Below are 119,299 nucleotides of genomic sequence, written 5' to 3'. Positions count from 1 at the left end.
AATTCACTCAATTCTTGCACGCTGAAGCTCAAATGGGAGACCGGACGGGCGCAGAGGTGGCCGCTGAGCACCCACGGGAGCGCCCCGGGCAGGCCGTGCCCCTCCAGAGGCACCTCAGGACAGCGATCTGACAACACGCCACTCGCTAGCAGCCCTGACCAAGAATCTCAGACAATGAAAATAGCATAAATCAACATTACATAATATCCTGGTGCCAGATGTTTTGGTTTCTCTCTGTGCTCAAGTTTATAAAAACATGCCGAAGCGCTCGGGCAAAGGCCTTCTCGTCAGCCGGCTGGGATGGGGTCCTGCCTTCCTGCCTTCGGCCAGCCTGCCACCACCACAGTAATGATGTGAATTTGTGATATATTTTTTTTTGATTTTCTTTTTTTACTACCTTTCACTTCTTTCAGTGGTTCCCCCCCGCTCATTGAAAGTTTCATTTCTCCTAGACGATGCCACAAACTTGCCAATGCTGAGGTTTGCTGAATTCAGAGCACCCCGCACACAGAGCTGTCCTACGCACACAAACAAATCCCCTAATTCCAGTGCAGAAAACACGTTTTCCACGGTTGTTAAAATCCCGGTATCCCACCCCTGCTAGGAAAATCCATTCTGTTGTTGAACCATCTGAAACATTTCTACATGTTTGGGGAGAAAAATTACTAACCACTAAAATATTTAGCACTGTTTCGTGGCCATATCCCCCAGGCTCTCCTGCAATAACAGCGTAAGAAATTACTGGGGTACTTTCAAACAAAGCGGGGAAAATAAAAAGAGCAAACGGCAGGATACGACCTAATAGTGTTTGGAAGGGAGCGCTGCTTCCCAGGTAAAGCACTGGCTCTCACTGTAAAGAAGCCCATGCTTGCAGGAAGCACTTGGTAATGCAAACCGCATCCCCGACAGCCTGTGCCCGGCCCCCCCTTGGCTCCCGGGATTACTAATGTTCCTCAGCCCACAGCTGTCTGAGAACGGCTGCATTTTCTGCATTGTTTCAATATCATCCTTCTCACCACATCCTCCTCGACAGCGTTCCCATCCTTCTCTGCTTAAGAACCGGCGATGATGGGCAACGTTTTGTCCAAGTCTGGCACCTCATGGACCGAAGCTACCAAAGGGTGCGTCACTGTGACACAGAATGAGGAGCTCCCTCCTGCTAGATCTTAGGTACTGCGAGAAAACCCCCAGAAGTGCAAAAAAAAAGCCCTAGAAGTCCCATCAGTAGGCAAGGGAAAGCTATTAATGGTGGGAGCTGCTGCTACAGAAGTCATGTTCTGTCTGTTGAGACCTCGTCAAAGGGAAAAGAATGAAACCCCACCTGCACTCCAAGTTGTAAAGGTTTCAAGTGGATTTTTCATCCTTTAAGCGAAGGATTCGAAGTAAGTACCTTGAAAGCTTGGTCCACGTCTTGGAGACATGAGAGTGCCCTTGGAGAGCTGCACAGCTCAGCCACGAAGGCACGAAGCCGCCCCACGGGATGGCAAAGCCTGATGAAAGGCTGCCGTCTGCCTTTCGCCACTGGGAGCACTGCCACACGTCTCCCGCTTAAAGCGTGCAACAAAGGGGATCTAGGGGCAGAAATATTCTCAGTGCATTGAATGTTGGGGGCAGATATTCTGGTCCCTACGGACATTTGAGCAAGACCCCTTGTGTGGTAGACCATGGGACTTTGCCAGCAGCCTGTGGTTTAGCAAAATGTGCACCTAAGCATTTCCTTCTGAATGCCAGGTAGGTCTTTCTGAAGGGTTCAGGTAAGGGAATTGTTCCATTTTACTGAAAACAAAGAGCACTGTTGATGGGAAACTAGTTCACGTGCTGGAGTTAAGCAGGATGGGCACTGGGGCTCCCGTGATAGATACCAGGAATCACGTCAATAAAACCGAGGGAGTCCGGGGAGCTCTGATCTCATAAAGCAGATGGTGGTGTCTGGTCAGATCACTCCTGCCCTGAACTCAGTCAACTACACCTACGTGGACTACAGTGAGAGACAGTCTAGACATAATTAGGATATGAAGACATGCAGTTATATGAAATTAAACCCCATCCTGTACTCCTCTGCAGGTGTGACTTGAAATCACATCGAGAGTGAATTGGTAGCAGTGGCTCATTCAATTAGGGAGAAGCAATTAAAGGACAGAAAGAGAGAATGCCCCATGAATTGCGTAGGGAATGCTAAGGACTCAGCCCATGTTTTCAGATGAAGTCTTCTCAAGAAGTCTTTGGCATGTGATGTTACTGACAGGCCCGTGGGTTTTCCTTTAATCAAACACCACAGCACTCATGCTAAAGAGACAGATTATGATTTGCAACTGGTGAACAGCAAAACAAAGGGAGAAAAATGTCCATTTTGACACAAGATAAAATACTTCGTACCTCTGACATGGCTTCAAAATATTAATCTCTAACTTTCTTCCTTGAAATCCCAGGCCAAGTAGTCGAAAGACATTAGCTATGACTCAGCAATCAGTGCATCCAATTTGAAACAGGGTAAGCCAGTACCTCCACCTGGTTTCCTCCTTTTCCTCCAACTTTCCGTTACTTCATTCTTCATATATTTTCCTTCCCAGGTTTTTTGCACACAATCCGTATCACTCATCCCAGCCTTCCATTTCTGTTTTCTTTCAAAACATTTAAACTTGCCCCAACCTGTTCATTTCCCATAGCCACACACGAACCCGAAGACGGGTCACAATTCATACACTACGGTGAACGCGGAGATATACGAAGGTAATACGTTCCCTTTGGCTGAGCTGAGCACTCGTGCTCTGGTCCTTTGAAAATATACAGAGAACACGAAGCATTAAGTTAACACCAAGTAAAACAAAACACCCACACCCACAAAAAAGCCACCACTGCCCATTGAGCCTGATAAGCAAACGTTGCCATCTCAGGCACAGCACCAGTAGTGTTTTGGTGCATTGCTTAGGTGGGCCAAAGGCATCTCTGGGCTTGCAGTGGTGAAACAGAAGGAAAACAGATCCCCCGTGGAGAAGGGAAAGCAGCTCTCTGTACAGCAAGCAAGGGGAGGACAAGGCCGGAGTGCCCCTCCAGTGAATCAGAGCCTATGCAGGACACAAAACCGGCAGCACGTGAGACTGAAGATCTTGCCTAGCCTGCGGCATGGGCACCAGAACAAGAGAAGAGTCAACTGACTCCAAATTTAAGCTAGCTGCTGCAGCACGATGAACATGATTTAGTTCTGTCCTCCCCTTACCCCAGTTTCACATGAACTGGATCTCCAAGGAGGCCTCCGTATTTCTTCTAGGCCTTGGAGATCCAAGTAGCCTCCTTGGGACACACACCTCAAATCTCTGACCTATCTACTAGCCCACCCCTAAAGCACAAGCATAAACCAAGGCCAGACCAGAACCGAGCATTTATTTAATTCTGCTCTCCCCACTACCGTGTTCATGCAAGCACACGCAATTAAAAGACAGCCTGACAAACGGAAAGCACTTTGCAGACCACACCTTGAGTAACACTGCCTCGGGTGAGAGGCCTCTGCTCCTAACAGAGCACCATCAGCCTTCCCAGGCAAGGAGAGAAAGCAGCAGCAACAGTACATTGCGCTGGGATTATGCAGTCAAGATGCAGACCCCTTTCCTTATTTTTCAAAACATGCAGGAGCAAGAAGCACACGCAAAGACCCCTCCCTCAAAACAGAGGCTCTCCGGTAAGAGGACGACCTGCTTGGCTGCACTGGTTTGTAGAGATGGAAGCTGGGGGAAGAATTGTTCAGACCTGTCTGGAAACTCCACGCAGATCTCAACAGCATTAACTGTTGAGGAGCAGAGCACTACCATAACTAACAGGAAAAAAATATCCACGTATGAGAAAACGAGAAATCTAGTAAAATCCCAGCCTTTTGCACTTGTAAAACAGACTGAGGCGCACCACCATTCTCCGAGGTCTTCCCAGTGCCTTGCCAATCTGCCTCAGCTTCCACCTGGGAGGGCAGATGAGTCTTCGTCTTTCCCATTCTTGACCTCACTGCTGAGACTGCCAGCACAGGGTAATGGCAATTATCGTGGTGGTTTTGTGGTGTATTCATTTCCTTCCAGCTGTCATAACTAGAAAGGAATCACTGGCAGGAGCGTGTTTCTGCCAGCTTCAAGCTGTACATCTGTTCACATTTGTCTGTTCACACAACACGGGATGCGAGCTGCCTTTCCTCTTGCACTGGCATCTGTTTGCTCACGCGATTTGTCCTGGAAGGGCTTTGATTTCGGAGGCTGGAAAGTGCATCTCGGTGGATGAAAATGTCTTCGTGTATTTTAGCACGAAAAGAAGTGCCGGTGCGCAGCCTTCGCTATCAGCACTCAACAGTTCCACGGCAGATAGCGAAAGCTGAAATAAAGCGAGCAGCACTCCATAAAGCTAAGGGGAGAAGCAGCTCAGGAAGGACTCCTTACATTGTACAGCAGGGCTGGGAGGTTCCGGAGCTGGTGGGAGCTAATTCTGATTCAGATGGGACAAATTACAGCTAATCAAAATGATCTGCTAGGACAGGGATGGATGATTCATGTAAGTGAGGGAGGGAGTTAAAAGCTGGACCACCGTAACGGCATACGTAAAGCACATGCAGGTCTCCCATCATCTCCACAGCCACAGCAGTAAGAATTTATTTAGGGCAAACAGTCAGAGGAGAATCTCTTAAAATATGTGTTTGCTGCTTTAAAATTAAGAATCTCTGGGGTTTCCACTGCAAAAACGAATAAATAAATAAACCACAACATAAAATGTCTCATAGCTGCTGACTCAAAGCACAGCGAGCTTACAACAGACTTCAGATTTTAAGATAAAGCCTCAAAATGGCTCTGAGTGCTCTCAGAAACAACAGGACCACTGACGGTTTGGGAACAGGATCCCACGATCTGGGGACTAGTCAGTAAGCTTTACGGAGCAAAAGATTACAATCAAGGCTTGAGAAAAAAGCAGCAACCATTTCACCAGAGAAATGGATGTGAGTCAGTTTCTGCCTCCCTGCATCACTTAGGCAATTCCAAGCAAGCACTTTTTACTCACTCCAATAGTTTTACATGCAATAAAAAAAGAGAGGAGGAATATATGACCTCTGAAATTGATCTCAAGGGGTCTTTTTCTTTTCTTTTTTTTTTTTTTTGAACCAAGCCAGCCTATCTCTATGTAGCTTCAATTCAGCTTAAGCAGCAATAGAAACACAAAGATGCCTGTAACTTTTAGGCCAGGTTCACACATCTAATGTTGGAACTAAACTTTCATTTAACTCTATTATGTGAACAACTGATCGATCAAAGAAAAAATACTGCTATCCACTCCTGAAATCTGTTTTAGTCAGGTGACGCTGCATTACGACAGACCACACTCCTCAACTCCTACTTAGGACAGAGCAGACGGGACAAACCTGTAAACGCTTTCTTCACTTTGCTTTCTCTACAGCTTTCTACACAGTTGTTACTTCCAGTTACTATTTAAAGTCTACCGGAGAATACGCTTTAAGAATCATACAGTATAAGAGTAGCTGACACAAAAGTCACTTCAGTGGTATAGACAAAAAATTGAAGACTTTCCATCCATCAGCCAACACTTACAATGCGACGTTGCTGTCTTTCACTGTCATTCCTGCAACAGTCCTACAACATGGAGAGGCTGGACCGAAGGGCCGAGGCCAACGGTATGAAGTTCAACAAGGCCAAGTGCCGGGTCCTGCACCTGGGGCACAACAACCCCAAACAGAGCTACAGGCTGGGAGATGAGTGGTTAGAAAGCTGCCTGTCAGAGAAGGACCTGGGAGTAGTGGTTGACAGTCGGCTGAATATGAGCCAGCAGTGTGCTCAGGCGGCCAAGAAGGCCAGCAGCATCCTGGCTTGCATTAGAAACAGCGTGGCCAGCAGGTCCAGGGAAGTGATTGTCCCCCTGTACTCGGCTCTGGTGAGGCCGCACCTCGAGTACTGCGTTCAGTTTTGGGCCCCTCACTACAAGAAGGACATGGAGGTGCTCGAGCGAGTCCAGAGAAGGGTTACAAAGCTGGTGAAGGGTCTGGAGAACAAGTCTTACGAGGAGCGTCTGAGGGAGGAGCTGGGCTTGTTCAGCCTGGAGAAGAGGAGGCTCAGGGGCAACCTTATCGCTCTCTACAGGTACCTGAGGGGAGGCTATAGCGAGGTGGGGGTTGGTCTATTCTCCCATGTGCCTGGTGACAGGACGAGGGGGAATGGGCTAAAGTTGCGCCAGGGGAGGTTTAGGTTGGATATTAGGAAGAACTTCTTTACTGAACGGGTTGTTAGTCACTGGAATAGGCTGCCCAGGGAAGTGGTTGAGTCACCATCCCTGGAGGTCTTTAACAGACGTTTAGATGTAGAGCTTAGGGATATGGTTTAGTGGAGGACTTGTTAGTGTTAGGTCAGAGGTTGGACTCAGTGATCTTGGAGGTCTCTTCCAACCTAGATGATTCTGTGATGTACACAGCCACAACAAACCTGATAGAAGTGCAGCAGTGTCAACCACGACGTGCAATCGCCCTGCCATGCATCACTCTTCAATTTCCATACTGCATGGGTCTTCTGCAACATGAGCTGTGAGAGCTGCCAGCCCTCCTGGAGCAGCTGCATTTTAATTTTACAGAGAAGAGATCTTACCGTGCGCTGATGAGTCACAGCACTGCCTCGCCAGAGACTACAAGATACAGAACCAGATAAGCAGATAAATCCCTGTTGACAGAAGAGCAACTCAGAGAAACAAAGACAATACACCATGTTGTCTTTTATATTGAATATGCACCAAAAAGATATTCACTATCTTTTGGGAGAACAGATGCAAAATGCCTCTGGACTGTTGTTACTTCCAAGTTCCATAACTTGCCTGCAAAGTATCTGAGGTTACCCAATTACCATTACTTCTCAAACGCAGGCAGATCACTGCAGAGAGGCATCAAAACAACAGACTTCTCTAAAATATTACCAGTAAAACCTAAAGTATATTAAGTTTAAACCTACTGGTATTAACTGCTTTTTAAAAAATGGTTCAGGTCTTCACTTGAACACAGGACAAAGTCACTGTTTAGGAGTCTCTTCCCCTCAGTGATTTATATGAGAATTCTGTAAACTCTAAGCAGCAATATACTACATTCAAAATTAAATAGTTGAATATATTCCTGAATTGTTATTTTGAAAGCACAGACCAACCCAAATTTAAATATTAATTACTTCAGATAAACTACGCTGGATCAGTTTTATCCTTCTGATTAAAGCTTCCTCACATCAGATGTTGTCACGAGCTGCCAAATACCAGGCAGGACGGCTACCCTTGCCTACGCGGACAGTGCTTACGCATGAAACAAAACAGACAACAATGAACAGACTATTTTATTGCTGTTTATAGATAAGAACATCCCATTGAAAATAAAGAATAAAAAATATATTCTGCTGCAACATTTTGAACGCATGACTCTCACACTGCAGCGCATGGTGAAATCCTGGTACTGTCACTTCACAGTGATCCCTATGCACCTGAACATAGGGATGTTCCAACAAATATTTATACCCATCAAAGCACCATGTACAAAAAATTCATTCCGTAAAAGCCAAACAGAAATTTTAAACATCTTTGCTTCTCCTATGCCAATGGCAATCTAAAAAATTAGAGCTGGTTTCAGTTAAATTGTATGAGCAGTACTTCTTTTAAGCTAAAGAAATCCGAAATTCAGCATAAGAAAGTGTACAAGTAAGGTTGAAACACTATACACAACGTGTGGGGCGCTATGTTTTCCTCACAATGTAACTGTAACTTTCATATGGTTTTACCAACAATCAAGTCAATATTTTCCGAACACAAAGAGAAAATACGCTCCTTCTCCAATCAATGCTCTGACCTTTTCTTACTCTAAAGAGCATGCTTGTATTATTCATCTAAGCATACACGCACCACAAAAGATATGCAAAACAAATCAATAGAGATAACCTTCAGTGTCAAATGTCTAATGATGGAATAATAAAAACAATCCTCGAAGCCCAAATGACTTGCTAAATTAAAATTGCATTGCAGTCATTTAAACTAACAAAATTCTCGGACGCTTGTAAGCTACAAAAAATGTTATTTTGCAGCAGTATCTCTGCTGAAACCTGAGGAGTATCAGAGTATTGGTACAACAAGGCATTTTCAGAAAAAGGATTCGTAAAAAATACATTCTTACTATATAGTTTCATATAAAAAGGCAGTAAGAAATATAATAAAACCTACCAATTTAGGACTACATCTTCCTTAGCAAACAGTTTTCATCACTTGCACTATTACATACAGTACATTCAGTTTCCTACGCAGAAAGCATATTTTCTTATCCCTGATGTGTATTACAATTAGCAGTGACAACAAACTGGTTCGTTATCACCGCTGGTTCTTGCAGCTTACACAAACAGCACCAGTTTTACCCTAAACAGGCTTATCAATTACACAGTAGCACTTCCTGAAAGGAAACGTAAGCCCAAAACATCAGAACCAAAGAAGTGTTTTCAGAAATACACCAGAACACATGGCTCAGAGTTCAGTGATGAATAACCAGGAGTATTGCATAGGACGGGGATTTTGCCTGTAGGAGTAAATCCACCCTTTGATTGTTTGTCACCTTCCGACTCCAGGAACGGACAACAAATTAAACAGGTGCTAATGAATATGAAAGTAGTACGTGACCAAAATTACCGGTAAAAAAAAAACAAACAAGAAATTGTACAGTTCTCTCTGGCACAGTGCAAAGTACATATTAAAGACTGAACACATGTACAGTGTGTATGTGTATTTTCATAGATATATAGTATGCATTTCCCTGACACATACACGTGTATAGATAAAAGCATGAACACACATATCCATGCCAAACTTAGCAAAAAGATGGAATGTTTAGAACGTGGATGCGTTGTTCCAGTCAAATCTGTCGGGCCCAGATCTGGCTGTTTATACAGCCAATATGATCTTCCATAAAACAGAACTATTATCGCCGGCATAAATTGACAGTACACCGTACATTTGTCCTCGTAACCTTCCAAAGGACTGATAATCACTTTATAAAAGCTTATATTGTATTAAACCCTCTTCTCCACAACGCTGCCCTCCCCACACTTCCCCCCCCCCTCCCCCCCCCAAACTGTTCATATGGCTATTCCCTTTATGGAAATCTATGAAGAACAACCTAGCTGAGTATGACTCTGCTGGAGGACCAGGCACAGTATTTACTACTGAGATGAGATCTTCTCTTTTACATTTTCCTCGCAATGTAAAAGTTTACAGCCACCCCTGTAAAAATTATTAACACCTGATGCTGTTTTTGTTTTCGTTTTTCCTTTGGGATTCAGCTGTTTTGGTTCTGAACACAAATGCACTGGGGCTGAAGTCTGCAACAGAGAATAAATGTGCTTTTCAGCACTGTTACCCAACCTGCTCCCCAGCCAGTGTGACCAACAGGCCAGTCCTTCCCTGCAAACTTTCTGAAACAGTTCACAAAACACTAGAATGTAATACCAATTTTCTTCTTCCCCTCTTTATCCTAGACGTCTTTTTCACATTTTGAGAGAACCTTCAAAAAATACAGATGATTTATGCGACAAAACACTTTTAAATAAAGGTGATGGCTGTTAACCTGAGAGCTTAGTGTGATAGGAACGCACACTTCGTGGTATCCCCATTGGCTAGTACTTTCCTTGTTTAAGTCTTTCAATGTGGTAGCACAGCTTTAGGGCAGGCCCCAGCTTCAGTCCCATATATTTCATTATCATATCACTCCTCAGTAACAGTAGTGCCTTCCCATCAATTTCCTGCAGAAGGAAGAGAATAAACACAACAATACACAACTGCTTTAACAATCTGCATGGTAACACTGAAACGTACATTGCATTTGTTTATACTGTAGTAAAAACGTATCTACCATTTATAAGGCAGTAACTTAGGGCAGCACTTTGATATTTACACGTGGCCACTGAAGGGAAATTTATTTCAGTATTTTTACGGTACGATTACTGTATGTGAGATGCTAAACAAAATTACACTAAGTAAAAAACTGACCAAACAGCCTGCAAAATTAGGTACCAGCTGGGAAAAAGAAGAAAAAAAAAAAAAAGAATAGGTCAATGAAAGAAAAAAAAAAAAGCTGCAAAGGAAGGTCTGTGCAGTTGGAGATTAAATGATCCGAGCACTGAGGCCTTGCACTGAACCTTGAACACAGCTGTGGGAGGGTTCTGGCGTGTGCATGCAAATAGTCACGCAGAGGAAGGGGTTACAAACCATCTGAATCTGTGAAATAAGACAGATCTACATCCAGGTTAAAGCAGACAGATTGTTAGGATCAAGACCGAGGACAACTTAGGCAGATTGCAACTGCCTGGTTGAGAAGCTGCTGAAATACAGCAGTCCCAAGCTCTTAGTAGCATTACATACTGTAGACAGGCAATTAGTTCCCTAAACCACCATAAAGAAAACAACTCTGTCTTACTTTTTTTTTTAAACATAAACCCGACAAAGCAAGTGACATTTGGTCTTGCTATACAACTAAGAATAACTAACACATAAGACAGGAAGTTCTGTGAAAAGTTACTTTGAATTTTCCTTTCAATTCGTCTTAATGTGAAATTTATCTGTTAGTAAGAGCCAGTCCAGAACAAGGGTGAAATACCGCTAAAGAGAAAGCCAACCTCTTTTTGGAGGGCCACATATAAAATGAAATAGTAAAGCAGCTCTTTGCTGAGCTACCTGCCATAGAAAAGCACAGGGAGAAGAGGGAAAAGGGGAGAGCAAAAGCAACATAAACCAACACTTAAGAGTTTCTCTCTCTAAACAGAACATCTTGTTAGGTCCTAGGAAACTGCATACATTACTTGTCAAAACAGACAAATTAAACATTTCAACTTAACCTCTGAATTTTAGTATTAATGACCAAGTGCAGAGGTAACCAGGCAAAGCTTCTCTGCTTTGGGATAATCAGTCTACAAAACAGACCATCTTAGAGAGTTGTCGTCTGTGTAAGCCCCATACTGTACGTGAGAATGTCATCTCCTCCAGAGGTGCCAGGGGTGAGAAGGCACCTTGGGTGCTGGCCATTAGAAGTTAGGAGTTCCAGTATCATGCTGCCGTGCATGAGCTGGAAAGCAATGGGTATTTGCTTATGTCTAGCAGGGCTGGAACCCAGAGAAAACATACTGCAGGAGGAGTTTCAAGCCTCTATTATACAACTGAGTAGAGTCTGTTCTACCTTCACTTGCAAATACAGTGACAGAAATGAAAGCTGTATTCTAAGAGATTAGTGTGATACACAAAATCTACTAGAACAGAATGGATATGCATCATACATGTCTCCTAAAGAGTTCTGCATGTGGAGCTAGAGCCTGCGGATCAGCTTCTTTCACAAAACGCATTACTTCCTCTATTGACCAGGTGGAAGGATCCTTATTCAACGTTCTTGAAGGTTCCCTTTTTAGCGAATTCAGGTCCGGTCCAGTTGTGGAACTTGCAGCTTTCAGGATAAAAATATTGTGAAAGGAGGAAGTATCACTAGTCTTTATAGGGACAACACATTTCATTTTACGTAAGACATTCTTACTACTAACAACAGGCTTTTATTATTCATTCTTTGCCATATATTAAGATGAAGGATGTTTTATTTTCCTCCAAGTAATACTGAACTGTTCCATTTGTCTTTAAATACCTTACACAACTGCAGATATTTACAGCAGCATAAACATTAGCACTATGACTTACCTGGAGGGCTTACTTTTACTCGTATTTGGTTCCTGGATCCTAAGATGCTGGTTATTTGGGAACGTGGCAAATGCAAGCTGAACTGTGCAGACAGAGGGACAGGAGGAAACCCCAGTCCCCTGTTTCAGCAACATAGCAATGGCTGATAAAATGCTCAGGCAGTGAGTTGCATGTAACTAGCACTGCCCAGTCTAGTTAGAGGCAAGTGCAGCAGGCAAGGCCCCTCTGGCCTGCACCACAGTATTAGTTCTAATAGGCTTAGGTTCTGTATTTAAAGTTACGTTAACAAGCCTGACATGCTTGGCAACAGCACAACATCTCAATCCATATGCAACCTATTTTCTATGGCAAAGAACTTCTTCATTCATAACTCACAGACTTTGTGTGTTAATAAAAGCTGTTACGTGCTTTGGAAAGCCTAGGCATAGAGCATACCTTCAATCCTCCTCTGTATTCGATTCCTACTGACTTCATAGAAACTGCTGTTCCCAGCAGAGCTCAAGGAGAGCCGGCGCAGGACAGGGGCTGAATTTGAGGTAGCAGTCACTGGCTGGAAGGAATTTCTGTAGTATGCTGTGCTCCCTGAAGAACGATATTCAGTGGAATTTCGACAGGTTGGGCTTGAAGGATTTACTGAATTAAGTGCAGAATCCATAGAGTCCTCAGAAAAGCGATGTTCTTTGGAAGTGCTGTTTTCTTCTATAGGCAACGTTTCCGCTACAGGAAAAACAACGACACATCGATCTGTTCAAAATGGACTTTGTGTTACTAAAATCCTTGCTATGTTCTCCTGAAGATAACTATAGGTTCCAAGCCTGGCAATGAATCTCCTGTGAGGTACAGCACTACTGCAGAACAGTTGCCCTTTTCCTCAAGTAATCGCTGGGCTTTTACTATATATAAAAAAATAAATAAAGATCTAACGTGTAAGGTTTGAGAGAGTCTTCCATTAATCATTTCACATATATTTGTTAAATATTATGAACAGGGCAGGGCCATAAGGATTGTTTTTTAATTTTAAATTGTCTGATGTTAGTATTAATACATATGCAATCTCAGCAAGCGTTCTCATGATCTTCTTTTTTTTAATAAAACCAAAAACTCTCATGTTAACTAACAATTGTTTCATTTGTTCTAAACAGTAGAGGGAATAATAACTTCATAAACAAGTGAACAATTATCACCTGTAGATCCCAACTTGTCCAGAGACACCGGCCATCACTAAAAATTGAACAGATTACACGCAAAGCTACAGAAGGCAGTGAATCCCAGATACGTGCCCACTAACACAATACACCCTGACCACAATGCTGTATCTATGTGTAGTTAAAACCCAGTGAGTACACCCCTCCATTCTGTAGCCCTCCTATGACTCATCTCCATTTGCACCAGGCCAACATCTAGGCTGAGAAAGAAGTTGGAAGCATGATGTAAAAATCTGTATGAAACAAATGCTGCTTTGGCAGGAGAGCAAAGAGCTGGAAAATATAGCTAACAGGTTCACAGAAGTGTAAACCCCACACTACCATCTTGAAAATTACTCTTAGCAAAGTTATAAAACATATGCTAGTGAAGTAGCATATTCTTTGGGATAACTGGTACAATCTGCGAAAACAAGTTCCTAAAATATTCTTCTTATTACTCTTCTTATATGGCAAGTTTCAACAATTTGTTGGGAACATACCAGAACTAAAACTAAAGGAAGAGCATTTTTTCTTAAACAAGAGAGAAAAATCAACCAACCAAACCAAACCAAAATAAAAAACAAACAAAACCCAGCAACACCAGACTGAGCTTCTCAAGCATGTTGAACTTGCTCCACGAGGCCTTAGGCTCTCTCCTGAATCCTGCTTAAAAGTGAAGTTTAGTGAAGAGCATTAAGTGTATTTTGCAGTAATGGTCTTCAGACAGCATAATCCCGAAGGGGAGCAAGGATAATTAGAGAATCAGCTCCCTGCTTAGAGAATTCAGCAAAGCAAGATCTACAAGATGATGTAACATCTTTCACCAAACTTGATAGTTGTGGCAGAAAGAAGCCTTTAAGTACACAAGCCCCAAACCCACCACTGCAAACTTTATAGTTTGTTAGATCTGCATCAAAAAAGCACAGCAGCGGATACTGAGGTTTTCAAAGAAAACAAACCCCTTTACATCTGTCAGCTTGAAGTAGCTGCAGCAATTGCCAAAATGAAACCAAAAGCCATTCTTCTATACAATTTCCAAGAGACTAACAGATGCAGTCAACGATAAGCACTATACAATTAAAGAGAACAGTAGAACCAAGAGAACATGAGATCGGTAGAGAACGAGAACACTAACAGAACTCAAAGACCAAAAGGCAGAGTTGATATTTCAATTCGCTACAGCAAAGCAACACAAAGGTGTCCAAGGTTCAACTGAACACACAGATTCAGATTTCAGATGTCTTCAAAGGTATGATGAAATAAGGAGGCAATGGAGTATTTAACCATGTATCAGCCAACTCCATGCAATGTCTCAAGCAGGAACACTTTTACGGTAATCAAGCAGAGGTCCCAGATATGGGATTTAAATAATTGCTTCATGCAATCCTTTCTGTGATTTGGGAAGACACAGATTTTTAAAACTGACTGTTTCACAAGAGGATTTAATTGTATTTACTCCAATTATATGCCAGAATTCACTCTTATGCTATATATCCTAAAGTAAACGATAGTAAATAGGGATGGCAAAGATCGACTCTGCCTTCTTCCCCAAGACACTAGCATTTGACTTTATCTTAATGTAAATCCTCAGTCTCATACACAAGGTGGGAATGCTGGCGTACTGCAGGGGGCGATCATCTTTTACAGCAGGTATTGGCGCCTGGCAGCTACACCTTCCAATCCACTCCCTTTCCGTCCATCCAGCTTCTCTACAAACTAAACCCAACTGCAGTCTTGTTGAAGAAGTGGTCAACTGGCTTGACAGCTGATTCAGGATTGATGGCTGACACACAGAGCCTTGCCAACAATGGAGCAATGAATGACGCTTTTCCTACCTCAACATTTTGACCAGATGTGCGTAACAATGGTATGGAAAGAGAACAGTTTGCTTTTTTTTTCCTGTTTCATGGGAGGTTCCACTGCAGAATGCCTGATCTGTGGATAAATTAATGAAAAGCTAATAAAAGGCCTTATGTTTCAATTGTAAGGATGACAATAGAGTGTTTAGGACTGAAGGCCTTAGCAGGAATTGGACGTTTTGTTTTCTTGAAGCTCCTCCGGGAATAAGAAGTCAGTTGTTCTGCCATACATAACTGCAGGATGTAACTGGCTGCAGTGCTAAGAACACTCTGTTTTCAAGGGGCGGGAGACTGTTATTTCTCCTTCCTCTCCCTTATCTTTCAAAACTTTAAGAAGAAACTGTTAGTGAGCAGAAAAGACAGCAAAATCTGCAAAACATATCCCTGAGCAGATCAGAAGGAAAACGAGCTGTTTGAAAGATCCTTTCCCACAATTATTCCATTTTGCGTTCAAATGATATTTCAAAACAACTCTTTCAAGAAGACTATGTCTCAATAGAGCCAGAACTTTTCAGGGGCAGATCTTACTTGCTAACCAACCCATGACTGACCGCTATGAAATTACCTCCAGATTTTCAGCAGAGGACATTGCCCTAATGGGAAACACACAACACTAGAGAATACTTTGCCTCTTGAAACACACAGAGTGCAAACGCAAACTTCTGAAACCATGGCAAAAGTTCTTTATTTTTGTTTTTAACCCAGGTAACTGCACTTTGTAATGAACTGCTGATTTTGAAATGCATTTTAAGGAATACACTGACTTTATCTATAAAAGGGATCCAGTATCGAACTACTCAACAAGGCATAAAAAGCAAGCAGTATGTGCACGCTGGCTTTCTTTGAGGGAGATTTCTTACAAGAGAATGCAGCTCTAACTCAAACGCTTGCTTTGCCCAATTAAAACAACTCTATTTCAGTAGAATTAAATGCTCTACACTTATTTCTGAAGTTACCTAGCAGAAATACCTGATTTAATTGCATAGGTATTGTACAACTAACCCAGTATTTCTTTAGGAAAGATACCGTTCTGCATTGACTGTTAATTTCTGTATTGCTGCTGTTACTGTACATTTATCTAAGATATTTGAAATCGTAACTCTTATTAAACTATCACTTTGAACATTTTAATTTGATTTTCTTTTCTGCTTTAACTGAAGTCCTGTGACTTTCTAATCTGCACAGAAAAAGAGATCCTTCTGCCCACGCTGAGGCTAGTAACTACAGAAGGACCCCAGAACCTCCAAAAAAAAACCACACACAAAAAAAAACACAAAAGGAATATGAAGAAGCAAAGAGTTAGTCTCCATCTCGCTTCAAAAAAGCCTTTGGCAATATTATCCAAATATACTGCAGCAATAGAAAGCGTGTATCAGATGGGATGAGTCACAACAACAAGTTACCATGGCTTAACTAATTAAGTAGCAAAAGAAGAATAAAAACACTCCTTCATAGATCTTTCACTGAGGTTTAAACTGTCGTGCTTTACTGCAGATCAGAGGCAGACTAAGAGTGGGTGCATGCTCAGTTACTGCAGCTTGGCTGTGGGGCAGGCAAGGCACTATTCACCCCGGAGCCAGAGCAGCCTCACAGCTAGCTGCCACAGAGAGGCTGCTCCGCTCTCCTTGCCATGGCTGCATTTTATCCAACTCTTCCCTGCGCTCATCTGAGTCCATGCTGAGTCAGTCCTGAGAAGTAAACTGCACAGACTCTTGCCTTCACCAAAATGTTTTCTGTGCTTTGGGTCACGGGCTCAGCTTGCCACCCAGTCAGGGAGATGTGGGACCCGCTACAAGGACAAGGAGCTGAAGGAAGCAGGATCAGCACAGCTTTCAGTGGCAGCTGGCCATAAATGGAGCTTAATCACATCATCAAAATGCAGCCTTACTCACCTGTTGGCTCGAGCCCAGAGTTATTAGAGCTGCTTCTAATTTATCTCCTAATCCATTTCAAGGCAATTGGTTTCCTACTGAATTGCCATACATGAAGCAGGAGGCTTCATACACCACCTATTTGCTTGAGTGACTTCATGAAAAATGCAAGCTTGTTCAAGAGAAGGACTTCTTGAACTTGCAGTAGATCTTCCATAAGCACAAAATCTGTGCCACTGGTCAATAATTAACACGCTCCTGCCCTGGCCTGTCAAGGGCTACAGACAAACTAGATACATACGTTGTACTCAGTCCTTTTTGACTGGAAGTACTGAAATCACAAGTATTCCTCATCTATAATACCAATACAACATAATTACCTTCAGATGGATGAGCATCATTCCTGGGAAGTTTAGGGGAAAGGGGAGCAGTATATGGTGGAGAGTCCTGAGAGTATCGTTTTGCGCTTCTGTTTTCAGGTATTTCTTCTTTTGCTGTGAAGAGGAAATTCACCACCTATTTATTCTGGCATAAAACGCTCACAGGGAAAGTAAAAGGACAAAAGCAAAAACATACATCAGTCATTCACCAGGTTACAGATCAGTTTCTTATGTCACACAAAGTCAGTCATTTCAATACAAACCTTCAAAGATGAAGTAACAGCTTAGTTTATATTGTCATCATCCAAACTACCTTGACCTTGGCTACTTTTCTGACAAGTGTTAAAACAAATGCCTTTCATCTGACAGACTGACACAAATACAATTTCTCCATTGGAAAAAAAAAAAAAAAAAAAAAAAAAAAAAGAATATTTTATTTTCTAAAGCAGCTCCTAGAAGTCAGACTCAGCTACCAGACAGCTGTGAGGAAGCTTCATACCCAAGATGAATCTTCTGAAATTGCACTGATGTCAAAGTTTTCTAAGTTACAGCTCCTGATAACCCTCAGGCTGGGATCTGTAATACCAGGCACCACAAACCACCTGATGGGAGATCTTCTGCAAGTCATTTCCCTCTCTCTACACTCCTGGTATAGCAGACAAAGGTACTGGCCTGATATAAAATATCACAGGCAGCCACCTGCAAAACCCTCCTTCTCTACTAGAAGACTAGACTGTATGTTGAGGAATTTAAAATTCTGGAGCTGCCACTGAGCAAGATGAATGAAGAGGGAAGAAATGACCTCTTACTGTTGTGGGATGAGCTGAACTGTATCACCTGTCAGAACAAGCCCCTTCTTATAAGACAGTGAGTGTCTTTCCGTAAGTTTATTTTATGATTCAAAATGAAATTGAACAGATGAAATGTGAAGTTTTGAGCTTTTTATTTTAGTAGCAACCCAGTGACACATACAACATACATATGTTTCCTGGTTGGACTGCAAGGAAGAATTTGCTGAACAAAATGTTTTCTGCACATGTGGTATGAGCTATCTCAACCTGTCAAAGCACTTGCACTCTGGAAAGAATTCACTGAAAATTGAACAGTTCTCATTTCAACCCATTCAAGTTATAGCAAGGCAGATTCAAAAGTTAAATTTCATAAAGTCACCACGCTTCTCAAAAGTAATAGGACGTGAAAAGAAGAGCCGTTTAATAGTACCTGGTTTGTTCCTATCATACTCCGTAGGACTATGTGCACATCCCATGTAAGGGCTGAAGGGCTGGCTACTGAAAAGATTATCACACTGCAGACTGTGGCAGAGTTTTTCCAAGAAACGTAGGACAAACGACGCACTGTTTACAGAAGGAAGATTGATGGCGTGCTTCTCCCCATCAAAGGAAGCTGTGAATAAGAAGATGATGTCAAACATCCCCCAAGCATCATGAAGTATAATAAAACACCATGAAGTAAAGGAGAAGACTTTTAGCTTTGATTTAAACAATGCAAGACATGAGAGGAGTAAACAATCATTCTGATATTTAACAAATTTATCTCCAAAGGACTGATTCTACCTTCTGTTGGATCCATGCCACATTAAACTTGCTCTGTGGGAACTTACATCAATAAAATAACTCTGGATTCACACCAGCATAACAAAACTTTCAAGTCGTCCCTCATCATCGAAACATTATGGGCAATTTCTATTGTCTGCCTTATAAAGCAGTAACCTCTGCACCACCTCTTTGCAGGAGAAAACATAGAAAAGACCCATTGCAGTTCTTGCTGGGGGAAAAAAAAGGAAAAAAGAAAAAAAGCAGGCAGCAAGCAAGGTTAAGTTTTTTCTTTCTTTCTTTCTTTTTTTTTTTACCATTTCTAATTGAACTGAGCTTACTTGGGGTATGATGCTGGCATCCATTGCCATTGAAATTCTGACTGCAGAAACTGTTTTGCCATTTGATATTTTACCATTGGAGAAATCTATCCTGCTGTCACGCTGCAGCGGTCAAGCTCCCATTTATTTCAACAGGAGCAAGGTGGCGGAGACACCACAACAACAGACTCAGATGAGCAATTACAAAGAGATTGGACATGTGCCAACGTCTTTTATTTGTTGACCTCCTTCCTCGTCCCCCAAACATTGAGACCGATGTTGTTAATGATATTTGCCTTTTTTGTGACAGTTGGTAAGATTCTGAAAGGATGGAATCTTGCAAGCACTACCGGTACACAGATAAACGATTACCATTACATTAGCTGAATCCTTTAGTTATTTCTCATTAGACAGACATTACAACAAAACAGGAACAGACTTGTAACTTATGCTTAGGGTTGCAAAGAAGTAGCATAGACACCAGGTTTATGCATCAATTTGTCTTCTTGGGTTTTCAGCCTATCAAGCCGCTTTCTGTTTGTAGCATGAGTTTCCAAATGACAAGTAGTGCTTTAAAGGATCACGTTTTGTTGGTGGCAGATGCATTTTCAAAAAAGAATAAAAAAAAAACAAAAAACAAAAAACAAAAAAAAACAGAAATGACAAGGAAGTCTTTATTTACAGATCTGAAGCAAGGAACGTTTCCATGCTGTGTTACCAAGGAGGCGATAACATACGGAAAAATAAAGAAGACGCCCAAGCTTTAGCAGATTTTAGGCTTCCTTAGGAAACCACAAGTGTGACTTACACTGCTAACGTAAGCGAGCTTACGATTAGAATTAATGGGAGTACATGGGTGAGCATCAACAATAACGTGCCACCTCTTGTGTGCTTTCATGACAGCGACCCAATGCAAGTGCCTAAAATTTAAGGGTCAGTACCACAGGGACAAACCCCAGACCCACAGGTTTCCGTAGCCCCTTCATTTTTTCCAGGCTCCAATGTTGAGATGAAATCCTAATGACTCACGTGCGGCTCAGACACAAGGTTCTCTACTTCCTGTTTGGGGAAGGCATCTCTGATGACGTATTTCTGCTTGCAGCCAGTTTGGAGAGCAAATGGGCTGTGAGACCTGGCACTGCCTGATCTCCTGGTATTTACCGCAAGGTAGTACTGAAAGCTACAACCAAAATTTAAAACACTTGGTAACAGCCTTACAGGTAGTCTTATATAGCCTTGGGGAAATTACTTGTTCTCCACATCTTAATTTCTCATTTTGAAAAGAAGCATTGAAAAGAACAATATTATCTTTGGGTTGTCAAGAGGATAAAGCAAGGAACATCTGAAGCCATCCGACCGCCCCAACAAGACACACCATGGGAAAATCCACAAATAAGGATTCAGTCAGTGCAAACACAGCTCCCCCCCACTCTAAACCCCCGAGGGCAACCACAGGAACTCCAAGCAAAGGAGCGGGATCCATATCCACAGGCGCAACTGTGCTCTGCCTGGGGACAACACATGCATCTTACTTCCTAGATAAATGCAAGGGCTGAAAATAAAAAGGAGTACTTCCGAGGTGCAATATCTTCAGCATTTAGTGACGAATAAACAGGGAATGGAGCTTGTTTGTGCAATCCTGGCCCATGGGATGAAAAGTCATTCTCATTTCTTTACTTTCCATTGGGTAGGCACATTTTAAACAGAAAGCCAGGAGAAAGGCTGAGAGCTAAACTATCAGACAAATGTGTTTGTCTGATAGTGAAGAAAATCACCCAAGAGACTGATTTAATTCTCTGCTTGAGAAGATTTATCTGAAACTCAGACTATTTCATCCACCAAATGCCACAGTCTCTGAGCTACAAGGGAAAAAAAAAAAAGAGGCTGACACTACCACCATGAGTGGGCTTGTTAATCAAGCCTCTAATTTCCTTTCAGTTGCATTCGCCCGAATTGAAACCTTATGCATCAAGCAAAAATAAAATGGTTTGTGTTTCTGTTTTGAGTAAGAAAAGAGGAAAAAAATGCTAAATTCAACTCCATTCAAAACAATTATTTTCTCTGGCAGCTGAACCAAAAGAACCCACTAATTATTCACACATATTCTAGAAAGATTATTTTATCCATGTCCCAGCATACAGTTTCCTCCTATGGCAGATACAATACTTGCCATTAAAGTTCGTGAGTCCACAGAAGATTTGGATTTCTTTGCTTAGTCTCTGATGCAAACAAATTATTTTTCTTGCAAGTTTTTTTTTTTTTTTTTTAAGAAAAACCTACACTAAAAACACTTTCAAACTAAATTCTACAAGAAAACACAATTTAATTCTCTAATTCCTCATCTTATTCTACTGTTTATTTTTTCTGTTTTTCCATGATGCTCACAAGCACAGCTGGTTGTAATGTGTTACATTAACCTAAGTCACGTTTTGTGCTTCTCAAAATGTATCACACAAAAATTTCTGATAAAATGACATGGACTTTTAAGTGTTTGTTCACCCAGCTTTTCAGAGACCTGCCTGACAAGCTGCTGGGAAGACAAGAGCTCAAGAACACAAGAAACTCAATGGGGTCTTGTGGCTCTAACGCCTGAATGAGCTGCAGGACTGAGCTTCAGGAGCAGTCTACAGCGCCAGGTTCCTCACCTTCAGGGCTACTGAGCAGGCTTCTCTGAATCCAGGCCTTGTAGTGAAGCCTGGTGTACAACAGTGATTCCTTCTCCTACATAATTTCTGAATGTAAACAAATAAGGACTAGATAGAAATTTCTTTTTCTTTTTTTTTTTTAAATCTAGTCTGTAAAGTAATTATTTGCAACTACTCCATCATAGTCCTTCTTGATCCTTTGATCACAAGCAGACTACTGGCAAAGCACATCTCAGCACATTTTGTTCAAGGAAACATTGGATCCGAATTGGGTAAAGCAAGGTATTAATAATACAATAAACATTCATATATCTTGCAAAAATAAAGTAACACAGGTTTCAAAACCCCACTTACACAGTGCCATTGAACTTTTACTACACAGCAGAGACGAAGCACCCATTTTGTGAACAAACTCGTGGGGATACATAGGCGAGGACTACTGAAGTTCTCCTACATGCAGGTCAGGGTACTATGTTTTAAATATTGTTAGACAGCAACATCTTTTATGAGGATTTAATTAAACCTGTATTCCACTAATCATCTTTCACATCTGGTGTTAATGTAAGAAGATTAAAGTAATGCAAAGTCTTTTTACTAGCAGTGATGGAATTATGAATTGATGTGCTAACTGCTCTGCAGAATATTTCCTAGCCTAGAAAGAAAAAAAATGTCAAGCAGCAGCTATTTAGTCTGAGATATATGGATAATTTATCTGAAGACCTGCCATTAATATGTAGCAGAGATAAACCTATTCCTTAATAGAGGACATAGGTGGATGAACACTGACTGACCTGAGAGACTGGGGAATGGGGGAAGGGAAGAAGCAGCAAATTTAACATGTGGAGTAACTTGCCTTGAAGCTAAACAGTTTAGCTGGAAACTTTTCACCCACTTGCTTAAGGCATTAAGAACACAAATACTATGTATGGATAAGATTATGCAAATGGCTTGAATTAATAAATCTGATATTTCCCTTGCACTGAGCTTACTTGACAAATGTTTGGCTGCAGCTGTTAAATGAGGTGCAAAAGCTCCACTTATAATAAGAACCTAACTGTAGAGTGTACATGGAATTTAACTTCGCTATTGCTAAATTCTAATTTAAGAATTGTTCAGAACATCCTTGGCCCACGCTGAGATAAATTACACTCCACCAGTACTCTCTTAATAACAGAGTTCCCAAGTACATACTCTTGACTGTGCTTATGTGTTACAAAAACAATACAAACTCACTGCAGTTACTTCAGTTCTTTAGCCCTGCCTCAGGTTCACAATTGTGAAGAAACAAAAATAAAACATCTTCACATACCAGTTATCATTTCCCCTCCGTGATGGCCAGATTTCAGAAATCCAAAGACAGTCTTGGATTGGTAAGCACAATCCACGCAAGCCTGTACAGCCTGCTGAAGTACCACATTGACAGGACCTGGCCCAAAGTGATCTGGAAGCTGCTGAACTTTCTTCTTATCCAGGTGAGGCCCAGAATTTCCATGCTTGTTGACATAAACACACACTGCAAAAGAACGAGCCATATTGACTACAGAGTACTTCTGCTTTAATCACAGCTGGTGCACACAAAAGAACAGAGGCACGTTTCACACGCCTGAACTGCAAGCTGTTTCTTCAGTTTGAGTCTTGATGACAAGATGTACCTACCGTTCAGCTCCAAGTGGAAGACACACACCATCATGCATGCATACTTTCTGAGCATGCAGAAAGCTCTCTCTGCATTCTGTTAAGGTTCTTCTGTCTCAGTCCCATATCCACTTCCCTCTGGTCTCTACAGCCCTTCTCTACCCTGCTAAGGAAACAACGCCACCACGATCTGTGCGCTTCTTTTGACTCATCTCTATTCACACCCCAGACCCAATAAAGTAAAAACTACTGGCAGGTCCTCTGAACTACCAAAAAAGCTGGCCTTACCAAATGACTTCCCTATCTTTTCTCATGTTTGAGAAGCTGCCACAAACCAAACCCTATGGCATATGCCAGCCCTGGATGCCTGTTCTGAAGCACCCACACAGCATCGCCACGTGCATGTACAGTGGTCAGTATCCCCATCCTCAGTAGCCCCAAACCACTCGTGTATGACTTCCACACTACGGCTTGGCCTCCTCTGCTAAATAAAATGAACTTACTTCTCTGAAAACTGTGCAAGGTGGTTTAAAGCTTATCACAGAAGCAAACCGGACTTTCAAAAATACTTTTTACAGGGACTATGAAAAACTTTCAAAATGAACAAGGTAAAAAGATAAGGGGAAAAGACCTAACTGAAGGGTTTTTTTCTTCTTCTTCTTTTTGGCCTCGACTATTACATGGCCAGGATGCACCCAAGGCATTACTATAGCTCAAAGACAAAATGTCCTTCTGCAGTGATTAAGCAGACCATCTAAGCATTCTGTTACACAGAAGACTGCCATATTCTCTCAACTGTAGTGTTACTTGGGCTTAGTTAAAAACATTTCACTTTTAAAAATGAAACATTTCTATGAAACATTTCAATGATCTTATATCTTCGTGCACATCTGTTTACTCTCCAATGTCTGCATATTGGATGAAGCATCTTCATATGAATAAAAATTAAACAAATCAGTAAAAAGAGTTTTCGTGACATCTTCTGTCTGATCTCAGTAACAACGGAATCCTGAAAGGTTTATTTTCCTAGGAAACACATAGGTATTTTCCCCTCATCCATCACTGAAGTTGGGATTGAGAAGGACCTGACAACTTCTATTGTAAAAACAGTTTTTAAATGTCAAAAGTACCCCAAACAAAATTATCATAATTTATGGACTTTTTAGAAAGTTCTGAGATTTCAGTTGACAACATACAAATTGTTTCATTACAGGGTTACAAGGTCCTCAATGATTTTACTCATTAAGTAGCTTGTTTTGGGTTTGCCAGCCCTTTTTAAGATACTTTTCATTGCTCTTAAGTTTGCTTGTTTTGGGAGGAGGGACGTATTTCCCCTGATTGCCTTAACTTGGTTTTAATGGAGTTGCTTTTTTAATGTAAGGCTACAGAGACAAAAATCTCACTTTTTTTTTTTTTTTTTTTTTAATAGTCAAGTGTGCACGATACTTGGGTATCATGCAGGTTTTTTTAGCTACATCTGCTCCCTTTTCATATATTGAGGAGTACAACAGACATGAAAGAACCATACAGTTCCTCTTTCAGACAGAAACAAACTAGCCTAGCATCAGCCAGGTCTAGTAGATCTACCAAAAGTCTCTGTTCCACCACTTGTTGCTATAACACTGGCATTTAAATACTAGTTGTGCAAAGCAACCTACAAATACCTTAAAAAAAGTAGGTGAATAATTATTTCCTGTAATAAGTTTACTGTGTATTTTCCATAAAATGACATTCACACTAAAAATGTCATTCATTTTTGATTTTACCTGTGGATATAACTGCTGCAGTTGCACCAGATAAACTAACTCCATCTTTAGGTATCTGTGTAGTGCCACTGTCCCCATCAGGAGAAGAAAGAGGAGAAGGTGGTGCAGAAGACAGTTGTTCTGGGAAGATTTTTTTCTGTTTCAAGAAAAAAAACAAAGTCAAAATGTTTAATGTTTTTTAAGTAGCACACTAATTCTTTCTGCTACCATACAAATTAGAGTGTATGCTGTTCCTTACTGCAAAAGTACCACACCCTGCAAAGATAATGAAATCCAGGAAAGGAAGCCCAGAAACAGCTCATTTGCATTTACAGCTACTTGAGTAAGGTAGTGGAAGACAAATGGTTTAAAAAGAAACTCAGTTCTATCTAAAAAGGAGCAGAAAAAGAATGAGTTTTTATATATCCATTCATGACCCTTCTACATTTTAGGAATCACAGAAGAGGTGTTTTAGATTACTTTCCTGGCCATATTCTTCCCATCATCTGGGTTTATCGTAACTCCAATAAATTAATTGGGCCTTGTATATATATTCACATATAAATCCTGATTCGAATGTAGCTGTCAGCTTTACAGTGCATCTACGTTTTCCTTCAGCTTGCTTCAAATGAGCTGAAATTCTCAAGTAATCACTTTCAGGAATTGGTGTTTTGTGCAAGATATCAAATAAACCAGTAGTTATAATCCAGTTGGGTTGCCAAAATCTTCTTTTCCTAAACCAAACTTATTTGCAGCCTATCATATAACAGACAACCAGAGCTCGTAGCACAAAGACTTGGAGATTGGTCAGCATGCCTTACCTTCCAACCGAGGAAAAGAAAATGGCGTTGTAATTTGGTTTGGACGGGGATTTAGAAAAGAGATACACATAAGGAAGGCACTTCTAACGTGCTCTGACGTGGTATGAAAATGCATGGAAATAACAGAAGCAACTAATTGGAAGAAAGTTCTTCACCTCTTCCTTCACCATTTATTTTTGCATGAGAACAGATTATGTCCTCATTTTCTTACCTACCAAAAAGAACAGGAATGGAAGAGGTTACCCAAGGTCTTGATCCTGCTGAAGGCAGCAGGGACCTGGCTACTCAGGACTGACTCTGTGGAAAGGATTTACTTCTAACATTGTTCTATAGTTAAGAGAAAAATCAGTCAATCCCCTAAGAGAAGCTTCCATTTGTCAGTATCCACTCTTACAAGCAATCTATTTACTAAATAATACATTAAAAATCACGCAGTAAGCGATCAAAACACACACCTTCCTAAGCAATAGTGCTTAACTTCCGCAGAACACCTACAAAGAATAAACTCATTTCCTTCTAAAATCCGCAGCACATTAAAGAAAATTTCTGTGCTCATTGCAGATCAGAGAAAATATGCTTGGCCATAGAAACTATTTGACAACATGGTACTGGAGGGAATCACCATGAACACAAGAGAGAGACTGCCAAGGTTTGGCGCTGCATTGTGAATGAGTGGCTCAGGTCAAACGCTGAACCAAACGTTGATGTATGACTTGTCAGAAACTGCCTATGCATCTTAACACCGGGAAGCAGGGAGGTCTCTCATCCTTAACACTGAGAATCTCCTCCTTACCACAGAGAACAAAAATGCGGTTAGGAAGTCTGAGCTTTTGATCTGAAGCCTGACATTCCTGAAGCCTCTCCGGAGAAGGGACTCGCCAGGGGACCAGTTGGCTGTTGTCATGCTGCAAAATACTGGTGGTCGAGTTGAGAGGGCAGTGGAGGGAGGCAACGGGAGAAACGTGGCATGAAAACAAAAATGCAAACACTAAACTGTAAGTCAGAAGAACTACCCACCATCCACACAAACATGTAAGTGTGGTAAAGCTACTCAGCAATTTCTTGCCTTGTCCTCTGGAATAACAGAAGGACATGTTTTGGAAATACAGCATATTATGCTTGCTCAACTGAGGTTCTCATTTTGCAACCCTAAACTGGTGAGCAGCAAACTGATGCCCAAGAGCCACCTTGTTTCAGGAGGCAGGCCACGGTCCCAGCAGAGCTCAGCACATTTGCCTGGTCTGAGTTTCATCGGCTGGCCCTGCTAGCTGGGAGAGTACATGAGCATGGTGTGGCTGCAGAGAGCCCTGCACGCCATCCAGCATCCACTGACTGCACAGATCTGATGTGGATGCTGCTCTTGTGGGGTCAGTTTAGGGCTGCGATCCACACTCAGTTCAAGGCCCTTCCTCGAGAAGCACATGTCAATCAGTGGGTCTGGCAGGAATGCTTGGCATTGTTCTGCAAAGTGTACTTCAAAAAAAGATTTCTTCCTCATTGTGACAGAGAGAAAAAACACAAAACAAAACAAAAAACAAGCCAACCATACAGTGCACGCTGGGGGCTGGGAATGTGAAATAAAACCCAACATGCATGTCATCCTCTTGGAGAAGCTTAGAAAGCATTTAAATAAAGGAGAAAATGACAAGACAGCTTAACATTCCTAGCTGTATAATAAAAATTAATACCTGCACAATGATAAACATAGAAGCATAAAAAGCTTAAAAAGGCAGAGTCCCAGACTGCCTCTTCAGTGTAAGAGTTAAGAAGTCAAACAGATCTATAGCTCATCAGGTACAGACCAATCTCCCTGAACACACAGGTTTTGAACTAGCACACAGCCAGCTCACATCTGGAGCACAACAGCAAAGTCTGAAAAGTAGGTTGTTTTTTTTTGTATGTCTTAAAAAAAAGACCTGCATTCAAATCTCTAGGCACATTATCACTTAGGTTATATTTGTGTACGTATCGTGAAGTATGTAAGCCCTATGGCCCTCCATGTCAAATACACCCCACAAATACAGAGCTCCCACAAAGTGATTTCCTCTCTTCACCCATACAGTAACAGGTATAACACTCCAACAACTGCATGTGTGTAACATCTTGGCAATCCTACCATGTACTTTAGCAATAGAAGCTTTCCATGGCTTCTCAAAAGGAGCTCATTTTTGAAGTTTTAATGCAGAAGTTACTGTAGTAATATGCCGAGTTAGATGGATAGCTCAAACTCAGATCCTACAAACCTTAACTCTCAGTGCCCTGGTCCCGCAGAGGAAATCAGAAGCGCGCAGCCCTGCCTCAGATTGGCTGCCTCAGCCCAAGGAGTGCCAGCAGCAACCCCCAGCCCCAAGCAAATCCCGAGTACCTCACACAGACCAGGTGCCAAGTGTAGTGCTCCACACAGACACTTCCCATTAACCAGCCCAGAAAGCCTCTTCTAAAGCTGAGATGCCTCCAACTAGTCTCTATTTATTTTTCGTGACAGGCAGAGAGCACAAAACTCTTAGATGGAAGCACACATCCTGCTCTACCCGAGTACCTCCTTAAGATACAAAATGTGTTCAGTGATCTCCTTCAAAGCCCCACAGATTTACAGAGAACAACCTACCCACTAGCTCAGTCTGTATGGGTGGGCACAGCTTTCTTCTCTTTAACCTCTACCACTGAGCAGTTTCATGAACCAAGCAAGAGATAAAGCTGGAGACCACTTGCACCAGTTTGGATGCCTGACTGGGAGGGGAAGGCAGCAGAGAGACCTCTCAGGGTTCATTTTCCAGTCCTTGGAATCGTTCCTTACCCTGGTGCCATCATTTCAACAAAGCGACTGTCTCCAGTTTTGTGCTAGCACCTTTTAGGTGTGCTCCAATAAAGGCATTTCACTAGCACTTCACACCAACCAGCACTGACGGGATGGGTCCCACTTGTGCCACTACTCCATCCCTTCACACACACCACCTGCAATTCTTGCTGTAAGCCCACAGTGACCCAGGCTGAAGGAAAAAAAAAAAAAAAGGGAAAACAACAACAACAACAAAGCAAAACTTCAACTTTTTGAAAGCTGGGGGTGGATGGGGGTGAGAAAACCAAACAAAAAGCAATGCCTCCCACTCCCCACTTGTGCTAATGCAAAGCAGGGGGCAGCAGGGTGGCAGACACAAACTGTCTGGGGAAAGATATTGCAGGACTGCTGCTTCAGAGCCTGGCCTCCTTGACACCCTGCAGTGACTGAACAAGCCTCAGGAAACAAACTGCGCTTCCACAGCAGCTCAGGGCTTGTCTGAATCTGCCCGGCTGTGATCCTGCCCTTCCTCACGGTAGCAGCAGCATTCATGCTTCTCTGGGGGGGGATCTGAAGGTGGGAGTAAAAGGGAGAGGTGTGTGGCCAGCTGAACCAGCCCACCCTGGGATCATTCGCCTGCCAGTGCTGGTGGAGGAGAATGGGGTGACGGCAGGGCCTACCTGATGGCAGCTGGTGGTGCTCGAGCATTGTCCAGTCCTCGGACTCAGCTCTGAGGTGAAAAAGGCACCCCATCTTTCAGGCTTACACCTGGGGAAACCCACTGCCTGCAAAGAAGCTTCACGGTTCACGCAGGATCTCCAGGACAAGGGGGTAGCCAAGAGATGAACGTGGCAAATCCAGCTGTACGCTTAAGATGCCTAAATTTTGCACCCAAACTCTCTATGTTCCTAACCCTCTGTTGCTAAACATGAAACAAAAAAAGTAAGCAAACTATGCATATATGATTCAGTTACAAAATAACCCAGACTAAAAAACCTAAAGGTTTCCCTGGCTCTAGGAACATTACTGGAAATGGCTATTCCAGAAGAGTAATTTTCAACACCAACACCCATAAATTAATCTAAATCAGTACTCCTCTTCTAGAATAAAATAATCCACAGAAGCTTGTCCTGAAATATTCCGGAATAGCTATTCTAGATTGTTTCTCGTAATCAACTCCTGAAGACAGTTAAAGCCCTGAAGGCTGAAGAAAAGCCGGAAAATCAAATTTAAAAACAAAATCTCACTACAAAATTTTGCAATATAAAGTAAAGTAGTAGATAAGGACTAACCTTTTTTCCCGGTTTTAAACTTTTTTTCCTTGTTTTAAGATTCTCAGTATGAGAGGTGCTTTTGGTCAGGGGAATATTTTTAGGAGACCTGCCCTTCTTGGGAACTGCAGACTGTCCAGGGGGTTTGCCCCGACCTGGTTTCCTGCCTCGCTGTGCTGGTACTGGAGCAGATTTCTGTGGAGACTGCATTGAACGCCGGGTCACTTTGGAAGGGGAAGATTGGATTTTTGCACTGCTCTTTGTAATGGAAACTGAGGAAAAACAAAAACAAAAGGGAAGGGGGGGAAAACCTCAAAATGAATGATGGAGAGCAACTTTTCTAATAAAGGCTTAAAAAAAAGTGTAGTGCACAATTCACATTGTAAAATAAATATATGTGGATATTTTGAACTTAAGCAGTTGGCATGAAACTATTTAACTTCTTTAAAGCCAAAGAGAAAACTCTTATACCCATTAATTTAGAGGGACTTGCCTAAGGAAAAAAAAAAAAAAAACAACATTCAAATAAAAATAAAAAATAATCCACTCACCTTATAAATGCTTTCCATAATTTTCACTATAACAAGATAGAGTGCCATTCATCAAGAAGGCCTTCAAAATGCTTCTCAAGTCATACAGCCCATAATACATCCACTCTCCTCTCAGAGCACTTTCCACAATTACGAGACATGCCAACTACTTCTAGGAAGCTACAAAGCGATTTTGAGCAGTGAAGAAATCCTCCAATTGAAGAGGAGAAAGTGGTGATAGGCAAAGTACCGTGAATAAGCATTTGTCTGAAATGCCAGTTTAGAAAGTTAAGTTCACATAATTGTAACCAGCTTTTTCTACCGGGAGCCATCCAGACTTCAGTTTTTATTTAGAAGAAGGACTTCCAAAATTAAAGCATAAAATAGCATCTACATTCATTCGTAACACTGACGTGGTTCTCTTCAATCTCCCAGTGCAGTACGAAATGGTTCCAGTACGAATATGATGTGGCTGCGTTATAGTTTGATGTGAAGCTGCAAGCTGTAATTGGATTTCTTTGAGCTACACTTGCTAGTTAGCAATCATTCCCACCCGTTTTATTGTAACAATTCTCTTAGCAACGGACTGATTAAAACACCAGGAGGATGTCAGACAGAACCTAAGTGTATGGACGTAGGTAGCATCAAGGAGATGCCCTGCACCGTGCTATCTGTGGCTAGCAGGAAGCAATGACAGGGCCCAGAAAGAACGACGTGCTGTTTGGTGGACTGGTTGCTGGCAGACAGCAGCAGAAGCTGAAAGGGAGAGGTAAGTAGAGGATGAAAATGGGAAATTTTGTGATGGCAAACCACCCTTGTTACAGGAGGTGTGGGAAAAGAAGGAGAACACACAGCATCTTTGAAAGCATTTCAAGCCTTTATACTAATATCATCTGGATTTCTAGCATGACGCCGTCTTTACCACAGCCTTCTGTGGCTCGCTGATGCAGGAAAAGCTCTCCATGATCCACCCTAACTGTAAATGCTGTGAGCTTCACGTGGCATGACTTAGAAGTATTGCAAGTTAGGGTTCAAGTGGGCTTTGACTGTGTCAGTCACCAGTACCAGTTACCAGTGTAAAGGACGACTGCAAACTAAAACTGGAACACATGCACCTTCTGAAGAGATTTTTTTTTTTTTTTTGGATTTTGGTGAGTTTGTACTATTTCTCCCCCTCGACTATTAGCATATTGAGACTTTCCGGTAAGCAAATAAAACTCATATGTTTGAAAAGAGATCTTGTGAATATACTTGGAGATGAAGCAGCACTTTTAACATCTAGCTACACAAGTGATAGTCACCCAAACAGCTCGGTACCCAGCTTTACAACTGTTGTTACTTTAACTCCGAATTTTTATTTACCTGTTACGAAGTTTTTGCAATATAAAATGTCACAGTAAGATGAACTACACACTGCAAACAGGCTCCTTAAGAAGTACAAGTTCTGTTGACCACATTTCTAAAGCTGCAGGAGCATCTACATACACTGTGATTTGTCTGATTCAGCCCAACTAATCTAATATTCCTGAATGGCAGTTCAGAAGAAATTCCTTCATTACGGCTGGTTGCAATCCTAAAACATTAAATGCACACGTTATATCCCTAGGTACCTGAGAAGGACCACCTTCTCCACGTGGAAAGGAATCGCTTTCCTTTTATCTACCTATACCAAAACTTACTTTCATATGCAGCGGCAGCTTAAAATAAACCAAAGAGAATTTTAACCACCCTCTGGCAAGGCATCAGTCTCGTGTATCTGAACTGCTGAGTGACAACTTGCATCAAGCAGTATTGCTGGAAAAGCAGACAAATATCAACTGCACGCTACACTAGACAGTACTACACAGTACTTCCTATGTTAGGCTTACGTGACCGTAAAACGCAGCTATTTTTATTTAGTCATGCCACGCAACTGGGTGTTTAACAATCATAAACTTTTAAGTAAACTTCGGTTTACAAATTCCTTCTGCTTCTGATGAAATCTAGCAAACGCGTATCTGTTCTCCCATGGTAAATAAAGCTGATGTTACAGACAGAGCTAACTGCAACGGCAACAGGTTCTACGAGCACAGGTATGAGCTTGGATCCGCTGGGCAATCCCTACTCTTCTCCGGGAGGATATTTACAGACAAAGAGCAACAATGCAAAGAGTTTAACCGCTCCAGGCAGCCCTCCTGAAACACACACAGCAAGGATTCTTAGCACAGCATCTTCCTACCTGCACACGCCAGAGGACCAAATATTAGCAGCGTTAACCATTAAGGGGGGGGTCAGGTCCCATTTGATATTTTTTCTTCTGACTAAGGCTGAAGCCGCTTTTTTCACTACGCGGTACTATGACAAAGCCCATGCTGCCTGGGCAGCCTCCCTGAGATAGCAGCAAATAAGGAGGCAGCTATTTGCATTTGTTGATTTAAGAGAGGAGAGGGGGGGCAGCGGGAGACTGCTAAAGTAATTCACATATTGTCTGCAGGCTGTATTGACAGTGATCATCAGTCACCTGCTCATACTTCCTTCACCCCGGCCTTCAGAGGGAGACCAAAGGTTACGCTGGGTCAGAGAATCTGGAGGGAAATGAAAAGACATGCAAAATCTAGCTGCCAACCCACTGCATCTGCAGACAAAGTTATCCCCACTAGACCACATGTTCCAAAAACTAAGACGTTTTAATAGTCTCATGAGGACTTGTTAAAATATATCGATGAAAAGAATAGGGAGAAAAAATGCCAAGCTCTGCTTGCAATTACTGCAGTATTTAGCTGGGATATTTACAACAGAGAAAAAAAAAAAAAAAAAAAAAAGCACATTTGCTCTTTCAGGATACTGCTTTGCATCACAATGGTCTTCTCATTTGCACAAACAAAATAAAGCATTTGTTTCATGCTGCTCTTCTACAAAAATATCGACTGCTCAAGTTTCAGGAGCTTGATGCGCTGCGTGGCATTCTTTCCCAAGTCTCTTATTTAGATCCAAAAAACTGTACTGCTGTCCTCAACGACGGGAGACCGGAGAGCAGCCTACATAAACATGCTTTTCCATAGTCATGTTAGCAACTAAAGGGAGTTTTCAAAGACCACCAAGTTCTGGTTACTCTGTTGAGCTAGCAAAGGCCATAGATGACTACGTTCATGCAACACACCAAGAGCTTTCACACTTCTGACTGCTTCTTCAAATTTTTTTTTATTTTTATTTTTTCCAAAGCCATTCTTGTGAGAATCCAGCACCTATGAACCCTGTATCCAGCATATTTAAGGAAACGCACAACCCAAATGTCCTGGAAGCCGTGCCCTAAAGATGCATTACCACCGTGCAGTCTTCATGCATTGGTGCAAGCAGATCCACTGGAGTCAACTGAGCTTATATACACGAGACGGGTATTAGACTTCAGATGAGGGCCAAATGGCACATGAAGGAACACAAAATTTAACCCCATAACATTATCCCCAAGATGTCTTGCTAGAATAAGGCAGATACTTAAAGATAACTGAGATCTGAAGCTACTGAAAAGCTCCAGCACTTGGGACGGGGAAGGCACAGATGACAGCTCAGAATTCTCATGCAATTCTAATTCTTAAAATTCCCTCAAATAATCCATAGCAACGGTTTCACTCTACCTCTCTAGCTACAGCCAAGGACAAAAAGCTCCTGATTTGTAACACTTAAACATTTTAAATCTACCATTCAGTTAGCGTCACAGAGCAGCAATTACCAGAGAAGACTTCAGAAAGCTGAAGTGAGATCACATGAAGCAAGGTGTGGGCCCATTTTGTCAAGCACTCTGTGCACACAGCATTGCTACCTCAGGTGGACGTGCCAATTAGGACAGTAAAAACAGTAACCCAGTGCTTAAACCAGCATTTCTTTCAAGACAGGAATTATTCTGTTCGTACTGCAGTACTGTTGATACGTCCCCACTGAGAAAGAAGATGAACGCTGTTGTGAGAATATAGAAGCCTGGCCTTCCTCTACAGATACAAAATAAAAAATTAAAAATGAGGCAAAGAGAATGGGCAACTTACCCTAAACCCGTGTGAGAATCCCACACTGGAAGTAATGGAAACTCACTTCTTGAATTCAAGCCCAGGATTTTAACTATAAAATTAACCTCCTATCATACCTTAAGTATTTATTGTGATAGTTTCGACAAACTGGGAAAGGAAGCGGAAAAGATTAGCAAGTTTTCAAAATAGCTTACTGCCACAGGTCTGTTAATAGGAGTTTGTCACAGGAAGCATGGGCAAAGCCTACCTCTACACAGCAGGTACAAGTTTTAGCATCCTGGTTCTTGACTTACTGTCATTATTGCTCCCCACATAGCATCACCAAGACCAAAGGTGGGCCCCAAATGAGACAAAACGCCACAAGCTTCAGGGGCAACAAAAACGAAATGCAGAGCATGGCTCCTGATTTGTCAGGACTTGTTAGGTTTCAGTGCAGGATCTGAACGACAGCACTGGTATTCTTAACATAGCTTACGTGTACTAACACAGCATTTGGAAACAATTCACAGTCCCATCCACCAGTTGGACAACACAACCACTGATGATACCAATATCCAGAAGACCTCAATAAGAGGTCTTGACTCGTGCTGCAAGACAAGCAAGTGGGGCAGAAGACTGGCCTGGCTGAACAGGGAACTCCTGGAAGTAGGGCAGAGAAAGAAAATACATGACCTGTCTTCAGAGAGAGAGTACAGAGCTGCAGTCTGCATCTGCAGGGAAAAAACGAGAAAAGCCAAAGCTCAACTTGAGTCGACACTGGCCAGCGTAGTGTTAAGACAACACAAAAGGCTTTTTCAAGTATACCAACTGCAGGAGGAGGTCAAAGGAAAATATGAGACTGACACTTGAAGCAGATGGTCACCCAACAAGTAAGGGTAAGGAAAAGGCAGAGGCATTTTTTGCCTTTTTTGCCTCAACATTTAAGAGTAACAACAGACCTTGGGCTGTGTGGTCCTCACAGTTGTAGGACCATGACTGTGGGAACAATGGCTTTCCATCTGTGGTCACCGAAACTGTAAGGGAACAGTTGTATCAGCTCCGTGTTCTGAAGTCCATGGGGTGAGATGGGATTCACCCCAGGGTGCTGAAGGAGTTAGTGGATGCTACAGCTGGACCCCTCTCAACAATTCAGCAAAGGTCGTGGGAGTCTGGAGAGGTCTCTGCTGACTGGAAGCTAGCCAACGTTATGCCCATCTACAAAAAGGGCATGGGAGAGGGCCCAGGGAACTACAGACCTGTTAGTCTAACCTCAGTCCCTAGAAAAGTTATGCAGAAAAGTGTCCTGGGGGATACTGAAAGGCACTTAGAGAACAAAGCTATTATCAGGCACAGTCAACATGGGTTCGCCATGGGAAAGTCCTGCCTTAGTCACTTGATCTCCTTCTGTGATAAGGTCACCCACTTGGTGGATGAGGGGAAGGCAGCAGATGTAATCCTTCTGGATTTTAATAAGGCCTTTGGTCCTGTCCCTCACAGCATCCTTCTGGCCAAACTGTCTAACTGTGAGATGAACAGACACACACTATGCTCGGTGATGAACTGGCTCGATGGAAGAGCTCAAAGGGCTGCAGTGAACGGGGCTACATCTGGCTGGTGGCTGGGCACTAGTGGCATTCCTCAGGGTTCTGTTCTACGGCCAGTCCTCTTCAACTTTTTTTATCAGTTATCTGGATGCAGGAATGCAGTGTATCTTCAGCAAGTTTGCTGATGACCGTAAACTGGGAGGTGCTGCTGATTCCCTGGAGCTCCACAGCACAGAAAGGCTGCTGAGGTCCTTGAAAGAACTCAGAGGAGGACAGCAGAGCAGGAGGCAGGGCTGGAAGGCATGTGCTGTGAGGGGAGGCTGAGGACACTTGGGCTGCCCAGCCTGGAGGAGAGGAGGCCCAGAGGCGACCTCGCTGCTCTCCGCAGCCTCCTGAGGAGGGGAAGCGCAGGGGGAGGCGCCGGCCTCCGCTCCTGGGACCCGATGGCAGGGCACGGGCACGGCCCAGAGCTGCGCCGGGGAGTTCAGGCTGGGCATCAGGAAACGTTTCTTTGCCGTGAGGGTGGTCACACACTGCAACAGGCTTCCTGGGGAGCTAGGTGCTGCCCCGTGCCCGTCAGTGCTTGAGGGGCATTTGGGCAATGCCCTCAGTGATGTGCCCTAACTGCTGGTGAGCCCCAAAGTGCTCAGGCAGCTGGACTAGGTGGTCTCTGAAGGCCCCTTCCAACTAGACTTCCAAGTCTATTCTAAGAGCAAATAAAAAACATATTTTCCATGTAACAATCAAAAATACATGTGCTTGGAGCACTTAAGAGTTTAAAAGGAAATTACAATTACCTTAAATAAGCATGGTAAGATAGTAAAGAAATGAGGCTTACAACTAAGGCCACAGCTTTGGGAAAGGCAAAACCTTTATTCCTTCCTAAGCAATTTCTGCCCTGTAGTGGCACCAATCAGACCTTGCTGCAAGATGCCAAGAAACATTAGTACCAAATAAAAAAAGCTTAACGCGTGAGAGAATGTGGCAAATCAGAGTTTAGCCTGAAGCACTGAGGAGTTTTCATGTACAATTCCGAAGACAGCATAAATCTGCTTACTGTATGTGCCTAACTACTGTGACCTGTTCATGAAAAGAAGCTGGCTGCACTGAAAGCAAAATGAAATCTCCGGCAGGATGAAATTGCACAATTTCAGCATGTTTCTTTCTTTAACGAAACTTAAGATTTACTGTGCTTATCAGATTTTTTTTTGCTACTTTAAACAATGCAGACTTTTCATAGATTCTACTGTAGCTCTCTCTAAAGTAGTTTCAATGCTTCTTTTGTTTTGTCTGCAAACGTTGTAGAGTAGTGCTGAAGTTTACAATGATGCACATTTGCGTAGAACTCTGCTGAAAGTACAGTAATCCTGACATCATTTCATTATCAACAATAGAAGTGCATTTCTGGTAGCTAGCTTAAAAATCTGTGCAAAGTACTGAGATCATGTCTGAAAATTAAGTAAAACTAAGAAAACATAAAACAGACAAGATATTCTTTAATCTCTGCTTGGGCCCGTCCCACTCTTATCACTGCAGACAGCTTTTAGGAGGAGACCACATCATCACCGGCTGATTAGCACAGTGAGAGAAGATCACTCTGGCAATAAATGCACGGAATCGGGAGGAAAACAATGAGGTGACACACGGTGTGGAGGGGGAACGAGAGAAGGGAAGGAAGGGGGCTAGTGGTAAAAGCTACAGTGTTTCACTGTTTTTATTTAGATTACTACATCATCTTCCCTTGTTGACCAGGACTCTTTCCTGCAGAGTGCAGAGAGCAGTTCCTGCTTCAAGACTTGTTGCATCACCTCGATTCGTCAGAGATCAAACTTCAAAGGACTGTGGTGGAGCAGAAACCATGGATCTACAAAAACTGGTCCATCTCCAGATGCAGTTCACACCTAAATGATAGATATAACTTTGCAATGAAATCAATCTTTGCAGGTGAAACTACTTATTTCCCACATGGCTTGTCCCCACTTGTTCTTTTCTTCACTCCTTTATGGAAGAAGTTTTGCTTATATTATAAATACGAAGATGGGTTACCTAAACAACTGCCATTTACATGGAATGACTAAATAGTAAAATGATTTTTCACGGAAACAGCAAACCAAAATTGCTCCAACAATCTCCAGTCATCTGTCTTCTACTTCAATCATAAGCCTCAGATACAAGCAGCTACATTGCAATACAAAAATATTCTTAGGCACAGTAACAGCTCTCTGTTAGCCAACTGAGTAAAATAAAAATCACAATCTAAGGCAGTTAAATAGAAAAGCATAATATGTTTGGCCCAGAAAAAGAGTTGATATAAAAACATCCAAAAGATATCAAAGTTTAATAAGCCTTTTTAAAACGTATCAAAGGCAGAAGTTACGCGGACCCAAGAGATGATCAAATTTCAGAACAAGCAATCACAGACGGTAATAGTAAAGCAACAAGATTAAATGTTCCTTTTGCATTCATATTCCCTCCAAGGAAGCTCACGTTAGTTCCCATATCAGAACCGCTGTTCACAGGGATTTCAAACAAGTTCACGACATGAAGTACCTAGAGCAGAGGTCAGAAATCAGAGACAAAACAAACAGTAGTGGGTTGGCAGGACAGACTGCCCTTAGGATTATTAAGGGAAAAAGATGAAACGTGCAAGCTACTGATGGTGCTGTGTAAGTTGGTCCCTAAAATTGCTTCAAATCCAAAGATTTAAGGTACCTAAAATGTTAAAATGATGCTAACACTCCAGTCAGGAAGGCATGGACAGGACACCTGATATGTGTACTGGGCAAGATGCTAAAAACTATTGTTTTAGCCATAGAACAGAGGTAGTGAACACAAAGATAAATACAATGTGTTGGGGGAGAACCAAACATAGCTTTTGTAGAGTAGAAGTCACGTCTCATAAACCCATCATAACTTCTTTTTAAGGAGTCAACATACAAGCAGACGATTGAAAGTCAGCAGATGCAGTCTGAGAACTTGCACTTGACAAGATCTCACACCACAGACTTAAAAAAAAAAAAAAAAAAAACAAAACACACAAAACAACAACAACAAAAAAAGCCTTAAGAACTGTTGAGTAACAGTGGATATGAGAGAAGGTCCTTATCATCCTTCTAAAGAAATTGTTAGAAAATACCAAGCAGTGTCCAGGAATAAATGGACACTTCCACAATCAGGAGGACTCTAGAGAAATCCTGATGAAATCTCTGCTTGGGCTTGTGCTATTTGATCCATATATGATCTAGAACAAGAACAAAGCAAGAGACGGCAACAAATGTTAAACAATTACTTGAGTCGGTAAAGGAAGATCTTGCAAACTGAGCAGTTGCTCAGCAAGTGAATAAATAAAAGATGAAATTCAGTGTCAAGCAATTCAAAATGATCTAGCTTTTGTGACCAATGAAGCATCACAAAAGGGTCATCTTGGAATTAAATATTTCCACGACAGTATTAATCCATTGCTCAGCAGCAGTCCAAGATCCCAAATACAAATTTATGAATAAGAGGAATAGAAAACAAAAGAGAAACCGGAACAATGCCACCAAGTCTTAGATACCTTGTGTACTTCTGGTTCCAGTGGCTCAAAAATGACAGAGCTCAAATGGAAATTGTACAGAATAACAAAGGCGATCAGTGGAATTAAACTGATCACACAACAATGTAAAACAGAACAGGATTTTACAAGTTTGTAATAGAGATAGGTGTGGGAAGATGATAAACCATGGTGGATATGAAGAAAGCTGTTAGGGAATGGCCATTTACTGACTCTTCCTGTACAAGTACTGGAAGCCCAGGAAGCTGTTTCAGTCCAAGAACTAGAGGGCAAAAGATGAAACTACCAGCAAGGAAAAAGGTATCTCCTCTTCCACAGAACTCCCTGCTACAAGATGCGTTAGGAACTAGAAGATCACATCTCCAAAACATAATTGAACAGAAACAACCAAACTCTTCCAGGAGGTACTCAGCATAAATTCTTTGGGGCTTGGGCAGTGCTGGGCTGTAGAGTGCCAGATACTAGGAACACATCTGCAAACCTCTCTCCCGCGTGCTTTTGCTTTTCTTCAGACATCTGCTTTCAGCCACTGCTGGAAAAAGCCTGCTAGAGCAGGTCCTTCACATTCATCCAGCACAGATATTATCATGCCAACTTTTTTCACCAGCCATAGTTCACGCTGATGTTCCTGTGTGACGAGTCATCTGTAAAAGCACTTAAGTGCCCAAGAGACTTGGGGAAAACAAGCTACTGCATCCTTAAAATATTAACCTTGGGCCAGCAGGTCAACCCAACATCAAGCACTGCTGTCAAACCACACATTACGTAAATTACTGCTATCCTAGATATTTCTAAGCAATCTGGCTACAAAATTAGCTAAGTACAGCTTTTGCTAGCATAAACATTAAACAACTACATTTCATCCCACTAAGCACATGCCCTGACACCCAGCCAGGTCCAACCAAGTCACTTTTGCTGAACCAAAGACAAAGCATCAGCACGAAGATTAAGGACTGAATATTAAAAAGCTGTTTTCGACAATTGTTTGTACCTACCTTCTTCGTTTTATCTTCTATTGATCATGTCTTAGTTCTAAAACCAATGCGAGTTACAGAACGCAAGGCTGAAGAGACCACATATCCTGTTTTGAATAAATTCACCAATATCTAAGAAGGCTGTGTTCAAACTGTTCTTAAAAACAACCCATGACAGAGGTCCTACATTCTCTCCGGGCATCCTAAATGGCTAAGAGAGTAAACAGCTGCAATAAAATATTCTCTAATTTTCAGATCATCTCCCTCCTCCTGCAGTTTCTGTCTTGCTAAGTGCTAAATCAGACCCTAAACATGGCAGGAAATTGTTGTCGTAGGTATGGATGAAACCTAAAGCATCATTTATCATTTTCATACTTAGATTACAGGATATTGTTTTTGCTTGGTGACTAAAATTTGTTTTGTTTTCAGTCCTTCACTAGTGATTTACCACATTTAAATGCCTTCAGGAAAGAAGTAGTTATAAAAAACCTAGAATATTTCGCATAATACCAACTCTGAAATCTAAGCCACACTCAGTCAATTTTTTTTTTCACTTCCTACTGTGGCAATTCAAGACAGAAATACTAAACTAATCTGCAGGAAAAAAAGTCTGGGCTAGAATGATACCATAATATTTCGAGTGAATTCCTACACTGTGTTATCTGTCATACTTTCTTCCATAACAGGAGTAGTCAATGTTAATGTGACTTAATGAAGAATCCTGACAACATTATCAAATTTCTGAATTGAAATGACTTGATTACACTCTCCTTGAAGCTATTATTTACATTTTAATAAAGGACTATCATTACAGTACTTTAATGGCTCAAAAGCAATCAAATAACAGTGAAATTTGTAACCTGAGAGCAAAAAATATTTCATCTAGCTACGTAAACTTGACAAATGCACAACTGAAAAATAAGCACATGAAGCAAAATTTGAAGAAGAAACTCCTCATGCTCTGAATGGGGGAAAAAAGGATCACACAAAGTTTTAATAAAACTGCAGTTAACATTGGAGACACTTTTAGTAGTGCAAACAACAAAATCCTTAGCCTTCTCCTTCCTGCTCCCCACTTCTATCACGTCTCTAAAATTGTCCAATTTTGACTGAACTTCTGCAGGAACCTTGCCTTGGGTCTTACCAACGCTTAAAGTGTCACTGTTTTTCATAAAAAGGGAATAGAATCCAGAAAGTTACATGGCTAGGTAATTTCAGCCTCCACCAAATCTGAACACACTCAGGAACTGTGTTTATTTTAATACCCAAACAACTGGAATATTTAATCAAATTTACTAACTAATTGTTATACAACTCTTTGATCTCTATCAAACACTAATCAGTCAAGAAGAATGTTGTACATGCTATCTCAAAACACTGCTGGGTTTCCAGCACTGAAACTGGAGTAGACTAAACAATTTCATAACGCTTCTTTCCAAAAGATACAACTGGAGTCAGCAAACTAAACAGTCATAAAAATATCTTCTAAAAAATTTACATCACTTATTTACACAGCCCCTTTCCTATAAAGCCATTTTATTTCTCCAAAGTTGACAGAATTAACTTACCATAATAACACACCTCATTCAGGACTTCTCGAGACAAAGTCAACCTTCTGAAGAAGCTGAGCCGTGCACTTCACAGATTGGGAACACAGACACAACAGGCTGTAGTCAATTTGGGACCCACTCTAGCATTTTGATCGAATATAGACTGTCCTCAACTCACTTTCCCATGCCTTCTCACTGCAGATTTCTACCTGCACATCTTGGATCTGTCTGTACAGCTCCACACACCATTGCTCCCTCGCTTAAATCTGCTGCTATGGACTAGAGTAGTTACTGTGACCCAGTAACTGTGGACAGTATTACAGAGAGGCAGGTGAGAACAAGGACACAGAGGAATCAAACAGCTGAGAAAGGGACTCTGAACTGATCTCAGCTAGATCTTCCGTATGGTTCTTGACCAGTTAGCAAGGGACTGAGAAAAATAACAAGGAGGAAGAAAGCAGCGGAAGAAAGCAGAATGGCTGATTTCTTCTCTTCTTAGTTCTATTCCTTTGGTACCTGCTGTGGGAGCTCTGTGGTACCAGTTTGCTTGTTCCTTACCTAGCACCAGCTATGAAAGCCCTCACTATCAGAACAGCTCTTGTCAACAATATTGAAGCGTTTAACTAAAATATGGTTCCCCTCTTTAAAAACCTCTCTTTCATTCAAATCAGAAGAGAGCAAGGGTAGAAGAGCCCAAATAGTTTGGCAGAAAAACCCTGCATTACAGAAATGCGACAGAACAGGAGAGGGATTACATTCAGGGTATTTCTCTTTACTCAATTTCTGACTTTCTAGGGTAGGCGGCTGTAGATTATAAAACGAGGTGGCCATTACTTAACAGAACTCCATAACCATTAAGTACAAATATCCATAAAGGTACAAGGATGATAAAGCATTCAGAATAGGCAGCTTCAAGGCAGATTTTTGTGAGTGTGAAGCAAAAACCTCCAAAATACATAGTTTAAACCTTCCATCTTCACAGAAGCAAAGTTGCCGTAATATTATTTTCTTTAAAGGACTATTTTACTTTATTTTCATAGCAGTTAGCTTAATATAAAGTGCTGCTGCAGAGAATACATCGGTATCATTAAACAGGAGCATTTATCTATAATACTAACAGCAAAACTAGTTTGGGTCCAAGGTTTTTCACAAGCACACAAAAAATCAAGATTATCACAAGCCCTTCAACAGTAGAATATTAAATAAAATGTTTCCAGAGTTACTACAAACAGACAAACCTGTTTTCCAGAAACTATCCTATTAGCTTTAAAATACATAAAGAAAATTCAACAATATTTCATCCTCATCAACTGCTCGCAAATCAAATATCCAGTCTTATCTGCATACAGCCAGCTGGTTTTTAAAATTCTGCTGTAATTGAGGGGAAAAACAATTAAGCAATATTATTAGTCATCTTACCATTGTTCCCTGGTGGTTGTAATGCATCTCCTGTCAAGCTACACCATCCAACTGGGAAAATATCTCGAGAATCACATCTGCACCAATAGTCAAACGCTCCTCTCCAGCCATCAAACGTAACAAAAACTTCATCTCCTTTCACATCTCCAATGGTTGCTGGGCAAATCAAGTATGGATTCTTTCTATCTATAGCTTCAAGTTTCATTCCAACTTTAAAGCAGTTTGTCACAGGTTTTGGTGGTTCCTACAAAAGTAAGATTGGTAGAACATTCGTGTTTGTATGTCCCCCTTAAAAATAAAAAACAGAAAACCTCTATTTTTCTTCAACATTTGTATTTCTTATACTCACTACTCTCAAGAAGTTATAATAGACATTCAAAGAAACTTACTGATGCTTCACATTTGCTTTTTCCCTTCTGTGTTATAAAAATCTAGATTCTATTCCCACAAACGCAGTTGGGATAATTAGCAAAATTCCCCATGACAGTAAGGCTGCGCTGGAAGTATTTCCATAAGCAATAGGTTGCACCCAATACATTATGCCTCAGCAGCAAGACAGCAAAGACACTACCATGAAATCATTACATGCTAATAAGGAAGAGGAGGTTTGCAGAGAAGGGGCATTTCTGGGGACTGATAACTGTCTGGTAAAAGCTTCACATCTCAATTAGTCCATGAAAAATTCATTAGCACTGGACGTTATTTATAGGCCCCTGTTAACTAAGCCTGCCTTAGACCAATTCCAAATGGACAAAAGAGCAACAAAGTCAACGTGACCAGCAAAAGCGTACCCCCACTGCCGAGCTTGTGACCCAAGGGAACCCAAACTACCACCTCAACCTGAGGAACCTCATTCTCCAAAAATGATCTCAGACATGCTGATAGGCCAGCACAGGAAGTATGATTCATCATCACACTCCCCCAAATTACAATAAGTTAACATGTAAACAATGTGGCTGCAGGCTTGAAACCAGCCCCTTGATTTACTGACATACTTCTAAATGTCATTCTCAGTATCAGAAATTAAGACATTCAATGTGACAGCATCAACAAAATCACTCTAATATTACTATTGTTTTCATAAATTATTTTTCATGTTTCACAGTAGTTTACTCAAGTCATGTTCAAGAACTAGCAGTTTTCTCAACCATCAACTACTTTCTGATTACATTTTAAATGATGAGTAATGTGCCCAGTGAAAACACTTAACAAAACCTTTCTAAGCACTACTTTTTTCTGATGGTTCTTGTTCTCCACTAAAAATTTTTTTTTTACTCCTGTGCACAATCACTACGTGAACGTGATGCTGTTAAGAAATGTGAGACGGCGCATCGTATCTTAAATCCATGACACAGAAAACGAGCTAACAATTTTTCTGAACAACACAACATACTTTAGAAGTCTCAGCTCAGGAAAAGAGATGCCATCCAATGGGCCGATCACTTCCTGTCTGGTTTTGTACCCTGACAATCCACTTCAAAGTAGTTTTATATAATATTCTGGCCTTCCTGTGCTGCAGACAACAGGCACTATCTCGGTATCCTCACTAAAAAAAAAAATGCAACCATGGACCAATTGATGGAAACTTGTTTACTAGCGGCCCTTTTCCTCTTACCTTCTTGAAGAACGCTGCGGGTGCCATTTCGGCTCCATTTAGAGTTCTTAAGAGAAACATCGGCCAAGAAGATGCATTCATCTGGAATCCTAAGTAAGAAATAAATTACTTGCATATAATATCCCTCCCTTCAGTATGTAAAATGCAATGGGAAGAAAAGGATGTAAAATTGGCTTTACTAATGCCTAATTCCCTGTGTTTTGGACTTCAACAAAATAAAAGTAATCAAGAAGGAACCCACAGGGCAGGTGTTGGTACAGAAGGCTGCACAGTACGTTGCCATTTTCAGCACTTGTTGATTTGTGACTTTACAATTAAATGTGTAAGACCTAGCAACATTCATGTTCTAGCACAGGAGATTACCAGGTCACCCCACATAGTCCCTGGCTCAGTGGAACTTCCTTGGTACAGAAATGTACCTAGTTTACATTTCAGGGCCACTTCTCACTCTCAGCTTCCTCAGCTCCAGCTTCTCTTATTTACTGGAGAGAGACCCTCTAATTTTTTGAAGCTGTTTTAATTCTTTCACCAGACCACAGACAAGAAAAAGACCGATTCGTTTCTCCTCTTCCACCCCCAAAATAAATAAATAGAAATTATTCAACACCTAACAGGGAAGAACAAACATATAATGACTTTAATAAAAGCATATACCATATAGAAAAACAAACTGGAAGATATTTCTACTTCAATATCCTTCATTAAACAAGTGAGTAAAAAGCACAAACAGTAATCACATTTGTTCAGCTGAACTACCTTATTCAAGGAGAACAAAGGTTTAGCTGAAAACAGTCTCATTCCTGAGAACCTTCCCTCAGGATCTACTTTCTGGTTAAAGAAACAAAACAAAAAATATCCCCTTTGCCTTCTGTGTTTTCCAAATGAATGCTTCGAAGTAATGCATAAGGTAACAAACACAGTGGACATTTTTTCTACATATTCAGTATCCTGCATATCTGGCACAGTTTTACAGGAAAATTGATGTGCTAGTGAGAATTGGACATTTCTCCACAAAGCAAACATTACCAAAATCTGCCAGGAACTGAGGAGCTTCCTCACAACCAAATCTTGAAGATTCTGTTGGAAAAAAACGTTCCTAGAAAGGTGGAATGTATTTGCAATTCTGGATCAGTTAAATCATTACATCATCTAAAATTGGACTGCATGGATTATATAGTTTAGCAGTTCTTGAACTTGCAGCTTTAAGCTGTTTTCAGATGAATAAACAGTTTACGTGTTGGAACTACCTATGCAACACATAATGTTACTAAATTAATACAAAGCTCACACTTGAGAAATGGCCTCATAATTTGAGGACTGCTGAGCTGATTATCACTCCTGGTTTGATACCAGACCTTTATGCAATCTAAACACGTGCGATTTCTGAAATGCAATATTCCTCACCAGCTAGCACAGAAAAGATACATACACAAAGACAGAGGAACGACAACTAAACAACAGTTTCAATTAGCTTCCCTTGGCCTGTAAGTTGTCCTGGTAAAAAGCATACAAAATGTTATCTTCATCGTAATTTGTTGAGAACATTAAGCTCTCAAAACCATAAAAGCTCCCCTTTGAAAAACAGAAGCTGGGACAAGAACGCTTTTCTACACTAATCATGTTCTCAAAAACCGTAGGTAACATGTATAATTAAACCTATGTAAAAATCAGGTAGGAGGGGCTATTTTAACTTGTGATTAGGAGATAAACAGAACATTAGTATCCAGAAGGTTCCCTACTACTCAGGGAAGAAGAAAAAAATAAAAATCGGTTGCTTAAATGTCTAACAGGAGGTAATTATACACCCAATTAGCTCCCAGCTTTGCCCAGGAACAGGATGCTGTAAAGCTGCCAAGAAGGCTTTTTCAAAAATTTATCTAGGTATGCCAGAATGCTTGATTGCTGGAATTCAGCCTATCTCTAAAAAAATCGAAGACAGGAGGGACAAAATAATGGCACTTGCATTCTCTTCTGAATAACAGCAATTGTTCTGAAGGCAAGTAAGCTTACATTTCTGGATGCAGGGAAACATCTGCTTGTTTAGTGCTGCACTGCAAGCAGCCCGACTGAACAGGACTAAGAAAGAGTATCCAGAGAGAAGGCATCGATCCTTCTACTGATGATCATGGAAAGTTTCTCTTTGTAATGGATTGACTGTCCCCATTATACATAACCCTGAGTTGTTTTATTCATCACCCTAGTTTAGAAGCATGTTTAAAAAAAGCACTGTGATCCTAGACTGAAGCCGTATTCTTAATGCCATACATACACGTAAGAACAGACATACTCTTCTCTATTACTACCCTCCTTCATACTGGTATGAGTGGACTCGTTCTACAAGGTTGTATCAAGAACTTCAGAGAGGCTAAACGGAGTTACTTCGCAAAAAAAAACAAACAACAGAATATTCCCCCCCAATCTCAAAATTTCCAATGTTTTCATTCAAAATCTCTACATCCATATGAAAGAAATAAAAAACAAACCCTTTGGGGCTGAGACTCTTATCTATCTCAACTAATACTTTTGCAGACTGGCACCAAAGCTGCATTGCTTTCCTTGTGTTTCTAAAGCAGCACAACAGCACAAAAATCTACCCTCTTAATCTACATGAAGCATCTTCATGGTTACGTGAACTGCTGCTATATCTGTTTGCCTGTTTACGAGCAAATCAAGTTTCACACTGTGATGAAATTACACCTTTCGCTTCACCTTTCCAGCAGAAGATCCAAAAGCTGTTAACAAGTACGGTTGACTGGTTCCTTGAGAGGCCACTAAGAGAAAGCATACCAATCTTCTTCACTGCTCCTCTGCCTTGTCACATGTCACAGTTAGAAGACACCAAAGCCAGAACCGTAAGACAGGAAGACAACAATAACCAATTCTTGGCTACAGCTCATTTTTTACATTAAGAACATTGTTTCTTGCATCTTTTAAACGTTACAAGACATAGCAGAATAAAAGGAGTGTTGCTGTTCTGTTTTGGTTTGGTTTTATGGGGAGGGAATTAAAATAAGTGTTGGTTATTAGTTTTCCTTCCTTTCAAAAGCTGAACTATTTTCAGACCAACATGAAAAATATTTTTTTAAAAAAGAATTTTTAGATATAACAAACATGGTGCAAGAATGTTTGTAGATTAATCACAGCAGAGAAAAGTGATACCACATTTACATGACCCACAGCAGTTAACCAGTTAACTTTGAGTATTCATTTTATAGCAAGGAATTCCTTTGTACAGTTCCACGTTTAATAAACTTTCACTGTAAGTTTTGACTAAGCCCAAGCACCATTTCTCAGTTTGGGGAGACGTGCTGTGGTCCATATTGCTCATGGAAGGCAAAAGAAATTCTGCAGACTACTTCTAAGCACAGGATAGCCGCATCCTGTGTGTTGAGTGTTTGTCATGCTCACAAACTACTCATGACGAAGTGATCCAACCCACGTGGGTCAATTTGAGTAGCTGAGATTGGCATGTAATAAGCTTGTAGCTTGCTAGAGCTCTGGAGTGCCTTTTTTCTGCCTCTGAGCAGAATGCTGCAATGCTGCAGTTAACCCACCCAGTGCCACCTTTCCCAGATCAAACAATTTGCTCAGAGTGCCTGAGAAAACATCCCAGTTGTCCTGAACTGTATGCACCTTCTGCAGCCCAACTGAGCATTTCACATTCTGGTTAACAGAGAGCGCCTTCTAGTGGGCCACCAGAAGAGGAAACGAGTCAGCCTTCTCCAGGACTCTCACTTCTTAGGAAAGTCTACTAAAAGGAGCACGGACAACACCTAGGAAGAAAACGTTACATACTCAGGTAGGGTGTGTGCCAGGGAACATTTTTAGAATGGGCACATGACTGTGTATCTCATTATTACAAAAGCTGTCAGGCACTACCATTTAACACTAAGGACCTCCATTAAAAACAAAAAGCAAACAACAACAACAAAAAAAAACAGCAATTATTCTGCTCATTCTTATGTCAAAAGAATCCAAAAACCAAAAAAAAAAATCATCACATTTCACTTACCCTGAATTAGCTTGCTCACCTCTCCTTTCCAGTTGAATAATGGTTTGATGAAATGTTAGTACCACTGAATTTGCCAAGAGAAAAAGCTGAAATCAACTACATAAAAGCGTTACTCCATACATATGAGTACCGAAGCTTTATTTCTTACCGAGTGGAGGCTGGAGCATGCCCCCTTTCTTTTCGCAGGTCCCAATGGGCTGTATGTCCGAGGAATCCACAAGCCTCCAAAAATCGTTTTTGTTGTCACTTCCATCAAGCCGCAACCTCAGCCTGGCACCAGTGATTCCAATTACTGTGGCTATACAAACCGAGGTAACGTTGCGAGGATCGTGGGCTTCCAGTTTCATACCAACTTTGAAATCATTCGTAGGTGGACTTCTGGACTACAGTAAGAGACAAAAGACTTTTTCTTATTTACTTTAGCATCGCTGAATTCACTAGCTAGGTCACTATACAGCTTTCATTCACCCAAACATGTCATATGACTGATAAACATCAAGAAGCTTTTCAACTTTTGAGCGTTCAGCAGCAAATCAGAGAAGAAACGTGGATAACCTCCCAACAGCACCCTCTCAGACACTTGATGTTTCTGCTTCATAAACACGACTGACTTTTAAAAAGATCAGCACTGCCAGGAAGGGTAGCAAGGGAATCCTGAATACAAAGATGGGGGACTAATACTTCAAGTGAATGGAAAGCAAGGACCTCAAGAAACATGACAAGCAACCCTTGAAAAAAAGAGAGAGAGAGAACAAAACCCAACAAACAAGAATAACAATTTCTTTTGAACTGAAAACTAGTAATTCTCATTTTAGTAATGTTTTGGAAATTCAAACGAAATTTGGACCCTAGAGCACTAAACACTACAAAAGCTTAAGTCAAGAGTTTAAGAGTTTCTGCATCAAAAAAAGCTTATAATGCAAAGAAAGACAGAAAAAGGAATTAATGTTAACTGCAGTTTACAGAAAAAGGAAGCAGACAGTCCTAAAGACACACAGAACTTCTGTGCTGAGATGTGAACTGCAGCTTGTGCTGATTCACAGAGAACTGAATACATTCATACAAACACACAACGAAATGCCAATTCAATTAGCAGACATGAGATTTTGCAAAGATAATGGCACAGGGAAAAGAAATGCGATGAATGCAACTTGGTCTTTGAGCTGATCTTTATGTCACAGCTAAAGGTTAAAAAGAGGAGGAGAGTATTTTTTACTGAGCTGTTACAAGGAAAGAGAAAAGCTCACGTAACAATACAGTACTGCCAGAGACTGACTGGATCTCAGTCTGATTACTTGCCTACTGGAGTAATGTAGGCAATAAGATCATCTAATGATGATCCAAAACTTGCATCAACGCTAACTGGGATTGCATGATTCACCTACTCTTGTAGAAAGATTACTCCCAAACCTCACTGTTCTCTTTAGCCATCTCCTCCCTTCTAGCCTGAAAATATTCATGGAAATTTTAGCCAACATTATATTTTACCATAATTTTTCTCTTTGAACATAGTGACAAAATCTACAGTGTATTTCCAGAGGACAGCCTGATCCTTTTGCAGTAATCTTTCATCAAGTTAAGCAAGCCGAGCACTGAGGTTTATTGTAGGAGATGACAACTACTCCCCTGTCATCCTGGAAGACCTTTTCTGCACCTCCTCCAGGACAAAGCTGCCCCTGCCTGGACACAGACACCAAAAACCACAGGCAGCCTTCCACGTGCCATTTGGACCCAGTAACTATCCAATACAGACTGACATAACCTGAATCCTAACATGGGAGGCAGGTAGCAGGATCACAAACACAGGCATTCACGCTCACCAGATTCCTATGCCTCCTCCCCTGCCCATCTGGGCAGGTCAGGTAGAGCTGGGATCCACAGTAAGCATGCAGGGTGCACCTCTATGTCTGGGCTGAAGAAACTTGCCACCTGAACAAGCATTAGCAGTATTTTGTCTCCACCACATTCCATTTTTTAAAACATATCTTGCTCTACCTTTGCCACGCTGTGCAGGTGCAGTGTTCCAAACAGACCCAGATAACGGGAGGAGCCCTGGAGGAGCCAGAGCCCCCAAAAAAACACAGCAAAAGACAAGCAATATTCAGTGAGAGCTAAGGGGAGCATCTGCCAATGCTGCGTTTAGCCAGCAGGCTGTCTGAAAGGGGAGCCTGAGCATATTAAATTTAAAGGGCAATTCAATTTCAGGATATTGCTTGTCAAGCTGTTATTTTCTACAGCCATGAAAGGCAACTGAAATTGAAAATTTAGGGACTTCGTTTATTTGTTTGTAGGAAAGGTGAGCTTGTTTAAATAGTAACAACTCAAGGCACTGCACTAAAAAGGTGGCTCCTCCATACCCGTTCTTTGCAGCAAAATAATAAAACCAACTAGATTAAGAGCCTTGATTTAACCTCCGTTCAAACCAAAAGGAACTGAGCTTTTATATTTTAAATTTTCAACTGCTTGAAAAAAAAGTTACAGGGTGAGAGAAAAGGATGTGGAATGATTCAAAATTGTAGGTAGTAATTAAAAACAACCGAGAGCAACAGATAAAATACATTCTGAATTGAGATAAAGGCTCTAATCAATTCCCATTAGCGTTGTCTATGCCTGTATCTTAATTTATGGTAGAGACTTTAATCTACTGCTCCCCAGGTCATTTTTAATTACTACAAAATCTAAACTTTGTAAAATTCCCACAAGTCGCAATTTTTGGATATAATTGTCAAATTAAACTTCTCTCTACTTGCTTTTTGGCTGGCCAAAACAGCGTCTTTCTTTCATTACACAGAGTGAAAATGACATGTACAATTCATGGGTAACCCAATACAAGACAAATTAGTCCTACACAAAGCTCAAGCACTTTAGTTTCTAAAATATGCAAACATTAATTAGTGAGAGGAGCTAGCACTGCAATAATTAACATTGCATATCACTTTCTACTTAAAGGTCAACCTCCAGAAGAAACAAAGTCTGCATATGTAAATTGTTTTGAAATTTGCTAAGCACAGACATTAAAGCTCTTCTTTCCAACCCATACACTGCTTAAGCACTCCAAGCCACTCAGATTTATTTATCTCAGTGCACGTTACGTAAACACCTTTATTTAAGATGTTGTACTGTTGTTCCGTTCAGACCCCTTGAGCATTAGGAGCAAAGGGAAAGATACAAGAAAGACACAAAGAAAGGCTCCTGAACAGTTTTCTGCCCTAGCTACGTATCTCAAGAGCATACATATGCTCTGGTCATCATGGTCCACGGTCTGTGAATATGGCCCTCAGATACACTGCTGCTCTCTGCCTCTACCCATGCAGGGTTTGGGGTCTGTGCCCTTAGAGGGTACCCACTATGCAAAACACATGCTGCAGAATAAATTTCTGAAGATAATAAATTTTAGGTGCTCCAGCCAAAAAGAGCTATGGACATTGCTATTCTTAGCCCTCTCTCATTGAAAGCAGTATGAGAGGGGCATTTACCCTCATCTCCTGAACTGAAAGTGGGGATCCAAGATCTAGCGTGAGGAAACTCTACCACACCACCTGCCTTCCCCTCTCCCTATTCTCCATTCCTCCAAGCGACTTCACATACACTGTGTGATGTTCCTCTCCTCTCCTCGGATTATCCGTTCATGTTGCTTTTTGTTTGGTCCTAGAAAATACCTTTTTGAACAGATCCAATCAAACTACAGATGCCCAAGTTCTACCAACCTGAACTTCCCGATCCCCTCAGCATCTATCTGCCCAGTACAGCGAAGGTTGAAACTCATCTTAGGTAATTCTATGCGGCTGCTCAGATACTCCTGAACTAGGGACCATACTGGACCGCAGCTCCCCCTACAGAGATAAAAATCCCTGCAGAGGCTGACAGTCTCCAGAAGGCTAAACTGAAGGTCATGAGCTGTAGTGGGCTTACATGGCAAGGTTCTGGTAGCGGGGGGCTACAGGGGTGGCCTCTGTGAGAAGAGCCCAGCAGCTGCCCCATGTCAGAGCAGAGCCAGCTCCAAAGGGACCCAACGTGGCTCAGAGCTGAGCCAATAAGCGATGTTGTTTGTGCCTCTGTGAGAGCTGATTTCAGAAAGGGGAAAATAAACTACTGTGCAACAGCAGCTGGGACAGACGTTTAGATGTAGAGCTTAGTGATATGGTTTAGTGGAGGACTTGTTAGCGTTAGGGCAGAGGTTGGACTCGGTGACCTTAGAGGTCTCTTCCAACCTAGATGATTCTGTGATTCTGTGAGTGAGAAGGGGACTGACTGCAGCCCCCAAGTTGAGTGCAGCAGGAGGGCAGGAGGTGCTCCAGGCAGGCAGCAGCAGTTCCCCTGCGGGCTGTGGAGAGGCCCCTGGTGGAGCAGGCTGTCCCCCTGCAGCCCATGGGTCCCACACGGAGCAGATCTCCACGCTGCAGCCCGTGGAGGAGCCCCCGGTGGAGCAGGTGGATGTGGCCTGGAGGAGGCTGCGGCCCATGGAGAGCCCCCGCAGGAGCAGGCCCCGGGCCGGAGCTGCAGCCCATGGAGAGGAGCCCACGCAGGAGCAGGGGTCTGGGGGGAGCTGCTGCCCGTGGGGGACCCGTGCTGGAGCAGTTTGCTCCTGGGGGATGGACCCCGTGGTATGGAGCCATGTGGGAACAGTTCTTGAGGAGCTGCTGCCTGTGGGCAGCCCCCACAGGCTCAGCTGGGGAAGGACGGCATCCGTGGGAGGGACCCCACGGGGAGCAGGGGCAGGGAGGGACCGTGAGGGAGCGGCGGAGACGAAGTCTCAGGGACTGACCACAGCCCCCATTGCCTATTCCCCTGCACTGTTCAGGGTGGATGGGGGAAAGTTTTTAGTTTCTTTCTCAGTTCTCTAGCTTGTTAGTAATAGGCAATAAATTTCTCTCATCTTCCTACATCAAGTCTGTTTTGCCCATCACAGTAATTTGAGTGATCTCCCTGTCCATATCTCAACCCACAAGCCCTTTGCATCATATTTTCTCCCCCTTTTTCTTTGAAGAGGGGAATTGAGAGAGTAGTTGTGGTGGAGCTCAGCTGCCCAGCTGGGTAAAACCACACTAGCTCACACAAGATGGTAAACTGCATCTGCAAATATATATGAAACCATAGGACAAGGAGGGGAATCAAACTTGCAAAGCACAATGTAAACACCACCCTAAACACCCTTTGTACACACTCCTTAAAATCTCTTACTGAATGACGAACAATACTGAATTCTGATAACCTGAGACTGTAGTTAATGCATGCATACACTTCAGTAAACTCGATCTTTTAAATTCCTATCTTTGATACATTTAACCTTAGCCACTCTCCATATTTTGCCTAGCAGAATTACCACTTCAGCAACTATAACTCTACACTAAGTTCAGGGGCAAATAGTTTTCTTCATTATAAATCTAGTATTTCCTTTGTATTCCATCACAGAATCACAGAATGGTTTGGGTTGGAAGGGACCTTACAGACCATCTAATTCCAACCTCCCTACCATGAGCAGGGACACCTCCCACCAGACCAGGCTGCCCAAAGCCCCATCCAGCCTGGCCTTGAACACCTCCAGGGATGGGGCATCTACAGCTTCTCTGGGCAACCTCTCCCAGTGTCTCAAAACCCTCAGAGTAAAGAATTTCTTCCTTAAATCTATCCACTTTCATATTAGAACCACTGCCCCTTCTCCTGTTGTTATAGGCCCTGGTAAAAAGTCCTTCCCCTTGATTTTTTTTTTTTTTTTTTAAGTATTTTTTAAGCTCCATTATCTATTACACCCTGCTCTGAAAGAGCCAAAATGCAACATATTTGAGAGATCCAGAAAAGAAGTGGTGACTAAGTTCTCCTCCACACATGTATTTCGTACATCTTGTAGCTTTTCAGAATTGAAAGAACTCTTACAAAAATGGGGCTAGATAAAGACTCCTCTGATTATCAGCCAAATTTTAATTCTCACAGTAAACCTCCAAGATTACTTAAAAAAATAGATGATATTTTTGAACTCTGATAAGACTATCTGTTTTCATTAACTAGTCTTCTTTTGAAGAAAAATAGTCCAAAGCTACAACTTTAATGAAACCCTCAAAGTTTGGCTTAAGGCAGAAACCAAGAATGGAAAATCTCAGCCTCTGGCTTCTGCCAAAACTGTAAGCTACTGATAAACAGAGATCAAAAGAAGTCAAACAGAAAGTTTGCAAGCAGTCCTAACATAAAAGTTGCTTCATCATCACCCTGTAGCATGGAGGCATACATACACACACAGACACTTGCAAAATAGTATTAGGCATACCTGTCTGAAGCAATGTAGAGGGGCAGCTACTGATTCAGTCTCTTTCAGATAGTCATCCCAATTAAACTGTTCTGGAAGGCATAAGATAAAAAAGACCATACGGAGAGTTTTTAGAGGGAACACAAATTAGGAGAGAGGTTGGGGAAAGACGGGGCAAAAAAAAATAATAATAATAAAAAATCCAACTTTCTGATAGAATACATCTTTTTCCAAGAACAGGATTACAATAAAATGCAAACTCCACCTTTGCAAAATACACAACCCTTGAAATAGCTTTCTGTAAATCCATCAGCAGAAATCACACAATTGGCATATACCAATATAAACTTCCCACAAGTTCTTCTTTTTGTGGTCCACACTTAAAGATGCAAGTTGGGATATCTAGATTTAATTCTCTGCACAAAGATCCCCAAGCATCCCTGTACAAATCACATCAGTGGTTCCACATCTCAGTTCCCCTAACAGCAGAACTGGTATGATAACTTCAGAGGAGTGCTGAAATAATACATGGAAAAAAAAAAAAACACAGATGTTTTGTGTCTGATGAAGCATATGTTGAGAACCACTATCACCAGTCCAACAGATCAAAAGGATTAGCTCAGCCTTCCAACTGCATCTTTGTGTCTTTTCCTCTGAACTCACATAAAGATCTATCTTTGTAAGGTAAAGTAAATACTATTGTAACGTACAGCAACAGAATCATACTTTTTCCAGTGTTAATATTGGCATTGCTTATGTACACAGTTGAGTGTATCCGGCATTTGATTTAATCAGTGCTACCATTTTTTGAACAAATGGAAGAGCATGAAGCACTAACATCACAGATATAAGCAAGCATTAAATCAATATAAAGCACAAGAGAAAAACTACCATGCCACAGCTAACATTTTTGTCCTTAAATCACCTAGGTGAGCTTTTTTGTTTATTTTTCTTGTTCAGGCAACTGGCATCTTTCTGATGTTCTTGAAGAGCAACTCATCGCTTAACCCCAAAATAGTGCAATGATGCCACCCCGTGGCTCAAGCAGCAGTCACTTCACAAAGCATAATCCTTAGCAGCAACGGAGAAACTGCATCACGTTTATCAGTAAAAACACTACCGGGCACAGCTAAACACATCCCTGCAATTTTCAGAAACAAAGAAACAAACAGAAAATGACAGTGTTTTCAGTCACTTGCACACTGCTTCTCTGAAGGATGTCTGTCAGTCTGAACCTAGTGTTTGCCTGCATTAGTACAGCACTTAGTGAGGAACTTATGTAGGGCCAGAAGCAGAAGAGAAACACCTCCCACCCCCAAGATCCTCATTTTTTGTCACAACAGACTCAAATGGGTATGAATGATTTGTCTGTGACACCGCAGAGGGCATGCAGTTGTTAACTATATCACAAGTCAATAAAATTTCAGGAGCTGTTAATTTGGCAGACTGAACTGTATACAGGCTGGTAACAAAGACATTTCGACAGGACACCGTTCAAGAGGAGAAACCCCATTCACCCCCTCTGAAAACATTACACCCATACACCTGCACTTCCCAAATTAACTCACTTGTTATAACAGGACTTGAAATCCTAGGTATTAGATTTTCATCAAGCACAAATGATCTGAAGTTTACATTATAACCACTCCACTTGTGAAGATATGCTGCAGTAAATTAAAGGTCTCAGAGATGCCTCTAATTATCATTTAATTACTGCAATCACAGAAAAGGGAGATGAAAGTATGTTGGTAACATATAAGATGCATGTCTAGGAAGACAACCACGTGGGAAAAAATCTCCACCAAAAAGGCTTCCCAGTATCCACCGTGCACTGGTAAAGAAACAGTTATTTTCTACATCTAACTCTAAAGCCCCTGAAAACATACAGCTTCTGACAAATGAAGAAAATTTAAGAAAATGAGCTCCTGCTAAATGATTGAACATGCATTCTATTCTCCTTCCCACTCTAACCTGCAGGCTGAATTAAACAGCATAAGAAAAACCTATTATGCAATAAGCACAACTCTATCAACCCATCAGCAAAGAGAAAATTAGAAAAAAGGAATTTTTATGCTGAAGAACAAATAACCATATAGTGGGAACAGCGAAAACAAAACAAAAACAAAAACATAGAAAGTAATTAGGACACTTGGTTAAAAAAGAAAAATAGTTTGTTGCCAGCACAGGAATGCAATTCTAAAACAGTGACCCAAGAAAATCAGCGTGGCCCAACAGCCTGATTAATTAAATTTACAAAATGGAGGAAATAAGTTTATGCTACTGTTGCTTGCAATAGCACAGACTTACAGTCAATGCCCCACGGACCAACAGCGCTTGCTGTTCTTTCCAATCCTGCATCAACATCCTGCCTCTTTCTGACCAGCTCTGCCCATCACAGAATAACTGCAGCTAGAAGGGACCCCAGGAGGCCACTAGTTTGGCTTCTCAAAGCAGGTCCCATCACAGCAAGGCTGCTGAATTTTGAGGATCTTTGTGGATAACTTCTAAACCCCAATTCCTGGGTTTCATCACCCTCTACTGGAATATTTTTTCCTCACGTGAAACAGGAACATTTCACATCCCAACAAGCAAGGACAAGACATCCTTCCACTGTACCTTGGAGATGCATCCATCTTGGTTTTCTCCGCAGCCACCTGTCAGGCAATTCAAGACAGCAAGATGATCTCCTATCAGCTGCTTCTTTCAGCTGAGGAAATCATACTTCTGGTTTTGTTATCCATTTTCTGCTTACATCTTGTGCCCCAGCATCTTCTTGCTTTTGGTGGCCTGCCAGCTGACTTGCTCTTGGTAGGTCAGCACCTTCTTTGTACTGGGGAGCTCAAAACTGAGCACAGTACTCCAGGCACAGTGTCACAGACACCAAGAAGGAGTGAACCCCTTCTCTCGGCCTGCTGCATACATCTTTGCTAATTTGACCGGGCGTGCAGTTGACGTTTGTCACCACAAGAGCACACTGCTGCCTCGCAGGCCCTTTTGGCAGAGCTCCTTTCGAGGCAACCAGCCTCCGGCCTGCGTGGCCTTAGCAGGCCCCAGGTGCAGGTGTCTCTCCCTGGGTTTTACAGGGTTCCCATCAGCCCAACCTGTAGTTCCCTAAGTACCCCCTTCTTGACACCAGGCATGTGGTTTGCCTTTTTCCAGTCATCATCAAACTTCCCCAGTCACTATGACCTCTCCAAAGTGAGAGGGAAGCCCCAAATCAGACAAGTCCCACAGGCATCCCATCGGGTCCCATGGACAAGTGGACAACAGTTTGTTGGAGTGCTCCCTAACTATCATCCTCTTCCATACGCAATGCTTTAGTTCCAATCCAAGTTTTACAAATTCTAAATTGAAGATTTAAGCTACGATTCAAGTGTAGCTTGTAAATAAGTAGAGTTTAGGGTTCTGGTTTATTTTTGTTTAATACAATATTACCACAGTCTAAATTTTGTTTATACAGATGGAGCACCTTGTGCCTTCTCATCTCATCCCAAGGATCCTTTAGCATACATGTAAAACTCCTGACACAGAGATCTCTCTTTTCTAGTCTTCATCCTACCACCTCTCTTTGCCAAAGATGATGTTTCCTTTTAATTTTTGTTTACATACTCCCACAAACACCGTAGGTAAAGTATAAGGTATTTCATATCCTCGTTTTATTCCTTCTAACCTTCCACACGTTGGGATTATTCAGCTAGAATTTTTCTACTTCTGCCTTTCCCTACCTCCTTTAGTCTTTTTTTTCAGCTGTTTTTCTCACACTTCTGTTTCCCATCCTCTCCAACTTTTCCTATCACACAACCCCCTGAAAATTCTGGAGATCTGCTGGATTATAGCCCAAAGCACTGTTAAGCATCTTTCTTCAACCAATGACTGAAAGAGGTTTTCTTCTTCCTAGCCACCAACAAGCAAAAACACAGGACAAAAATTTTCATTTTATCTACCAAAAGTCAGATATCTTGCATGATGTTGAGCAAGTCATTTCTCTCTAGGTGTTTAACGGGGCTGAGTCTAGACGGTTGATGAACAGCTAGCCCCCAGTGGTAGAACACAGATGACAGAGTAAAGCTTGCTTGCTTAGCACTATTCCTACACAAAGCATTTTCAACATGCTGTTCCCTACCGCAGAAGAAGGCAAGAAGTTTTATAGTGACTCACAAAATATGGTTATCTTAGTCACATATGAACAGCACTTTGCTGGTGGGGGCTGTCTTACGGGGCTCCATCTGTCACGTCAGACAACCTTATTTTAAAGCACAGACATGCTATCTGAGTCCAGTCTGACTGGAGCTACTCTTACGCTACTGTAAAGGGTAAACAAGACATGCTTTGAGACATGCAAAGAAGTGCATTTGTTACAGAGAAGAACAGTACCACCACTAGGATCCCAAGAAATGAAATAAGTCTGATAAACGTAACTGCACAAAGCCATACTATGGCTGGCAGTACCAGGATATCACATCCATATGCAGGGAGTTGTCACTGCAACCACCCTATTACTGCGTTAGTCAATCAGCGTGTTCAGTGACTACACAACAGCAACTCACTCCTCAGGTGGTATGCAGGAAAACCTCTGAACCAGGCCATTTACTAGGAGTCAGAGCGTATGGAAATGTAAACTGAGAGAGAGTTTAAGTAATCCAGTGATACTTTATCAAGAACTACGGATTCCCAAAAAAATTTTCTACTTCAGTGAACAGTACTCGTGACAATTCTTGCTACCACAAATTCAAGCAACTAACACAAATATATGAAGAGCATATAGGGATGTTACTGCCCTCTTACTGCACCTCACAAAGGTGCAACTGCCCGCAGTCCCACATACATCCCAGCAATCCCACATACATGATGCCCCATGGCACCTGCTGAGGATACACCTTAAATTGTCTAAATTTGACAAGAAGATCATTTTTGGCAAGTGTGAAGTTTTCCTCAGCTTGTCATGGATACACAATTGATTTGAAAACAAGGTTTGTTTAAAGTAAAATTAGAATCCCAGGCAATTTAATCCAGGTAGCAACACCAAAAGCCTTTCTTTGGCACCAGCAAATACATTAAGGAAAGTAAAGGTAACTGGGGTAGAAAAGGCATTAAACAGGGAAATACATGATTAGAACAACAGACAGATCAGTAAATGATCTAAAAATATTGTGTTTACAGAGAGTTTTTGATTACATGCATAACAAGTACTTGTCTTAACTAATAAAACTATCAGACTCAAGTCAAGCAGTTTCAATCATCATTTGCTACACCAAAACGTGCTTTGCTAAGTTAGACAAAAGCACTGGTATGTTTTTAACTACCCATCAGTAATAGTCAAAGACATTAGAGGAGAAAAAAAAAAGCCTCAAGAGACATTGCAATCCAAATGCATACGTTTCCTTTCAGTATACCTTAACTAATAACCTGACAGCTGCAATACCTACCACTGTTTAAAGACGGGTTGTTTGCCTGCTGATTCTTGCCATCTTTCTCTTTTTTAATATTCTTTGAATCTAAAAGAGAAGATTCCATCACATAATAAATGTAATATTCCCACCACAATGATGTCCAGCATAACACAGAATGCTTTCAAACAGTACAGAATGCGTTGTTCAAAAGATTTACTTTAATTTCAGTGCATAATCAAAAGGTAATTTATATTACAAATTTAGTCACTACTATTTTTCTTTTTCAAAATATATTGCAAAGTACAGCATGAAAAAGCAAAGCTTAATTACATTATATTACATTATCAGAATACATCTAGTTGTAGAAAATGTAGTACTAGCTCCACAAAAAGCAATTTTTTTTTTTTTTTTTAAAAAACAGCTCTACTCAATCTACACAATTTGAGATCCTCAAAATTCCTGGGTATCTTTTAAATCTTGTTCAGACCACTGCAAACTGAGAAACAAGAAATAAAAAAAAAAACTAACAGTGTATTTCTGAGCTAAAGATTTAATTCTACATTTATTTTGTTGAATCCTTGAATCTGTTTGCCTTACTGGGGCAGGGACTGATGGCCCCAAGGCTGATGTGGGGGCTTGGGCCTGGACAGGGTAGAGGAAAGGTCCTAGGGGAGGCTGGTTAGGACCTTTAAAGCCTATTAGTGCCGAGACACCTTCCACTTATAAGATAACCCAGACCCCAGAGTCCCAGAAAACAAAGAATTTCAGTGACTTGAGAGAGACTACATAGGAGTAAACTGGCAACTACATAAATGCTCAAAATGTGCTGCAAAAATACCACCTGCTTCTCCCAAGGCACCCCAGATCCTTTAAACTATGGGAAAAATGCTATCTTTACTCTTTTACTTAGTCTTCTTTCTTGACTTGCACACTCTTTCTATTAGAAGTTTGCCTTCAAACATTTGAAAGCACTTGACAGGTGTCCAAGGAAAAATCCCTATGCGGGTCAACTTCAGATGGACCTGCTGCAATACTTCTGGATGGTTCCCACAGAGCTCTAAGCCAGGTCCTTGCGCAGGAGTACGGCTTTAACCTGCAGAAGTGGACATTCTACACCTTGACAACTATCAGCAAGAACTCAAGAAGGGGTAGCACTAATACTACACCAGTGACTGACAAGACACAAGGACAACAGTCACTGTCTCCTCCCTACAGTTCAAAATATATTCCATTCAGCCTCTTTGGGATTGAACTGAATCCAGCCAGTGCTCTACTGGGTGGTGACAATCACTAGAAAAACCCTTCCCTATGTTCTATAAGCTCAGTTATTCAGGCTTTCAAAAAAAAAAAAAATTTAAACAGTCATGGGACTGTCACATGATAGCTTGCAGAACAGAAGACTCCCCTGTCCACTTATTTCTGAAGAGGAAATCCAACGGAGTCCCACATAAGAGGCTTATTGAAGAACAGAACTAATAACTGCTTCCTGCGAATACCCAAGGCTTGAAAGGACAGCCATGAAAGAACATCGACCCAACAGTGCCAGATTTCAAACGAGATGACAGCCTTTCATGATAAGAGAAATCAAGAACAGGTGAAAGAATGTGAAAACCCATGGCCTGCACACCAGATGAATTTTTGCTGACATCTCCCACCCAAATTATTTGTTTCCTGTATCAGGTTTAATGCCTATTCCACAAATACTATAGCAAAGATAAATGATGAAATGTAATACTCTCAGTGGCACATTTTACTTATAATGGTCAATTAAAAACTATGAGAACAAGAAGAGATGAAGACGTTAATGAAAAGAAATTCCTTAAGATACCTCTTTCATTTGAGCTGGAGGCATCTTAATTGATAAAAAAATGAAAGCACTACCATTTATTTTTGATGGGCAGACAGCTGTACTTTAAAATGCTCAAGCAAAACACACCCACCACATGCAGAAGCATCCAAGAAATAAGTCTGAATAAACCAAGATTGTTTTTAAAGCCCCCTTCCCCCCCAGCTTTTAGGCATGCCATATTTCAATGTTGTGAAGACCACTACAAAGCTGGAGTGTTTTGTCTGAACAGATGAAAAGCCATTAACTGTAAGAATTACTGTCCTGTTTTCCCTTGAGATACCCTGAATCTACTACCACCTCCCACCACTACGAAAGGCTTCCCTCAGTCTGCACTTTACAAAGGCTATGATGCTTTGGTGCAGTGCACCTCTTCCAATGTCATTAGTCAGGGTGGATAAGAATTTATGTTTTATTTTTGAAGAAACATTAAGGAAAATAAGATTTACTAAAATCTGAATTTATAAATCTAAGTGCCTTTAAGTGTGCCAGTTTACATATGATATTTTGATAGCCTATACTCTGGTAAATTTAATTCCAAAAGATCACTGAATACAAAATTATGAAATGGAAGTGTATGATTTCAAATAACTGGACTGAGAAATATGACTCCCTCAGAAAATGACACTCAGTTTGGTCAAACTTTGACATCTAATCTCATGAATAGCTCTGCAGGTACAAACAGTATTTTCCCTTCAACTCCCTCAGCTAGCTACTCAATTATTTATTTTCCTCAAAGCTGAAAATGGGAACTTTTTTTGTATGTTAGAGATAGAAGAGATTTACTAATTCTAGAGGCTTGAAGTTCATCACGACAAAAACAAGTCAGTTGAATTCATTATCTACTTTTCTCTGTTCATGAAGTTCATTTATAAAGACACAAGCTTGAATTTACTTCCCAATGCAAAACACAGTATGCTTTAGATCATTTTGTCAAACCACAAAAACTGAAATGATACTACTGTGGATCTAATTACATGCTATTAAGTTCTCTAAAAAAAAAAAAAAAAGGGCAAAGAAAGAATTGGATCCTATTTTCAAAGAAAGTGTTAAAAATACAGTAATATACCTAAGTATATATTTAAGAGCTTTTACATTCACTGTGTAAATATCTATATAGGTAGCCTATCATGCATACAGGCTAAATATCTACTCTCAAAACCCCATAAAAGAATGTTGTCTTCTAGGTAGCTAGATTAGAATACAGCATATATTAACATTAAAATAGCAGCACATTCTATTGCTCACCAAATTGCAGTTTTTCTACAGCACACTCCATAAACTAAAGCAGTAGATACAAAAGAAGATTAGAATACACTATTTAACATAGTGTTTTCTCCTTACTGATTCAAAACTCCATGTGTTTACATTACTTCACCCTATCTGTAACCGCAGAATTCTTCTGCTGATAAGATTACTCAAGAGACGACAGGCAAGAGTAACCACATCTATCATGCAAGAAATTAGAGACAAGGAAGAAACGAGACAAAGCTATCTTTACTGGCTTGTGAATGCAAAAAAAAAAAAAAAAAAAAAAAAAAAGGCACCTTTAGAATATAAGGTCTGGTAAAGATGATCCTAGTGACCAATTTATATTTCCTCATACAAACTCCCATGTTGAACTGCAGCTTGTTCTCTGAGACACTTAACAAATCCCCAACACTTCTTTCTGGGATGAGTTAATCTTCCAGCAAACACGATGATTTCTTTGCCTGTATACTGGCAAGCATCATCTCTTTTGACAGTATTAGTTTTTAGCAAGGTGCGTTACATGAGGAGTCATGTATTTGTCATCTTTTAAGACTTCCTATTTGCTTGCTGTCCAGTGTGGGGAAAAAAAATCAGTCATGCCTTCAAGACCTGTGTGGCTACTTCTTAGCCATCTTAAAGTCTTCAACTCCAGTTGGTGTTCAGAACTTGGCAGGAGACCACTTTTCTCAAAGAAATCCTTTGTCTCTTCCAGACAGACATGAAACACTTCTGGGTGACAGAAACATTTGCTCTTCCATGCCATGCAGCTACTTACCCTCCTATGAAGTTTGCCAAGACAAGCCCAAGACTTACCATAGGTCATGAAGGGGCTGCCTTTGCTCCCTAAAGCACAGAGCTGTGAGCACATTTTAGCTACCCTTCACCAAACTTCAGTGCGTGCAGCTGAGCATATCAAGACAGAGTGAACCTAAAATGCCTCCTTCCCTTTCTTTCTCTGCTTCCCAGTAGGATTCTTATCTGCCCAGAACAGAGTGCTGCTTTCAGTATATCTAGACAACAGCCATGCAGAAAAAATACAAGAGAAGGGGGTAGACTTCCTCCATAAACTCTCGGTTCAACAATTAAATAGATGACTGCTGCCATTCCAGAAAATCTATTATAAAGACAATTATTTACCAAGGGAGCACACAAGCACATAAAGCAGCTTGGGCTGAAGGTGGAAAGCTCAAGAAAAACACAGAAGTATTAGTGATCTTTTAGGAGGGAAACCTACTCATCTGAAAAGTTTAAAAAGCAGCAGAAACCTGGTTTGAAAGAGTGGGTCTTTCTCGCTTTACATTCTCTTTGTTTCACCAACCCAAACACACTTGTTATTTCTTCAGTCTCACTCTTTATTTTAGCACTTAATTCACAATTATATTCTGCAGACATGACACAGTAGGTATCACGCCTTTGTACTACACTGTGCATTTGTGGACAAATTTATTTAAGTGTACATTTATATCTTCAAGAGCTTGTAGAAGACAGCTGCTAATACTATTCATTGCAGCAAACTTTTATTCCTTGCACTACTAAGTTATCCTCCTGATAAAGTCTGTGCAGTTACAAAACAAAGCACTACATTTCATTTAATACCACATCTAGACACATTGTTCAATTTTAGAGTAGTATAATGACTTCAAGGCTGTCACAGGACAAAATTGCTTTGGCTGAACTTGTATAGAACTCCAGGCTAAGCTGAATTTAGCACACTTACTCTAAAACAATGTAAACTTTGTACTTACCTGTGTTCAGCATATATCATACTTCTCTTCTTGAATTCCACAGTATCCTAATTGTTAAGTAATACACCACCACCACAGAAGAGACAGTTTAACAGGTTCCCTATTTTCTTTCCTCTTGGATAAAAGCTATCAGGCCTCACCTTTAGCTGCTGTTCTCCCCATGGTAACACTTCTGTGATCTTCTCTCTCACAATAAAAAGGCTGAAGTTGAAAGACCAGTTAATTCTTCCTTTCAGCACAACAGTTTCCTGTGGAGTAATAATACAACAAGTTAGGGGGGGGGTTGTTGGGGTTTGGGCTTTCTTGTTTTGGAAAAGGAGGATTTTTTTTTTTGGTATTGTTGTACAATTATCTTGCTGGTATAAAGTTGCAAACTTTTAACAAGTTATTTGTAGAAGAGGCAGCATGTAAACAATGGATACGTCAAAGTAGCAAGCATACAGAAGAACCTAAACTTTTGTTGGTTTATAGACAGTTTGTGGTAGAACGATTTGCATTTTCAGTGAATTTCTAATTCAAAGATATAAAACATGCTTTTTTCCTGTTTTCCCCAACAAACACTACTGAAAAATGGAAGAAAAACTCATGGATCACACGCTCCTCCTGGCTTATACACGCAGAGTTTATCTTCCATCACATAACTTTAAACACCTCTGGATAAAATGCTCTTGCAGAACCACACTGGCAAGGGGAACAAAACACTGATGTAAGAAATCTGCACAAAGGCACAACTGCTCACTGCTACCACTGCCCGTTACCACTTACGGCTGAGGAGGGAGAACCCACCAAGGGAATACTAACTGCAGATAACTAGAAGCAACCCACGCTCTTGCAGGTTTTAGAAACAACTTAGTTAAACCATTGTAACACAGCAAAAACAATTTGTGTGTGTGTGCGTGCTCCTGTGATTTTCTACTCCAGCATCTGTTCTTTGGAATTTCGACTGCATTCAAAACAAGTGAAACTCATTTGAGGCTTTTTACCCTTAAAGCAACAAACCAGGCAAGTTTATTATCCTTTCCCATTCACTGTTCAAGTAATAATGCATAAAAATACATTCAAACTTCTGAATTATCTTCTTTGATCATTTCCTTTCAGGGAAATCCCATGACCTTACAGTTAACATCATCAACAGTTCAAGATATTTTTTTTTATTTATTTAAATGTGTGGACACTTTTTCAAAGATGAATTTTGCCAAAAGTAACATTTTTGGAAGCTATACCTTTCCAGTGCTATAAAAAAGGAATAATAGTTGAAAAGCAAGATATCTATTTGGAATTTCTTGAACCTTACACTCACATACTAAAAATTTACACATAGATATTGCATGTAACAAGAGGCGTGTCATACAGGCAAGTATTTTCCTGAAATTGTGACATTTCAGTGAAATTTAGAGGAAATTGTACACCTCGGTGGTAGACTGCATGATGAAAACTATACAGTGCAAGTCCCCTGGCTAAAACAAACTAAATATGGTTTTAAAGAGGCCAATGACTGAAGAATGCATTTTGTGCATGTCTGCAGCGCGTGGACATGCTGGATAGTTATTACAAAAAATTTAAGCGACTGAGACTTGAAAGCAGTTATAAATAAAACTGGATACTGACATAAAATAAGCAGGTTTTGCTACACAATAGCATTCACAGCATAAGTGATCATCGGGATTAAGAAGAGAAACCCTTTTAAGCCATCAAATAAATTTGAAATACGTGATACTTTGGTAGACTCCCCCCAAAATTCAAAGCTTTTCCGCTGCGAGTAATAAATTGCGAAAGGTGATGCAGAGTCAAAGTAACTGTTTTACAGATTACTTTAAAACAGGGCATGGTTTTTATCTTTTTGTTCCAAGCACCAGATTGCACTTGGTGCAGTAATAAAGATTCCAACCCTGCAGTGATAGTCATCAAGTTTAGCACAACCGGAGCGTCTGTCAGGACATAAAAAGGATTCCAGCGTTTCATTAGCCTCTGCTCCACCAGATAGGCGGTTTTACAGCGTGCCCACCGGCCTGTTAAAAATATAAGACAAGGGAAAGCTCTGAGAGTGCTCTCTGAAACAGGGCGAACCCCAGAGCAGGAACACCATATACTGCTGTTTGGAAGAGGTGCTACTTAAAACCCGGTCACACTTACAGTACTCAGCGTAGAGTCTCTATTAAATTAGCTGGTAGATAGCAACGTTTGTCACAGAAGACATTCAAGGGCGGTGTTTCTGGGCCTCTAACAACTGCTACGCGATGCTGGATGACAGCAAAATGAAAACCGGTTACCTCCAGAAGACAGGGCAGGCCCAGGAACAGCTTTCCCCCACCACCACCTTGCATGAGGGGCGAGCGAGGCCGGTCATGTCGCCTGCTACCTGAGGCACCTCTCACCATGGCCTCGCCATCCCCAGCAGAAGCAGCCAGCTATGCTGGGGGAGAAACCTCCAGGTGCTTTTCGGCAAAGTTTCACAGAGAGGATGGAGCATTCTTGTGTGCGCAACAGGGTGAGAGAGCAGAGAGAGCAATACAGAAAGCTGAGGCCAATAAATTAATCTAGCAGCTTTAAGAAACACAGACAAAAAAAATAAAACAAGGCCAGGAATATGCAAGCAAACATAGAAATGTACTGGCAAGTCTGAAGCGTAATGGAGTGAGCATGCACAAAGTAGGAGAATGAAAACCAAAGCTTCAAAAACCAAGCTAACCATAGTGACTGCCAGTCTTATACAGAAAATGGCCAAAACCAACCGATTTAGGAATGGAAGTAGAGAATCTATACCAGAAACCAATGAAAAACTATTTGCTGTGCATTAAAAAAGCAGAAAAATGCAGGAACCTAAGGAACTGTATGATCTGTAAGGTCCCTCCCAACCCAAACCATTCTGCGATAACATTAAATTCATCATTAGAATATAATCTATTTAAAGAAACAGGGAGGATCTCCACACTCATCAACTGTATTATTTACATCATTTACTTCTCAATTCGTCCTGTAAACTGAGTTTCATTCCTTCTCTGATTATATTCCCTTGCATCAGCTACTTTAAACTATAAATAAATAAATAAACAGACGGAAAGCATTCATCTGCCTTTAATTCCTTACTGAAGTTTTTATTGTTAATGCCCAAATCACTCCTACAAGCCACCTCCCAGTGTGTGAGTCCTTTGTCAGAAAGGCAAATATTATTAGACAAGCCTAAATCTTCACCCTCAGTGAGTCGCTACTACATAGTACCAGGTGTCAGCAAACAGGATGGAAAGCATTTTTTTCTGTCTAATATGGCTCTTCTAATTTTGAAAGAATTACTCAAAGGACACGTGTTGCTGCAATTCAAAGAAGGTGGTATTTTACAGAAAACGTCCAAGTATTTGCTCCTTTCTCTCGACCACATATCCATTATACTTCACACTGCAATCCTGGCATTCAAGCAAGCTGAATGTCCTGGAAAAAAAAAAGCATGCGTATTTAGGGTTTCACAGTGCAAGTTTATCTTGACAGCATGCCTGGTCATAAAAACACACGGCACAGGATTATGGCGATAAGCGTAACGCTCAAAAGAAGCCTGAGCACCCAGCAGATCACAGGCTTAGCACCACCAAAAGCATTACGGTTTCCCTGTCAATGACTCCATACCTCAGGCTCAGAGGCAAGACGGAGCTGGCGATTTCAGAGCTGTCTGTCCCGACCCCTGGTGGCCCACCAAAGGGACAGAGGGCACAGAAGTGCAGGCGGTCGTCCTCCAGCCTCCATGTGAACAGGATGCTCCGCCATCAGCACGCCGGTGCCGCTGCCCTCAGAAGGCCCAGCCGCGGGGCTGGCACCACCACCCTGGCCTCCAGCACCATCCTCACTCCCTGTGTCCCTTCGCAGTCCCTTGTGTCCCTTCGCAGCCCCTTGTGTCCCTTCACGGCCCCCTGCCCACCCCACAGCCCTGCCGGCCCCGGCCCAGGTCCCACACGGGGCAGCCTGTACCTGCGGCACCAACTCCTCTGACAGGAGAGCACGGTCCGCCACAGTGACTGCTCCTGAGTGGGGAATGCTGCTTTTTAACCTGCTCATCTATTCACCCGTCATCTCTTAAATAAAAATAGTACTTCACACCGCCTTGCACGAGCCCTTAAGGTGCTGAAAAGAGGCAAATACGCAGAATAAGGCTAAGGAGAGTACTCCTGTAACATCCGATACTTCCAAGTCCCCTTGAAAATTTCCTTCCAGGTAAGTCACCCAGTGCGTAGCCTCGCAGGCACTTCAGGACACAACAGCATGTATCTCTGTATTTCTGCAACAGGAATCATCCCCAAACTAATCTTCTAGAGCACGCTGTGGTGCCATTACAGAAAAGTAAGATCTCACAGGCTAGGAGAAAAATAAACTTACACCTGCACAAATACAGCATAAGATTGTAAGATGTGACACAAGCTTCATAGTCATAAAATCAGTATTATTTAGCATTACACATTTATGAGTTCAAAAAACAAACAAACAAGAAACAACAGAAGATGAGGCTTTCCTTCATTTACGAACACGTGTGTTCTGACAAGGAACTTGATCTGAGTAAAAATCCCTTTAAGTTCAAATTCTCTCTACATAAATAAACATATAGTTAAACAAATAAAGCGAGAATCATTCCAGGAAAGGAAATTAAACTTCCATGTTTTCATACGGCAGAACTTCTAACAACCTGAGAGATCAGAACACCTCTCTAGCAGATAAAAGCAGAGCTAGGAGAAGCAGGCTCTTGGAGAATTTATGGGCTTTCAGAAGAGCAAATGTTAGCTAGCCATATGTATTATTATATAAACTAAGGCTGAATATTTCTTAAGCTGTTAAAAGACAAGAGTAGGTAATTACAGCTTTACACGTATCATTTCTAACAGCGTTTGCCTTAATATCAAGAAGAAACTTTCTGCACTTGCAAAATTCCTCAGAAAGTCCCCAGGAGCGCACTGCTCACTATTTATGAATTGATTAGCATAAACAAACTTTTAAGCTGTCAGCAGTAAAACACCATTTGTAAATGTTCTGCCCTCCTTCCAGGTAAGTTTATGATCTGCTTTAGGATATGAGCAACTGTAATTACAGTGAATCGTACATTTCAAGACTACAAAATCATGAAGTCTCAATCTCTGCTAAGTGTATATTACTCAGTACAGAGCAAGACACTGTGTGTTTTAAAAAGCAACATTAACAAGGTTTATACCATGGATTTGTCCCCAAAATTCCTGAAGCAAAAAAATAAATGCTTATGAGAACAGCTGAAAATTTAGGTCTCCGAATTAAATTAAATAACACAGCTACTATCAACTGGAAACAGAAGCATCTCACGTCATACACTCAACATTTACTATTTGGACAGTAATTTTAAAAATTAAAGTTTAGAGCTGCTCTATCGCTACCAGTGGAAAATAAAAATAGCTTCTCCCCTCTACACCCCCCCCCCCCCAATCTTGCTTTAAAAGTTGGAAGATGTGGGGTTGTAAAAACCTGAAAAGGAAATGGTATGTGTGAAGTCAGCAGTTCAGCAAAGAGGCTGACTGGCCATTAACTGCTTTAAATATTCTTAAAACGCCAGCCTTCCCACATGAAAGGGTATTTTAACATTATATTCAAATAAATCAAAAATACAGTTCACAGCACTTATATTTCTATCTTAAGTAAACCTGTCAGTTTTAGTAGTTTACTAGTGCATTTTTGCAGTAGCATAAGAGCTTCACAAATTGTTTAAACATTTTGGTGAATTCAACTCACCAAAACCTCTGTGCTGTTTTTCTGCTTCCCTCTTCAAACCTGGAACAGTGTTCCTGCAAGCATTCATCCTCATTATTCAACCTGGCTTTGTTCAAATGCCTAACTCAATTTTCTTTCACGAAGCAAACTAATTAAATAATGCACCAAAATATATATATATACACACACACACACACGTCTTGCATGATGAAGACTGGCTAAGAGCTAAATACCTGCATGAAATTCCCTGTATGCCCAGATGCGCCTCCTCTGCCTTCAGCTCAGCCTCCCCTGACAGAGCAGAGAGCTCTCTATTTGTTCTGTGAGGCACCAAGCATACTTTGAGCACAGTGCAAATACAGCAGGTAAGGGAGAAAAGAAATTGCTACTGCAAACATGGTAAGAGATGTGCAGAGCCTAGGATGGAACGGGACACCAGAGATCCCTACAGGGCTTTTCTGCACTCATCTCTGACTGACAGCAAGCAATACCAGCAGTTTTAAAAGCAGCAGTAAGAGAGAGTTTGTGTACTCAGGGGAAACGGGGAGAAAGACAAGCAGAGGAGGGCTGATGGAAAAGAGTTTTACAACCTTGTAGATAACTCTGGCTTCCTCCCGTCTACATTGCCACCAAGTGCTGAAGGGACTGCTCAAGCTCAGCCCAGAGAGGATCCAAGAGCCCCGCACACATACCATGCAGCTGGGAAATCCATCATGATTTCACACGATCATCTTTTTTCTGCTGCAGAAATCTAAGAAAGTACACAACTTCTTTTCCAGGGGAGGCACGGAGAACAGCCTTGTGTTATTTCTGTATAGATCAGTCTTGCAAGCACCCCACACGAGTCAGCTTGTTTCAGAGGAAGACGTTTGCCTCTCCTTGCTCATACTCAAAGCCAGCAGCAACATACTCCTGCTGCCACCTAAGGCACCTGTCTCCAACCCCTTACTTGAGGACCCAAACAACCCAAAGGCCCCACAAGGCAGGTGTACCTGTGCTGCTGGTACTGAGGGCTCTGCTGCTTCCCCAGCTTCTTATTCCTCTAAGAAAAAAATAAAATCCTTCTTTAGCCCATACCACCAAAGAAATCATCCTCCAGGCAGACGCCACCAAAAACACATGCCCGTCTATTCAGACGAACATCCATGAGTCCTGCTGGGTGCCGCCAGGCATTCCTGTGGCACACACCATGCTGACGGGTCCACAAAGAGCAGCCCGCTCCTTAGTGCTCGGAGGACGGGACAGCTGCAAAGACTCAGCTGTAGCATTTGCTGCGCTCTTCGAAAACAGGAGGCAGAAACCCAGAGCATCAGGAACATCCAAAGAAAATCCGTATCTCTTTCCAAGCTTTCTAGGACAACTTTCCACTTATATGTGGTGGGGCCACCTCCTCCCCAGCACGACTGCAGAGCTGTGTCCCTGCTGCATGCCAGCCCCAGGGGCAGGGACAGAGCAGCCCCTTTCTGCTTCGCACGCTGCGATCCCTGGCCCCTTCCCCACCCTCAGCTTACCCTGCTGGGCACCCGAGGGCATTCAGACAAGAACCCAGGCGGTGTTTTCTGACAGCAAGCAGAAAAACAAACCAACACACAGAAGATACACACAGGACACAAAGTTTTTCCTCTACTTATGACACCGTTCATTTCATGATTAGAACCAGTACATATCTTCCAGCCTTTCCAGAAAACCACTGTCTGCCTCTTCAGTGCACTCCAGCGCACCACGGCACGCGTACAGGATTCAGTATGCCAAGTGCCATGGTGCATGCCCCAGCCCTTTTAGCCTCAGCCCCGACAGATGGCAGCAACAAGTTCCACCAAATTCAGCAGCCCTGATACCCTTTCACATTCCTCCACGTACAAGACTCGCTTTTACAAACCGCTCTTTCCAAATGGGCTTTTAGGAGCGCCCCAGGAATTGCGCTGGCGGCACCGACCTCCCCTGCCTTAATCTCCGGCAGATTCCATACAGTACATAAATAACGGCGCGTGCTTCGCTTTATGTATGCACCTCATTAAAACGGTGCTACCCTCTTGTAGGTTTATAAACTTCAGATGCTCCCTGAGCTAATGTACGCTAGAGATGATGAAAGGCTCAGCCTCGGCTCTGCCCTGCGCTAAAAGGGCTATCGTATTTCCTCGAGAAGACAACAAACTGGGATTTCCATCAAAGCAGTTCAACCCTTTCATGAAAGGCCTACATTTCCTTGCTATCTTAAGTGGAATTTGACCTGATTTGTGAAGCTGAAGGCCTAGAACCAAATGATTCAAAGGAGGACACCTACCTTTAATGTAATGCCTTGCTTGGTTTTAGATGACGACATGCTAAATGGGGAGCCACACAGATAATACATCACCTACAGGGAAAAAATAACAGTCCAAAAACACTGCTCATACTTGAGCTACATGCAACATTATCCTAACAAACCACAAAGAAAAAGCACTTTAAGATTAGTTTGGACATTAGATATCTAGAAAGCATCTTCCCTGTGGGGCAGAGAGGCTATTGCCTACCAAAACAAGTGGAAGAGCACTAAAATTCTGTTAAAGGTTTGAGGATTTCAGAAATACTTCCATCATCATGGCTCTGCCAGTAATTCAGAAAAGCAGGGAGAGTGCGCGTGGAAAAAACACACTCAGCACACATTTAGTGCTGCACCAACTCAGAGCCAAAACGATCAAATACTACCCATGTAGCAGTCACCTTTGTTAAAGCCAAGAACTATGAACCAGTTCTCAATCTACAGTGCTGAAACGAGACAGACAATACTCACCAGCACAATGAAGAACAGTGTATTTCTTCACATCATTCATATTTAAGATAATACTGGATTTTTTTTGTCCTGTTCCAAGGACACACAAACTAAAGCTGCAAGTTCCTGTGACAGCAGTCCTGTGAGGAGGTAGGAGACAGCATTATCCCCTCTACCGCAAATGACCTGGCTGCTCCGTATCCGCTGCGTACAAGAGAAAGCATCGGAGCAAGCCCATCAGGCAGAGATAAGGAGCCCTGTAAAGATAGCTGCTGATTTCTGAACAGCCGTGTTGCAGCTCCTGACTTTCCTCCACATCTATCTCCTCACTGACCAAGCAGAAAGACTAACAAGGAGGAGACAGGAGTACCTCTGAGGGTACTCGTCCCATCACTCATGCCCTGGTTCACTCTGCTTGTAAATGTGCTGAAAGCAACAGGGGAGCGTGCCTCCCACCTCCAGCAGCTCTGCCACAAGTCCTTGCCCCAGCAGCAGCGGGTGCACAGCCCCCTTTGCCCATCCTGCAGGACTAGAGATACACTCAAAGAAGATTGCAGAAGTGGGACGCCAGCTTCAGGCTCAAGGTGGCTCACCAAGCTGTCCTGGCACGACGCTGCTGCTCCACCACTGCCACCCAGGCAGGTCAGGCTGGCCAGCCGCAGCACGCAGCACACTTGTACAACAGATGGGACTGGCACAGGAACATACCCTTAAAAGAAGCTACAGCTCCTCCGGGGACTTAACCAAAACTTTTTAGGGTCTTCATCTGCAGCAAATGGATTGCCTGTCCACATAGCGCAGGTGAAGCTGTTTGCATGCACACGCTGCCTGTATCTCACCATTATCAGCCATCACTGTAACTCGACTGCATGTAACTAATAAAAAACATAAAAATAAACTTGACTGCATATAACTAATGTTAAAGCTGCCCACCATTACATCAAGACATCACCAAATTAGAGACTTGGAACTTGCAAGAAATCTTACAAATTTATCAGTAAAACACTGCCCTATACCAAAAACACATGATAGCAAAAACAAAAGCATTCACCAAGCCACATTAGAACAAGTATTCTAGGATTTCAAATTACATTGAGCCAAACTAAAAGTATTTGCAAAAATACCAGGGCTATGACATGCAGCGCAATCACCTGTAACATTCAAGCACAAACAATTTTACCTTTAACATTTCTGTTGCTCCACATTTAAAAACAGCTCTATTATGCCCCAACAACTTCATACAGTGTTTCCCATGTCCTGGAGAAATCGGAGTCCTGAGCCACTGACGTTGCATGTCTTACATTTTAGAGAACACTACCAGCACAGTCCTCGACATTTAAGATTTCAATCTCTGGAAGAAGCAATCAGCACTGAGATTGGGTGCCTAAGGCTGCTTCTGTCAAATGGGAGTAAACAGAACTTTAAAGCCCCAGCAGATGCAGAGGTCAAGATGCTGGTTAACAGCCTCCCTTGTGTGGACCCTTTGAAGCACTGTCCCAGTCCCTACCTGTAATTTGCTTTATATTTACACTCAGAAAGTATGACGGCACACTGCAGTATTTTCAAAAATTATCTGAAAGTATACAAGAAAAACTGCGTATTTCACCCATCCCTGCTTGAGGCAGAGGTAGCCAGACGAGTAAGACGGTCGGCGGCAGTGTCCTGGACAGTTAGCGACAAATGGCATTTCCCGTTGGCGACACTCCTTAATATCAAGCGATAATTACCGAGCACTCCATTCCTCCCCGCACACCCACTCCATCACGTATGGACTGCAACAGATAAAGGGAGCAAGCACAGCTCACAGTCCCATTTCAGTACTAAGAAAATAATGAGACAAAATTGTGAGCAAAGGACACCCAACGTGCAAAGGGCGGAAGTCACCACCTACATTTGCTTCAGCCTTTTCCACGTCCCCTCAAGTCCAGCAGAGTCGTTGTTTTACACACTCAACTTTTAGGCAGATACCGGAACGAATGCATTCTCTGTACCACTAATTTCACACTAGTGAAAATGAAATTATACTCGGTTGTGTAACGCAAGCCCTCTCCAACACCTCTTTTGAACTCAGGCAGCTACTACAGAAAACAACGCCTCTACCTCATCAGAGCGCGGCACCGCACGCAGCAAGGACAGCACCAGCAGCCACCGCCGCCAAAACAGAGAAAGGAGAAAGAAAAAAAGGTGTCTGCACATTCAAAGTAGCCATGTACAAAGTCTGAGGAAACGTATTTTAGAGGACTGTCACCCCTCCTTCCCTGAACAACTCTACACCAAGATCAACACTTACCACATAACCCAATTTTAAGAACGACCTAATCAGAGCCGGTCACGTTTGCATATCTACACGGCTTCTAATTGCTGTGCAAGCAGTTAATAACATGAAACCAGAAGCGAGCACTTCTTTTTGCAGAATCTGAACAGAATTATGAACAGAATATGAAATACTTCATACCAACTAACCTGAAAGATACTACCAGCATGCTGCTGTGTTATTTGCAGCAATTAGAAAACTAGAACAACTGTCATAAGAGTCTCAAACAAAATCATAAAGCTTTAATACTCAAAACAGGACCTTATTAAAGTTAACAGCCCTTCTAGTACTTCTAGGTTTACATTTCAGTTTCACCGTACACTCTTCCTGCTTGCGTTGCTGTGAAACTTCCCACAAATAAAGTACCAAAGTGTCTTTAGCATGGTTTTTCTTTACATCAATTCAAGTCACATCACCCTCAAACAGTACTTACGTGTTATTACACCCTAAGGGAGAAAAGCGGCTCCCCCTGCCCCGCGCAGGCGGCCTGGCTGTAGGTGCAGCTCCTGCCGACGCACTGCCAGAGCCCCCTCCAGCCTCCTCTGGGGCACCGTGCTCCGAGCAGCACTTGACGGGACAGCCCCAGCGTGTTCGCTCTCCTATTTATTACCTGATGTTAATATGACAGCTTAAAACACAGCTCACACGGTAAGTGCCTTCCTGCTGTTGCTCTTCCCACCAGCACAGTGGTTTCCGACACCGGGTGTCTGTCCCACAGACAGGTTTTCTGTGCCACCTCCAAGGTGCAAGGCTCAACAGGAGAGCTTTAAAAACCCAGAGATTTTAAGGCTGCTGTTCCTCGAATCATACATCACAGAATAGCCCGAGGATATTCTATTACACACAAGGATCATCGAGCCCAACTCCTAAAAAAAAGAACACACTAACTTGCACCGAGGTGCTGTTCGCAAGCCAGGTGAAGAACGCCCCAAAAAACTACCACCAGATGGGCGAGGCACTTTTTAGGGTCAGCTCACCAGACCTGGAGGAGCCGAGCCAGAGGCGGTTTCAGGTTCAGAGCCCAGGCGCGGAGGCGCTGCCAGCCACGGGCGAGGCGCGCAGCACCAGAACCCGCCAGCTGCCAGCACCTCTCCGTCCCGCCGTCCGGTTACCTCTCCCTGTCTTCTGCAAGCTAACGAAAACAGCCAGAAACCAGCCTCGGGACATGCCCTGCGGCTCACACCGCCACAGCAAGCCCCTCGGGGGCGTGCAAAGCCCCCCGAGCGCCCCGCAGACCCCCCGAGGGTCCCCGAGCGCGGCACCCCGCGCTGCCCTCGCAGCTGGCGGCGGCGGGGAGCAGCAGCACCAGCACCACGAGGCCGCCCCCCGCCGCCACCGCGCCCGAGCCCCCCACGCTCCGCTCCTCGGAGGGCTCGGGGCCGCCTCCCGGAGCCCGGCCGCCGCCACTCACCGGGGCCGCGGGGCCGGGGGGCAGCGGCGCCGCCGCCTCCCTCAAGCGGCTCCCGCCGCCGCCGGCCGCCTCACGCCGCCGCCATGTTGCGGGGGCACCGCGCATGCCCGCCAGCGGCACCGGGGGCGAGGGATGGCCGCCGCCGCCCCCTTTCCGCCCGCAGCCGGGGGCCGGGGCTCCGGTACCTCGTCCGGGAGGCCTCGGAGCCGGGAGGTCGCCGCCCGGGGTGCGGCGGGCAGCCGGCAGGCGCTGCGCCATCGGCGCTGGCCGCCCGCGCCGGGTGCCTTGCGCCTGACACCCACCGGCGGCACCCTGGGGGGCTGCTGGAGACCCCGTCCTGAAGCAGCGGGCTGCAGGGTGCTCGCTTCCCCGGGTCATTCCCGTTTGATGAGCTGCGGGTGTTTCGGTGCAGACCCCCGGAGGTGTGCGGGCAGGGGTATGATAAATGTCTCTTAAGGGCGACGCGAGGCTGGGGCTTGCTTCCATGCCCAAGTGTCATCTTTGCTGCTCGGATCACGGCAAAGCCACAACGTAAATCCAAAACCAAACTAGGGGCTGAGAGAGAGATGCCGTGAGGTTTCGTAATAATAATAAATAAATCCAAATCTATACCAAAGAACCTTCAACCCTCCCATATGAAAGTAAAATTCATCCAGCCTACATGAGTATCCCGCACACATCACACATTGCTGGTGCTAACTCATTTTAACCACTCCAAGAAGCAGCAACTGGTTCAGAAACAAGGCAAACGAGTCCTTGCAGTAAATTCTAATGTTTAGTATTTAGACAATGTGACAGAAACGAGAAAAAATAGGCTAACACAAATGTCTAAAAATATGCAAAAGAAAGACAAAGGAATACTAAAATATGGTTGCAGAAAATCTTTATAGCCAAGTGTGGCATGCTCATAGCCAACGTAGGTTGATGCTGCATAATTTGAAATGTCTTCCCCTTTCTCTCTTACTAATTTTTTTGCAGAAAATCAAAAAATCACCTTCATTCTAGAGTTGGATACAGAGCTTATTCCACATGCTGTGGAATAAGTCCTTGAGAGAGATGTAGAAAATGAAAACGTATTTTTCAGATACCCTTTAAACCCAAGTTGTTACTTGATAGAGCAACAGAAGGACTCAGTGGTGAACACACCAATGGTTTCCAGAGCTCCTGCTGCTGTGGCTGTCCAGCATGAGTTGGTGCAGTCCTCTTCTTGCTCATCGTGTGCCCAAGGCTGAGGAAGTCATGAAGCCTGACCAGCATTAACGTTGCTTTTTAGAGTCCTCATGTTGTGAACCCAGTAATAAACAAGAGACTTAAGAATAAATGTCTGCAAGATGACAGAGCAGAATAAAACAAAACTTTTAAAGCTCCTTTGTCATCTAGGAGCCAAATTGTGTCCGTACCACCTTCACAAGTGTCCCTCACCTACTAGCTACAGCTGATGCAAAACAAAGAATTTCCATAAAGGGTTATTAGAAAAAGAATAAGGAGTCTTGCTTGCTTCCATTTTCCAGCAGTATGATGAGCTTGTTTCCTTATGACTCACCCATCTTCTTTCCTTTCCCTTTATAGGTATTAAACTGAATTATTTGGATCACAAAAAGAGAAAAAAAATAAGTCCTCAGTGTTCTTTACAAAGAGAGATAGAGTATGTGTACATCTATATGCATGCATGCATATTTTATATATACATACATATGCACATACACATGTACATGTGGCTTCACAGGTTTTTGCAGGGAGATTCCATGATTTTAGAAATAAGCAATGACATCAAAATAAAAATGTTTCATGGAGGTAAACCCCAATGAACACCTACAACAGTTCAATGATGTTCTGGAAGGTTGACACAGATAAAAAAGTTGTTTAAGAGAGCTGCTGGTTCCTCACAGAAACAACATTAAGAGCATAAGTAAAAGAACCATCAGTCCACACAGAAAAGATAAAGGCATAGTGCAAGACCAGCCTGGCTGTCACGGGCAATTCCAGAAGCTCGGGCAGGAATGAAGCATGCAGAAAAGAGCAGCTTTGTTGGGTTGCTCTGGAGAGCTACAAGAGTAGCCCATATCATGCAGGGATGAAATAAGAAGAGAAGACCAAAAAAATGAGATGCAATTGATAAGAGGCATCAGGAGTAACACGAAATCATTCCAAGCACATCACCAGGAACGGAAGAGATTGAGCAAACGATTACTCCAGTGTCAAGCAGAACTGGAAAGTTTTTGACAGACGACAGCAAGAAAGCCAAGCTTTTTAGTATTTTTGCACCTATTATTGATTTTTTTTAGAAATATAAGTCATTATTGATTCCTCAGAAGACAGCTGGATTTCAGACTTTACTACCAAGTAAGAAATTATTCAGACAAAATTAGCTGCTTTCCAATCAGCTGTACTGGAAGAACCACTGATGAAATCTCTGAAACTGTCGCTGAGAATTTATAGTGGGACAGATATTTAGAGGACAGAAAAGGACAAGCATAGCATTGAAAGGAAAGGAGGAGATAGAAGTTATATACCAATCTGTTTAAATTCAGTGTCCAGGAAAGATACTGGAGAAATAAACAGGCTATTTTTAAGCACCTATAAAGCAACAAGTTACAGACAACACAGCTTTGTCAATGACAGAAGACATCAAACATCTGATATCTCTTTCACCAAAGCAAGAGGAATTCTGAGTGGCGGAAAAACATTGGATGTCACATTGGATGTCGCTTTAATAAGATTTCTGTCATGGTTTCTTATGATATTCTTTAAGCAAACAAGGCAAACAATGTAGACTGGAGATATTTAGGGAGTGGTTACGAGTGGCTCACTGTCAAATTGGAAGGATGTTGATGAACTCAGCAATGGTTTAGAAAATGTGTTTACCTAACCACGGATTATACCGAATCAGGAGACTTTATTGTGCTGCAGGACAGTTGTGGGATTTAGGGGGATTTTCATACACTGACAAAAGAGTCTGTAAAAAGGACAGTACTATTCAACAGGGATAAGTGCATGGTGCTGGGCTGAGGAATATAGGATCAGCTGTATGCATAGGAAACGGGGATTTTCTGCAGGGAAAAAAAAAAAAACACACGGCAATTATGTGTGAAAGAAAAGAAGAAAATCTGTGGTTATGTGAATCACAGTCTGTACACAAGGTGACAATGTCAGAGTGCTACAGTGAGAATGTCAAGCCACATGCAAGGATGCGAAAACTGAAGCACAGACTCCGTGTGAAACAGCCGGCTTTACACAGCCCTAGGAAAGCTCAGCAGAAGTGGTCTGTCAGGCTTTGGTAACTGTGTAGACCTGAAGAGAGCAGAAAAGATCAATTTGAACGACCAGAGAGCTATAAGGTATGTGCTACAAGAGAGATTAGGGGACAAGGCTTTAAAATAGCAAGGGAAGGAAGAAGGCAGGTTGGGGGGCTGCACAGCCCCAGACACCCCTGGGTGTTCCCCGGGGTCCCTGCCAGCAGCGAGCTTCACAGCCTGGCAGCTTTCTTGGTGGCCATGAGGAGGATCTACTTCCTCGGGGAAGTGGCTTCTTTGCTCCAGCAACCGTGCATGTGCCAAAATAGTTTAAAGGGGAATTATAAACTGCCTTCGTGCTTTTAGAGTCCTCCCTCCTTCAAGCTGTCACAGTGTGGTTGTCCTGTGTAACTGAGTATATTACAGGTATATGAGAAGCTGCAGTTTCACTCCCTAAAGAGAGACATAATTTAGACATAAACAGGTCTGACTTCTACTCTTCGTTATGTGAATTGTAGATGTTTTTTGTGAAGGCATGGTGGCACTTTGTTCTTTCCTGATAATTAATTTTAATTTTTCTGAATCATCTCAGAAGTCCTTCAAAGGTGACAATGACATATTCTTTTAATAACTTTTTTTTTTTTCCTTTTTTTTTTCTGTTCTGCTTGCTTGTAGGAAATGCCATCACCTCCTTCACAATTTTTAAACTTTGTAAATTAAGAACAGGAATAATTACAGATGACAAGTGTAAAGAACACTCACTGCAACTATAATAAGTAAAAAATTAAAAAATAAAATTAAGCCTTCTAAAGCAGTTTAGATGTTTAGCTTAGGTGTTTAGATATGCATGCCAGAACTGCAACACAGAAAGAAAGGAAGTTGTGTTATTTTCATTTGTATGGCAAACCTGAAAATAACTTCTCTGAGATACAGGAAGCTCTCAGAAATAAGTGAGAACAAGATCTTGGCCATAATGCTTTTTAAAATATTTTACTGTATTCATTAGAAATTGATTTGTAGGGGAGGGGATAAGCAGCAAAGAACCAATTTCAGATAAGATAGACTTAAACTAGAAGCAACCTTCTGCCACTGAACAGATAGTGATTAAAATTGCTCAAGCAAGGGAAAACAATTTTGCTTTCTTTGGTTTCTTATTACTTCAGGTGCATGCTTCTCGCACAGTGACAAGCAAAAACCACCACCACCAACAACAAACAACCAAACAAAATACCACTCCCCAAATACTGGGAACAAAAACCTGTAATAGGTTTGTACTACCAAAAAAAAGATCAAATTTGAGGTGATGAGGGGCTCTTCTGACATCTGTCAAGCCCTCTGAAGCTTCAAGCTGCCTCTTAGTGAAATAAATAATACATAGGGCTAGGCAGAAAACTGTTTTTTCTTCCAGAAGAATTTTCCATATTTCAAGTACTTTTTCCATCCTGATTGACACTGAAAAATCAAAATCCCCACTGGGTCCATAAGCTGACCAAGTAAAACTGTTTCAGTAAATGGAAATGGTTTCTTTCAGTGGTTCTAAATGCCCTTATCTGACCCTCTCTTTAATGTTTTTACATAAATTGCATTGTATTTGAATTGAAATGTTGTGAATCAGAGTTCTCAAAGCTTTCAGAACTTTTAATTCAGAATGTCCTATTCTGAGAAATAAAATATCCAACCATTGTTGTTGTTTGTTTGTTTGAATCTAAGAATAACAGCAAAATCATCCCTTTACTGCAGGCAATTTCAGTGTACAAATGTAGCAGGAAGCTTTCCAACTAGTCCGAAACTCATGAATAAAATGGGAGAAGACATTTTACAGAACAGATGTAAACATGGAGTTTGAAACAAAGCAGTGGCACCAAAAAGCAAAACTTCCATGTCTGAGCCATAATCTGGAGAGAGGAGTGGTTTGTATTAGGGAACTAAATGCAAATGCTGCAATATACCTCCTAAGTCACCAGTCCTTATGCATCAATGGATATTTTAGCAATGTGCTTGACCCAAATTCAGATTTATTTTGTGATAGTTGAAACCTACAGTTAGTTATCCTCATCCAGCTGAGGTGCTGCACATCACCACATGGCAGGTGGCATCCCGTGCCCGTTTTCTCTCGTGGCTTTCTCCACGTGCTGGGGCCAGCATCTCTTCAGTGGCTACTGTGAGCTTCTCTGAGCAGAATATTGTGGGGCATTTGGGAGGCTGATTTACCACAGAGACCAGCGCTGGGTTTGGCTGCAGGGTCCCTGGTTGGCCATCAGGAGGGCCAGGCCTCTGAATGCTGCTGTGCGTAGGGCCGTGAGGGGACAACTGCTGACTGATGCTCTCTGTGGGAACACCCCGAACTCTGGAGGGCACTGGAGCTGGGTTGCTATGTGTTTCAATAAGCACACTGAGTCCCAAAGAACTGCTAATAACGCCACTGAGACACTCAAAGGCCAGGCTGAAAACCGCGCACACTTTAGTACAATGTGTCAGGCCAGGTATGCTCCAAGAGGCCACCGCAGGCACAAATACTACGACAAATGCCATTCTCCACGTGAGCAGCGCCTATTGCCATGTCAAAGCAATGAAACCTGAGATGCTAAAGTGGTTAATCCTGTTTAGTGCCACTGTCAAGTTAGAGATCTGTCAGCATTGTGTCTTACCTCGATGACAGAGGCAGCTTGCTTGCAGCTATCTGCTGGCAAGCTCACAAAGGCAAGTGCCTTCTGCTTCCCTAAAAGACTATTCTTTGTAAATAAGATAGCTTATATCAACCACAGAAAGTGATGCTTCAGTTACTCGGCTTCTCAACCATTTATTTATTTACACACTGAATTTATTCAGCTTCATTAGGAACAGACGTGCCTGGTGGCAGCGTGCAGCCTGCTCAGCTTCTGTGGCCTGAGCCCACCAAGTGCCAGGTGCAGCCTTCCTATTAGCAGCCAGAAGTGAGGGTCATCTTCCCCAAAGCAACTGTTTGCATTAATAATGGACAGCCCTGGATCTGTAATACGTAGAAGTAATGGGTTCTCCTTTCACAGATTCACAGAATCATTCAGGTTGGAGAAGACCTCTAAGATCATCTAGTCCAACCTTTAACCTAGTACTGACAAGTCCACCACTAAACCATGCTATGAAGTTCTACAGCTACACGTTTCTTGAAGATCTCCTGGGATGGTGACTCAACTGCTTCCCTGGACAGCCTAAGAGATTGCAGCAAATGCATCTCTTGCAGCATTTGCATTTGGCTCCCTAACGCAAACCACTGATCTGTAGTATTATGACCCAGCCGAAGAGGAAGAGGTGTTGAATCAGGATAAAGCAAAGGACAAGTTCTCAGGGCTAAATGATACTCTCAGAGAGTTTTGAAAGAAATGGTGGAACTTCTAAAATATGATACACACATTCTTAGGCAAAACAAAGAGATCCTTCTCAAGAACTTCTTAGCAAAATCATTCTCCACCTAAGGTATTTTCTCCAAATGTTTCCCAACAAATAGTCAAATATACCAGCGGCTCCTAAGGCAATTTCTGCTACACTATGCAAGTGTCTACATATTTAAAAGGATCATGACCAAAAATGCCTATAAGCAACATTGGAAACAACACTGACAATATACAAGCACAATATAAATCAGAGGTATATATTCTCTTTTGCTTAGTTTTATTCTCTCCATCTCAAAACAGTGCAAATAAAATTATTTCAAAGACAGATGATGAAGCAAATACATTCTCTAGAGACTTTTCTACAAGGCGAGAACCTATACATGGGACTATTTAATATAGAAATGAATGAGGGACAATGCATAAATACCAAAACAAACAAACAAAACCAACAACAAAAATAAACCCCACACAAGAAAACAGATAATGTAATTCATATTGGCTTTTATTCTAAGCATAATTTCATACACTGAATTTGAACAGGACAAAATTTGAAGAACTGAAATAGAATAAACCCCTTACCACAATATAACATTGCTATCAAAAGTTAAGAGGTCTTCATAAAGGAATAGACCCATACAGGTTAAAATAGGCCTGACCGTCTTGTGATGATAATAATAGAGATAATTTTAAATAGGGAGCATCCCTTCAGGTTTTTCTTTTGAAGCTGACAGCTGCTAAAAGGAAGAAAGAAGATTCTTTTTTTGCCTGCAACAATTGATTGTACTTTTTTTTTGCAATCAGTTGGGTTATCATTGTCAGAGAAAAGTCATGGGACTGCATCAACCTCTGATCTTATAAAGCACAAAAATTCCTTTGTTCCTATAGATGAAAAACTGTCATGACCAAAATACCAGCTGAACAAGGGGCAGGGAAGGAGAGTCGTATTTCTAATGGAAACACCAGGGATGTAAAGAAAATGAGTCATATGAGAAGTAAGAGATCAAATATCTGAATTATCTGAACTTAGCATTCTTATTCCTAGCTGTTCTTTTTTGTGAGTTTAAGTTCTTACACGCTTGGTATTAATAGCTTCATCTTTATTCTTCCACTGTCTATGTCTTTAATCTTGTGCTAGGTCTTTCTTCTTGCTCAGTTGTGTGTGAAGTTATTATCAAAATAGCTTCACAAATTAAGCTTTATTGGAAAAATTCTCATGCTTTCAAAGTGAAAGAGGCCATGAACACAGAGACTGAGCCAAACCCTTCTCAAATGAGGCCTGCTGCACTGGCACCATGTTGTTATTGCCCAGAAGTTCGTGTTCCCGTCACAAGCGGAGCATTTCTGTACATGCAGTGAGGATCCTGAGCTCCGCTGCTGAGTTTTGTGGCTGGGGAGGAAAACTCTGTGCATCGGGATACTGCTGCTGCCTGGGACAGCAGAAGTGCTGTGTATTAGATCTATGTATATACTCTATAATGCATATATATTTTATATATATATATATAAAGCATATATAGAATTGGCAGAGGCTGGGAGAGATCCAAGCTGGGAATGGTTGGGAGGTAAGGGACTGCCTACTAATCAGCGCTCCCCTCTCGAGATGTAAGCTCCAGCTGGGTTTTGAGCCCACTGGACCCATACACATTTCTTTGTGTACGGGAGAAGTTTTTTACCTATTATCTGTTTAAAGGACCCCAACCTCTTAAAAGGAATGTGAAGCACGAGCCCCTTAGCAGCAAGCTGGTCAGAAATGTGTCGATCTCATCAGTCTTGCCAGCCATCTGCTTGAAACTGTCTTTGCTGGAGCTGAGCATGTCTGAGCACAGCTTGGACATTTTTTGTGCTAGGAATTGTCTAATCCCGCCAAGAGGCAATGTGCTGAAGGGGTTCCCGCTAAATGAAGTGGAAGGTGTGATCCTATACCTGATATAGGACCTTTCCTACCTCTGTGGAACACATGGAGTTAATTTCTGAAAGTCTTCTTTCTCAGATTAGAGGTGCCAGAAGCTAAGGAAAGAAAAATGATTTACCTTCAAATAGTTCAGCTGACCTTACACATTTATCACTTTACAGGATTTCATTTTTCAATGGAGCCCATTGTTTCAACACCATTACCTCCACTTTTAACAGACAATTACAGGGCATTTATTTATATACCAGAGACACATTGCTTGGATTTTTACATTCTTTTCACCTGAAATAGTTCTGTCACAAAACAGTTGTTTGTCTCAAGCAAATATTTTTTTTTCTTTCAAAGTTGTACTTAGAAGTACTCAAATGTCTTTTTATTTGCACAAGACAAAGATCTTTTCTACAAACTGTGACAAGTGAAAAACAAGTTGTGCTAACACACTGACAAGACATGGATAACTTAGATAATGCCATACCATTGCACAGACAGACTTTGTTTGAGTATTTTTTTTCCTCTCTTAGGCTAAAAATCAGCTTTCTACCAGACTGCTCTTGTGAACAAATACCAAACTGCTAACATACTACTTACATCTACTTTGTCATAGTTATAAATAAATAAATAAACAAATCAGTTATTTTAGATTTCCAAAAGATTTTCCAAAACTCTCCGTTCCTCTTCATCCCCCCTGCCATCAGCCCTGTGGCAAACACCTGAATATGTATGGTCACCTAAGTCATTTGAAGATAAACCCATTTTCCCCCCTCATTTAGAAACTGGCAAGTTTCCATGTATTTCCTTCTCTTCTCCTGGCTTGTGCTCGCAGTGAGCCATTGCAGCTCATGGCCCCGCTGCTGTATTCATGCCCTCTGCCAGTCTTTTAGGCATGGCCAGCCAGGTGTGATGATGCTCTGACCAGCCATGCCACAGGACCAGCTGTGTTACACTGCATTCTTAATTCATAATGTCCAGTTGAAAGCTGTCCCTCAAATACATGTATAAAATCGAAGATGAAATGGCAGTGCACCAGGAGATTAGCCCATAGGAATCATGTGGACTGTGATCAGTTTTTCTCATGGACCTGAGCCCACGCTGTGGGATGTTTTATGCTTCCAGATGGAAAGAGCCTACCATAGCTGTGATTTATCTGGTTGAATTTTGTACTCTGATCCAATGCAGTTACCTAAAGGAGGCATGTTGAAGGGCCAAGAGAGAGCTGTAGCACCCAAGTAGTGCATTTGAGGTCATGGGATGGGAAGAACATTATACCACGCATTGTCCCAATCCAAATGTCACTACTCTATCCAGTCTTGATCACAGGAAATTACTTTCGAAAATAGAAGAAATTCTCCAGGAGTGTTTTCATTACCTAAGAAACTGCAAACTTGTTTTATTTTAATATACAAAGTCAGGAACCTTTATTTTCAATGTTTCTTGATGTTAACTCTGTAATAAAACATCCCTTGCAAAGAGGTGCCCTATAATTCTTATCTGAGCCAAGTTTAATAAACTGATGTCCAAAAGATGCCCAGGGCATTTGGAAAAATGACTTCTGCAAAGAGATACACAAAGAAGTGACAGTGTTTCTCTTCTTTTAGTTGTAATTGAACTTCTGTACATCTCTTTAATGAAATCAAAGACCCTTTTGTGCACATTTGCAGTGCTTCAGTAGTTTAAGGTAGCAATGATCTAGAAATAATACAGCAGGAGCATGTTAAAAAATCCAGAAAGCTACAGTAGGTATGCAGGAAATGGGAAGGCATGCACTTAACCTTAAGGCTGGACTACAAGCTCTTGTGAGATAGCACGTGTTCCAGCAGAAGGAAGAAGTGGCAGAATGAATGGAAGAAAAAGGAGCTGCTGTTTTCATTTCATAGCTTTGGAAAGACACCACTCTAACCTTGCACATCTTAAAACAACAACAACAAAAAAAAAAACACAACACCAAGGTTAACTGGGATTGCGCTGAAAATCAGCTCCTGAATTTGATCAAACAAGGTGCATTTATTCCAGCAAAGATACATTAACAGGGAGAACAATAAGATCCAGCCCCAAATAATATTCTCTCCCTTGTGAATCAGGATCATGGCAACAGGTCCTCCAGGAACACTGAATTTGAACCACATTGCTCTGAAGAACTTCCATGTAATATCAGCCCCGACATGCACAGTGTTTTACAGGTCTTGATGACCCCACCTTCAGTTTACCATCAGTCTAAGTATATGCAAAACCATAAAAAGATAGATTTCTACATGTATTATTTTTTACTCTAGCTGCATTTTAATTTTATGTGTCATGGTAGATTTCTCTATATGTATATCAACATTTTTATAATTGCCAAGACACTTTGTGGTTTCCCTAGATACTCTATGTAGAATGATGTGCTGCACTCATTCTTAGCATTGAGCAATTATTTTATCATCCCTTAAATCACACAGCTAGCCAGTATGTGGGGCTTTATTGGGTACTTCCACAAAATTAAAAACAAAAATAAACTAATAACACATCATTCACTGATTACATGAGTATTTCTTTGGTGCCGTCTGTGGTGCAGTTACAAAAGACTCTCTTCGCACAGCCCTGTGTCCCTCTGAACACAGGAGGAGTCAGATTGGAGGAATCTGGTCTCCTATACAGTTCCAAGCCCATCTCCCTCATACACAACCTGATAAAGCCTCCTGGTTGTATCACATGCCAGAGTTTCTTTTGCTGTCCCTTAGCTTTACAGGAGCATTCCAGTCACCATAACCAGAGTCTCAGCAGAAGACTGTACCTATGTTTGGCTCTGTGCTTCAGCGGTGGTGCCATTTCTGAAGCTACTGTTAAGCAGCTGGGCTTCTTGCAGCACAGCGCATCATGCTCAGCATATTCAAAGAAGCCCGAAAACCCCAGACAAAGATATATATATATGTTTAGACATATTAATGTTGTATATAGTCCAGAATGGAAACCAGTGATGAGTGGTTTTCCTCAGGAGGACGGTGGGATCAAGTGCACCCTCAGCAAGTTTACCAATGACACCAAGCTGAGCGGTGCAGTTGACACACGGGAGGGAAGGGATGCCATCCAGAGGGACCTGGGCAGGCTTGAGAGGTGGGCCTGTGCAAACCTCATGAGGTTCAACAAGACCAAATGCAAGGGCCTGCACGTGGCTCAGAGCAATCTCAAACATGAACAGAGACCAGGTGATGAGTGGATTGAGAGCAGCCCTGACAAGAAGGACTTGGGGATGTTGGTGAATGAAAAACTGAATGTGAGCCAGAAATGTGTGCTTGCAGCCCAGAAAGTCAATTGTATCCTGAGCTGCATCAAAAGAAGTGTGGCCAGCAAGTCACGGGAGGTGATTCTCCCTTCTGTTCCACTCTCATCAGATCCCACCTGGAGCACTGCATTCAGCTCTGGGGCTCCCAGCACAAGAAGGACATGAAAGCATTAGAATGAGTCCAGAGAAGGTCTGCAAGGATGATCTGAGGGCTGGAGCACCTCTCCTCTGGGGACAGGCTGAGGGAGTTGGGGTTGTCCAGCCTGGAGAAGAGAAGGCTCCAGGGAGACCTTACAGCGGCCTTCCAGTGCCTAAAGGGGGCCTACAGGAAAGCTGGGGAGGGACTCTTGGTCAGGGAGTAGGTATAGGACAAGGGGAAATGGTTTTAAACTAAAAGAGGGGAGTTTAAAATATAAGGAAGAAATTCCTCACTCAGAGTGTGGTGAGGCCCTGGAACAAGTTGCTCAGAGAAGCCGTGGATGCCCTATTCCTGGAGGTGCTCAAGGCCAGGCTGGATGGGGCTTTGGGCAACCTGGTCTGGTGGGAGGTGTCCCTGCCCAGGGCAGGGGGGATAAATGAGGTGATCTTTAAGGTCATTTCCAACCCAATCTGTTCTGTGATTCGGTGTTTCTATGATTCTTAATAATGGCTTAAAATCCAACATTATGCAGATTTAATTGGACATTTATTACTGCAGGAAAACTCAGTTTTATGTGTTCAGCACCTCCTGCATTTTCTTCTCTCCATTCTCATATTAACATGTTACAGAATAAAAATATTTAATATTGTAACATACACTTGATTTGGCTACTTTAGTTCTCACAGGGGTCAAAAATCAGAAAATACTTCAAAAATGAACTTAAACACTTCCATTTCAGACAAACTTTCTTTGAAGACTTAAACTATTTTTCCACATCATTGCAAAAAATTGCTGGAATACAAGAAGCTAATGTGAAATGAGTGTCCCACTGAAATTGTGGTTACAATTATTAAAAGTAAGACATGAAAGAGAGCCTCAGAAACATCAATCAGTACAAGATATTGAAGTCAAACAGCAAGAAATCTTCATGTTATAATGTCAGAAAAAAAAATAGCAAGCATAAAATGAAAATTTCTTCATATTGGCTATGCTAAACAGGAAGGAAAAAAAAATAAAAAATAAAAGGAAGAAAAAAAAAGCCCTAGAACTGTAATAATAATAATGACAGCAATAACACCAGGAACTTACAGTGCTGCAAAGGGATTAACCAAGATATATCATTATCTAGAAACATTCTAACCTCATCAAAACTACCAGGAACAAAGATCGTAATTTGAACAATCATAACAACTCTGGCAGTAATTTTCCTTTTTATTTTTTTTAGGCAAAGAACAATAACTGTGAGAATCAAACAAGCCACGTTTCAGAGACCAGTTCTGCATAAAGGTCAGAAATGTCAATAGCCACTTCCTTTAGGCACAGGTGCAAAAGTCCCAAATGCAAGGCAACATATAGTGCAGAATCCTGTTGAGCAAGTGCTCAAGAAATAGGTTTCATACATGGCTTTGGCCAGACGTTTTGCAGCTCTACACACTAAGGCAGACTGAAGCTGGATCTTCCACTAAATGAGGATGCAATAGAAGTAACGTGAATCAGGCTGTCTTTGCAAGGTTACTTGGTATTCTCAGTGTGCTGTATGCAGTGAATCAGCAAAACAATGGAAACCTAGAAAACCTAGGAGCATTCATATGACACTGGCATGAGGTAACCATGAGATAAATAAGGTGCAATTTATGCAAACTGCTTAGCTAAAAGCTTTGTCCAACACATGGCTTACCATGAGAAGGGCACAACCAACAGCGACTCTTAAGATTTTTGGCCCAGTATTAAACACGACTGCATATGAAGAAAAATGAAACAAAGGGAGGTTAGCTGTAGAAAAATAGCCTGATTCAACAACACCTCTGTTTTCCTGCAGTCAAGGACAAGGTGGCTCAGAAACGTTGATCTACCAGCATCACTCTGGCATTTCTCCCAGAACTTTCAGGGTCCGCTTGGCAGAAAATACGTAGCTGAATATTTTTAGTGTTCTCAAGATCTCTTATCCCGTGCTTCACAGTCATCTTCTCAGAAACTCTGCTTAGGCTCGAGGTGTGTAACCATTCGCAGCTTCCATATTTCAGCTTTCTCAGTGATGAGAAGGAATCACTGACCACCTCTGGGGCTACTGCTTCACACTGCAGGCTAAGCTCAGTGATAGATAGCCTGAATCATGCACGTGTGGGTGCGAAGAGGAAGGGACACGCGTCAAGCCAGAGGCAGCAATCCCTGGCTTTGCAAAGCAATTCTAGAGAGGATCACGATCAATAGAGAGCACTACCGAGAACACAGAGACCTCCAGCTCTTGAAATGCAAGGCCATGACCAGCAGTATCAAAATCAATTGCAAAATCTGTCATACCTAAATGAATCTGATCTTAAAGACTCTCTAAGCTCTTACTGATCTTAGAGCAACACATAGACAGTACTCAGGACCGGCATGATCTTGGATCTGTGGCAATGCCAAAAGTGAGCTTAAAGTATACCCCAGATATAGCAGAGGTCAAGTGCCTAAGGAAAGAAGGAGCCATCCACCCCAGTTCCTCTCCTCTCTCACATGGAGAGGGAAAGAGAGTTGGTGAGGACCCTGCACTGAAGATCATCACATTTTTTCAGAAAAGTTGGCACTCTTCCTTCCGCGAGGGAGGTGTGGCAGCAGGCACCAGACTCAGCTCTACTGCCTTGTTTTACAGGCACAATGACAACAGGTAAGGGTTGGAATTACAAGGTATCTATGCTAGGAAACATCCCTAGGAAATATCCCTATGGTAGATATGCTAGGGAATATCCCAGACATCTTCATCAGAGATCAAATGAAACCCAGGAAAAGGAAGAAGTCTGTCGGGACTTTGGACTTCTCATAGTAATCAGGTAAATCAGTGCATGTTGAGCTCCATGCTGAGGTGCCCTCACATGTATTTCCTCCTGCACTAACCATAAAGCCAGCTCAGGTACCTGCATATTGCACTGCAGTCACCTCGGTATCTAGTCCTAACATGCATTTGTCAGTGCAGATCTTTCCATTGACTTCAACAAGTTTTGGCAGAATACTGGCTCAATATCCTCCCATCCTAGAGCTAGAAATATGTGGCTCATAAGATATTAAATATGAAATGTTCTTCCCTTTTGTTCTTTTCCCCTTTGTTTTAAATATTTTAGTTCACTGAAATAGAATGGAAAATTTCAAGCTGGAAAGAGTTCTCAGAATACATCAAGCACTCAGAGAGTTAAGGGCCAGAATTTAAGTTTTGAGAAGAAAAACTCTTAAAATTCTATTACTTCTAACACAAGCAATAGAAAATGTACTTATGAGAACAGTTACTTTAAAATGCCTCTGCAGTTCTTAGAGTCCAAGCCTCAAATCATTAGTACGTTTGCTCATAGTGACTGGAATTTGAAATTATCTCAAAAGTAAAGGAAGAGGGCTTACTCTAGTTTCAGTAAGACCTCTAAAACGAAGGATAAACAGAATGAACAAGGGGACACTGACAAACATTTGGAGCTTCCAAAACTGTGAAGGTAGCTATAATTGTTTGGAAGATTCAGCTGATGCATAACATAAATATGTACAGTTTATGTAGTTAGCCATTACCAGTTAGATATAACTTATTTTGTCCTTGTACATCTTCTATCTAGCCAAGAGACTGCCTGTTCAGGTAATTAATACATCTCCATGCTTCCTAACTAGGTGCTCTTTCTGCTGCTTTGGTGTCCTTTGAGCTGAAGACAAAACACATGTAAGGAAACTCTAATGCCTTTCCTCTGTAACTCTCCCTGATACCCCAGTGATGCTGCCGAAGCACAGGCTGTGCCACAGGCTCTTCATTTACAGTTGCTGCCCACCCTTGCAGGGCAGCTCACTCCCATCCCACTGGTACTGACACCGTGTGCCAAGCACCAGCCCAAGCCCCGAGCTTTTCTGGCTTAGCCATGTAAACCATGGTGGCACAGCAAGGAGGCAGTGCCAAGGGGTGCGGGCCCAGAAATGTGCCTGGAGCAGAAGATGGGCCTGAAAACAACCTCACTTTAGCTCTGCCCATCAGCCCATACATCACTTTATATTTCCTTGTTCAGTCCTTTCTTCTGTTTGAGCTTTCCGCACTATTCATCCCGATTCCGATCCTTTTTGTGATGCTTGTTTGCACAACTTTCTGTTTGCTCTCTGTCACATAAAATCTCTTCCTCTGCTGCTCTCCTCCCCTGAGGATATCTTCCTCCTCTTCACATGGAAGGGGGATCCCTGCTCTGGCTCAGAGGCTGTGCATCTTGCACAGCACGAGCAGGCCCAGCACATGTGGAGATCTGCACTGGGATCCTCCTCCTCAGGAACAAAACTTGGCTGTTGGACCAGGCCTTCTCCCCACACACACCTCAGGCAATGCTTATAAAATGGCACTTTTGCATCCTCCTGATACATCTCTGGATGCCAATGCCATCATCTTTCCATTTAGCCTGCTTAGGGAATGAATTAAGATGCTCAACTTTTAAATCCTCTTTCTCAAAACTAGCAATAGCTGTAGCACAGGAAGTCCTCACGTGATTCTTGGGGCATGTGTCAGGCCACCACAATATGGACACTGCTTGGGGCACATCCAGCTTCGCTCCAGAATGTGCCTAGAAGTCAAGCGGCTTCCTTCTCAGAAGATGTTCATGTGCTAGATGGAGTCGATATTAAATTGAGTCTACTGCCTTTCTGCCCTTCCCCTAATTAAACTATGCAGTTGAAAAAAAAAAAAAATGTAACAAAAAGAAAACACAAAGCTGTGACTAATCCACCAAAGAGAAAATGGAGGAAAGAGGAACCTAGATGTGATGTTGTGAGAAAGTCAGTGGCTTCCATACAGATCGTGTTTAACCACCAATTTCAAACCTGAAAAACCGCATACCTGAACACTAGGTAAATGATAGGACAGTGCTGCTCTTTTTTATACCAGTTTGGGAGTTCTGACCATTAGTAGAAGGGCCACCAAACTGTGTTATTGTTCAACATGCACACGTTGTTTGACGAGCTGTTGGGTCATTATATAAAGGGTGTAGTCCACAAGCCACATATCAGTCACAGTTAATTCATATGACAGGATTTATTTCCACATTTCACTTTTCAGACTGTTACAGAGGGTTTGTGTGTTTTTTATTTTTTTCTTCACACCTTTCCACCTCCTCACTGCCAATTTAGGAGCTGTTAGTCTCAGTTCATAGTAATTGTGAGAAAATAAAATTCCATCTGTTTCTGTCAGGCAAAGGAAAGATAGGAAAAGGAATGAGAGAATCAACAGAAAATTCCACTTGCTAGACATCGTTTGCTGCTAGCTATTACTTTCCTAAGAGATCCCTCGCTCAGTTATATTGCACAAAGTACCTAGCACTTAGCACATGCACAATATTTTAATTTATGTATGTCCTCAAATTCAGCACTTCCAAGAATATAGCACCAAGCACTATTCTTCCACTGTTCATCTAAATCCATAAATATGACTCCCATGTGGAAGCAGTGCCGCATAGAACTTTTTAACTAATTAACGGACCAAAGCCCATTTTTCTCTCATTGGATTTTCAGCTACAGGCATATTTTTAATAGGAATGTGTAGGAACTCATGCCAGAAATGTTGAGCGTAATAGCAAAATTCAGGCTTCTGTCGTTGCAATCTGTCTTTCCAATAGCTTTGGAATGGCTTAAAGGTGAACAAATAATGAGAGAGAGAGAGACAGGGAGAGAGGGAAAGAGACGCACAGCTCAGACAGAAGCTGAGATGGATTTAGGCTAAAAAAGCCATTAGGAGTTAAATGATCTGCAAAGAGGAAAGCCTTGAAATTAAATTTCACTAGATATCAAATAGGAGATATAAGAGTGGTATGTTAGGAGAGGCTCCTTTCATGAAAATGCAAATAGCAGCAAGCTGTTTTAATTATAGGCTGTAAGTGTTGCATTCTGGGAGGCTAGAAAAAAATGCAGAAGAGAGCAGAACCATATAACATTCCCATCAGTATTTTCAGGTCTTTTTAAAATTTATTCTCAGTTTAGCAACATTTTGCAGCCCCGTTGCACTTTTTTCTACCCCACTGCTAGCCTGGGATGTGTATGTGCTGACAGGATTTTTCCTGCTTGGAGCGGTCCCTGGAAGGGGGGGTCTCACAGCTAGAGAGGCAGGATGACATTTAATTCAGGGGGTGGGGAGGAGTGGGGAAGAGTAGTCATGAGCCCCCCGTTCCTGTCGCGATGCAGGGACCGGTCCCCACTGCTGCTGGTGGCAGGAAGATTAGAGCCCATAATCTGCTCCCCTGGAAGAAGGAGATGAAAGCATACAGGTAAAGCAGTTGCAGACCACACACCTTCACCAGCAAATGAGGCAGACCTTCCACTACAAACAGATGTAGGTAACACAAGCTGTAACACAAGCTGTGTTAGGCTGTAGGGAACACATTGGTCAATGAAAACCTGGGTTCAGTTTCATTTCTGGCATAAAACAATGCTTGCTGGCAAGAAGAGAGCATGAAGAGAACACATTATCAAACAAGCTCTTCATAAGTATAATAGAAATACAAGCACTACATCCAAGTAGCAGAAGAAACAATTGCCCTTGTCCTTCTCATCTCTTCCCACCTGCAGAGGCAGTCAGGTCACGGCCAGCTCTACCTGAACACCTTGTGCATTTGCATGCCTCCAGATACAAGCCTCTCCCCTCCTTCAGAGAGGAAAATCCCTTCACTTCTATTTTAAAATGGAGAACAAACTGAAACTAATACACAATCTTTCAGGAATTGAATACCTGCATGCACAAGTATCAGGCTGCATTAGTTGAGCATGCATTTGTTTAAAGTCTGGAAACATTTTGACAAGGGGTGCTGAGTAACAATCACATAATAACAGCTCTGTGGTATTGAAAGGGAAAAAGATGAAACCCCTCTGCTTTCGAAAACATTCAAGCTTCGATGATTGCATTGTGGTTGAGGCCGCACTGCTTTCCTGGTTTTCTTCGCTTTCCTTCAGTAGATGTCACTGCAGTACAGGATAATGCTGTGCTGCATGCTAGTTCTAGCACAGTTTGGGGGAAAAGGATAATATTAGCCTCACTAGGGAGTGGTCCACCATGGAGAACTGAAGCGTTATGCCTTCACATTTTCAGCAGCACTGAGTATCAGCCCTCACATCCAATTTTTTTTTCTTATACCTTTGTTTCTTGATTGGGACCAAACACAAGAAACTATTTGCAGTTGAAATCGCATCAGGGAAGCTAATCTGGGACAACCGTCATTCTGAACCAGAACCAGCTTGCACACAGTTCATTCATTTTGCTTCTGTGGACTCAAATAACCACCTTCCATCTGATGCAGCCTCCCCTCAAGTCCTTAATCCTATGCATACATTATTCTCATTCATTATTCTCATCAAGAACACTTCTCTCTGTGTTTTTGGCTCTGACATGAAAGCAAAATGTCTACCAGGTTAGTTTTCATTTAATGTATTTTGCTTTTAAATGGCTTGGCTGCTCATGTAGTAAAACAAAATGTTGCTTTTAAGCAGGGTGCAGGGGGGTTGCTTAAGACAATAAATCTTCAGATGTTGGCCAACAAGGAAAATATTTGAGAGTGAAATGTTTACCAGGTTGAAAATTTCCATTTAAAAGATATTCCTGGAAAAGCCTGGATTTCAGACATGTAAGGGCTGAAGCCTGAAAGTGAAAATAACAGGATGTGTGTGAGAAGCACCCTGGGAAATTGAGGAGGGTTTTACGAGACCACAACCATGCCTTCAGCAAGCCTGCATGCTGTGAAAGAGACATGGCTGCTAGCAGAGGCATCAGAACACGCTCAGGAGGCACAAACCCCTCCTCTCGCTCACTCCTAGAAAACAACCCAGAACCACATCCCTCCCCGTTTCCCCCAGCTGAACAACAAGTCCCTTCCCCAAAAGAGGAAGGGGAAGGCTTATTTTGGGAGCAGGCCGTGTAGCCCCAGGCTCTGGCACAGTGGTAATGACAGAGATGGGGCTCACCAGCAGCACTCAGGCTGGGGTCAGCAGGAGAAGGCCTGCGGCTGCAGCACCCCAGTGCTGTCTTATCACGAGGTGCAGGAGGTGCAGTCAAGTGATACAGGTCCCCTCCCAGAGCTTTGCCCTGTGTGTATCCCACCTGGGGAAGCTTCCTTCTGAGCTCTGGAAATAGGTTTACGTAATGCTCTCCGCAGATATATATCCAAACCCCAAGTGACAGCCGCATGGAGAAGAGGCAACTTTGTCTTGGCCATCTGTGTTTCAGTGGAGTTCAATTCCATGTTAAGTACTGGTACGTACTTCAGCCAACCAGAACTGCCTGGTGTGATGAAACAGAGAGATTTGATTTTGTTAAGGAATGGCACTGTTAACAGCTATGCCTTCTCTCAGCTAAATCAATCACCTACCACTTTATTAAACACGATTTCTTTCAGCCTCTCCGACTGCCTAATGAGCACCCTGAGCAGGAGAGAGTAGGAATCTGTAGTTCATTTCCCTCCGCCCTCCCCAGAGGAAAGCCCACACATCGAAGCAACTATTTTCAGATGATCTTTGGAAAGAAACAAAGAAAAATGTTTTGAGGGGCTATGCTTTACAGCCACTTTCTACTGAGATGGCTCAACAGAATTTAGGACTATTATTTTTACCATCCAAGTTGTAAGATTTTGTCTTGCCTTCTGCTACATCTTCCTTTCTTGTTGCTTCTACCTGTGACTTGTTTCACAGCTTCAAGTTTCACACCCACACCCTTCTTTCCTCCCACTCTCTTTGTCTCTGTAAAAAAACCCTGTCATCCATGACTTCTTCATATGTCATTGCCTTCAGCCTCACCAAGGCCTGGATCCTTTTGTCTCTCTTCTCTCTCTTTCAGAGGTTTCCCTTTTCCAAGCATTTATCCCCTCAGCATCATTTCATGGAGGTCACATTGGCCTTTTGCTCTCTCCCTGCCTGTGCTCCTGCCTAGCTAAATTGTCTTTCTCCATTTTTAGCAGCATTAAATATGACCCTTTTCCTCTTTCCCCTATAATTTTCCTGCTGCCTGCTCTCCATGCAGCAGTTCTGTTTGGTCTTGTTCTTTGATTTCAGCTCAAGACACTCTTGTTTTCACCATAACCCACATTAAGTCCATGCTGATCCATCCAATCCCTTTGCTGAATAGCTCCAAGTCTCCCTTCTGCATTCAGGCTGCATTCCTCCTTCGGCTCACCCTATACCAAAGCTTACTGTCTTGCATTGATTTCATCAGACATTTTCTGAGGGCTCTGTTGCTGTGGTCCTCACTTTTAAACAGCAATCATGTATCTTTCAGCTTCATACTTACCCATCTTCATCTCCCTTGTCCCTTGTCAATCAGTCTTTTGACAACTTCCAGGTCATGAGTACTTACTGGTATTTGTCTCTCCTCTCTTTTCCCGCATTTCTTCTTTCCTTTCTCCTTCTGCCTCAAGGACTGATGTTCATTTTCAGCCTTGCTTACTCTTCATCCATTCCTTTTGCCTCTCTCTCACTCCAAAACAGCTAGTTCTGAGACAATCTGTCCTTCCCCACTACACATTTTTTATCCATGTTCAGTTCTTCCAGTTTCCTAATTAAGTAATCTCATTCTCCAGTTTGAGAACATCTGTCATCTCAAGTAGATTTTTTTCTACCCTGAATCATCCTCCCTCTTATCCTGCTCCTGCATCTTCTTTGCTCTCCTCATTGGGATCTCAACCATTGCCTTCTTCTTTGTGAAGACATCTGCTTTCCGTCACTTCCCTTTCTGTATCTCCTTTCCTTCTTCCATGCCACATATTAAGAATTTCTCTTTTCCAGTTCCTCTGCTTGCTTCAGTTCTTCCATCCTGAACACACTGCTCTTCACTCCTCCTTCAGTTCTCATGCCCCCACAAAAAACATTTTTTTTCTGATCCCCTTTTCTCACCAGCTATGGACCGCTCTGCTCCTCTTTTTCATATCCAAGCTAATTAAACACACATCTTCTCTACTTTCAACCAAGAACCTCTGTAAACTAGCTTTTCCCCTTACACAAGACATAATCTGCTCTTACCTGTGTCTCTTCCCAGTTTTGAATGGAACCAAAGTTCAAAAACGATAATCCAGCATTGAAACCTTGTATTCATCAGCTTTCTGTGACCATCTTTTCTTTGTTTTCCCCCTGTGCATCTGTCCATTACCACTGCAGGCCACTTGGAGCTCTTTCAAGACCCACCTCCAGCATTTTTGATGACTTACCACTATGATGATTTAGTTATTATTTTGAATATTCATCTCTTCACTGCAGATCTGCCTGTTTTTATCCAAAGGAAAGTCTCAGAAAATTTGGCTCAGATTTGCTCTTCCTGGACATCACTCCAAGAACAGTATGTGTAAAACAACACCTTCGGTTGCATCTTCTTTGCAGTCACGGTGACAAATCATATCTAGCCTGCCACTTATCTGCACCTTCCACCTCCTTTTTTCTCATAACCAAACTATGCCATAATCCTAACAAGACTAACATTTCTAGTAGAAGGCTTTTTGCATTCATCTACGTACTAAAAACTCACCCAAATTTTCATTATGCCAAACACTGATTGCTGCAACATTTGTTTCCTGACCCTTGCTATGCACTGCCATAATAATAATGATGCGTTATCATTCAGAGAGACCACAAGTTTTATATTGTCCTCTCTTACAACCCTTTCTTTGGTCTCTTTCTTCATAGCATCAGTGTATGCAAATAGACTTCATTTTCAAGTCCATTTGTGCTCTGTCCCCACCATATAATCTCCCAAGCTCTTGCATCCAGCCTACCCAGGATGATACTTATTGCCTGACTGTTAAAATTTCACATTGGCACATCCATGTTATCTCCCGTACTTCACTCAAGTGCTTTTGCTGAGTTTCTCAGAAAGATCAAGAAAACCAAGTCATTTTTTTTCCCCTTAAAAATCTTTATTTGAAATTCACCTCTGCCACCATGCTAAAGATTTAGATAAGTTTAGTAAGTGAACTAACTCATCCTTTTCCAGTACTCTGTCAGCTGTTACCTCTCGAAGTATAAGGCTTTGTCGGCCAGGATTATCTTCTTATTTTGGGTTTCCATGACACCCAGTCCACAAAAGAGTCAGGCCAAAAGTAGGGCTCTTAGGTACAAGAGTGATGGTAACACATACTACAATAGATGGGGGTTGCAACATTGCTGATATTGTGCTGCAACCTTCTATCACCGCTACATTTAAATTCGGAACATTTTCTTCTGTATATCAGGCTATGAAAAAATACACTTCTTTTTTTTTTTTTTTTTTTCTTGTTAAAAATACATTAAAAGCTACTCATATCTTTGATTTCATTGAAGACATTTTCCCATTGCATTTAACGGGATAATGTCAGCCTAGGTGCGATGTTTCATATATTATTTTTTCATACAAAAAGTTTTAGGATTCTGTTGATAGATGTTGTCTGTAGAGACATGGGCTCTCCATCGGGCTTGGCTTAGGAAAACAGTAAATTCTAAGTCTGCTGGAGAGGAACGATGATTCTTCTTTCCCATGGAAACCTATTCTCATAGAAAACAGGTTATAAGGGCTACAATAGGGGAATACTGCTTGTATAGGTGAATGTGACTCACTGACACTAGTAAGATAGTCAATAAGTAATGGTTAAATGCAACCAAGAGAGAAAGAATGAGGGAGAAGTAAGACATAGAAGGAAAATGGAGTATTTAAGTTTAATGAGAGAGGGTCATGCTTTGGGAAACACTTTATGGGGAGTTCAGAGAGCTCTGAAAACAGAAGTGATTTTAAGGAAACAATCACTGAAAAACAAGCAAATACGGAAAATATGTGTGATCTAGCCTACTGTTTTCATCCTGACATCATTGCTAGGGACACCTGAGCATGATGGGGGGAAAGCGGTGGAATAAGATGTGATCTGTGGGACTGTAATAATGTGTGTCTGTGCCATTATCTGGAGATGAATCAAGGCCTGCAACATTGATGGGTCTAGACGTACGGGAATTGCCCTCAGCACTCAAGGTGCAGGCCTCTACAACAGAAAGCTGCCTTGTAGTCATGTCATCTTCCCCCTTCCTTGCTCCAACCAAATGCTGATATAAAACCATGCATTACGCTCAGGGAGGAAACACCTCGTGGGCAAAGCTACCTACGTGCACACTGAAGGTGCCTATTACACACGGTAAGACATATTAGGGTGAATGAAATCCATTAACCATAACTGGTCATTATTATGGAAATAAAGATGTATGGTTCTTTGAAATGTCAGATTGTCTAAATTACAGTAGGCTGGAAAGAAGTATTATTTAACTTTGCTCTGTGTACTATTTTCTTGTCATTTAGAAGTTATAAAAACACATTAACTTCAGACTCAAAAGAACAACAAAAGCGTCTGATAAGAGTCACCTTATTTCATCGGCAAATGCAATGCAAATGGTGGTTTGCACACATGAGTGGTTTTCATCAGGTATCAGCACTGTCATAAACACAATAAATTACGGTAAAAAGTGGACTGAGTTCAGAATATCCAAACAAATTAAATGTCAACAGCTCATTTATTCCTCTTTGCTTCTGCAAGTCAAAACAGTCACATCCTGATCTTGCGGGTTATAATTAGGCTGAGTCCCGGCTCTGCAAAAGCAGAACGCGTATCTCGCAATCTACCCACATATGTTGAGGAAGCCAGAAGAAAGGGCAGTGGTAATGCATAAGAGGAGTATACAGCAGGTGGCTAAGCACTGTAAACCTATTTATAAACTAAGAGGCAGATTAGGTAAGTTCTAGATCACTGGTACTTTTAATAACCTTAACAAGCCTTGTTGAACAAGACACTAAAACTATTTCTTACAGACTGGTGCCATTGCTTTTGTGACCTTCCCCAACCAAAGGGCTCTGTTGGGTTTGGAAGTGCTGGGCAGGGCAGCCAGAAATTCTGCCACGGGGCTGCCCAGAAAACCCACGTCCCTGCCGAATACCCACGAACACGTGAAGCAGGCAGATCCTGGGGAGCGCCCCACTTGCCACGTCGGTGGAGGATGGTTGCAGCACCCACCAAACGGAGGAGGGGAAACTTAGTTTGCAGCACTTGCGTGGAAACGATTGCACAGAGGAATAAAGCCATAACTCTTTGATCGTGAGCCCAGTGTTCCAAATGAAATGATCCCATTCAAGAGCAATACTTGCAAATTACACATTTTAAAATACACATTTCAAGAACAGCTTTGTGAAAGGATGTCAGTGCAAACTTTACCACCTGAGAATTGTGACTGTCAGCCTTTATTGCACATATTAAATATGCAATGCTGCATAGGAAATTTGTGGCAAAACACTCTCTAAATTACTGCTTGCTCAACTGAGAGCATAGTTCCTGGGAAAGCAACAGCCAGTTTGTAGAGAGTAATAATAAAAGCAGCATCACTCCCTTTTGTTGCATTGTTTTCTCTCAAGACCCTAGGAAAGAAACAATATCTATTCACTTCTTCATGGTTTTTGTTTCTTCTGTATGTAATGAAATGTCACTGCAAGCAAGAATAATGAATAATCTGCTCCTATCTGTGTGCCAATTCCTCCACTTTTCAGCTAGGCAAAACCCCCATTGATTTTTGTCTGTTTAAAGGCTCTTCTAAAATGCTCTGCTCCTGTTCTGCTCCATGCACGTATATTTATATCTGTTGGGGCTGTATGGACAGTGCTGCCCACTTGATATCCTCATGCCTCTCCCCCGATGCCCACTGATGCTTGCATCCATCACCTGGCTGCGAGTGCCAGTGGTGCAGCAGGGATGCAGAGGGTGAGCAGCCCTTTGCTGCCGAGGCTGTTCTGTTGTGTAGCCATCGATCCCGTACGCCTGCCGCTGGTGCACTGACCCGTGCGGGCTCCTAGAGGAGGCACGTGCCGGGCTTGGCACTTCACGCCGTTTCCAGCAGAATGGATCAGACCGCTCCAATCTGCGCGGGATGGCCAACCGGACACGGAGCCAGCTAGTGCCTGCGGGACCAAGGAAGGAAGGCAAGGCAATCTGGCTGCCTTCTTCGTGCATTTGTCTCTGGCCTGGATCTCTCCACGACCCCACTCTGGAGTCCCTGAAAAAACGACACCTAGGTGGTCCAGACTTGGGCATTTTCCCCTCCTTTGTATGGGAAAAATGCCTAAAAATTGTGTCTTATTATGAACGAGACCCACTTCTTATTTGTATTCTGAGTCACATATGCTTATTTTACCAGGCAAACCATATTTTTTCCTATTTTAGTGACTTGGTGGAGTCTAGTCAGGCTTCTCCAAAGAAAATCTCCGTTACAGACCATGACACCTGTCAGAAGAAAGGGGCTTGACCTCCACACCCATGCCTGATTTGCAAGGGTTCACCGTAGAAAATTCCATCTGTTTAAGCTGTGTGAAATGAGCCTCGAGCTTTTGGAGGCAGCAAACAAAGAGCTGTTGTACCCTGACATTTCTGTCAACCACAAGGCGAGGGAGAACAATATTATTATGAATATTGAAGAAACCCAGAAGACTGGGGGGGCTATGATATTTGACTTCTGGCATGTAAAATTACTGTCCTTATTAAAGCAAAGCTCAAGACGAACCTTTCTTATACAGCGTTCTACCCTCTCTATCACGTAGCGTATTGTGAGAAACATCCAAACCAAGGCAGATCTCAGTAAAAATAGTAACTACAGCATGTCAGTGTGTGAAACTGGTTGCTTGCAAGAAGCACTGCAGGAAAAGAAAATTGTTTTTGTGGAGTTTTAACAAAAAACCCAGGCTGCTCGGCTCAGACCATGTTCCTGTCTCTGCGTTCTCACAGGAACCCGACACACACCACGTCGCTTTCAATCTGGCCTCGCATTAAAATGACAAGATACACTGATAGAAGAAGAAAAAAAAAAAAAGTTGTTTTAATTGCTAGCATATGTTACCGGAAATTCAGTTATTTTTAAGCGTTAAGGCATTTATCTTCGTTTGTAACCGGTAGCACCACTGCCTTCTGTCCTGGAACCAGCACAGGCAGAGGGGAATAATTAAGGAGCACAAAAGCCGTTGGTGATATATGGGGTGCGAACACTGGTAGCACGCTTATTACAGTTTAGACAGCAGCATTTTATCTTTATTTAATTTCACTGAGTTATCCTTATGGCTAAGGACGCTGGGATCACTCCTGTCCCTGCCCCTGCCCCTGCCCCTGCCACTGCCCCTGTCACTTGTCCCTGTCCCTAGCCCTAGCCCTGTCCCTGTCCCTTGTCCCCTGTCCCCGACCCGGCCCCGCGGCCGTTGCTCTGCAGCCGCCAGCCAACCGAGCCTGCCGGGAAGGCTGAGGGGAGAGGCGGTGGCAGCGGTGGCAGGATGACGGCTAGCTCCCATTGGTGGAAATCAGCGAGGGCGGGGCTTGAGGCTGGCTCTCCGCCCTGCTATTGGTAGGGAGAGACGTCAGTTCGGGCGCAGGGGCGGGGCGGGGCGGCTAGCGGCTTGCGTTGAGAGGCGCGGCGCGGTGGGGCGGGGGGAGCGCAGCGAGGGGGCGGTGGCGGCGGAGCGGTCGTGGGGGGAGCGGCGGAGCCGGCGCCGATCCGGAGCGGAACCGGAGCCGATCCGGAGCGAGGTAGGAGCTCGGGTGGGGGAGCGAACTGCCGGCTCCCAGCTCCGGCAGCCGCCGGGTGCCGGGGTAATGGCTCCGTGGCTGGAGCGAGCTGCGCTCCCCGCTGCCTTTCCCCGTCCCCGGGGGGCGTTGGGGTGTTTTTTCCCCCAGAATTTCACCGTGAGGGCGTTGAACGTAACGCCCCGCCCGTTAAATGTAGCCTAAACGCCCGAGACAGCGCAGGCTGAGAGGCTGGGCTGCCTTTGTGCGTGCGCTGACTTCACAGCGGGGAGCTGCGGTAAGCAGAGGGGGGAAAAAAGAAAGGCTTTTTATTTTTTTTATATATATAAAATATACCTGCCCGGAGTAGAAGCACGAAGCGCCATTTTAATAGGTGGACCGAGCGGCTGAGGTGTATCGCCTTCTGCCATCGCGCCTACGCAGCCGGGGCAGCGTCTGGGAAATGCCTGGGGTGGCACAGGCTGGGCATGGGGAGAGCCCCCCCCACCTCCCCGGGGTGCCTCTGGCCGCGTGTGGGGCGGGGGGCACCTCCGGGAGCCCCCCGCTGAGCGCCCCTCCGGCTTTATTTGTCGGGATTTACCCCAAACTGCAGCATTTAGTCAGGATTGCGGCGGGGTCGTGGCGATGTTTCGGTCCCCGTGGGTTTTTCGGAGATGCAGGGGAACTGCATGGTGTGGTGGTGGTGGGGAAAAACCACGGAGAAAGGGGGAGCGTGAAGGCAGCAGCGATCGCTTGCTGCAAGATGCAAGTGCTACACCCGTGTCTTGCACCTAGGGCTGCTTGGATTCGTTGCTGCCAGGGCTTAGACCTGCAGCTGAAAGCAGCCAGCATCATTTAAAAACACACACGTTAAATATATATATATATATATTACATCTCACTTCCAAGTATTACGTCTCATTGCCATCTTTATTTGAATGTCAACGACTTCAGCGAATCTGATACGCGATGGTGCTTGATGTTAGCTATTTTTATTGTTTCAGCATCCAAAATCAAATTTAAAACTATAACTTTGTTTTGATTCCTTCCTTTTGTCTCGCTTTGCAGTCAGTTTTAGTGAACCTGTTAGCATTGTAGGTGTTACGTTCTGCCTCGTTTCTTAAAACTCAAGGTGTTTAAACAAAGAAATTGCAGTTCTGTTTTAACTCTCTTCGCGGATCCTTCTAGTTTAGCTCAAAAAAAGGAGAAAATACCCTTTGAGGTTCAGATATTGAAATGTTTACTGTAGCTCTGCGCTCTTAACAAAGCCCTTGAGAGTATCAATTTCATAAGTCTTTTTCTGTACTGAAATAGCCACAGGAAAACATTAAAAAAAAATGCACAGTTGCTGTGAAGAAAATGTCTTTATAAAAAGAGGTTTGGGTTAGCCTGTTGGAAACTATTATTGGAGAGCTGGTCCAGTTAGCTGTAGTACTAGCGTGGTTTGACACTGGCAGTGGCTATTTCTGTTGTGTGGAGCAGGGCTGTGTGAGTGGGAGGTGAGCTGAGGCTGCAGGAACGAGGTGGAATAAGAGAACAATTTCTATATGCAGAAAACTCCCTCTCCTATATGAAAAGCCAGTTCTCTTCTATTATAAAAACAGCTATTTATAATGCTGCCTATATATGGACGCTCTTGAAAACCATGCGCATATAAGCGTTAGCGTGCTCTGTGGAACACACAATGCTCCCCAGTAGACATCTGGAAGAAAAAACCAGCAGTTTTCCTAGGTATTACTTAAATTCTGGACGAGGTATGGGCTCGTATTTATGAGATTTTTTTGGAGCATACATGCTTAATCTGAGCAGAGCACAAACGTGGTTCTGCTCTGAAAATGGGTTGATGGGGAAGGTAAGCAAAGGTGCCGTGAGCTGTGTGCTCATCATGTGAATGGAACAAGAATGGTGTGCATTTGTCATAACTTATTTTTGAGAATTTTAGCACTACTTTCATGAGCTAAGCCTAACAGCTCTAGTCTAGGCTAGTGTCTTGGTGCAAAGGGATTTGTTTGTGAATAGTAATAACAGCTTTCTGCATCAGAAGCAGGAAGAATTAATTTCACACTATAAATTGAGTATTAAAACAATACATAATGACTTTCTCTGTGTACTTATTAGAACATAGCCCTCTTGCTGAGCCTGCCCAGTTTAATAACATTAAATATGAATGAGGGAAAAATGTTGAACTTGTGAATGTTCACAATGCTAGTGTGTCCACCTTTTAAATCTAAGCTTTTTTTTTTTGTTTAGAACACAACAATCTCAGTATATATCTCTGTCACTGTGTTAAATTAGATAATGAAATAATTCGTAATTATCTTGAAAGCACCATGAGGGGCCAAAATAAATTTAAAAGGTTCTGCGTACCTTTAACTTCGCTGCAGTAGGAACATTGTGCGTGCACGCAGCTGCCCACGTTTTCTTTTTTCCTCTTTTCTGTGAGGCAACCATGAGAACCCTGTAGGAATAAGCTAGCCTGCCGAGAGCTGCCACGCCTGTTTCCCTGGGTTATTTTCAGCAAGAATAACCACCTGAGTGCACGGGCTTTCATGTTACAGTTGTGCTCTGCTTCTCTGTTCATACCAAGGGTTGGTACCTAAGTTACATCTAGGTACAGTGGAGTTGAAAATAATACATTGCATTGGACTTCTAGTCCTCTTAAAATGAGGAAAATGTGTATGGAATAAACAGTTCATATGTGATGACTTTCTGTAATCCTTGACTGTGATGCTGGAGTGTTTAGGTCTCTAGAAGCTTTTAATTCTAGCTTTAGTGCAATGAGATTCAGTTTTCTATTTTTATTTCAGAAGAGATGTCGGTGTTGTAGCTTGCCTTCAGACTTGTCCCTCAAATCTAAGCAGGTTGAGCCTTCTTGTGTTGGAATTGCCCCTTAACGTCTCGAAAATTAACCCTTTTCCTAATGCCTTTTAAATAATAGCACAGCTTAATTTAACATTGACGTTTATTTTGAAAAAGAAAGGTGGCACTCATGAGAAATGGTTGCCTGGCAATATTTAAAAATAAAAATAAAGCCCCCCACCAAATTTAGCCTCTGAAAAAACAAAGCACGAATCGATTCTTAGCTGAATCACAATTATGCCAGCAACACAGAGCTCCATTATTCTGCTGGATTGTATCACTGCCTCTGTTAATTTTTTCTTACAGATGACTATGGAAATACAGCTGTCAATGGTAACACTGCTTCATTCAGCTGAAGGAAGGGGAGGATGTGGCTCAGTAGAATCAAATATTTATTCAACTATTCAGTGTACAAAAAAGAAATAAATCTTGGAGCTTGAATAGGAAAACAACCCCCCCAGGCTTTTCTTCGTGGTTAGGTGTCAACATTGAAAAGTCCTACTGTGTTGTAGGAATTGTACGTTCCTAGAGAATTCGGAGAAATGGATAAAAATTAAAGGTTTTTTATTATTATTATTATTTATGGTGGAAGGTTCTTATTTAGCTTAGTTTGTTAGAGCTATTTCTTTGTTGGCTCTCACCACAGTCATTTATAAAGCCCTTGTATTTGAGGCAGGAACCTGTGGCTCTCAAATTCTTGGAAGTTGGCTTTGCGATGTTGATATGGGTTTATTTATTTTTATGTGGTTCCCATGGAGCTGATAATTTTGTAGGGGTACCTATCAGACACTGAATCACCTGCGGTGTTCCTGCTTTACATTGAGCTTATGAAGAGAGCAGCTGCTCGGCTGTGCAATTGCTTAAGCTGGAGCCAGCGGGCAGCTGCTGGAAGGCGCCTCAGCCTCCTCCATCCTCGAGCTCGGGGGTAACTTCATGAGCTGGCTGCTGGCAACTGGAACGTCAGCTTGGTTAATTATCTTTCAAGCACAGAAATTTGGGAATTAAATTGAAACCTGAGGGAACACATCTGTGTTTATAAGCTCCATGCTTAGTGATACATTTCCTAGTCTTAAAAAGGTCCTTTTATTTTCTGGAGGAGATCACGACGAGCTCTCCGTATTGGTCTACGTGTGCGTCAGCACAGTGCTGGTGTTGGAATAGCAGAAAGTCCTGCGTGCCCTGAACATTACAGGCTCACCGTGCCTGGTATGCAGGGCTCTCTTTTTCTCCCCTCCCTTTCATCTGGACAACACTTCCAAGACAGTGGTGAAGAAGGAGCTGCTCTCTGATGTGAGCCCTGTAGTCGGTAAACTTGCTGAAGGACGTTGGATATTACTCTGTGCTGGCTTTTGCAACGAATTTTACTGTCTGGTGAGAGTGTCTTGCATCCTGTAGCATATTGTGTTAATTGCAAGTTCATCGGAGCAGTTTTCCATAACTAAATGTAATGTAGTTTGATTGTTCAGCAGCTTCTGCGATGCTGATGTTTTTTAGTTGTTCTTTTTTTATATAATATGTTTTGGCTATTATCTGAAATAGTAGTGAAACAAGTGGCATGGAAGGTAGGCATATGTCACAGTCAGCTCCTCTGCTCTTGTCAGAGCTAGTACACTTGTTCTCAATTTCCGCCAATGTGCTGCGTTCAGTAAAACTTTACAGTAGCCAAAAACAAATTGTAGGAAAAGTTTCCTCTTCTGTTTTTTATTCTGAGCGCTTGGCAGCATTTTGTTTACTCCCTGGAGTCACTTAAGCCCTCTCTACAAATACTTGTGCGCATGTCATAAGTTAAACATATGTTCAACTTCAGCTGTATTGCTTATGGAGAAGTGTATGTGGGTTTGGGGCCCGTCAGACTTGGGTTTTTATGTGACTCAAGCCGCAAGTGAAGAGATCTTGCACCTGTCAAAACATACAGCATCTCATATAATATGTGAAAATGTTGTTAATCTCACATCTTAATTGATAGGTCAAATTCATATTGTTCAATTGATAGACATACTGGCAGCTCTTAAGGATTTTCTGTGTTGTTAGAGTATACTTCACAGTTAAAAAGTAGGGGATGGATACAGGTTTATGGTAACTTAGAGTCTGCTTTTCACGTTAGGCACCAATAGAAATAATTTAATAAGCAAAAGATTACGTATAAAATTCCTCATCCAAAAGTTAAAGCTGTTCATTAATGAAAGAGTAAGCAGTTGTCCTGGCAGTGACGATGGGTGTTAATATTTCACTTGTGGATCTCAGAATGTGGACTTAGTGATATCCTTTGTGATTGCTGGGTGGACGTTGACTGAAGTGAGGTAATGTATTAGTAAGTATAGAGTAAAACCTTTCCTGACCTTTTTGCTGCTGTTTTTAATCAGATTGTGTGGGGTATCTTGAAGTCATACTTGACATCAAGATGGAAGAGGCCTATTTCATGCTTTTTCATTGTCCAGCAAGCAGAATTCCTGGTGGCTTACTGTTTTTTTGGCAGCGCCTTGTGCGTTACAAGGCAGCTCTCCTGTAAAACCTTCCTAATTGCACGTGCATGCAGAATCCGAGTTCTGTTTGGAAGGGAGCTCAGGAGGCTGTCAGGCTAGGCCTTCTGCTCAAAGCAGCGTTTTCGTAAAATATATATATATTCCTGAAATATCAGGGATATTTCAGAAGTTGTGTAAAATGTGAATTTTCATCTTCCTTCATGACACCTTCTTCACTACACTCTACTTGCTTTAATGACACTGCTGCATTAGCTTCCTTCGAGCACTTGGGAGGAGAGTTTCAGCCAAAAAGAAGCAAACGTGTTGAGTGCAAGAACATTTTTCTTTTTTTTCTTTCCAACTCAGATTCTCTTCTTTTCTTTTTCTGCTGTTAATCTGCAGCATGAACAATGTTGTCACCTGCTTGTTTGCTTAACCTTGGCAAAAATGTTTCCAGTCTTCCTTGGCAGAAAATGATAGAGTTCCAGTATCCCCAAATCTACCACTCCAGCCAAGTTCACGTAGTATGTTGTTGTCTACCTTTAAAAACAACAACAACAAAAACAGACGAAACAAAAAAAATCCACCTTCACCTTAACTAATCCTTGTATGAAAACACCTACACGGAATCTATACTCACTTCTGAAGTTTCATGCCTTAGAAACTTGAGACTACCTTATGGACCTCTTCACACATTCCCGATCCATCTGTTTATCTAGCACAGCTTCTTCTCCATCTCTTCACACAGTCTTAGGCTGTTGAAATGCAAGCCGCCTTTGCAGTTCCTTTAATTGGTAGTAGGCTTGCTTTACTTTCCTACATCTTTACATATTTTGTAAAACACAAGATTTTGGGGTGTGTTTTTTTTTTTTTTTCTTTCTCCTTTTTGTTGGCATTATTGTTACAAAGGATTTTAAAAATTTTATGTCATTATAACGTTTTTAAGCAACCATTACTTTTCTACTTGACTGTGAAATCTTGTTTGGGTACAGCTTGTGTTTCGAGACAGTTATTTATGGAGCACGGTAGCAGTGCATCATGATGCACAGTCAGTGCTGTGTTGGTCCGGTAAGTCTACAGGCTAAAGCTACTACTTTATGCAGTACAGCCTATTATGAAACAGAAAACCTTGATGCGGGGAGTGGCTAGGGCTGATGGCATGCTTTGTGGAACAGGTGAGACTTGAAAGTCTTAATTTAGTTTGAGGGAAGGGTGTTTATGCGGTCGCTCCATCTGTCCATCCATCTGTCCACTAGCTTGTCCTCCCACCCCGCCCGTAACTTCTGAGCCACTTGGTCAATTTTTAGTCGGCTTTGGGTGAGGGGCGGTGTGCTCCTCCTCTGATGCAGCCATCCAGGCCTTATGGAAACAAGCAGATGGTTAGAGAAGAGAGACTGGGCAAGAAATGGGCGTCTTGGTTTGTGCGTTTCTGTGGTCAGACTCTACCACTGCATACTCACGTTACTGGCAAGCTGCTGGGCAAAGTAAAGGCCATACAGAAAGCAGGAGAGATATGAAGCTGATGTGACAGGTTATTTCGTTATATGTATGTGGCGGATATCACGGGGGTAATTTGGGGATGCTATTCTAGGAAGCAAGGCTGTGCTCATGGGTGGACATGGGACCCAGAGTTGTGGAAGGCCTGTTTGATGCTGCCTGACACAGGTTTTGAAGAAGGGTAGCTTAAGTGTTTAAGGAGTTTCTCATCTTTAAAGGAATTGTGGGGAAGCTGCTCAGTTAAAACCTATCACGAAGAACAGGAAAAAGGAAAGAACTGTAGGTGGAACATCATCTCGCGTACGTGGTAAGAGGTTGTGCATATCCCACAAAACTGGGGACAGACGCATGAGCTAGATGCAGGAAGAAGAGTGGCAGCCAACCAGGAGGAACTTCGGACTTGGAACCTCGTATATAGAATGGCGTGTGTGTGTGTAACAGAGGTCCTATAGCACAACAAAATGAAGTGAAGTATTGAAATATTTATTTAAAAACTTGGAGAGCTGAAATGCCTTGTATGCTTCAGGATTTCAAGAATTCTTTGACTTCCGCACAACAAATTGGTTGCTTGACTTGCTTTAGAAACTATTTATAGGTGTGTTATAAATTAAAAACAAATTTCAGTTTGAAGGTGCCAGTGTGGGACGCCCACAGCAATAATAAGAAAACAGTATTCTCAAAAGGTGAACTTTGACTCTGCTTTTCCTAACCAAATAGCTGTTCTTGTCATTTGGAGATCTTTAAATACCTCAATAAATGCTGTGCATATTCACGTTTTAATTGCCTAAAACTCTGTGAATGAACAGTGTATTTGAAAAACATGGCCTTACTTCTGTCAGCATCTTTGTTTTTTAGTTGCTTCTGCTGACTCAAATTGTGACTCAGAAAAAAACCACACGTATACTTGTAGTTGATTTGTTTGAAATTTAGGATTGTTTTAGCTATAAGTCTGGGGACTGAGAGATGTGTTTGTTTGTTTTCTTCTGATGGGATAAATCAAACTTATTTTTTTTCTTCCCTTATGGGGTAAGTCAAACTTGTCTATACAAGTAACAACAATAAAATAACTAAAATTGTGTTGCAAATGTGTATGGATGAGGGGAGATAGGAAGGTTTCTGTATTAAGGCCAAAGCCTACTCGGCCTTGATCATACAAAGAACTGAACAACCCTGGGAGGCCAGGAAGCCTGTCCGGTATTTTTCCACACCAGTTAAATGGGTGACCTTTTGTGTGACTGTTCCAGTTATATTCACTTAAAATAACGTTTGAGCTATTGTTGGCTGTTCCACTGAAAATGAAATGGCAGATCAAGCTTGTTAGCTTGCTCCTCTTCAAAGGAATTGACAATGAAGAAATGTGCTGTCCTTTCAAATAATTAGACTACATAAAGCTTTAATGCTAGCAAAGAAAGGTTGTTCAACTATAGAAAACGTGAATAAATTATTTTAATCTGGTGAATTTATTTTCTTCCTTTAACATCAACAATTACGTTTTTATTTTTTTTAAGTACTAGTCCTTACAAACACTTTATCTCAGATTTTTAAAGAATTATGAGAACAGTAGTTGCAGTTCTCACTTTGTTACTGTCAAACTTTTCATGGATTTATCTTATGGTGCTTAGGATTTAGTACAACTTTTTGCTCAATTGCTGATTTTTGCTCATTGGTTTATTTGTAATTTCTTTTTACTTTGTGAAGTGCAGTGGTAGTTTCTAAAGAAGAGTCGCTGCCAAAACGTGAACTTCCATGCTCTGTGCAGCTTTACTGTGCAGTAAACATACATAGCACCAGATGTGTGGAATGACTTATACAATAAAATATACAAAGGCAATGCTGTAGGTCATGTAATGCATGAAAAAAAGAATGTGGGTTTGTGTACTGTAAGATCTTCAGGGTAGGGGCTGTATGATGGGACCCTAATCCTACTTAGTGCCTACGGAAGTTGCTGCAGAAATAATTGTGCAGTGAGTGCTGTACGAAGAAATTGCTACTATTTTCTTCCACCTGTTGCAAATGGAAGTAATCAAAAAGAAAATACGGTGTTTTTCCTATCTTTAAAGCTCTGTTTGAATACAGTACTGCAAATTTGGTAGCAGAAGCAGGGATGGAAGCTGGATGATTTTGCTGTGTACACATGTGGGTTTCTCATCTGCTCTGGAGCCCTGATGTGGGAGAGCTGGGCACCGTGTGTCACGGAGGAGTGTATGCTTTCTGCTGGGCTATGTGGCCAGGAAGGGTCGAGCAAAAGGCTGTGGTGGCAGGTTGCCCCTGTGCACAGGGTTCTTGCTCGCACTCAGCCCTCCTGCCAGGGACAAAACTGCCCAGGCTTGCTGCACACCACCCCTGGAAGTATGCACAGGGCAGCAGGAGCTGTCCTAATGCTTGAGGGGATGCATCGCAATAGAGGTTTGAACTGGGAAGCTGCAGACTGAGCTTAATGCTCAAAGTGTGGGATTTGACAGCTCTGCATCTAGCGTGTATATATTTGGGTGATGTTAATTTATGGGCTCTTTTAATCCTTTCACGGCTCATTCGTATCTCTTGTGATGAAAATCCAGGCCACCTGTGAAGCTGAAGTAATTGGATTTTATTTGAGGTAAAATGATAGATGAAGATGAAAATGGACCTCTAGAATCAATTACTTTTCCGAGAAGGATGGTGAATTTTCCCTAACTTTCTTTTCCTTGTCTGATAGTCTTCACCATTTTATTGAGGAACTGCAGGACAGATTAAAAGAAATTGGAGGCTTTCATATTCATTTCATATGGCAGACTGGTGGTAAAGGTTCTCTGCCGAAAACCAGAAATAAATTTGAACGCGATGTGAATCGCTTAATGTCTGCCAGTGCCTGGTAGTTGTACAGAACAGATTTTCATCATGATACTACAGCAGAAGTGGCATTATAGTATGCTTCTGGATTTAAACTCTAAATTAAAGCAAAATGTCAGAAGCAGAGATTTATTCTGACATATAATATCAGTTGCACAAATATGCTTTTGTCTGGTTGTATTTTTCAAGTGAAAGTAGAAATATATTACCGTGAGCATGGTGTGTGATCATGTCTAGATTCTGTGGGGCTAGTGGTAGAACAGCGAATGATGCAGGACAAATAAGTATCCGTAGGCTAGAGAAATTCCTGTAATGCTTGCTTTAAGAAGCAATATAAGAGTACAAAAATATACAAAATATGCAGCTAATGTACCAGGGTTTTAAATATAAAACAATTAAAAAAAAATAGATTTTAAGTTACATAAAGCCTTATTTCATACTGCACTGAATCTAGTTTGGCTGAGAAGTAGCTCTTAGAGAGGTCTTGCTGCTGTGTGCAGTACTAACTAGTGCATGCCACTGATTCTCATACAGACCAGCTCCATGGTCATTTATAGTCCTGCAGGTAGGACTGACAGTGGTGCTGTATTGATGCTCTTTTTTTAAATTATTACTATTACAAAGAGTATACCTTGTATATATGCCTTTTATTTTTACTACTTAAGAAACAGATATGATAATATTGTGCAAACAGCTTATTTTCTCTCAGTTGTTTTTTTTTTTAGGAAGTTGGAAGCACTCATACAAAAGCCACAGCTTATATTGAAGTTTCTGTCCTTTAAATGTGCCTCCAAAATACGTGAAATGAAGAGGGATGATTCAAATGGTGTGTAGAATACTGCAACGTGAAGGGGAACCTTTTAAAATCACTTCCAAGGAAGTCTTCTGCTGGAATATGATCATACCAGATTACTTTTTCAAATAATTTCTTCAGCTTTGATAAGTCATCCTACCTTTTATCTAATTAAATGAAGTACTTATTCTTTTCAGGCATTGTTTCTTAACAATACAAAGCAAAACAATGTATGTTGGGCTTGTCAGTTTTATACTTGTTATAAAGCATCTTAATGAGTTATAATAATTCCACCTGAGAAAAATAATACTGCAGTTTAATTAATAGCAAAAACAAATCCTTGGGAAAGGAGAGACATAGTTAAGTTACTCTTTAAAAAAAGTCTAAAGCAGGTGTGGAGCAATTGCACTGCAGTAACTGAGAGAAGTGTTGTCTTCTTGAAGGAGAAACACAAAATACATTTACAAATTGACTTTGAGGAAAGCTGTCAGTAGTGGGGTGAGAATACTGTGCCCGTGCTAGTGATGCCGGGTACAGCTGTGATTGCAGTGTTTAAAAAAAAAAAAGTGGAATATAAGCCAAGATATCAATTGGACTAAATTCCAGATGAGTAAGAGTTATGAATTGGAGCAAAATCTGAGAAAATCAAAATATATAACTTTTCTATCCCTTTTGTTAAAAGCTGCAAACTTCCTGAACTGTGTCTGAACTCACAGTGTGGTTTTTACCTTTGCTTGCCTCTCTTCTGCTGTGGTCAGGGTGGTGCTCTTGTTCTTCATATACTGTTCATGTACTCCTGTTTATAGCCTTTTAAGGTAGAGGAATGGCCAGGGTTTTCTTTGACACTTAATTGTAACAATTAGTTCAGTTGAAGACGCAATCATTCGACTAGCCCCTTTGGAAAACAAACAGATGGGAGTTCCTCGCCTCTCAGTATACGGCAGTGCTGTGAGCTATCCCTGCGTTGTGCTCCTTGCTGATGATGCACAACTTAATTCAGCTGGAAGATGCTAACAGCACAAGTCCTTCATCTATTCTAATTAAGACACCTGGAAGGAAAACTTTAGTAGAAACACGTTTTGCTGGTGGATGAGAAGGCACTTAAGGTAGATTTTGCAGCTTTGTCAATGGCCTGAGTAGGGGTGCTCTAGGGACCCCAAGTAGAGTCACTGTGTTTGTGCACAGGAAGTTGTTTGGAGCTGCCTTTAATTTATTTATTTTTAATTAAATTATGGTTTCTTGACTCAGAGCATTTGAGATTACTGAATAGGAACCAACACAAAGGCTCCCTAGGTTGTAGGCTACAGTTAAGATGGAGTACTGAAGTAAGCTGGGATTACTTTTCAGTGTTAATTGCTATTTCTCCTTAGAAGTTCCAGTTAATTATCCTTTGCTGTGCCTTGTCCATTTATATTTAAAAGATAAAAGCTTAGGATGGTTCTTCCGGGTTTTTGCTTGTGATTAGTGACAAGTGACTTTTCTTTTTTGTATTAGAAATACAAACAGTTCAGTTGTTTTGCATTTTTGCTTCACCATTGCAGTTTCACAGAGCCTTGCAGGGTCTTATTTCTTGTTGGAAAATATTGCTCAAATTTCAAATGGCTAACTCTTAATAATGTGGTATTAATGAAGATTGCTGTTTTATGCTGTGACTTGCATTGAACAAGTGCCCTTATTTCTAGGACCTTGGTATGTCTTTTGGTGAACCTCCAGAATGTCTGATAAAAATCTGTTGCAGAAATTCTGTTTCTGCATGAATGCTCTCTTTTAGGATTACTGTTGTGTTGAACAGTGTAAATTTAGGAAGTGGGGATAGGGATTGCTTTACCTATTGACAATAATTATTTTAATGCAAGAATGAAGGTTGGTTACTGTCTGCATTGTTTGCTTATTAGAGTTTTTAGATGCTTTTCAGTAGCTTAAACATTGATTCTAGAAATTGCTGCGATGGAGTTCTGCTTTTTTTTTTTTTCTTTTTTGGTAAGGCTTTGCCCTTGATACTGATAAATATTAACCAAAGAGCTTTGAGTTCTTTTCTAACAACCATATTTGCAGTGGACACTTAAGTGACTCTAGTAAACATTAGGAGTTGGGTACAAAAGAGCCATGAGATCCAAATTCACTGTGTGCAGAGAGATGAGGTGGATGATCATCTAACCTCTCCCAGTTTGCAAGACAACCCCAGCACCACACTGAAATACAGTTGGAGTCATAAATCCGTATAACGCTCAAAAGTTCATATGCTCATCTGGTGGGTAGCTTGCCATATTTTCATGTTCTGAAAACAGAAGCATTTGTCTTGTTACTAAACAGCATGGTCGGAGGTACTTATCCGTGTCCTATGGGAAGCGAGGTGTTAGTTGGGGGGGTATCTGAGCACCTGGAAAACTGAGCTGTCCTCTGCATCGTATCTTCAAGAGGAAGGGAAATACAAGTCAGTTATCTAGCATGAGTTGTTCTACTGCATGATGCTTTTTTTTGTCATACATTTAACAGTTTTGTTCTAATTAGGGTACAAAAAACTCTATGATCTTTGTCATATTTTTTTTCCTGAAGGCTAAAGGTCTGATAGTAACGAAGTCATACTTACATAAACTTTACCTTTCAAGCCGTGTAGTTCGGTTATACTCCTGCATATGAGGAAGTCAGAAAGTATCTCTATATCACAAAATATGCAGGTAGTGTATGGTTGGGTTTAAGCAATAATTAGTTAATGAGGTGATAGAATGTGGAAGTACAAGAGGGGAGTCATTGCTTATGAGAATAGAGGTGGAGGGAGAGGTGGTATCTTTTTCCCTGTAATACAGCTAGAAAAGTATCCTGCAAATACCATACTCAGGAACAGCAGGCTAATTTTATTTTCCAACAGTGGGAAATAACTCTTTAGTGAGATCTGCCTTTAAACCCCATTTTACAGACAGCTTCATCTCTTCTTGAATTTTCCAGTGTGGGTTATTTCGTTCCTTAGGCTTCTACGGCTCTGTGCTTTTTTTGTGTGACTTCTGCAAATGTCAATTAGGGAGGGGAAAAAAAAATCTTGGTTGGAAAACATCCTGGTAAAATATCAAGCTCAACACTTCTCTGTTTATTTTAGCAATAAAATTTAAGAACTTCACTCTTAGATGCCAGATGTGTGCAGTGTCAAGTTGGAATAGATAAAACTGTCACTCTGTGCTGCTGTACATGCATTCATTCAGTGGGGCAAAAAAATGTGTCTAAACTTGACTTAATCTGTTTTTCTGTGAAGTTGAATGCCTGTCTTTGTTAAATAAATTGCACTGAATTTTGTAATGCCTAGTATCAGATCAGATGATTACTTTCTGACAAATAGTCCACTTGTGATACAGAAATATTCTGTATGTTTTATAAATGTAAGGTGATCTTAAGTGAAGAAGACTTTTGTATGATGTGTGATATTTTCATCTTTGTTTTTTTCTTATGTTGACATTTTTTTCTCCCCAAATGTGCTTTTGAACCTCTTCAGTTGTAGTATTAAGATCATTGCCATAAGTTTCAGAAGATGCTATGTTTTTATCAGTTGATTTAAAAAAAAAAAAAAAAAAAAAGGACTGAAACTAATGAACCACTTGTCTTTTTTCTCTTGCTGCTTTTGCGACTGTTATACACAGTGAAATTGTAGAGAATAAAAATCTCTAGCCTTGCTTTTTTGTTTGGCGTGAAGATGTGGCTATGATAGTTTATCCTTAATGGCTATACTAATAAATAGTGGTACTGAACTAGAACTATTCCCCAGAGGCCTATTTACTGCCAGGTGCCCAAGAAAACACAGAGTGATGCAAGGTTTTGAAAAAGTAAATCATACTTTCT

The 119,299-nt window shown here is 41.9% G+C and overlaps 2 protein-coding genes across 10 annotated transcripts in view; one reads left to right on the top strand and one right to left on the bottom strand.

The window, feature by feature from the left end:
- Window positions 1-7,326: 7,326 nt before the first annotated feature.
- On the bottom strand, window positions 7,327-76,596 carry SCML2 (Scm polycomb group protein like 2). 5 transcript variants are annotated; one of them, XM_035324143.1, is made up of 15 exons: window positions 76,550-76,596; window positions 65,572-65,679; window positions 60,626-60,694; window positions 55,221-55,291; window positions 49,107-49,341; window positions 44,947-45,035; window positions 43,332-43,575; window positions 29,803-30,053; window positions 24,932-25,067; window positions 22,840-23,043; window positions 18,234-18,416; window positions 17,013-17,126; window positions 12,154-12,432; window positions 11,310-11,473; window positions 7,327-9,782 (listed from the first exon to the last, which is right to left on the bottom strand). In XM_035324143.1, the coding sequence occupies exons 2-15, from the start codon at window positions 65,591-65,593 to the stop codon at window positions 9,657-9,659; spliced, it is 2,187 nt and encodes a 728-aa protein (XP_035180034.1). In that variant the 5' UTR covers window positions 65,594-65,679; window positions 76,550-76,596; the 3' UTR covers window positions 7,327-9,656. The 5 variants fall into 5 exon arrangements, with proteins under 5 accessions (XP_035180034.1, XP_035179871.1, XP_035179946.1 ...); XM_035323980.1 differs by having other exon boundaries at window positions 8,153-9,782; window positions 12,154-12,435; XM_035324055.1 differs by lacking the exon at window positions 76,550-76,596 and adding an exon at window positions 69,389-69,409 and having other exon boundaries at window positions 8,153-9,782; window positions 12,154-12,435.
- Window positions 76,597-104,955: 28,359 nt separating this feature from the next.
- CDKL5 (cyclin dependent kinase like 5) overlaps window positions 104,956-119,299 on the top strand; it is a 131,227-nt gene continuing 116,883 nt past the window's right edge. For 4 of the 5 annotated variants that reach the window (XM_035323804.1, XM_035323728.1, XM_035323878.1 and 1 more), the window contains exon 1: window positions 104,956-105,055. The gene's annotated coding sequence lies outside the window, so the exon portion shown is untranslated. Of the gene's footprint in view, window positions 105,056-108,799; window positions 109,262-119,299 lie in introns of those variants that run through there. The other variant, XM_035323571.1, reaches the window with a different exon arrangement.

Source organism: Oxyura jamaicensis, chromosome 1 (assembly GCF_011077185.1).
Source record: "Oxyura jamaicensis isolate SHBP4307 breed ruddy duck chromosome 1, BPBGC_Ojam_1.0, whole genome shotgun sequence".
NCBI classification, from domain to species: domain Eukaryota; kingdom Metazoa; phylum Chordata; class Aves; order Anseriformes; family Anatidae; genus Oxyura; species Oxyura jamaicensis.
Note: the sequence above shows the minus strand (reverse complement) of the source record. Positions and strands in the feature narration are given on the sequence as shown.

Bases quoted from the DNA above. Each gene is read 5' to 3' on its own strand.
- SCML2 (XM_035323980.1), bottom strand. From the start codon at position 65,593: ATGGGGAGAACAGCAGCTAAAG. The intron at 18,417-22,839 runs GTATGTGAAGAT...TCTTATTCACAG, and splicing joins CGGAGGGGAAATGATAACTG to CTTCCTTTGATGGGGAGAAG. The intron at 12,436-17,012 runs GTAATTATGTTG...TTTTTCCTGTAG, and splicing joins TGATGCTCATCCATCTGAAG to CGGAAACGTTGCCTATAGAA.